General features: G+C 37.1%; 14 protein-coding genes, 3 long non-coding RNA genes and 4 pseudogenes across 38 annotated transcripts in view; 11 read left to right on the top strand and 10 right to left on the bottom strand.

Moving 5' to 3' along the window:
- Positions 1-56: 56 nt before the first annotated feature.
- On the top strand, positions 57-3,405 carry LOC125224294 (protein REVEILLE 3-like). Of its 4 annotated transcripts, XM_048127676.2 has the most exons (9): positions 57-457; positions 569-626; positions 962-1,085; positions 1,185-1,349; positions 1,426-1,548; positions 1,916-2,028; positions 2,251-2,310; positions 2,399-2,462; positions 3,067-3,405. In XM_048127676.2, the coding sequence occupies exons 1-8, from the start codon at positions 225-227 to the stop codon at positions 2,414-2,416; spliced, it is 894 nt and encodes a 297-aa protein (XP_047983633.1). In that variant the 5' UTR covers positions 57-224; the 3' UTR covers positions 2,417-2,462; positions 3,067-3,405. The 4 variants fall into 4 exon arrangements, with proteins under 4 accessions (XP_047983633.1, XP_047983632.1, XP_047983631.1 ...); XM_048127675.2 differs by lacking the exon at positions 2,399-2,462 and having other exon boundaries at positions 3,051-3,405; XM_048127674.2 differs by lacking the exon at positions 2,399-2,462 and having other exon boundaries at positions 1,919-2,028.
- Positions 3,406-4,229: 824 nt separating this feature from the next.
- Positions 4,230-7,454, bottom strand: LOC148933544 (uncharacterized; annotated as a pseudogene).
- Positions 7,455-15,011: 7,557 nt separating this feature from the next.
- On the top strand, positions 15,012-16,017 carry LOC125219335 (uncharacterized). The gene is made up of 2 exons (XR_007176115.1): positions 15,012-15,646; positions 15,776-16,017. It is a non-coding gene; the product is annotated as an uncharacterized LOC125219335 (long non-coding RNA).
- Positions 16,018-16,481: 464 nt separating this feature from the next.
- On the top strand, positions 16,482-20,612 carry LCBK2 (Diacylglycerol kinase family protein). 2 transcript variants are annotated; one of them, XM_089062601.1, is made up of 12 exons: positions 16,482-16,815; positions 17,007-17,083; positions 17,486-17,539; positions 17,629-17,688; positions 18,181-18,255; positions 18,353-18,399; positions 18,505-18,545; positions 18,662-18,746; positions 18,866-18,980; positions 19,077-19,199; positions 19,351-19,437; positions 19,598-19,698. In XM_089062601.1, the coding sequence occupies exons 1-11, from the start codon at positions 16,662-16,664 to the stop codon at positions 19,426-19,428; spliced, it is 909 nt and encodes a 302-aa protein (XP_088918727.1). In that variant the 5' UTR covers positions 16,482-16,661; the 3' UTR covers positions 19,429-19,437; positions 19,598-19,698. The 2 variants fall into 2 exon arrangements, with proteins under 2 accessions (XP_088918727.1, XP_047975676.1); XM_048119719.2 differs by lacking the exon at positions 19,351-19,437 and adding an exon at positions 20,048-20,612 and having other exon boundaries at positions 16,487-16,815.
- A 4,030-nt stretch (positions 20,613-24,642) lies between these two features.
- Positions 24,643-27,016, top strand: LOC125223105 (putative polygalacturonase). Its single transcript, XM_048126087.2, has 6 exons — positions 24,643-24,792; positions 24,864-25,214; positions 25,465-25,585; positions 25,670-25,844; positions 25,928-25,998; positions 26,245-27,016. Exons 2-6 carry the CDS (start codon positions 24,864-24,866, stop codon positions 26,934-26,936), a joined length of 1,410 nt encoding a protein of 469 aa, XP_047982044.1. The 5' UTR covers positions 24,643-24,792; the 3' UTR covers positions 26,937-27,016.
- Positions 26,992-30,035, bottom strand: LOC125223106 (mitogen-activated protein kinase homolog MMK2-like). Its single transcript, XM_048126088.2, has 6 exons — positions 29,124-30,035; positions 28,411-28,540; positions 28,204-28,341; positions 27,713-28,045; positions 27,405-27,588; positions 26,992-27,319 (listed from the first exon to the last, which is right to left on the bottom strand). The coding sequence occupies exons 1-6, from the start codon at positions 29,294-29,296 to the stop codon at positions 27,147-27,149; spliced, it is 1,131 nt and encodes a 376-aa protein (XP_047982045.1). The 5' UTR covers positions 29,297-30,035; the 3' UTR covers positions 26,992-27,146.
- A 141-nt stretch (positions 30,036-30,176) lies between these two features.
- LOC125223107 (protein BPS1, chloroplastic pseudogene) lies at positions 30,177-33,525 on the bottom strand (annotated as a pseudogene). The gene is made up of 2 exons (XR_016134509.1): positions 33,381-33,525; positions 30,177-31,483 (listed from the first exon to the last, which is right to left on the bottom strand). The product of XR_016134509.1 is annotated as a protein BPS1, chloroplastic pseudogene (transcript).
- A 2,109-nt stretch (positions 33,526-35,634) lies between these two features.
- LOC125221797 (mitogen-activated protein kinase homolog MMK2-like) lies at positions 35,635-39,036 on the bottom strand. The gene is made up of 6 exons (XM_089062602.1): positions 37,908-39,036; positions 37,155-37,284; positions 36,945-37,082; positions 36,455-36,787; positions 36,139-36,322; positions 35,635-36,053 (listed from the first exon to the last, which is right to left on the bottom strand). The coding sequence occupies exons 1-6, from the start codon at positions 38,078-38,080 to the stop codon at positions 35,881-35,883; spliced, it is 1,131 nt and encodes a 376-aa protein (XP_088918728.1). The 5' UTR covers positions 38,081-39,036; the 3' UTR covers positions 35,635-35,880.
- Positions 39,037-39,173: 137 nt separating this feature from the next.
- Positions 39,174-42,980, bottom strand: LOC125221798 (protein BPS1, chloroplastic pseudogene; annotated as a pseudogene). Of its 4 annotated transcripts, XR_016134512.1 has the most exons (4): positions 42,006-42,130; positions 41,861-41,932; positions 40,774-41,050; positions 39,174-40,433 (listed from the first exon to the last, which is right to left on the bottom strand). The product of XR_016134512.1 is annotated as a protein BPS1, chloroplastic pseudogene, transcript variant X2 (transcript). The 4 variants fall into 4 exon arrangements; XR_016134513.1 differs by lacking the exon at positions 40,774-41,050; XR_016134511.1 differs by lacking the exons at positions 40,774-41,050; positions 41,861-41,932; positions 42,006-42,130 and adding an exon at positions 42,839-42,980.
- A 1,909-nt stretch (positions 42,981-44,889) lies between these two features.
- LOC125221796 (putative serine/threonine-protein kinase At1g01540) lies at positions 44,890-47,699 on the bottom strand (annotated as a pseudogene). The gene is made up of 8 exons (XR_016134510.1): positions 47,192-47,699; positions 46,453-46,760; positions 46,238-46,342; positions 46,023-46,145; positions 45,778-45,948; positions 45,585-45,714; positions 45,307-45,516; positions 44,890-45,190 (listed from the first exon to the last, which is right to left on the bottom strand). The product of XR_016134510.1 is annotated as a putative serine/threonine-protein kinase At1g01540 (transcript).
- A 644-nt stretch (positions 47,700-48,343) lies between these two features.
- On the bottom strand, positions 48,344-58,911 carry LOC125221795 (uncharacterized). Of its 3 annotated transcripts, none has more exons than XM_048124051.2 (23): positions 58,572-58,907; positions 58,340-58,442; positions 57,446-57,594; positions 56,769-56,850; positions 56,133-56,557; positions 55,149-55,581; positions 54,814-55,037; positions 54,182-54,377; positions 53,880-54,010; positions 53,624-53,798; positions 53,477-53,530; positions 53,018-53,197; positions 52,471-52,583; positions 51,236-51,412; positions 50,932-50,989; positions 50,437-50,496; positions 50,129-50,170; positions 49,907-50,037; positions 49,642-49,777; positions 49,482-49,559; positions 48,974-49,090; positions 48,821-48,883; positions 48,344-48,732 (listed from the first exon to the last, which is right to left on the bottom strand). In XM_048124051.2, the coding sequence occupies exons 1-23, from the start codon at positions 58,703-58,705 to the stop codon at positions 48,646-48,648; spliced, it is 3,348 nt and encodes a 1,115-aa protein (XP_047980008.2). In that variant the 5' UTR covers positions 58,706-58,907; the 3' UTR covers positions 48,344-48,645. The 3 variants fall into 3 exon arrangements, with proteins under 3 accessions (XP_047980008.2, XP_047980007.2, XP_088918729.1); XM_048124050.2 differs by having other exon boundaries at positions 58,340-58,447; XM_089062603.1 differs by lacking the exons at positions 48,344-48,732; positions 48,821-48,883; positions 48,974-49,090; ... (2 more) ...; positions 49,907-50,037; positions 50,129-50,170 and adding an exon at positions 50,203-50,286 and having other exon boundaries at positions 58,340-58,447; positions 58,572-58,911.
- A 3,008-nt stretch (positions 58,912-61,919) lies between these two features.
- LOC125222641 (transmembrane protein-like protein) lies at positions 61,920-67,006 on the top strand. The gene is made up of 14 exons (XM_048125365.2): positions 61,920-62,238; positions 63,091-63,149; positions 63,302-63,404; positions 63,515-63,624; positions 63,711-63,779; positions 63,886-64,485; positions 64,826-65,349; positions 65,436-65,500; positions 65,670-65,749; positions 65,826-65,930; positions 66,009-66,148; positions 66,218-66,346; positions 66,482-66,634; positions 66,705-67,006. Exons 1-14 carry the CDS (start codon positions 62,079-62,081, stop codon positions 66,856-66,858), a joined length of 2,451 nt encoding a protein of 816 aa, XP_047981322.2. The 5' UTR covers positions 61,920-62,078; the 3' UTR covers positions 66,859-67,006.
- A 128-nt stretch (positions 67,007-67,134) lies between these two features.
- Positions 67,135-69,845, bottom strand: CRCK2 (calmodulin-binding receptor-like cytoplasmic kinase 2). Its single transcript, XM_048125367.2, has 6 exons — positions 69,488-69,845; positions 68,581-68,813; positions 68,309-68,477; positions 68,133-68,222; positions 67,753-68,054; positions 67,135-67,661 (listed from the first exon to the last, which is right to left on the bottom strand). The coding sequence occupies exons 1-6, from the start codon at positions 69,747-69,749 to the stop codon at positions 67,440-67,442; spliced, it is 1,278 nt and encodes a 425-aa protein (XP_047981324.1). The 5' UTR covers positions 69,750-69,845; the 3' UTR covers positions 67,135-67,439.
- A 15,506-nt stretch (positions 69,846-85,351) lies between these two features.
- Positions 85,352-91,269, top strand: RLK4 (receptor-like protein kinase 4). Of its 3 annotated transcripts, none has more exons than XM_089062641.1 (5): positions 85,352-88,266; positions 88,539-88,782; positions 89,926-90,021; positions 90,133-90,186; positions 91,113-91,269. In XM_089062641.1, exon 1 carries the CDS (start codon positions 85,438-85,440, stop codon positions 88,000-88,002), a length of 2,565 nt encoding a protein of 854 aa, XP_088918767.1. In that variant the 5' UTR covers positions 85,352-85,437; the 3' UTR covers positions 88,003-88,266; positions 88,539-88,782; positions 89,926-90,021; positions 90,133-90,186; positions 91,113-91,269. The 3 variants fall into 3 exon arrangements, with proteins under 3 accessions (XP_088918767.1, XP_088918766.1, XP_088918765.1); XM_089062640.1 differs by lacking the exon at positions 91,113-91,269 and adding an exon at positions 90,273-90,540; XM_089062639.1 differs by lacking the exon at positions 91,113-91,269 and having other exon boundaries at positions 90,133-90,540.
- A 4,454-nt stretch (positions 91,270-95,723) lies between these two features.
- LOC125219036 (ARID/BRIGHT AND ELM2 DNA-binding domain-containing protein) lies at positions 95,724-98,884 on the top strand. The gene is made up of 2 exons (XM_048120884.2): positions 95,724-96,728; positions 97,726-98,884. The coding sequence occupies exons 1-2, from the start codon at positions 95,862-95,864 to the stop codon at positions 98,527-98,529; spliced, it is 1,671 nt and encodes a 556-aa protein (XP_047976841.1). The 5' UTR covers positions 95,724-95,861; the 3' UTR covers positions 98,530-98,884.
- A 1,807-nt stretch (positions 98,885-100,691) lies between these two features.
- On the top strand, positions 100,692-103,363 carry LOC125222241 (uncharacterized). 2 transcript variants are annotated; one of them, XR_016134515.1, is made up of 4 exons: positions 100,692-101,320; positions 101,386-101,438; positions 101,541-101,662; positions 101,984-103,363. It is a non-coding gene; the product is annotated as an uncharacterized LOC125222241 (long non-coding RNA). The 2 variants fall into 2 exon arrangements; XR_016134516.1 differs by having other exon boundaries at positions 100,692-101,231.
- Positions 102,604-114,345, bottom strand: BRM (transcription regulatory protein SNF2). 4 transcript variants are annotated; one of them, XM_089062604.1, is made up of 15 exons: positions 114,061-114,345; positions 113,589-113,903; positions 111,451-112,755; positions 109,973-111,301; positions 109,246-109,358; positions 108,895-108,982; positions 108,693-108,779; positions 107,847-107,939; positions 107,690-107,773; positions 107,401-107,604; positions 106,596-106,832; positions 104,975-106,528; positions 104,366-104,890; positions 103,797-104,039; positions 102,604-103,364 (listed from the first exon to the last, which is right to left on the bottom strand). In XM_089062604.1, the coding sequence occupies exons 2-15, from the start codon at positions 113,778-113,780 to the stop codon at positions 102,729-102,731; spliced, it is 6,690 nt and encodes a 2,229-aa protein (XP_088918730.1). In that variant the 5' UTR covers positions 113,781-113,903; positions 114,061-114,345; the 3' UTR covers positions 102,604-102,728. The 4 variants fall into 4 exon arrangements, with proteins under 4 accessions (XP_088918730.1, XP_047980706.1, XP_047980707.1 ...); XM_048124749.2 differs by having other exon boundaries at positions 113,589-113,974; XM_048124750.2 differs by having other exon boundaries at positions 109,973-111,298; positions 114,021-114,345.
- Positions 114,346-125,766: 11,421 nt separating this feature from the next.
- Positions 125,767-127,823, bottom strand: LOC148933545 (uncharacterized). Its single transcript, XR_016137044.1, has 2 exons — positions 127,750-127,823; positions 125,767-127,445 (listed from the first exon to the last, which is right to left on the bottom strand). It is a non-coding gene; the product is annotated as an uncharacterized LOC148933545 (long non-coding RNA).
- LOC125200188 (LDL receptor wingless signaling/trafficking chaperone) lies at positions 125,995-127,180 on the top strand. Its single transcript, XM_048097918.2, has 3 exons — positions 125,995-126,321; positions 126,644-126,772; positions 126,850-127,180. Exons 1-3 carry the CDS (start codon positions 125,995-125,997, stop codon positions 127,006-127,008), a joined length of 615 nt encoding a protein of 204 aa, XP_047953875.2. The 3' UTR covers positions 127,009-127,180.
- A 7,980-nt stretch (positions 127,824-135,803) lies between the features above and the next one.
- On the top strand, positions 135,804-138,230 carry ATI1 (mesoderm induction early response protein). Of its 4 annotated transcripts, none has more exons than XM_089063413.1 (4): positions 135,804-135,933; positions 136,743-137,398; positions 137,483-137,543; positions 137,806-138,230. In XM_089063413.1, exons 2-4 carry the CDS (start codon positions 136,743-136,745, stop codon positions 137,905-137,907), a joined length of 819 nt encoding a protein of 272 aa, XP_088919539.1. In that variant the 5' UTR covers positions 135,804-135,933; the 3' UTR covers positions 137,908-138,230. The 4 variants fall into 4 exon arrangements, with proteins under 4 accessions (XP_088919539.1, XP_088919540.1, XP_047982394.1 ...); XM_089063414.1 differs by having other exon boundaries at positions 136,743-137,040; positions 137,176-137,543; XM_048126437.2 differs by having other exon boundaries at positions 136,743-137,543.
- Positions 138,231-138,718: 488 nt separating this feature from the next.
- LOC125219378 (origin of replication complex subunit 5-like) overlaps positions 138,719-138,862 on the top strand; it is a 3,803-nt gene continuing 3,659 nt past the window's right edge. Inside the window, exon 1 of the mRNA XM_048121350.2 lies at positions 138,719-138,862. This exon is cut by the window's right edge and continues 6 nt beyond it. The gene's annotated coding sequence lies outside the window, so the exon portion shown is untranslated.

A 138,862-nucleotide genomic window follows, 5' to 3' on the forward strand; every position in this document is an offset into this window, starting at 1 on the left:
TACGGTCCATATCACTCCTCTCTGATACTCACCTCCACCACTCTCTCTTGTGGAATAACTGACATCAACCAGAAAAATAAAGACGAAGATATCCATAAATTTGACGAATTTGAAGTGAACCGGCAAACAAAATTTCAAATCTTTGTGTGTGTTTATTTTTTATTCCCGATTGAATTCGAACTCCTCGATATTTATAGTTGTTGAGCCTCTACAGTCGATCACATATGGTTTCTGTGCACCCGAATCCCCAAACGGGTCAGGGTTTTACCCATTTCTACAATTTCCATTTGGGCGGGGATCCGGCCAAGGCAGCAGACAATAACACGACGTCGTACTGGAGCGCCGCCGCCGCCGTGGATGAGCCCGGAAAGAAGGTCCGAAAGCCTTACACGATCACCAAGTCGAGAGAGAACTGGACTGAGATGGAGCACGAGAAGTTTCTAGAAGCTCTTCATTTGTAAGTCTATTCATGCTTGTTTTGCTCGTCTATATTCAGTTTGAAGATTTCAATTTTCATTTCGTATCACACAAAAAGTTGCATTTCTTCTGATTTACTTTCTACTGCCAGATTTGATCGTGACTGGAAGAAAATTGGGGCTTTTGTTGGCTCAAAGACAGTAATCCAGGTAGTTTCAAGTTGATTCTCACCTTTTTTTTCATGTGTTATGCATTAAATGATTATATATGTCTTGTTATCCTGTTAATTTCTGATCTGATTACAAGCAGTAGATCATCCTCCAACATTGTTATTGTACTTCCATCTTAAAATATTTGACTTCATGAATAGTCCCACGATCAAGAGAAATATTTTGTTCCATGTTTATGAATAGAACAATTTAGCTGTATAGGGTTTGTCCGTTTAGATGATAAGACTGCTATATGATCCTTGGGTTTTTTAGAAAATGGGTGTTGCACATTGCGCTTTGTGGTGTTGCAGATGCTAAACCGTTACATTTTGCAGATTCGCAGCCATGCTCAGAAACATTTTTTGAAAGTTCAAAAGAATGGTGCGAGCGAACATGTTCCTCCCCCACGGCCAAAGAGGAAAGCAGCTCACCCTTATCCACATAAAGCCCCCAAAAAAGGTTAGCACTTAATGGTTGTTCTATGAGTATCCCTTTGTCGTTCTTCCTCTGTGAAGTATTCTCTCATTGGTTGTTTTACTTGTATTTCAACCCGTGCAGTTGCCTCCCAACCCTCAGAACCGTTGTCTTCAGGTCCTCTTCTCGACCCCAAATATGCTGTGGGGCTGCAATCAGTGTCAGTGCCCACAAATATGATTAACAGCAAGTCTTTGTATCATTGCACTCCCCCAGTACCAACGGGCTGTTCATCTCCTATATCAAGTGGTATGTGTTTATGATTGAACATACGATCTTCTATATTTTTTAAGACAGTGGTGAGATCTTTAGTTTGTTATTCCAGATGATTTTGCGCTGCCTGGTGGTGCCATGAACTGGAGTAGTAGCAGTAATGACGTTACTCCTGGCAGATGGGCGTCTAGTGAGACGAATAGCCACGTAAATGAGAAAGTGGTAGGAAACAGAGGTATGCTTCTATTGCTTCTATCTTTTGATTGGTTATTGTGTTGAACCTGATCACTAGCAACTCAGTTTCCATTGGTAAACTTAAGCCTAAAGTCGACCATTCAGTTACCCTGTTATGAGTGTACAAAGCTCATCTTTGCCAATTTCTGGTCTTGAGACTTAATTGATTGGTTATGTAACTATGCATTTGTTACTCCCAATATATCTACTCTCATACAGCTAGTTATATCGATAACGTTCTTGTCGGATTCTTGCTCGAAGAGTTAGTCTGGATTTAGAGAAGTGTTTTAATGATTTTTTATTTGCATTATATTGTATTTTATCTCTTGTTTATGTGTTTCTCAATTTTACTTCTTCCATTTCCGCAGCAGCTCTACCAGATTTTGCTCAGGTTTATCGCTTTATTGGCCGTCTATTTGACTCTAGTGCCAGAGATCACTTGACAGAGCTAAAAAAGATGGATCCCATAAATATCGAGACGGTTAGTCAAACTTTATCTCAGAGTATATAATAGCCAGATATTCCAAACACTGTAATTGTCTTCTATAGCTTAGTTCACCTTTTTCTAGATTCCCAATCCATGTAAGATGGGTTCTCTATCCTTAATCCTTGGCTCCAGAATATAATTATATCATATATCATTCGCGTATTTTTTCTCTACTTACTTTGGAATTTGTTGAAGATTTTTATGTGTCTACTTCAGGTGCTGATGTTGATGAACAATCTCTCAGCCAACTTGATCAGCCCTGAATTTGAGAATCATGTAAGTTCCTGATCATGCACCTAGTCTTGTACTCTATTGATTATGTGTGTACGCATTGCTTCTTACCAAAACGTTGATAAATTCCTAGCATCATCTGAAGGATTGAATTGGCTCATGGAAACACTGACGTTCTCGAGAAAACATTATCACTTGTGCGTCAATTTCTATTTACTGTCTTATAGTCAGTATTCTGTAAATGTAAATTTGCTCCTCCATCCCTCATAGAATTCTTGCTCTTATCCCAGCATCCTATCTTGTAAGGTGCATTGTCATTCAAATAGATCCAAACAAGGCTTCCTATAGGTGTATGTGTTGTGGTTATATTTTGCTAATTTTTCTGTCATGAAATATTGTGATCCAATTATGTAGGGGTTAGCCATTGGTTTTGTGGCTTAGGATGTAGTATTTGAGCAAATAATGTCCACGTGTGCCACATTTTTCAGAATTCATTTTTGGAGGCTAGTGTTATTTCAGGTGTAGTTAATCTGGTTTCTTCTTCTTCCCCATCGATAGTCTAGGAGCTTAAGTTTTTGTGCCATTATTTCATTGCTATGATTTATAGTCTTGTCACAGTTGTTTAGCTATCAACTTTTCTTGATCAGAAGTGTAACTATTCTTAAAATCTCTGAAAGCTGGGGTAATTTGTTTAGCTAATTCACCAATGTTGTTTAGCGAGATTTGAGCTGAAAGATCGCTCAAGAAGTTGGTGTGACAAATGCAGAAAGTCTGAAGTTCCTTAGTTGTTCTTTGTTGCAGAGGAAGTTGCTGTCAATGTACAATGTTGATGTCGAAAATGACCAGACGAGCAGTGAAACCTCTTGGTAGGTTTTTGGAAGGCAATGAGGCGGTAGTGTGAGCGACTAAGCTACTTCTTATGGATGGAAGTAAATAGCAATGTACATTCCCTAGTTCTTGTGTATGTGTGGTTACTCTAAACTTCACAGATGTACTTTTATCGCATCTAATCTTCTGGGAATGGATCAGAGTGCAATGTGTGTAAGTATATAAAGTGAGGCGGGCAGTTTTGCGATCATCAAAGAAGAATTGGATGTCTTTCTGCTCCAAAATCCAAAAATTCCACTAAATTTCTCTGCTGCCATGTTATCTAAACTTGCTTTTCTTTTCACGGACGGATAGAAATTTTAAGAATCCAAAACTTTGGATTTCATGCATTAACAACTCTTTAATACAGTACTATTATGTTAATAAATGACGATGAAAAACTATGGGATTTTTAATCAGATCTATGGACTTTTAACACTTTGTATTAACTATTTTACACTAGTTCAATACACAGCCACATCTAAATTATGAGCTTTTACTGATGCTTGAAATCATCGACTTGACTAAAGTAATTTTCGTAATGATTGATTATTCTGTGATTATTATTTTTAGTAGCAAATATTTAACTTTGTTCCTACTAAAAAACAAAAATATCAGTGAGCATAATGGGAATATATAAAATGTACTATGGTTCGAATTCGAATCGATTTACTAGCGAGTGTGAAAAGCCACTCAAGGAATAGGTGAGGAGAAAGATGGTGATACTTTGGCTGGTTTGGTAAAACTGGGAGATAAATTTGTAAATACTGACACTGACCAAAATCTGAGATGCCCTCTAACCTTTAAAATGTGGCCTAATTTTAACAGCATTAGCGCACACACTGTCACATAATAAGGAGGGAGGGAGGGAGGGAGGGGGAGAGAGAGAGAGAGAGAGAGAGAGTTGGTGATTGACTGGAGAATTGTGACCGAAAGGGCGCTCTGGACTCATGAACTTGAGGTGAGATGTGATTCCAAGTGGTTATGCATTGACCTTCCTTGGGCAGCTTGTGGAGGCTGAAAATGTTGCAACGGGAGATTAGAATAGGAAATATCAGGTCCCCTCTGTTCAAACAAGTCATGTGGAAAGGGCATGCCTTCTGAACCTCCCATGCTATGCTTATCTTTAGTAATACCACCAAAAACTGCCAGTTTCTCTGCTATGTTGATACGCATACTTGAAGAGCTTTTTACACTGTTAATTAAATTACCGCCTGGCAATGTTGGGAGCAACCTGCAGAAATCAAGTTTTCTTCTTCAGCCAATTGATAACCAGCATACCTTTCAAATCCACCAAGTTTATTGAATGATTCAGTTTGCCGCTTCGGTGAAGAGATTCCACCCCACCCGATTTCGCAATCTGTCTATGGTTTGAAGAGACATTATAGTCATGATTTGGTCTCTCAAGTCCTGAATTTTCAACTGTTGATGAAGAACTGGAAAAGGAAACGCATGAGGCTCTGGGGTATCAACTTGAGCAGCGCCAGTTGAACCTCTTTGCGCAGAAACAGGGGGCTCCAACCGACTCTAGCTCTTTCATGAAAGCAGTTCCAAAGAGAGCTTCCAGAGCGAGTGTCTTCCCCAAATTACCATTTTCTTCCTCTTTCGGTTTATTCACCACTGTGGTCCTATCATGTTCCTGAGAAAGTACTTGGTTATCGGCCAAATTGATATTAACGGGGGTTACCACCGTATTAGTCTGGTCTGAACTCTTTTGCAACATTGAGAGCAGGTGCAGAGATGCATGATTATCAGCATATCCACTTGATTGTGCAATAAGTCCTTCAGTGGCAGTCCAGCTTTTCTCATGTGGCTGCATGTTGGTAGGCTCTGCACCATACTCTGACAAGATAGACTGTTCAAGGTCTTCACATGTAAGAACAGCTGGAACAGCATCCTCTTTGTTGTTACTACAAGCTTGATCAGATATCCCATTAGCTGCGGCTGAAATGTCAAGCCTCACCATATTAGATTTTTTTTGTACTAAAAAGGAGAAATCATGTTAGTTGCTCCTAAGACCTAAAGCATAAAGTTATACTTGTCTTTGTCACTGCCGACTATTAATGACAGCAAATTGTTTTGCCCTGCAGATGGGACATCAGCAGCAAGCTTTGCTTCTGTAAAATGTGCTTGAAATTTAGAGCCAAAATAAAATAAATAATTTAAAAAAAAACAAAATGAGAACTTTTGCTACCATTCAATGTAAGCACATATTGTTACCTTCCTCAGAAAACCATTGAGCAAACTTTGACGAGTGGGCGCACTTTGGGCTCCATGTATCATCAGGTTTATTATTGTGAAGCTATATAGGAACAAAACTGATGAGATGGCAGCGATCAATACAATTCATAATTCATCAGAAGGAAAATGATGTGGAAAGGCTAGACTAAATGGAAGCACAAGAAGAACAGCAGGAGGCATATGTGATTTGGATACTTGAACATAGTCAGTAATACCCATGGCCCCTAAATATGTTGATGTGATTACTACAGATAGACAGGATACCATATTAACAAAGTGTCTCTTAGAAAGAGTCATTTTGGATTTCAGAACTCATCCTGAATTAAAAAAATCTAGTCATTATATTTAAAAAAATAATAATAATAATCTGGTGCAAGATTCCAGGCCCACATTGAGCAGTGAAATTGACAAATCTGGTAAATACTACACATATGATTGGACTACTGACAGCCATCTTTATCAGTTAAAATGAACTAAATTAACAAGTTATAAGAAGATAATTTCAATTCAAGTCTATAAGAAGATAATTTCAAGTCTAAATGAGACGAGTGTAACTGTGGGAAGACTGATTAAGTAACTGCCACATTGGCAAGGAAGAAGCACACTCACATAGAGCAAGGGCTGGGAGCAGCACAAGTTGAAAATGAATGTATTTAAACTTAAACTACCTCAACTGAATTGGGGTGGCCATCAAAGATAGTGTGCTACCAAAAATCTTTTCTAATATTGATTCTGGATGATTTCTGCTAGAACCACCAACAGTTTTATCCTCCAATCTAAAATCGGGACCATCCAGTGTTCCATGAGTCTGTAAGGGACTGGAAATGTGGAATAATTGATCTTCTATGATAGTTTGCTTAGGCCCATCTAATCTAACATGTATATTAACATGTTCCCCCTTAGTCGTCAGGAGTGTGTGTTGTGTCTTCTCTGTGGGCTGCCCGCCAAGTAGACTGATTCCTTCAGAGAGTAGACTGGAACCAAAAACACCTTCAATGAGAATGAGTGGATACCTCTTCTCCTTCTCTCCTGCTCTGCTCGATCTTCATTAGTAGACTCGATTGAGCCAAAAGTCTCATCATTGAAGGCGTCGGTATCCTTTCTGAATGAGGTACTGCCTGAATATAGTTGAATAATGAATTTTTTCAGTGATTTCATGCATTTCATATTGCCGCACGTGGACTGAGTACTATATTTTTTTTCAAATAAAAACGATACTGAGCTAACAGAACTTCATTATGATCTACGTTGTTCAGTTAACCTTGTAAGGACGTGGAGGATGACATGGTTCATTGCTTCTGCTTAGTTGATTTCGCTCATTTGGTCGCACCTTAGCAACAGAGATCCCAGTAGCACATCCAGATGGTCTTGGAAATGAACCACTCCCAAGAAGTCCATCACGCTCAGGGGTCTGCCATGAACGTCGAGATTGATTTCCGAAACGCCTTCCAGAATCTACAGAAAAGGTTGAATATCAAATCAAATCAAATCAAATGGTAGTCGGGGGTGGGGTGCTAGGGACAAGCAGAAGCATAATTGAGACAAAAGTTAATAAAGATACAAAAGCAGTACAAACATCAGGGATTCCAGAAGATTTAGTTCCCAAAATAATATATCTTACTTAACATAACACAGTTGTCCCAAGTGCGTGACAATATCAAGATAATAGTATTATTTTCTCTGTAGGCCAATTTGTTAGAGGGAAAGGCTCTGATGGAAAGAACAATCAACACACGAGTCAACAGAAGAAATAAACCTGGGCTTTATTGAGTAATAATGAACTGGAAAGGAAAATGAATATGAAAGAACTATCCTCACCAAGGAGGCCTGCGACTAGTCGCCCAAAATATGGATTCCCAAAGATGATTCTCTCTATAAATAGGCAATTACAATGCTAAATTAAAGGAAATGGGCTGGTATCACGACACGGCCTTTGTAAAACAGAAGGCCGTGGATGAGTTCAGGTCGATCCCCCTCAAGATGAGCCTTGATTTTTGCCAAGAAGGGATCGGCTGAGATAGTGGCTTGCATATCAGACCAGGTTGGTCGTGATAGGGAAGAGAGCTCGAGAGTCTCCTCATCTCTGCGATTAAGCCTCCCGTCTTTATACAAAATGGAGAATTCATAGCCAAGTAGTTTGGCTGCCCAATTCTGCTGAGCCGGCGTGGAAAGAGGTTGTGCAGGAGTTGCGGCAGTTGATACGGGGGGAGTCTGGAAGGTATATCACCCAACTGAAAGAGAGGATATTGAGGAAGAAGTTCAGCAAACTGAAAGTGAGGAGATAGGGGAGTGAAGTGGTTACAACAGCCGCAAATCTGGGCAGTCAAGAGTCTTTATTCATTACTCAAATTGTTATTTCTGTTCCTTTAATTTAACATTGTAATTGCCTATATTTATAGTAGAGAGAATCATCTTTGGAAATCCATATTCGGCGGATACCCCACCGCCATCTTCAGAGAACCGCCAGGGGACTTCTCACAACAGCCCCCGACCCCACGCGTTCGTAACTCCGCCCCATGATTCTGTGACGGATCTGGTCGGACCACTATTAGCACCGGTGATTATAGGAGTGTCGACCCAAGTTGCATGTATTCTCAACCAAGAAATGAACAGAGTGGTTAATATTGATTTTTGGGCTGAGGAGTGGTTAAAACTCCTATTGATTGTTGGGTTAGAAAATCTATAAGTAAAAAATCTAATTGATTGCCTCCAGTCACTCACCGTTAATACTGCTATTTCATTTCATTCGACTGCCAATAATTTTCTAAGCCATATAGTATTAATTTTTTTCCTCCTTAATTTTCCCACAAATTTACATAAATTCCTAATTTATTTAAGTTTATTAGTTAAAAAAATTAGTCAATACAGTCATTTTTAAATAATTTTCTCTTTATTACAAGAGTTACGACTTTCTTTACAAATAAAAATTCTAGATTTCTACCCTATTATATATTATTTTGATTAAATAGAAAGTTATAGTTGGAGACTAAGATTAAGATTTTTGAGGCGGCATAGGCTTTGCACAAAAAAAATTTATTGATATTCTTTTAATCATATTTTATTATTTTTTTACTTTTATTTTGTTTATTTTACATAATTGTTATGAATAAAATAATTATATACTCATGTTTTTTAATATAGATTTTAATTACCATCCATTTTAAATTAAGGGATAAATTTATTTTATAAAATATCTTGAGCTTGTATCTGTTATGAGTTTTATCTGTTCTTATGAGTTTTATCTGTTCTTCTGATGCTAATGTTGAACACAATCACTGACTGAAAGATATGTGTGCAATTATTTACAATGATAAAATTTTGGTTGGCTTTAAAATATGAATATTCATAAAAGTTATGAACATGTAAAAGTCAACTATCATGATAAAACAAAGATAATTTTATTTGTAATGTATTTTTATAATATATGCAATATTATTATACTCCATCCGTCCATAAAAAATAGAACACGGATTTAAATGTAGAATTGGTAATGTAAGGGAGAAGGGAAAAAAGTAAGATAGAAGGAGAAAAAGTAAGTGAGAAGTAGTGTTAGCGGAATGATGTGTAGGGTTATTATTTGTTGAAAACTTTCCATAAATGAATGTGCTCTATTTTTTGTGGACGGTCAAAAATGGCAATTGTGCTCTATTTTTTGTGGACGGTGGGAGTATTAATTATCTCGTCCGACCCCATGACTTTTAAATCTTGGATCCGCCATTGGTCGCAGGCCTCCTTGGTGAGGATAGTTCTTTCATATTCATTTTCCTTTCCAGTTTATTACTTCCGTTAACTCGTGTGTTGATTATTCTTTCCATCAGAGCCTTTCCCTCTAACAAGAAGGAGTTCAAAATAAAGGTAAAAAGGGTCCAAGAAACCAGAAGGTTTGGGGGGGGGGGGAGGAGAATATAAAATTCACCCTCTGTCAAAAGTCCAGCCAAACAGAATGAATAGACCTGTCAAATCGGGTACCTACGGATACCCGATTCGAAAATTTCGAGTACCGATCCCGAATTTCTAAAAATATAGTATCTGATACCCGATTCGAATTTCATTTCGGGTACACAATTATCCGACTCGAGTATCCAGTCCCGATTTCAATTTTAATTTTGACTTTTTTCAAAAAAATATATTAACTGACGGAGGTAGAGGGCAGCGACGGTGGATGGCGGTGGCTGGGCAATATGGGCTGCGTCACAGGCGAGAAAGCAAGAGAAGGGAGAGATGTTGCCGACGCTGGGAGAGGAGACAACAACGGCGGCATTGGCAGTGGCGGAGGGAGAGCAGGAGAGGAAAGGAGTCGTGTTTAATTATATAAGTAAATTATTAGTTCTAGGAACAGTAGCCTAATGTTTAATATTTAATTATTTAAAGTATGATTAGTAATAGGAACAGTCAGTTCGTGTTTAAAAATTAATTACTTAAATTGTTAAAAATTAAATAAATACATTATATATTAATTTTTAAAAATCGGATAATTCAGGTATATACCCGATCGGGTATCGGGTTACCCGATACCCCCGATACCCGAAAAACCAAAATCCTCAATACCCGATCCCGATCTGAAACCCGATTTTTCGGGTTTGGATATTGGGTATCCAATACCCAGTATCCATTTTGACAGGCCTAATGCATTACTAGTTAATGTAAATTTAGAATTTCATACCAGTGTTTACTCCTTATTTAGCTTTTTGAATCATTTAAGGCAGAAGACTTGACTCGTCATTAATCTTAGACATTATTGCCATTGTAAGGTTAGAACAGCAGATCAATAAAACACAAAGCTATAGAGAAGTTACTACTCTGACTAAAAGGAGAAAAACTTAATCAGCTAACAAATATCCTCTTAAACTCGATACATTTCAAGTATCAAATATCCACTACCCATAGACATTGAGATTGGGGTCACATGAATGTTAAAAACACATTATCTCAATATCTTGACTCGATTGAATTTAGTTTATGTTTTACTTTTTTCACATTTCTGCCCGCGCTTGCCAGTATATAATCCATTCACATCACATTGCATGCTTCGCTCAAACACATACTATCATATACCCTTCCTTCCCGCTTTAGGAGTCCCGGTTGGGATAAACTAATAAAAAATGCCTACAAAGCAAGTAAAAAAGTGTTAAAGTGAGTCTCAACATCCACTACAACATTTATTTATTACACACTCAATTAAAAGTGAGTCTCAACATTCACTACAACATTTATTTATTACACACTTAATCACTTTCTTAAAACAAGTGCCCGACTCAACTGGGACTCCTAAAGCGGGACGGAGGGAGTAGTATTCATTCACACCACAAACATGTGCCTCGCTCCAACGATGATCATTTCAGCCGGTTGCACCTTACCTGTTGCTACCCCTCACACCCCATTCACAAAAGGCCATCCGGTCCAAGCGAAACGACCTCGACATCCCTCAGCTCCGCGGCCTTCGATGGTCCGATCAACAGTCCCACCCTTCCACCGCAACTGGAGTTGATAATTATTGTTTGAAGCATTGATGATTTTTGTTTGGAGTCTATTAGTTGTGGTTGTTTCCATTTTTCAAGTAGCGATCACTAGTTAAATAAGTTATCAGGATTATCGATTACAACTGAAGGGTCGAATGTGGGTAGACTGGGTACCTGTATTAACTATCGAGTATATATGCAGGAGTTATCAATTTGTGTGCGGGTGTAAGATTCTCTCCAAAATTAAGTTTGGCCACCCGATTCCTCAAGTGTGGCCGTAGGGATGTCGAAACGGGTAGCAGGTAATGGGTAATTCACATACCAACCCGCTACCCGACAACAACAGGAAACAAGGTGGGATCGGGTAGTGTGTTTTAAATTTTTGCAGGTATGGATATACCTGCTACCCGCGCGGGTATATATACCCAATAAACTTGATAATACTCGGTATTTTTAGGATTAGAGTTTTCAAATATTTTATTTAGTTAATTAGTTTCAAATATTGAAATATATATTGCCCGATACTTATTTCCAATTGTGTCTCCTCTGACATCTCTGATAATTAAAGTGAATTATTTTTGGTTTCGTATTAAATTTTTGAATGGTGATTTGATTTTAGATATGTTTGATTTGTTTGTGGAGATCAAATACGCAAAGGTGTTGCATTAATTGCCGTCTAGATTACTGAGTTGTTGCTATAGAATTGTACTTGTATTTGTTTTACTAAAATTGCCATGAGAAATTTTGTAATCAGATTAACTTCTCCTTCTTCGATTATGTAGCAGAAACACATTATAGAGTACAAACATGTGTATGAAATCCTAAAATTCATTCTGGAATGACAAACATATACTCCCTCCGCCCTAAGGAAGATGACCCATTCTTGGAATGATATGAGATTTTATGCATGCAAATTTTAAAATGTTTTAAATGGAAGAGAGAAAGTTGTTCGATATTAAAAGTAGGGGAGATGAATAAAGTAATAGAGATAAAAGGTTGTTGGTGTTTAAAAATAGGAGATAGATATGCAAAAAGTACGAGAGAGAAAAAGTTGTTGGGTGTTTAAAAGTACGATAAGTGAATAAAGTAAGAAAGGGAAATGATAATTAAATATTTTAAATATTTCCAAAATAAGAAAAGAATCATCTTGGTTTTGACACTCTAAGTACGTTAATTTTTCACGTTTGGCTCCAACGTGTTACGTGAAATTTTAGGTGCCGAATTAATTTGTAATTTGATGCTCTAACTCAACCATTCGTTGGCTAAGTAAAATTTGAACTTCATTCACATGTTTGATAGGATTGTCGCATGAGAAAGTAATCTGATACCAAATTTTTAAATTTCTTTGTTTTTAAAAAATTTGGAAAGTAAAATGATTCCTAGTTACTTGTTACATTATTGCGTTTGATTGAATTATAAGAAAATTAAATAAAATAATCAGATTCCTAAAATTAGGGAATTTAATATAAAATATGAGGATTCTTTTTCCTCCACTAATTTAAGTATTCTTTTTTCTTAATCTAGGATTTTAAAAGAATGGTTTTCTCACACGCTCCACTCAGTATTTCTTCATTCTTCATCTATGTTTTCACTGTATATTATATTCAAGTTAAATACGTACATTTTCTTCTTCAAGATTTCATTTATAACTCAAATTTCGAAGTAAAATTCTTAATTAGTTGGTAGAAGTATAATGATTAATTTGAATTGCGACATATCCAATCAATATTTATTAGTTGAGAATCATCTAAAAAAATTAGCACCCAGAAAGAAGATGAAAAAGCAATAGTTGAAATCATAGGAGTATTTTTTATTGGATTTTAATTTCGCGGAATTGTTTTTTGTAGTTTGCTTAACTTACGATCAAAGTTTATTTGATCATTAAGCTTAATCTATACCACTTCTATGATTTTTCTGAATTTATAGATGTTGTGGTTTAATCTACAATTATTTATATCAACCTTGTTTTCTATTGAAAGAAAGTTTTGTTTAATTCAAATTTATAATAATTTCATTGTTCGAATTTATGTAAATAATGTATTTTTAATATATTCATTTAATTATATGAAAATGATAATTTATGAATTGTTTCCAAACACATGAATCATATTCTACTGGATTCATATTCTTAAGAATTACATTCCAAAGGAATCAAAATCCTAAAATCATAATCCTAATAAGAATCATAATCCAGAAATCATAATCTCAGAAATCATTTTTCCTGACAACTTTACATTCATGCGAGGCTATAATGTAATGTATATATAGTGGGAGAAAGATCTAATGTCACGACCACAACTCCCTAGTGCTAGTGAGCGTAGCTATTTCGCGACTAAACAATTTTCAGTAATCAAGGGACAACAATAAAAAGGATGAAATCACTTAAATCAATAGTATCAAAGGCATATGGGTACATAGTCAAAACGTGTTCAGAGTATCAAGACTAAGTTCATAGCTTTCTAGCACATAATTCTAGATTTGCAGCGGAAGAGTCCAAGACAAAATAGCACGTATGAAGACATGCTACTTTGGGCTACCTAACTACTTATTTAAAAAGCTTGTCCCAACACCTTCGTCTGCTCGTCCACGTTCAACCTGCACATTTGAAAAAAACATGCAGGGCTGAGTATTTGATATACTCAGTGGGCACATTGCCAAAAATGGTTCTATCTTTAATTGTCAATGCCACAGTTGAGTGATCACGGGGTTTTACTTAAAAGACCCGAGTCACTAAAATACTTTTCCTTTAGTAAAGATTTGATTGCGCAATCACATAACATAGATATACCATATCTGAAACTGATGTGAACCGGGAATGTGGCCACATTCCACGACGGTCACTGGACCGGCCAACTCCTTTGTTAGCTCACGGTCCCCTCATGTGTACACTAGTCCGAGTAGGGTTTGCGGCCCTACTGGGACCCGAATTCGATTTAACTAAATTGGCATAGCCAAGCAGATAGGTAATCATAAAACAAAACATGGCATGACAACATACTTGAGCAAAGATTCACATTTTCATACTGAAATCACGTTTTGAAAGAAATGTTCACCTCAAAAGCTAAAGCTCCTTCCGAAATTTCCTTAACTTGGTCTTAGATGACGTTCGAAGACGTCCCTTTAGGAACAAAATAATACTTAATTAGATTTTTGAGATATCCATTAAGCTTAAACATGAATGCTTCCTAAGTGCGTGATCATTTTATTCTTCCTCTAAATTTTCTAGAAGAGTTCTAGAATTCTTGAATATTAATTAAATCAGTAGATTTAATTAAATTGGGAAAATTATTCGCTTAACTTGAGGGTGTTACCTCCTAAGCCATTCATTTAAGTACTAAAAATTTGGCTCGAGGTCTATTCATCGTTAGCGTATCGTAATTTCTTAAAATTAATCATTTGAGCACTCTTGCTAATTTCCGGAAAAATTTGACTTATCTTCGTAGAATTAATTTGCGGACTATTAATTATTAAGTCCATAACATCGAAGGGCCCATGATTTAATTAGATCCCTCATACCTACTTTAATTTAATTAGTGGCCTAACTTAAAACTTAATTGATGAAGTGGCCCAAAAAGAAAATTAGCCAACTTAAACATGAGTCCACCAAGCCTGGCCCAAACTAAACACTCCCCCATATCCATCGTTCTCTCTCATTTCATCAAAATCAAAAATCCCCAAATTGAAGAATAGAATCCCTAAATTCTTCTCCCCTCTTCGTCTCGGCTACATCGCCGCTCCACTTGGGTCGCCGGAGCACCGCCGGCTCCAGTTCCTCGGCGTCACGGAGACTCCGGCGGCTCGTGCCAGCAACCTCCATCTCCGTCCAGCTTTCTCTCTTTCCCGGATAGAACAACGTCTCTTCAATCTCTCGTCTTCTCCGGCGAATTCACGCTCGGAGTGACCCATTTCGCGGTCGACCGACGCTGTTCGTTGTTCGGCCCGACAGCCCTTTCCGCTGCTCCGCCGTCGGGTCGCCGCTGTCTCGCAGTCAGCGCTGCCCGGAAAGAGGAGGCATCGCCTCCCTCCGTTCCCTCTCTCGGCTACTACACTGTGGTGCAGTACTATTGCCCTTCCCGCCTTTGCCGCGCTGCTGAGACCTCACCGGTAGCCTCTGCCGGCGTGCTTGATGCCGCCACCGCTCGTGAGCCACGCCGCTTCATCGGCAGTAGCTAAGTTCCTACCCTCTCTCTCTTAGTTCTTTTACAGTTAGCTAAAAGTTGGATTTTTTTTTTTGAAGGTTCATGGTATTAGAGTTGAACGGATTATGGTTCTTTTCGGAAATTTTCATACTATGCTTTGAGTTTTATGCGTACAAGTTATGCTTGTGCTTTATGTTCTATACATGATAAGGTTATTTCCCATATGATCATGTTATGATGTTCTAAGTGGATGAAAAAAAATGAGGTATATAGGGGAGTATGTGCTACCTGATTCCTTGTGGTTGGTGGATTGGGAAAAACTCCCGCATCTAAAGGTCTTTGAGAGGCATAGCGACCTCCACTCACTCTCTTACTCTCGGTTGTGAATTGTGGGGAGAAAGCAAGAAATTTTGAAGTGGTGAGTGAAAGGGAGTTCGAATGTGGTGTGGAGGGGCTTTTTATAGGCTGATTTTGTGTACTTTAGAGGGAGTTAATGAGGCTGATCTCCTTTTGTTTTTATGCCCAGCATATCTCTTGTCTTTTGATCCTCACTACTTTTTATTAATGAAACTTGGTGTTAGGCTTGGTTCCAAAACCTTGCATTGATGTGCTTTTGTTTGCTTTTGAAGTGTACAAGAAGGTTGCAGGGGCTGTTTTGAAGAGAGGGTGTTGCAGGTATTGACTTGCCCCTTTTGGGTATATCCTAGTCTCTCATTGGTAAAGGAAAGTTGCCTCAAGTTCCTAATAGTAGCTCCCTTTAATTCTTCTTGTCTCCCAAATAAAAAGTTTATTTTTACCTTGCAGGTGGAACTGCAAGTCTCGGCTGCCACCTTGCTGCCTTGGGCCTGACGGGCTGCTCGAAACAGGTCGCGACTTGGGCTTAAAGAGGGAGGCCCGAAGTGAAATAAATGAAATCCTAATTTTCCTCTCATCGCTTCATTCAAACATTTGTAATTAGATGCTAGTTCATTATGTATGTAAGGTACTCGAACGCCTTTGGTTCGAAAATATTTTGTATGCATATTCGAGGTTGTTTTGCTTGCTAACTTCTTACTTTAGCTTTTATCTCTTTGCGAACCTCACCATTAAACATAAACAAGGAAATGTAACGATTTCCATTCGATCATGAATCAAGAGAACGAAAATTTTGTAGTTCGTCATTAAGCATTAACGTAACGGGGTAATTAAAGAAGCGGGTATTACATCTAATTATCTAATAAGATTGGTAATATTTCTCAGACATGAAAAACAGGCATAAATATGAATCAAGCAATTGAGAAACACGTGAATTTATTGAAAAAAAAAAGGTGAGTGAATACGAACCTGAGTATAAATTAAGAAATATACATTATACACAAATGTGATATAGGTGCTAGCTTTATTAATTAGCCTTTTTAATTTAAATCGATTTGCTATAAAATAAATAGTTATAGATACTGAACAAATATAATTGGAATAAAATGAAAAGGAGACGCATATGGTTATTTTGAATTTAGAAGTCCGCATCTGTTGACAAAGTCCGATGATTATTAATGTAACGGCGGCCAACGGAGCACAAACTCAAAGCACTAATCACTTAATCACTCAATCAAGATACTTTGCCTTCAAAATCTTATCGCTTAATTATTATCCGATATAGAAACTACGATATCCGGATAATATATACGCACAATTTTATGCGACAGCAATTATGATTTCGTGTGCAGTGGCGGCGATCATCCCAATGGCTAAGCCCTCGTTTATCAGAGCAGAGCAACCGCTCGCTTCGGATCTCACCGCCGACTTTACGGGCGGTGGCGCCACCTCTCGCCGCCGAGACCTCGTCTTCGTCGTCAATCCTCGAGGTTTCTTTCTTTCGATTTTTTCTATGCTGCGAATTGTGGGGATTTATTCGTGATATGTGCTTATACTGTTCATCGAAGAGTCTGCGGTTGTTGAAATCTGGTTTTGTGTGAATTGTCGTTTCCTGTTGAGGATTCAGTGCTTATCTGCTAAATGCTATGCTATTGGTCTAAAATGGTTGAAACTGGAGCAGGAGCTAATGGAAGGACTGGCAAGGAGTGGAAGAAACTATTGCCTTTCCTGAGGTCTCGCCTTCGTTCTGATTGCAATGTGAGTAAGCGTTTTCATCAAATAAATACGCGATTTGAGTTTTTGGTGCTGTTGGAAGGTTATTTGGTAAATTGGATTTGGTGATTGAACGTTGCATTTACAATCAGTTAGTTCTAATAATTCGAGACTAATTTTGCCAGTCTCTGTTACTGGATTATTGGCAATTGTGTTTTTAGTATGGCCTTGATGTACTAGTGAGACTCAGAATGTATTTCAGCTGTTCCACTAGTCCTATCACAAAATAATGCATATGAATATTTCAATATACCTATCTTGTTGCATTCTCACTTGGCCTTGTTTCGCTAGCTCTGAATCAAGGAATTTGCTGTTTCCACTGTCTAATAATACTAGTATATCTTATTCAATACATTTAATTTTATCATTTTTTTATATTCTGGTCAGATATGCGAATCTCTGACTTCTGGTCCGTGCCATGCCATTGATATTACAAGGGAGGTGAGAAAAACTAACTACAAAAGTAGTATTATGTTTGACTGACTGCATTGGACACAAAATATGGAGTCTGAGTCATATTCTGTGGTTAGGCCATACGTGAGGGTGCTGATGCAGTGATTGCGGTAGGAGGTGACGGAACCCTTCATGAGGTGTGTTTTCGTCCTTTACCATTAACTAGTATCATCGTTATATAAGCTTTGAGGGAAATGACTAATTACAAGCTGCACAATAGTATATCACATAAGCTTTGAGGGAAACGACTAATTACAAGCTGCATATTCACCGGCGGATACAATAATGTGCCAATGTAAGAGGAGTTAAGCTTTTTTCTTTAACTAACAAAAATGATTAAAAGGCTGCACCTACTATATGATAACCAACTAGTGATTAGATTATAAATGAGATATCTGAAACTATGTGAGATCAGCTTATATTGCAGTTCAGAACTCTGTTTCATGATATTTTAGGTTTTCTAGAAGTAGGTAATACAGCATTTCTGATATAAATGTGAAACTTCAGTAAGTATATCCTTGTGAGTTATAAGAGGCTCATTCAAAATATAAATGTACTCATTTTTCACACTAAATATTGGCCTCCTGTCATTCTGTTGAAATATTGCCCAACTAATCTAATAATTGTAGGTCGTTAATGGCTTCTTCTGGGGTGGGAAACCAGTTTCTGATCACGACCAATCTGGCCATACAACTGCTCTTGGTGTAAGTGAATATAATTTTCTTATAAATGCATCATAATTTGTTCTTATATGATAAGTTGAATACATATATTTGTTTACCTACTATTTTCTCTCTACAGCTTATTCCCTTGGGAACTGGATCTGACTTTGCTAGAACATTTGGCTGGTCAGCTCAATCTCCTGATTTTGGTTTTCCTAGAGGAGGTTTCTGTCACTTATAATAACCTTTGACTAGCTACTAATGTGATTCAGTTTTCTTTGTTTATATCAGGAAAAATGACCCTTATGAAGCCATTGAACGCATTTCGAGAGGTAAACTTGCTACTTGTTGATCCTTTTGGGGTACTTTTTCACCTTGTCAGATTTTGTAACTGAATGCAACCCTACAACACTAAGTGCTTTTATTTTCCCTTCTCATGTATTTTCAGGGATAAGATCTCGCATTGATGTTGGCGTTATTACTGGAGAGAGTGCAGAGTCGCACTATTTCATAAATGTTGCTGATGTTCATTTGTAAGCATAACTTTGTTGGCAATGCTTGAATTCATTTGTAAACATAAATTTGTGGGCAACGCTTTGTGTCCTTGAATGTATATCATGGCTCTTTACCTCTAGTTATGGCAACCTTGCAGGAGCGCTAAGGCCGGTTATTATGCATCAAGATACAAGAAGTTTGGTAATTTGTGTTATGTTATAGGTGCTTTGCAAGCATTTTTTGGCCATCACAACCAGGATCTTAGAATAAAGGTATTAATCTTAATTTGTTTCTTAGTCAAATTTATCTTGCCCTGTGTATCAACTTTTTCATAAAATAATCTTCCACTCTCTGTCAATGTCGCAAAGGTTGACGATGGTGACTGGGAAGTTTATTCCCAGGTAACAGCTCTTTGCGTTGGGAATGCCAAATATTTTGGTGGTGGAATGAAGATTACACCAAACGCACATCCGTCTAGCAGGAATTTTGAGGTGCAATGGATACATGTTTAGCTAGGGCTATAAACAACCCCATCCCAACCAAATATATAGGCCTAGATTTCGCTCAAATCAAATGTATTAACTTAGCAGGTGGCTAAAACTTGGTTCACAAATACTCATTTATCAACTTAAATGTGCTCAGGCTTGTACAAGATGCAAGTTCAAGTTCAAGTTCATGTTCAAGAATGAACTGAACTTAGGGCTCGGCAATAGTCAATAGGCTTGAAAAGTGAGTAGTTCGTGAGCTGACGGGCCAAATCTACTGTCCTCGAGCTCAGCTTGTTAATTATTCAATAAGCTTTTTCTTTAGCAAAAACCCGAACTGAATCACAGCAAGATGCAATAATATAAAGAAAAGGAAGTCATAGCCCAAACTTGCTTTCTTTCAGGTGGTTGCTCTTCAGGACTTCAAATGGTATGATTTCATCCTCAAGCTGCACAAGCTATACAATGGAACTCACTTGTCTGTGAAAAATGTATCTTCTAGAAGGTAAACTATGTGGGAATTATTTTCCCTTTCTCATTTATATTTCACTTATTAGCTACAATCCCTGGTTTTGGAGCTTCAGCATATCATAGACCTAATGCTGTAATCAAATTTTAATATGAAATTGGCCACATCAATGGTCCAACAGAAATTAATCTCATGTTTCTGAACGTAATGAGTGCCTGATGTAAGTCTGCAACTTATGAAGAGGGGGAAGGCTATGTGACTAAGTGCCAGCCTAAATATTGTCTTCTATCCTACTTTTCTCAGTTTAAAATTGCTTGCTTATATCTGTTTATGATCTGCCAAATGTTATACTCTTTACATGGAATATTCCTCTGTATTCTTCCAGTGCATGGACAATTGAAGTCGAGGAGATTGGTGGCAGTCGCAGTATATTTGTCCAGTCGGATGGGGAATATTTGGGATTCCTTCCAAGAAAGTTCAGCATTTTGCCTAGTGTAATAGAAATGATATCCTAGCACCTTCCTCAAATACGAGTAAGTTATATGCTTAAGAAAAAGCTGCTCCCAAGTGTCATTAAGTTCCAGTTTTGTCGAGCGCGGCCACACACTCACTATGAAAAAGAAGAGTCCAGCATGTCCCACCTGAAAAGAACGGGGTTTCCAGTATATTCGTGCTAATAAGGACGTAAACTAGGGTTAAGGATAGCATTTTTTGGGAGGATGCATGTTTTATTGGTTTTTTCCCCAACAGCCATCCAGCTTTTGTTATCGCCTTAGTTTCTTAAGCATATTTTTAGATTTATCCTAAAAGAATGTGAATCTTATTTGGAAAAACAACGAACTTTCGAATGTTCTGTACGTTTAAAAAGTTGTTTGGGAGCAAAGCAATCTTGGTTTGTAGTACTAACAAACAATTCTAGACTAGTAAATATCGGTTTGTTTTGTTTCGAAGCTTCTTTGTTGAGCCGTGCATGTATTAATTATTGGTTGATCAAAGGAATTTCTTGGTAATTTTAATGGACATGGAAAATTTGAAGCTGTTTATTTGCCACTTTTGTAGAATGAAGGTGGTGGAGGGGGGAAATTCCCTACCACGATTGATTTGCCACTTCATACTTATAAAATACTTCTATATGAATAGACTATAAAATTTCGAACAACTCATTTTTCCAGGTAAAATATGTTCGCAGGAGAGAGTGATAAACTTATAGTACTAGTATAAATCTTTGCCTAAAAGTTACTCCCTCCAACCCACGATAACTCAATCAGAGTCTTATTTACTATTTTGGTTCGTCCCACTGTAAGAGTTATATTTTACCTTAAATGGTAAATATGACTCATATTCTACCAACTTATTTATTAGTACTCTCATGTCCCATAAGAATATGCATTTTTTCCATTTTAGTCCGTCTCACAAGAATATGCACTTTCTAATTTTGGAAAGTCTTTTCTTTCTAATGAGATGTGACCTATTCTCCACTAACAATACTTTAATTACTTTTTCTCTTTACCTCTCTCTTACTTTACCAATTTTACATTAAAACCTGTGTCAAACTCAAGTACATATTTTTTTGGGGACGAATGGTGTATAAAATTAATATATATAAGTTGAACTCATATTCCACTAACTTATACAACCCACTTTTTTTTTGCATTTCTTAAAACTCATGTCATAACTAAATAGGACTCGTATTGCGAGACATAGGAAGTATAAATTTATAGTACTATTGTTTACAATTCTTGAAGAAACCAAATCTACTATGGATAATTTGATCATTTTGTACTTTATCAATCAATTTTATACAAAGTACCTCCGTCCAATCTGAAATGATCAACTTCTTTTTAGCATATAATTTAAGAAATTAATTTTTTATTGTGTTAAATAAAAAATGAATAAAATTAAAAAAAATAGAGGGAGAATAAAATAGTAGAAATAGTAAATAGTTAGACAATAGAAAAAATGTTGCTTTTTATTGACCACGGACAATTAAAATTTTGTGGGATAGGTTTAAAATATGATCATTCAAAATAAACATAAAAAGTACTCCTTCTCTGTCCCATCTTAAGCAAGATGTTCTATTTTTGGACCTGTTTTGGAAAATGATACTAGTAAATAGTTATAGTTGAGATAAAATTAAGTAAGAGAGAATATAATGTAAACGCGAGTCTTTTCTACAATATTTTCTCTTTTAATTTTATCTTCACTTTAACTATTTACAATTATTTTTTTAAAACAGATGCGAAAAACAAACGTCATTGTAGATGATTTGGTAGTCACTTTGATGCTTTGAGCAAACACACCCATATTCTTTACACTTTTGTAAGTTGTCAACCGAATAAATATACACCTTTTTTTTCTACATATATTACTTGAAAAACTGAATTAGTAAAATGAAATATTAGGATCTGGGATTTAGGATTTAGGGTTCTATTAAATTAAAAAAAAATGTTATTCCACTTTTATTTGAAGATGAATTTTATTCTTTCAAAAGAAAATTTATAATTTAATTTACACATACATACACATTCAATCCATTATTGGATGATTCGAGACGAATAGTGAAGGGTTGGTTTGATGTAGGAAAGAAACAAAAGAAAATTATTTGTTGGTGAGCTAAAAAAGGGCTCTCGTGACCGGGAAACAAAGCCTTGTGACTCTAATAAGATGACAAAAATTCACATTACTTTCAAATTAAATACTCCCTATGTTAGTATTACAATAATAACTAGAAACAAACCATTTCTTGATGTGTGGCTAGAAAGGATTCAACCCAAATCAGCATTGGAGGTGGTATGTTTATATACCACTTTCTAATGCTCTCTCTACTTTTTATGCCATCTTACTAGGCCATTTAGTATCATTTTTTATGTAATAATAGTAGTTCCATATACAATAGAGCCTACTCTTATTTTACATTAATAATTTGGTGGACTATCCGCTATCGGCATGAAATGATCACATTGCTTCAGAAAAATTTGATTAGGTAAATACACATCCGAACAAGATATAGTTAGGTATGAATCTCAGAATTTGATGTATACGAGAGTTCATTTCGTTAGTGGAACTTAATTCTACAATCTTATCCTTTAGTATTGTTAAGTTCAATAAAAAGTTAATGAGTAGTACGAATCCAAAATTTTAATTTTAATACTCCAGGTTATGGAGTATCTATCAAAACTAACACGTTACCTATATTAGTTAGTGTCACACCAAGTTGGATATGAATTTAAATACTATAAGATAAATTGTCGGGAAAATTATAAACTTTCATCAAATGCTGGCCAATCTTGCAATTTTAAAAAATAGCTAATTACTAGTCTATAATAATTTTGACATTTTGTATTTGGACAAATTGGGCATCATGTTGAAACCGGAATCCATAATTTTTACATATTAATCAATGACCCCATCTATTTGTACTCTCTGTCCCTATGTACGAGATGCGTTTTATTTTCAGCGCTTGTTTTAAAAAAATGATAATAAATAGTTAAAGTGAAAATATGATAAAGTAATAGAGAGAATAATATAAAGAAGAATTATTTTTATGTTATTTTCTTTCTTACTTTACTTTTTCCCTCTACATTATTTTATTTATTATCATTTTTTTTAAATGAGTACTCAAAATGAAATGTCTCTATTACAAAGGGGCAAAGGAGGTATGATCTAGATGTTGTAATCCATAATTTTTTTAATTTATACTGTTTCCGTCCAAAAAAAATAGAGCACATTCATTTATGGAAAGTTTTCAACAAATAATAACCCTACACATCATTCCACTAACACTACTTTTCACTTACTTTTTCTCCTTCTCTCTTACTTTATCAATTCTACATTAAAACCCGTGACATATACAACTTGCTCTATTTTTTGTGGACGGAGGGAGTATATCACTAATAAAAGTCATTGATTTTAGTGACAAATGTAGAATAGAAGACTAGGCTAAACAACTACTCCTTCCGTTCCATAGTAATAGAGACATTTCATTTTGCGCACTTATTTTGAAAAAACAATTATAAATAGTTAAAATAGAGAAAAAGTAAAGTAAAGAGATAATATTGCAGATAAGACTCTTCACTATATTATTTTCTCTTTTACTTTACTCTCTCTTCACTTTAACTATTTAATACTATCATTTTTTGCAGAAAATAAAATGTCTCTATTACTGTGGAACGAAGGAAATAATATCTTAGCTTTTCAAACTATATCTAATACTGTATCGCCGAACCTGAATGAATATAGATAAAAATGTGAAAATTATTATTAATATAAATGATAATAGGGTTTCATATTCCACTAACTTTTTCTCTCATATTTCATTTAAAATAAGGATATATAAGTGAGTCATGTATTCTATTAATTTTTTCCATCTATTTTTTTTAATATTTCTTAAAACTCATACCCTGTACCGCTGAGAAATAGAACTCCTAGCGACGGATGAAGGGAGTATATTGGTGAGACTGTAGATGGTATATTTGGTTGGAGAAATAAAAGGCGGTGTTAAATTTGGGAGGTACGCGTGGGGTGTGGTGGGACCTACGGGACGGTTGCCCGTGAAGAAGTGGGTCGGCAGTAGTGGAGAGGCTCACGGGATGGAATCATGGAAGCACACACACTCAATCACTCACCAGTTTTTCTGGGACCCACTAACTACTTCCCAACTGAAACAAAACAAACAAATTCCACAGGGATAACTGCATATTGCACATAATTAATATTTTTATTTAGAAAAAAAAAACTAAAAAACATCTTTTCATTTGCTAAAGAACCACCTTAAAATGAATATCCCTAATTTAATCTAACCTAAAGGTTGTATTTATAAAACATCCCTTTTATAATAACAATGAAAGTGCATTTTTTGAAATGAATAAGTGAGATTAATATAGACAAAGGTTGTGTGAGATACTCATGATTGAATAATTATATCTATAAGCTTGAATTTCCTTAAAATATTTAACGAATTAATGATTTAGTTTTTGTTTTAAAACCACGTGAAGAAAGTATGTACGTCACATTTCTGATGACTAAAAAACGAACTCATCTAAAATTCCGAATTGTATTACCAAACAGTTAAAGCTTGTATAAATATTCGATACACCAACAAAAGAATTCCTCATTCATTCAGCAGATCAGGTAGCCTAAATTTGACACACATTTTCATTTATCTTGGAAATTTATTTTATTGATTTGTTGTATTAAAACAGATGATGAAGGCAGCCCCGTTGTTGGTGGTGTTGGTTGTAGTTGTTGGAGTGACGATCTTGGACGGCGTCGAATGCCGGAAAACGAAACGGAGGATTCAAGAGTCTTTGGATTACTCCGCCATCAGCTGCAGAGCTCACACTGCATCGATACTTGACTTTGGTGGAGTGGGAGATGGCGCCACGCTCAACACCGGTGCCTTCCAGCAAGCGGTCGATCATCTCAGCCAATACGCATCCGAGGGCGGAGCTCAGCTCGTAGTTCCGCCCGGGAAATGGCTTACGGGGAGCTTCAACCTCACCAGCCATTTCACTCTCTATCTCCACAAAGATGCTGTCCTTCTTGCCTCTCAGGTATGTTTACATGCTCCATCAATCTCATTTAAAGCCAAATATTTCTTTTTCATCATATGATTTTAAAACACTCCATTAAGTCTCATTCAAAGCCAAACATTTCTTTTTCAACATAAGATTTTAAAGCACAGAGAATAGCCATCAGTCTCATTCAAAATGAAACATTTCTTTTTCAGCATATATTTTAACATTTTTATAAAACTGAGTGAGACGGATGGAGTATTAAATTGGAACGAGGATTTTGTTACAGGATATAAAGTCGTGGCCGGTGGTGGATCCTCTGCCGTCGTATGGGCATGGAAGGGATACGGCTGGTGGGAGGTATATCAGCCTTATATTTGGGACTAATCTCACTGATGTTGTTGTCACTGGTAACATATCCATATCCATCTTTTTTCATACATTTTCTTTGATCTTGCAAGGGGGGTTGTCTAAATTTGATTATGTTGAATTAGGTGAAAATGGAACAATTGATGGGCAGGGTGATCTGTGGTGGCAGCAGTTTCACAAGAGGAAGTTGAAATACACTAGGCCTTATCTCATTGAAATCATGCATTCAGACACAGTTCAGATATCCAATCTCACTTTTCTCAATTCTCCCTCATGGAATGTCCATCCAGTCTATAGCAGGTTTCTTCTCTCTCTCTCTCTCTCTCTCACACACACAAACCCACATACTCTTCCCATACCTAATCTGTTTTACATCTTGGTAGGAATGTCATCATCCAAGGGATCACAATTCTTGCCCCTGTCACTTCTCCTAATACAGATGGGATCAATCCAGGTACCTTGACTTCAAAAGTGTTCAATCTCTCTATGAGGGTTTGTTGATGCACACTGAACTTGCATTAGTATGATATTGTCCGTTTTTGGTTAAATCCTCAACGTATTTTTTTTCTTAGGACACTTCCTAAAAGCCCTCAGTCATGCTAATAGAGTATGAGTTACACTTCTTGTATTTTGCTAGCACATTTTCTAATTCTTCTGATGTAGAAAGATTTGATGTCCTAACAAGGTTCCTACTTTTCAGATTCTTGCACCAACACAAGAATTGAGGACACCTACATCGTCTCGGGTGACGACTGCATAGCGGTGAAGAGCGGGTGGGACGAGTATGGAATCAGCTACGGCATGCCCACCAAGCAGCTCGTCATCCGCCGCCTCACCTGCATCTCCCCCTACAGTGCTGCCATCGCCCTCGGGAGCGAGATGTCCGGCGGCATCCAGGATGTCAGGGCACAAGACATCACAGCCATCAACACAGAATCTGGGGTCAGAATCAAGACAGGAGTAGGCAGGGGAGGCTATGTCAAAGATATCTATGTAAAAGGCATGACTCTACACACAATGAAATGGGTTTTTTGGATGACCGGAAACTACGGCTCCCACGCCGACAACCACTACGACCCCAACGCCCTACCGGAGATCAAAGGGATAAACTACCGCGACGTCATTGCTGAAAATGCCACAATGGCAGCCCGCCTCGAAGGGATCGCTGGTGATCCCTTCACAGGCATCTGCATGTCCAACGTCACCATCAGGTTGGCAGCCAAGGCCAAGAAGTACCCGTGGACGTGCACGGACATCGCTGGGGTTACTGGAGGCGTGGTGCCGCCGCCATGCCAGCTTCTGCCAGCAGCAGGAGAAGGAGAAGGGATGTGTGATTTCCCTGCAGACAATCTACCTATAGATAATGTAGAGCTACAGACATGTTCATATTAGTGTCCTGCTTCCTTGTCTGCTTCAGACAATAATTATTGTGTAATGAAACATGCGGTTAAACTAAAAGCATTTCCAAATGAGTGTTATTGAGTTTTATCACTGAAAAATTTACTATGGTGCAAATATTAAGGTTAAACTTGAGCTTTTTTGTACAGCAATATACTGAACTGCAAAGATAATAGACAAATAAGTATCCACTACAATTATTCCTCAGTGAGTCGGGTCGGGGTTGAATTTTACAGACTCCCTCCAGATGAGCTCTTTGATGTTTTCTTCAGTGTAGGATGGCAGCTCAAAGTCAAAAACAAAAGGGCGGGGGCAGACAGGCTCCTCGTTGATGTCGTGTAGAGGCGCCAAGTACGGATGGCAGAGAGCCTCATCAGCTGCATATGATCATCAAACTTTCATAGTTACAGAACAAATCATATTGGAAAAGATAAATGAATGATTTGAGCACTAGAGCTATACCAGTAATACGCTTGCTTGGGTCGAAGACGAGCATTTTCTCTAGTAAATCCAGAGCGCTAGCTTTGTTGTTGGGGAATCTGGTGGAGAACTGTTGTTTCAAGTATTGCGGGAGCTGCCTAACGTATCTTCGGGCGTTGTCGCTCCTGAGAAAACCAAGGCTGGCATCGTCTGGAGAGCCTATGAGCTTTCAAAAGAACAGCAGACAGTAGAAAAGCATAAATATCCAGACAATAGTATAGATCAAACATAGGGAAAAAAAAAATTGTTTTTTTTTGGGACATTATTATCTATTTGCAGGAAGTAGGTACCTCTGTGATGAGTCTCAACTGATGGACATAGTCTTTCCCTGGAAACAGAGGTTTTCTCGTCATGGTTTCGCCAAATATGCAGCCGACAGACCAGATATCGATTGCAGCTGTGTATTCAGAGCAGTTTAGGAGCAGCTCCGGTGCTCGATACCAGCGAGTGACAACATACTCGGTCATGAAATCAGTCTCAGATGTCGTCCTTGCAAGCCCAAAATCTCCGATTTTCAGATCACAGTTAGCATTGAGGAGCAAATTACTCGGTTTGAGGTCACGGTGCAACACATTTGCGGAATGAACGTATTTAAGTCCTCGCAGTATTTGGTAGAGAAAATACTGCAAAAGTTACAAGGAAATCACTTATCACATCCCACAACATTGAAAGTTTGAAACTAACATAACCACACACAAAATTCAAACATGTTCAAATGGTCTATTATAGTATGACCTAAAATCAGTTGCAAAGGAATGAAAGTAAGAAATCGAGGCCAAACCCGACAATGGTCGTCTGTCAATGTTTGGTTGGACTGGATAATATGGTGAAGATCAGTGTCCATGAGTTCATACACGATGTAGACATCGTTGAAGTTCTCCTTCTGAGGTGGCCGTATGATATCTTTGATTGCAATTACCTGCTTATATGTAAAAAATGAAATACATTGTCATGTTCCAAACATAAGTATATATATGTATGCTCTCACATTGTCATGATTCATGTGGCGCAGAAGTTTTATTTCTCGCAACGTCCTCTTTGCATCAATCCGGTTATCAAATGCATTGCCAATCTTCTTAATGGCTACCTCTTCACGTGTCTCGGAGTTTACAGCAGCGCTGAAGCAAAAAGATTAGTTAGGCTCAAACATAGAATTAAAGTAGAACAGAAAGACATAACCTTCTCAGAGGCATTAGCATAGAACTCAGAAACTAGGACAAAATACGAGTATATGCCATACTACAAGGACCTCCATAGGCACATGTAAAACTACACAACATAGAATTGCAGTGAACAAACTGGATATATTAAACACGTTGTTTTGGACAGTAGCCGTGACAAATTCTGTTTCGTAAGGTAGAACCAGTATGTCAAATATGAAGACAAGTTATGTAATAGTTTTTCCAGTTCACCTTTTCTCCAAAGTTTTGAAGAAATATGTCTTTGATTATTATGCCTGATAGCATTTTCAAGCATGTAAGAGTAGAATAGGCCTCATCAAAGCCAGACAACCACAAAACAGAGAGAGACGACATCGACACATCAAGTTCATAACCAAGAAAAACCAGAGGTGATCATCATTCCAAACCAAGTCCAAAATCACCATTTTCTATAAGCCTAAAGCATTGAACTCATCCAAAGAGGCCCAACAAATTCAAGACTCCAAATTTCGCCAAACATATTAGAAAGGAGAGTTATTACCAGACAATGCCATAAGCACCACGGCCGACAGGCCTAAAAGGAACATACTTCCTCGAAAGCTCAAATAGATTCCCGTAGACGTTGTACTGCATGTATGTCCCGCCATGAGTGGCCGCCCCTTTGATGTTATGCCCACCATGATCTGCTGAACCATAGCTCGACTCCACAGACATAGCCAAATATCAAACTAAAACAAACTCAACAATCCCAAGTTCAAAGATGATATGCTTCTTTTTGGGTTTTCTTCCTGATCAAAAGTGACCCCTGCCGCATTTAATTATGACGTCTGCTTTTTTATTACAAGGGTGGTGAATCTTAACTTTTCTAAAACTTGGCATGCTTTTTTATCAAATTTCTAGAGAGAGAGGACTGAGTGTGAACTTTTGAACTGGAATGACTCCAGATTACCCGTGAACAAAATTGACTTTTCTGAGGAGGATGGCTTTGCCATACACCTGGTTGCAGGTTGACTCTACAAACGTTGTCATTCTTCTTCAATCTAATATTGTTAATTCTACTACATATGCTAACATATAACACCACACATCATCACTAGTAATTATTTTCAGCAAATATCACGATTCCAAATTTTATTTCAAGAAACAGGTATCTGATAGATTCACTCAAAATGCGAATTCTTGATAAATTATTACTTGGTACAATTTTTTAATCTTGTCATATTATAGATCATATTCGAATACTCTTCTAACAAATCACGAACAATTTTTTTGACTGAAATCACACTTGTGACTTGTGCAAATAATTTTCAGTGTTCTTGAACCCCACCATTTTTCCTGCGAAATTCCCATCACCTTGGATACATATAATTGACCACAAATATTGACCAGAGCAAAAGCAATTTAGTCAAGTCAGCCATGTCTGCCTTTCAAATCCAATATTTCAAACCAGTATATAGAAGACCAAGAAAAACCACTTGATCAATCAATTCAACTCTACAAACATTTTGACATCCAACAATTGAAATAATTACTCTTTCAAAAAAGAGCTCGAATGATTACTGCAAAAACCATAAAAAATTCGGACAAAACATGCTAACACGAACTGTTATAGATATGATGCCATATTTATATTTATATTTATATTTCATCAATACTAATACTAATACTAATACTAATACTACTACATAGAGGTTCAACCATTTACCGATTATATGCCAGACACACACAGCAAACTCACACACATTTAGTAGATATTCAAACAGAAAAAACAATGCTTCTAAACTACACACTTGTGTACAAAGGAGTGAGTTTACATTTAACCTTCACCTAACCATTGGGCCTCCAACATTGATGTTCACTCGATGCACTCTATTAGATGCACTGCCACCAATCCTAAGGTTACCGAGTAAAGCATCACGTCCCATTAGGACTATCTGGAAGAACTTGTCTACGTCCTTTGCGAGTAGATCAAGTCCCTGTGAGAGTTTTTCTGCTGATTTTCCTAGATCTGATATCGAGTTTTCCAATACTTGAGCTTCAACCGCGTTCCCCCCTTCTTGCACAATTGGGTATAACTTCTTCACATCTGTGTCAACAGCTTCTAGCTCCTTCAGTATCGTGGTCCTCCCATTCGAATGTAGGCTTCTTATTTCAGTATTTACAAAAGCCTGGAGCTCAGAAAACGCCACTGCCCATGAGAAAGTTTCGGGAACCTGTAGGTCCAATAACTTCTTTGTGGAACCAGAGAATGCAGCGGCAAATATGCTACATACCAAGAGACTAACAACCTTGACTCCATACATTGCTTGCATCAAGATCTTTCCCTTGGCGGAGTTCTTGATTTTTGGTAAGTCCAGTTTTTCAGCCAGGACATCCATGGCAGAGAAGCAGTTTTCAAATCTTGGATTCTTCTTGGCAACATGTTGCTTCCATCTGTCGGCGGAAGAACGGGCACGTTCAAGCTGTTTTGCAGGAGCATCACCAAAGTTGCGCAAGACACATTTAAGAAAGAGGTGGCCCTGTTTCAGCTGAGATATCTCGGAGCTGAAAGCAATGCAGATATCAAGCAGCTGTACACTATCATCTAGATATGCATCTATCCATTTATCATCCCAATCAGAAACGGGGAGTTCAAGTGCCGTAATTAATGCTTTCACGTCGGTATGAATTTCACAGAGTGTGTCCATCGCAAACCTCATCCACGATAAGCGCAGGACATCATCTCTACCTACTGGCCTAAGATTTTTAATCCTACCCTGCAATGTCTCTTCAAAGGTATTCAACAAAGCAAGAAGTTTAGGGGACAGGTATGAACCCTTTGGTGACATCTTACGGAAAGGGTTTCCAAAGGGGAGGAAAGGCCTGTGTGGTTCTTGTGGGCGGCTCATTCTATTACACTAACTGCAAGAACATTAAAAAGAGCCAATAACAATAAGTAAAACACTCAGCCGAAAGACAATGGAAGAAAAACATAGTAATAGGAAAACATCGGTGCAAGGGTAGTTAGGAAATACTTGTAGCAGCAAAAACAGATCAAAGTCGCACATCAAAATACGCACATAGTTTATACATCAATGCAAGTTTTAGTAACTTCGCTCATATTTTCAAACCAACATGACAGCAAATCTTATACGAACCCTGCAAACATCATGGCTATCCAAAAAACAAACAAATTCTTCTGAATAAGCAATTCAATCTGCACCAAGTTGAAGAATATTGTATCCTATCATCAATGTTGTCAAATATCTGCCATGGCAGTGATATGGTGCTATGCCGTGGCGGTTTTTGGTGAAAATGCCATTGCCACACCGGTTTTTTTTGGCGGCACATGGCACCACCATAGCTATGATGGCGGTCAGTTTTGAATTTTCAGCGTCAATTTTGACTTCACTCCATTTACAGACTGGCCCAAATTTCAAATAAAAAGAGATTTAAGATTAAACAAAAAATCAGAACGATAAACCCTAAATCTTCTTCTTTCTTTCACCGAAAATTCTACCCTAGTGACACTGCCCACTATTGCCAGCCCACCACCCTCCAGCACGTCCCCCCTGCCTTCTTCCATAACCTCCTAGCCCAGCCCATTCACCCATATAACCAGGCCCCGTACTATTGAGGATAATTGAGATTTACACTATTATTATCAATTATGATAGCTTTATATTTTGTTGAACTAAGACTTTAGTTATTAGACATATTAATTGTTTGTGAAGTTATGCTTTAATGATTGTTATAAGAGTTTAGATTTTACATTGTTATTATTTTCTAATTTTTTGAATTTATATATATATATATATTAGTAATATTTATTTATTTATCGACCACCATATCCCGCCATGCCGATACGCCATATCCCTATGGTGGTTTTTGGGCGGACCGCCGTAAGCCATCATACGCCATTGAAAACATTGCCTACCATGTCGAAATAACATACATGTAACCATTATCATATCATATAACATAGTAGAAATAGAATTCACCAAAACCAGATATACCTACTCTACTTGTCGGATATAATAATAGCACAAACACAAATTGGGTTCCTTGTGCTTGTTCAATTGTTTGAAGTTTGAACTTTTCCTTTTAATTTACAAAAAGCAGTCCTAATTTTCCAAGGTACATGAATTCTCCTTAAAATAAACAAAACTTGTAAGTTGTAAATATCAGCACGACAGGACACCTTTCATGTGATATAGATGATGTAATCCTAATTCCATTCACTCAACCCAACAAAATTCTCCAGGTTTTGGGCATAAAAGTGCAAATTAGACATGTCCACCACCCAAAGATGAAGAAAGCAAAAACATTTACCCAGATCTAACATTTTAACCAAAATACTAGTAGTACTATCTTAGCCCTCTAAGATTGTAATTGAATAATACAAATCTAGCCAACAAAACAACCAAGAACAGGAAGCCATGGAAACTCTCAGTTCTTCACCGATTTAAACAGTCAACGCAGATATTATCCCTCAACCGTCACATTCAAACTCGAAAAATGCGAACTCAGGATTCTTAATACTAACTACATGTCACGAAACACGAAAACAATCACAACAACACTAACAAAAAATATCAGCCAAACAACTCATAATCAAGATAAATCAACACAATTTCCAGAAATCCAGCCAAAATCTATCAGATACTCACCCAATACTCGTTCAACGACTCATATCATCACCGATTATCGCAAACTATAGCCATACCATAAATACACATAAAATCCATGGAACATGGAGCAGAAACAGGTATATGCAAACATATGAAATCGATCTCGAGATAAAAAAGCATTTCTGTACCTGAAACAGAACTCAAAGACGAGTAGAGAATTGGCAAAGCTTCGCAGAGAGTCTTCGCAAAATGTAGGGTTGTAGAAACTGAATTGAATTGCAAAATTGCAGATAATAGTTGTATAATTGTGGGTGGGGGCTGTTGGAACAGGTGGCCAACTCTAATTGGCCGATGTATTTTATGTAAGGTGGGGGTTCATGTAGAAGGTTAAAGTGCGCGAAATCTGGCCGTTGATCAAGGCGTGTTTAATCATTCGATACTTCTTCTCCTACGGATTGTCAAAATTGTACTCCTATGCCACAGCAGACTCTCTTGACCCAAAATATTACATAAATGAAAAATATATCAATCCCTTAGTTCTAATTTGAATTGGACAAGAAATGTATAGAAAAGTTTGCTTGAAAAAAATAGTAAATTGTGGAACTCAGTTTTTAAGATTAGTTTTACAATAAAATATGAGTAGAGTGAGTTAGTGGAATGTAAGACCTATTTACTATTTATGATAAAACTAAAGTGTGACAATTAAGTTGGGACGGATCAAAATGGAAAAGAGTGACATAAGTTGGGATAGAGGGAGTATTTCTTTTTGTGATATCCCAGCTATTGAATCATTTCCTTTTTTATAAAAACAAATAAAACAGTCAATCATTATTACCTTATTCTGTCACATACTTTACTCTCTCATCTTTCCTACTTTTCAACGCATTTTTTTAATCTTTATAATCAAAAGTTTTGACTCAACTTAATTGGGATGAAGAGAGTGGAGTACTCTATTATTAATCGCCGTAAAAGTCTCCCTTTTTCTTTCATTTATTGATCAATATCTATTTGTGTAAAGAAATACTGCTCTTTTCATTCCATAACAGTGAAGTCATTTTTTCTATTTATCAAAAAAGCAGTAATTTTTTTTCTCTCACTTAGAGCATCTCCAATGGTACTTCGGCCAGAAATCGGCCAGCAGTTTCTCCCCCTGCCACGTCAGCAGCACTAAAAATCCACCTGCCACATCAGATTTAGGCCAGCCATAAGTCAACCGCAATAAAAATAATTCAAAAAATACTACATTTACGGAATTAAAATCACAATACGGAATTAAATTTACGACATATATACGGAAAAAATTCGTTAATTTTATTTAAATAAAAAAAAAGTACATTAACTAAAAATCAAAAAAATTACATAATAAAAAAAAATCCGGGCTTCCACACACGAGCCGAATGTCCACTCTACTCCTCACTAATTTATTAAAAAAATACATAAAAAAATGTTAGTATGCCTTGAATTTGTGTTAGTTTGCCGCTGGTCGATATAGTATTTCTTGTAATAACTAGCTGGTTTGTAGCCTTCCAAAGCAATATTATTGACCTTTTTTCCTTTCAATTGATTACTTATTATATTAAATAACTAATACTTATAATTAAAGCTAACCTGACCATGCAGATGATACCAGATCTATCATAATTAGATTCACACCTCATAAAGAACGCATTGTTTTAACTTCGAGTTAAACACCATTGCAACACGCTGAGTTTCATGGTATGTAACCTCGTTCTTACTTAAGACTTAAAGAGAGCATCCACAATTGAGCCCGGACCAGGGACGCTGAATTGTGTGATACTATAACTTCGACTTGATCTCCTATGCTCGTGCATTGGGATATATAGGGGGATCCAATCATCCATGACTGCACTGCTTGGACCAGGCACAGACACATTCACAAACGGCCACACCAAATACTTAGAAGTTTCGGAATATGCGTAAATGACTATGAGACTTTGAATATTAAGGGAAAAGGCTCCGTGGATAGAAGGCATGAAGAAGTATACAATAGATGACCCAAAGGTGATATCAATGTGTATTATCGACGTTTCTAAGGACCCAGTGATAGGCACCGAGAAAAGGCTCCAAATCATTTGGGAGAGAATCGCCTCCTTATACAAAGTCGACAAATCGAGTAGGACATTAGAGCGCAAATGGGATAATCTTTGCAAGCGCTAAGCCAGATCCAAGCAGATATTGCAAATATTCGTTGATATCGTTAATATGTTTGCAGGACTGACAGAGTGGCGCTAGTTGGGACGATATTCACAGCCAGGCTCACGCCGTGCCAGCTCCTCCCAGCAGGAGGAGAAGGAGAAGAAATGTGTGATTTCCCTGCAGACAATCTACCTATAGATAATGCAGAGTTACAGACATGTTCTTATTAGTGTCTTGCTTCCTTGTCCGCTTATAACAAGAATTATTGTGTAATGAAACATGCAGTTAAACTATATGATATTTAAGTTTTATCACTAAAAAATTTACCATGGTGCAAACATTAAGGTTAAATTTCAGCTCTTTTATACAACAAAATACTCAACTGAAAAGATACTAGTCAATAGACAAATAAGAATCTACTAAAATTATTACTCATCTCCTCTTTGGGGACTACTTACGTTGTTCAACTTCAATACATGTTTCTGCAGAGTTTAAAAGATCGTGGCGTTCTACATCGTACGGTTACATTCCTCAGTGAGTCGGGTCGGGGTTGAATTTTACAGACTCCCTCCAGATGAGCTCTTTGATGTTTTCTTCAGTGTAGGATGGCAGCTCAAAGTCAAAAACAAAAGGGCGGGGGCAGACAGGCTCCTCGTTGATGTCGTGGAGAGGCGCCAAGTACGGATGGCAGAGAGCCTCATCAGCTGCATATGATCATCACTCTTTCATAGTTACAGAAGAAATCATATTGGAAAAGATAAATGAATGATTTGAGCACTAGAGCTATACCAGTAATACGCTTGCTTGGGTCGAAGACGAGCATTTTTTCTAGTAAATCCAGAGCGCTAGCTGTGTTGTTGGGGAATCTGGTGGAGAATTGCTGCTTCACGTATTGCGGGAGCTGCCTTACGTATCTTCGGGCATTGTCGCTCCTGAGGAAACCAAGGCTGGCATCGTCCGGAGAGCCTATGAGCTTTCAAAAGAACAGCAGACAGTAGAAAAGCATCGATATCCAGACAATAGTATAGATCAAACATAGGAAAATAATAAAAAAAAAAAATTGTTTTTTTTTGGACATTATTCTCTTTTTGCAGGAAGTAGGTACCTCTGTGATGAGTCTCAACTGATGGACATAGTCTTTCCCGGGAAACAGAGGTTTTCTCGTCATGGTTTCGCCAAAAATGCAGCCGACAGACCAGATATCGATTGCAGCTGTGTATTCAGAGCAGTTTAGGAGCAGCTCCGGTGCTCGATACCAGCGAGTTACAACATACTCGGTCATGAAATCAGTCTCAGATGTCGTCCTTGCAAGCCCAAAATCTCCGATTTTCAGATCACAGTTAGCATTGAGGAGCAAATTACTCGGTTTGAGGTCACGGTGCAAGACATTTGCGGAATGAACGTATTTAAGTCCTCGCAGTATTTGGTAGAGAAAATACTGCAAAAGTTACATAAAATCACTTATCACATCCCACAAAGGGGTATTTTTAACTAAAGCAACAATCACACACCGAATTCAAACAACTGTTCAAATAATCTATTGTATGACCTAAAATCCATTACAGAAGAATGAAAGAGAGAAATTGAGGCCAAACCCGACAGTGGTCGTCAGTCAATGTTTGGTTGGACTGGATAATATGGTGAAGATCAGTGTCCATAAGTTCATACACGATGTAGACATCGTTGAAGCTCTCTTTCTGAGGTGGCCGTATGATATCTTTGATTGCAATTACCTGCTAAGATGTAAAAAAAATGAAATACATTGTTATGATCCAAACATTGGTATGATATATGTATGCTCTCACATTGTCATGATTCATGTGGCGCAGAAGTTTTATTTCTCGCAACGTCCTCTTTGCATCAATCCGGTTATCAAATGCATTGCCAATCTTCTTAATGGCTACCTCTTCACGTGTCTCGGAGTTTACAGCAGCGCTGAAGCAAAAAGATAAGTTAGGCTCAAACATAGAATTAAAGTAGAACAGAAAGACATAACCTTCTCAGAGGCATTAGCATATAACTCAGAAACTTGGACCTCCATAGGCACATGTAACACCACACAACATAGAATCTCAATGAACATACTGGATATATTAACAACGTTGTTTTGGACAGTAGCCGTGACAAATTCTGTTTCCAAAAGTAGAACTAGTATGCCAAATATGAAGAGACAAGTGTGGTGTGATGATATTCAACTCTACCTCGCTTGTATGTATGCCTAACTTCCTTATGTAAAGACATCAAGTTTTTCTACTTGAAGAGGTTGTTTAGGTTCACCTTTTCTCAAAAGTTTTCAAGAAATATGTATTTGATTATTATGTAAGACTTAGAGTAGGTCCCATCAAAGTCAGACATCCATAAAATAGAGAAAGACAACATCGACACATGTAGCAGGACAAACCAGAGGTGATCATCATAAACCAAGTATAAATTCATCATTTTCTTTAAGCCTAAAAGCATTGAACTCAACCCAAGAGGCTACAAATTCTGCCAAACATATTAGTTAATCATCATCATCATCAAACTACCACAGAAAAGGAGTTTTGATGAGTTATTACCAGACAATGCCATAAGCACCACGGCCGACAGGTCTAAAAGGAACATACTTCCTCGAAAGCTCAAACAGATTTCCATAGACGTTGTACTGCACGTATCTCCCGCCATGAGTGGCCACCCCTTTGATGTTATGCCCGCCATGATCTGCTGAACCATAGCTCGACTCCACAGACATAGCCAAATATCAAACAATAAATTATGGTGAAACAAACTCAACAATCCCAAGTTCAAAGATGATATGCTTCTTTCTGGATCAAACAAGTTGGGTGTGAGCTCTGCCGCATTAAATTATGCCGTCTGCTTTTTTATTACAAGGGTGGTGAATCTTAACTTTTACAAAACTTGGCATGCTTTTTGTCAAATTTCTAGAGAGAGAGGACCTGAGGAGGAGGTTTTGCGTGTGAACTTTTGAACTGGAATGACTCCAGATTACCCGTGAACAAAATTTGCTTTTCTGAGGTGGATGGTTTTGCATCCATCTTTGCCATACACCTGGTAAGAGTTGTGATTCTGGTTTCTGCTTAATCTCCTTCTACTATTTAATAGAGTATTGTTAATTTCTCACTACGTGTGATAGCACCACACATCATCACTCTTAATTACTTTCAACAAATATCACGCATTCCAAATTTAGTTCAACATATATTGATAGAAAAATGCGGGTTCAAACTAATGTAAAATTACAATGTTCTTCAACCGCACCATTTTTTCCGTCGAAATTCCCATCACCGTGAATTAGCATTTAATTGACAACAAATATTGACTAGAGCAGAAGAAATTTAGTCAGCCATGTCTGCCTTCAAATTCTACAAATTCCATCTTTGCACCTAGAATACAAGACTAAGAAAAAAGAAACTTGATCGATCAATTTAACAAACATTTTCACACCCAACAATCGAAAAAATTAATCTTTCCATAAAAAAATTCAAAATGATTACTGCAAAAACCATAAAAAATTCAGACAAAACATAGATATAATTCCATATTTATACTCCCTCCGTCCCACATAATTTTACTCACTTTGACCCGGCACGGGTTTTAAAAAATTTAATGAAAAGTGAGTTGAAAAAGTTGGTGGGATGTGAGTCCTACTTTTAAAGTATTAGTTTTATAATAAAATGTGAGTATGAATGAATTAGTGGAATATGAGGTCCACTACCAAAAATGGTAAAAGTGAAGTGTGTAAAATTATGTGGGACGACCCAAAATGAAATACTGGGTAAAATTATGTGGGACGGAAGGAGTATTTCATTAATACTAGTACTGCATAAAGGTTAAACCAGTATTTCATTAATACTAGTACTACATAAAGGTTAAACCATTTATCGATTATATGCTGCCAGAGACAAGCACAGCACAACTCACATATTTTAAGTAGATATTCAAACGGAAAACACACTACTCCTAATCTACACACTTGTGTACAAAGGAGTGAGTTTACATTTAACCTTCACCTAACCATTGGGCCTCCAACATTGATGTTCACTCGATGCACTCTATTAGATGCACTGCCACCAATCCTAAGGTTACCGAGTAAAGCATCACGTCCCATTAGGACTATCTGGAAGAACTTGTCTACGTCCTTTGCAAGTAGATCAAGTCCTTGTGAGAGTTTTTCTGCCGATTTTCCTAGATCTGATATCGAGTTTTCCAATACTTGAGCTTCAACCGCATTCACCCCTTCTTGCACAATTGGGTACAACTTCTTCACATCTGCATCAACAGCTTCTAGCTCCTTCAGTATCGTGGTCCTCCCATTCGAGTGTAGGCTTCTTATTTCAGTATTTACAAAAGCCTGGAGCTCAGAAAACGCCACTGCCCATGAGAAAGTTTCGGGAACCTGTAGGTCCAACAACTTCTTTGTGGAACCAGAGAATGCAGCGGCAAATATGCTACATACCAAGAGACTAACGACCTTGACTCCATACATTGCTTGCATTAAGATCTTTCCCTTGGCAGAGTTCTTGATTTTTGGTAAGTCCAATTTTTCAGCCAGGACATCCATGGCAGAGAAGCAGTTTTCAAATCTTGGATTCTTCTTGGAAACATGTTGCTTCCATCCGTCGGCAGAAGAACGGGCACGTTCAAGCTGTTTTGCGGGAGCATCACCAAAGTTGCGCAAGACACATTTAAGAAAGAGGTGGCCCTGTTTCAGCTGAGATATCTCGGAGCTGAAAGCAATGCAGATATCAAGCAACTGTACACTATCATCTAGATACGCATCTATCCATTTATCATCCCAATCAGAAACGGGGAGTTCAAGTGCCGTAATTAATGCTTTCACGTCGGTATGAATTTCACAGAGTGTGTCCATCATAAACCTCATCCACGATAAGCGCAAAACATCATCCCTACCTACTGGCCTAAGATTTTTAATCCTACCCTGCAGTGTCTCTTCAAAGGTGTTCAACAAAGCAAGAAGTTTAGGGGACAGGTATGAACCCTTTGGTGACATCCTACGGAAAGGGTTTCCAAAGGGGAGGAAAGGCCTGTGTGGTTCTTGTGGGCGGCTCATTCTATTACACTAACTGCAAGAACATTAAAAAGAGCTCATAATAATAAGTAAAAAACTCAGCCAAAAGACAATGGAAGAAAAACATAGTACTCCTAATAGCCAATAGGAAAAAAACAGTGCATGTGTAGTTAGTAACTACTTGTAGCAGGCTAGCAGCGAAAACAGATCAAAGTCACACATCAAAATAAGCACATAGTCTATACATGAATGCAAGTTTTAGTAACTTCGCTCATATTTTCAGAACAGGACAGCAAAATTTAATAGGAATCCTGCAAACATCATTGTTATCGAAAAAACATACAAAATTCTTCTGAATAAGCATTTCAACCTGCACCAAGTTGATAATATCCTACCACAATATTGTCAAATATCTGACTGGCAGTGCTATAGCACTATGCCTAGGCATTTTGGCGAAAACGCTATCACCACGCCGGTTTTTAGCACTTTTTGTGGCGGCCACCATTGCGGTCAATTTTGACTTTTTACTCCATTTACCATGAGCCCAGCCCATTTACCCGCATTGCCCGCCTTCTTTCAGAACCTCGGCAGCCCTCCAGTCCCCCTTGGCTTCACCCAGAACCTCCACAGACCAGCCCATTTACCCATATAACCCGGCCCATGCTACTGAGTCTGGATATTATAAATTTAGACATTATTACTATCAATTATGCTTTAATAATTGTTTCTATTATTTTCTAATTTTTTCAATTTATATATATATATATATAGGATTGTGTTAAAATGACAACACCTCTTAAAGTAACACCATACCACCATTCTTAGCCAATCATTTGTACATGTGGACGAATAATAAGCTGCCATGTGGCAATCATAAAAATTGCTCAAGGGTAAATTTTCACGGACTGCAATATTCAATACACTAGACTGCAACTTTTCCCGACTGCAATATCCAATACGCTAGACTGCAATCTATAGATTGCAATCTATAGATTGCAGTCTAGCGTTTATACTATTGCAGTCTAGCATATATAATATTGAAGTCTAGCGTGGTGTCACATTGTCATTTTAAGAGTGTTGTTATTTTAACGCACCCCTATATATATATATAGGCTCCTTTGCACCCTAAGTGTCCTATTTCTTTCTTAATCTCAACCCTTGGATCCTTGAATTGGATGGTTGTGATCAATGCATTATTAGTCTATAATGTTGTATTATTAGCCGCTGTGCATTATTAGAATGAAAATGTGCATTATTAATCTATAATGTTGCATTATTAGCCGATGTGCATTATTAGAATGAAAATGTGCATTATTAAATGACACGTGGCATTAATCTAACCGTCAGATGACAAAATCGTGGGGCTAGGATTAAGAAGGAAAAATAACAAAAGATATGAAAAGTATTTGAATACATCCCTATATATATATTATATACTCTGTATTAACAATATTTTATTTATTTATATATCAACCGCCATACCCCGCCATGCCGATACGCCATATCCGTGTGGCGGTTTATGGGCTGACCACCATACGCCATTGACAACATTTCCTACCATGTTGAAATAACAGATTCGTAACCATTATCATATCATATAGAATTCAGCAAAACCAGAAATACCTACTTGTCGGATATAATAATAGCACAAGCACAAATTGAGTTCCTTGTGCTTGGTCAATTGTTTGAGCTTTTCCTTTTAATTAAAAAAAAGCGGTCCTAATTCTCCAAGGTACATGAATTCTCCTTAAAATAAACAAAACTTGTAAGTTGTAAATATCAGCATGAGAGGACACCTTTTATGTGATATAGATGATCTATTACTAATTCCAGTCACTCAACAGTCAACCCAACAAAAATTCTCCAGATTTTGGGCATAAACAATGCAAATTAGGCATTTCCACAACCTAAAGATGAAGAAAACTTAAATATTTACCCAGATCTAACATTATAAACAAAATAGTCAGTACTAATATACTACGTACAGTATATTTTAGGCTTTTAGTACTCAAATTTCAATTCAATTATACAAATGGATTCAGTTACACTACAAATAATAGGAAATCATGAAAACTCTCAGATCTGTACCTATTTAAACAGTCAACGCACATAACTCAAACATCACATTCAAACTCGAAAAACATGAACTCAGGACTCTTAAAACCAACTACAAATCACGAAAACAAAACAATCACAACAACACTTAACACGACACATCAGCCAACCAAGTCATGATCAAGATAAATCAACACAATTTCCAGAAATCCAGCCAAAATCTATCAGATACTCACCCAATACTCCGATCAACGGCTCATATCATCACCGATTATCATAAACTCTAGCCAGTAGCCATACCATAAATACACATAAAATTCATTGAGCAGCGAGCAGAAACAGGCATACGCAAACACATGAAATCGATCTCGAGATAAATTTTTAAAAACAAAACCATTTCTGTACCTGAAACAGAACCCAAAGACGCGTAGAGAATTGGTAAAGTTTCGCAGAAAGTCTTCGCAAAATGTAGGGTTGTAGAAATTGGATTGCAAAATTACAGATAATCGTTGTATACTCCACTTGTGAGTGGGAGTTGTTGGAACACGTGGTGGAACCTAATTGGATACTGTGTATTTTGTGTAGGGTGGGGTAAATGTTGGAGATTAGGCCATTAGCGGAAGGGTCCTCCCGGAGGGACCTTCTTTTTTTATTATTTCCACATCATCAATTTTTGAGAGGGCCTATCTCCCCACAATGGAAGGGCCCTTCCATAGGCCTTCCCATTTCCACTTCATTTCCATATCATCATTTATTTTGTTTTAATTTTTTAGCACTTATATATTTAATATATTTTATATATTTAATAATCATATACAGTATATTTATTGATATATTTCCTGTAATAACTAGTTTGGTTTATGTCCTTCCATAGGCCTACCCTCCGTTCTACAAGAATCCAATAAGAGTATGCACTATTTTTTTCAAATCGTTCCATAAGAATTTATACTTTTTAAATTTTGAAAGTCTTTTTCTCTCTAATAAGTTAAAATTCATTTTCTACTAACAATACTTCAATTACTTTTTTTATGGGTCGGAGGAAGTATATTATTGAACTTTTTCTATTCAATTTATTGATCTTTTTTCTATTCAATTGGTTACTTATTAAATTATTATAACTAGTAAAATCTAAATATAATTAAAGCTAGCCTCACCCTCTACCTTCATTAGATTCACAACTCATAAATAGGTATCGTTTTAACTTCGAGTTACACGCATTGCTACACGTAGAGTAACGGAATTACATGGTTTATAACCTTGTGTTTACTTAAGAGAGCATCCACAACAGAGCCTGAACTTGGGCAACTTGGGCAGTTGAGTTGAGTAATACTCCTAGGTAGTGTTCAGTTGACAAGTTAAAATAATACCAAGATATAATCTAGGATTGAATTGGGAGATTGTTTAGTCATAAGAGTTGACTTGTGAGATTGAATCTCATGAACCAAACACACTACAAATTTAATCCTAGATACAATCTTGCAAACCGAACAAACCCCTAGTATACAACTTCGACTTTGTGTCCTATGCTTGTGCATTGGGATTGGGATGGGATCCATGAATGCCCTACTTGGACTAGGCTCCAAATGTCTGCCACACAAACACAGTTTTGTAATATATGTAAATGACTAAGATATTGAATATGGAACCAAAGGGAAGGGAATTGCTCCGTAGATAGAAGGCATGAAGAAGTATACGGTAGAGGACACAATGTGCATTGACGTTTCTAAGGACCCGGTGACAGGCAACGAGAAAAGGCTCGATATCGTTTGCATAGAATCGCCTCAATATACAAAGTCAACAAATGAGTTAAACATTGGTGCGCAATTGGATAATCTTTGCAAGCACTGTGCCAGATCCAATCAGATATTGCAAAATTCATTGGTATCGTTAACAATTTGCAAAAGGTCTGACTAAGTGGCGCTAGTTGCGATGATATTCACGCGACGTTCTATGAGGAAGACGCAAACACCAGGATGTATCTCTACAATTTTCGACTATGGCCACTTCTCCAATGGGCCATAAAGCAGTAAAGAGGAGAGTGAAGGGGAAGGCCCCAACGACCAGTGGTGCCCCAACACCCACACCATCTGCAGAAGACCAACCGGATCATGCCAAGGATAAGATCGTTGGTTTGATGCTATTGAGCAACTACAAACTACAACAAGGCGATTCAAAAGGATGCCGTGACAATGTCCGACCTTGAATGCCATGAGTCCATGATACACTAATCAAGAGTCACTGGAGGAAGAGTAAATTAGTTGATTTAGAAAAATGAAGATATACTTCATTATGAATTGTCACACTCAAAATGATCCCAAGGATAGCACGCAAATGGCGTGGATATACTATAATCATTTTGTAGAGGCTAGATAGAGAACGTCAAGCCTAAAACGAACAATATTATCCATTGCAGTTCCAGAATAAGTGCTATTGTGAAGAAAGATTGGAAACAATTAAATGTAATTTACTAGTATAACAGTAAAGAATGAATCCTTCACTTACAGTCACAGAGACTACATGGATCATTGAATAATTCATGCAACTATATCGGGATTAAAAAATGGTGATGAATGTACCTGAACTTAGATGCAATAACTATCCATATTTATTATACAGCTATCTTTGTATATCTATGATTTTATTGTTTTCTCCTTCACTAGTATCATCAGATATGTATTCACTGCTTTCTTCAATGATTATTCCTCGATGACTATCTTCAATGATGGAGCTGGAAGAGTTCCGGCCAATTTGGCGCTTCTGATGTTTACAGGAAAATTTATAGAAACAATTCAGAAAGATCATCCTACCTCTTTTGACTCATTTAAACATTAAATCAAGAATTACTGGAGGAAGAGTGATACTTCAGGTTGTACCTCAAGAGATAGGAAGTCTTCTGATTCCAGCATGTGTACGACGTATCCCATCTTGGGCCGTTTCTGGTCATCAGGATCAACACATCGAAGGGCTACCAAGAGCAGGCGCTTCAGTGCCATGGAGGCAGGCCGTACAGGCAACTTGGGATCTGCTACTTCCTCTGATTTCATGTTTCCAACCATCATCTTCAGCCAGTCAACGAGATTGGCCTGCATTGTATTTGTCGTCAGTGAGAGTTGCAAGACGACAAGTATCTGGTTCACAAGTTTTGCAGTACCTCTCCTTGTGGATGCAAATAATCAGCCGGAGATCTTCCAGTGATGATCTCCATGATCAATACTCCAAAGCTATAAACATCACTCTTCTCATTCAGCAGACCAGTGCACGCATATTCCGGAGCAACATAACTAGCAAAACAATGAAGAAAGTCAGCTCCCTGCAAAAGTCAATTCAATCTCACAAGAGGTTACCCAAATGTTCCCATCACTCGTGTTGTTACGTGAGAAATATCTGAATTCATAAGTTTAGCTAGCCCAAAGTCTGACAGTTTAGGATGCCACTGATGATCAAGCAGAATGTTGCTGGACTTGATGTCACGGTGAACAACCTTCGGCTCCAAACCATCATGGAGATATGCCAAGCTGCAAAAAAAGTGTTCAAATATAAATAGAAGGTGCATACTTGAGCAGGTCACAATGATTTTAGACTACCAGACCCTTTTGCAGTTCCGATAATTATATTCACACGAATCTCCCACGTCAAAGGGCTGACTTCTCCCACATCTCCATGAAGCCAGTGGTCCAAATATCCATTTTCAACATATTCATAGACAACCATCCTACATATAAGCACAAATCAGCAACGAAAAATAGATTAAGCTTCTATGTTTGAAGCATACGCATAGCAGAATCTGAAATTCATTCATGATACCTGGAGGCTTCTTCAACACAGTAACCTAGCAACCTGACAAGATTCTTGTGACTAGCACGTCCAATTGCATCCACCTCGACCTTGAACTCGTTTTCAGCTTGTCCCCTGAGAAATGTGCAAGGGAAAGATATTCACATGAAGCTCGTTCAATACAATCCTTCAATCTTATCACAAAAACAATGCATCAAATATAACAATTTTAGGAACCACTTTGCCTGTTGTTCAACAAATTCTTTACAGCTATTCGGGTGTTATCAGTTAACTCTCCATAATACACAATGCCATAGCCACCTTCACCAATCACATTCTCATCAGAGAAACCGTTGCAAGCTGCCTCAAGCTCTCTCAAAGTATATGACCTTCCCCATCCCAAATGAGACACCTCTGGCAACGACCCAATGCCTCTATACGATCCCGTCTCAGCCTCACTAGTAGCCCTGATCTCACTACTTGATCCTACTTTATCAGAAAACACAACTCTGTGCTCCACCTTCCCCGTATCTATCTGTCTCTCTGGCACAACCTGAGATTTTCAAATCCATGGAAAATAAATCACTCCTCAATCTAAACCTTGCTATCCTTGTTGTATAACAATAGTGAAAGGCACTAAATAAGTAATCGTTGGCTTTTCCAATAAAGGATAGTATTTGTTTTTGTGCAAGGAAAATCAGTTTAAAACAACATCTTTAATTAAATTCAGATAGACGCAACAGAGTAAAAGTTATAAACAATTAACATAAGAATATCAAGTTAACGATTCAACTTCAGTTAACAAGCAGAATTCGTAATTCCTAGAACAAATGATTACGTATTTAATAGACAAGCGAGCTAAATGTGATTTTCTCAGTCCAACTCGAATCTCTCTACTCATTAAGCAGTCAAATAAAATCACAATTTATGAACTAGAGAACAATTTATCCCTAATTTACGAATCAAAGAAACCTGAAAACGTACCTGAGGTGCGACGGAGCGTTGATCGGCGGCGGAATCGCGGTTGATCACCTGCATCTCCTTGGATACGGCCGGCCTCGGGTCTCTTACCGAGCGGCGGAGTTTTCCTTTGGTGCCGGAGCTGCGGCTGCGGCTTCGGCGGCGGTGGCGGCGGCGAAAGGCGGGGACGCAGAGCGACAGGAGGAAGACAATGAGCAAAATCACTGCTCCAATTACTATTCCTATCACCACCCATAGCTGCAGGCCGAAGATCGATGTCCTGTTAGAGAGCTTCATGTTCCCAAGCAATGTATGTAAAAATGACATTTCTGCTGTCGTTCAGATCCACAAAATCTACCGATTCTCCACGTATCTATGTACGAGAGTTAAGGTGAAAATTAGTCATGCATGGGGAAAACTGAAGTGGTTGTGAGATAGGAATTAAATGTATTTGTGTGATCAGCTGCAGTTGTTGGTTTAATGGATTTGTATTCAATGAATTCGCATCCGCCGGTAAATTGATATTCCGGCGAATTACGGCGAGTGTGTTTATTTGGTATCCCACTTGTGTAATCTTTGTTTTTTTTGCTTCCGACTCTAAATTCACGTGATTCAGTTTATTTTTACAAATATTATAGTAGGAGTAATAATTAATTTCCAATACACGCATAATTTTTCAATTTTATATAATTAAAATTATTAACACAAAAATATAACTTTATCAACCATCTTGTATAAATATACTTATATCGCTGTCTTGAGATTTAAATTTACATAGTTGATGAAGTTTGGTGTAGCCGGATTTCGTCACATGTGCAAAAATTCAACAACTATTTAAGCTCGTGATATTATATGTCAAATTTTAATTTAAAGAAAAAATAAATTTTTAAAACTATTTAAGTTCATGATATTACACGTCTAAGATATGAGAGAACATTTCTCTAATTTCGGTTTGTTTACTTTTTATGTATTGACACGTACAATGAGATCGAAGATATATATACCTGACTTCATCAGATTTTTTATACCCAATAATTCTCTCTCCCAATAATAATTTTTCTTAGCAAACTTTTGTCATGAGCAGTCCTTAAATCTTGATCTTGATACAAACTTTGTGTACATTCTAGTTAATAGTCGGCTATCTTTCTTTAATCTAACGCTCTGTTCCTTTAGAAGTGGAAGGAAAACAATTGTATTAAAAAATAATAATAATAAAGACGAGAGATTTATTTTTATGCACATACATTGTTAACTGTAACTTCTGCAAAGGCTACGTTCCATGATGGTAACAACATATACTTGATGAAGAATCTTGCTGCAATATCCAGAGGCGACTAAAGAATCTTCTTCCAAGATACTATGGCATGACATATTCATCGATCTTCTGAAAGGTTTTCAACCAGGCCATGATGAAGACACGAGGGGTTGCAGAGTTTTCTGTCAAACCAAATTCGTATGAATTTAGATGATCAGTTAGCTCATGTATCTTCAGCGTATGCAGTTAACGAAAGCCTTCCCTCCAGCTCTTCCAACAAGTCATGGTATTCAGCAAAAGCTTCATGTGCCTTAACATTCCATGCGGCAAAAGCACAATTAAGTATAACGAAAGATCAGGTGCTCCAGTTGAGATATGTGAACTGAGACTGTCGTTACCTGTATCGTCCGGCTGTATGCTTGCCACAACTGCAAATTATGCCTAAATAAATCGTAGAGAACCTGAAGACAAGGTAAGTGAAATGCGTCAACATGAATCAGAAAACTGGATGCAAGAAATAGCATTCCTGTTATTTTAGAACAATGATATACCTCTGAGCGCCTCAATAATGTGGCCAAGACCACGATCCATTCCTTAAATTTGACTGAGCACATATTTGCTAAGAGGAATTCTGCATCCAAACGATTTTGCAGCGTTCCCATATGCAGCTACACGAGAAAGCAACAGGTTGATGAATAATACAAGTTACCAGATAATTGAATTGTAGCCATTTGTTAATCTGTTCATGCATTTTGCATTTATACATGCATCCACAAGAATCTAACAAACATCAAGCAACTTGAATTAAGAAAAACATTTTGTTGTATTGCACTATCAATTTAATATAGGCAGCAATCAGCAAGACATCTAACATATACTACCAATTAACAGAGAAAACTGAATAATATTGTGTATCAACCAGAACAAAAAGGAGAATATGCAAGATGTTCAGGATAGCCCAGCAGTATTTTGAATTTGCGCCAAGATAGACATTATAAGTTCATAAGAGATAAAAGCATTTAAAAAATCGCAGTCAAGAGTGCTCTATAGAAGGATTACCTTCTGCCCAATCATTTCAAGCCCTGAGGCAAAGTCCTCCAGACGAGCACTTCCATATCTTTCTCGTTGAAGATACTCCTGTAATAGTTCTATCATGTTATACTATATCTCAAAGATTGATGAGAAGAGCTTCCAGACAAAATAAGAGGAGGAAGCATACCACTAGATCAAACTGTGTGCCTTTGACAAATGCAACAAGTTCTGAAAGCTCTTTTCCAGACATCAAATAGCTGGCATGGCTTTCAAGAATATTTTTAACAGAAGCAATATGTGCACTCGGCTCTTTAGACGAGGGGCTGCCATACGTTAAATGAAAAGAAAGAAGTACATAGGAATCAATATGGCTGATCAAGCCAGACAAGTGGAATAATTATTACAAAACACCTAATTTATTCATTAAAAATGACATTAGTTACCCAGCTTACCTTTTTGCATCATTTGATTGCTTCCTAAAACTGGACGGGAAAAGAAAATATCCTAAGAGTCTTGGAGAATCTCTCTCAGAATCTGTACTAGAGTGTTCATATTCTCTTCCAGACCTAAGTAGAAACCTCACCTAAAAGAAGAGGGTTAAGCATTAGAGATAATTAGAGGGGAAACAAAGATTCAATCCTTGAGAAATCACACAAGGTAATGCAGACACTTACCAGCTCTCCAGCCAGTTCGTACAAAGACTCGTTAAGTGTAGCCTAAACAATTGATAAGTCGTCATCAGAAATGTATTGAATACACTCAACTACTCAATAGGGAGAAATAAGGAATGCTCTGGTATAGCAACGCAAGGAATGATACACAAGAAATCGTCCTGGAAGTTGAGCAAAGCACGACATATAGCAATGTTTAAGTATCTAAAAGGGTTGGAGCACATGTTATTTATTTTGGTACAACTAGATAATATTACTAAGCATTTCCATGTGCTTATACTTTTGAGTAGATACAGACAAAATATAATCACCTGTAATAAATTCAAAGCACAACATTGACTCACTGCAGGACCTTCAAGCTTAGCAATGACCTGTTAAACAGAAGTGAGGTTTCAATCAGCACAATACAATCATTCTCTGACACCATATCTCAAGGTGAGGATGATGTGCCAAAAACAACTGGAATGCACAGATGTAAAAATGACCATGAATATGCAAAATCCCTTACAGGTGATGCACGAGAATGATTTGTGACATATCACACTGACTATCGTGAGTTAAGAAGGAAATTATTCCTGAATAAGCGAATAACTCTGGCCGGGTGACTGGTGACAACCAACACCACATATGCAAGCAGATTTATCACATTCCTAACAACATTTAAGACTAAGGGTCTATATAAGAATAAGCAGACTGGAAGCAGGATCTCTATTCTTTAACAAACAATGGAAAACAAAATTGATGCAATACAATCAGAAAATTAATACGTGCATAAAGCAAACAGAAGGTAACTGGAAGGTACTTACAAGTATATAGCATGCTGCAGTGCGGTACCATCTTTGCTGAACACATTCGTCAAACAACCTATCATGTAAAATACTTCATTCCCAATGACCAAATGTAGGCAGACAAAGTGTTTAATTTGACAAAATTTCTTTAAGGGCAATCTAACATCTCTGTACTAGTGTACTTCACAACTTCTAGTGCTCTCTAAAGTGAAAATTTTATCAGGCTTCAGTAGTTGAAAAGAAATATGACACAGTTAAAATTCCCCTTGCAGACAAGTTTCTGCAAAATTGTAAGCAAACCCAAGAAAATCGAGTATCATACTCAGTTGATCTGCCGGCAGCAGAAAACAAATTAGCCCAATGTCGACCATCAGTCTTGCGTGCTACACTAACAACAACATCGTAATATTCAGGGAAGTTTCTGATCAATTCACAGCTCTTTTCCAGAAGAGAGGGAGTGTTGTTAGCTACAGCACCCTGGTTTTTGCTTGAATACTGTCTGCAGAAAAAGGTAGCATATTTAGAACTGCATATTAATTGAATTAATTTGGTTACAGAGCTTATGCATGCTCAAGCAGCAGTGAACTTCATACAAGTTCTTACAGTTCCTCTTTAGCATGCTTGTATCAGAGGAAATATATTTTACAAGATAGTACAGAAATAGAAAGAGAAGAAAGCCATGAAATAACAAATTCAGTACTCCAAGACTCTTATGTTCTTTTTTGTTAAACCATAAAGGGCAGTGAAGCAAGTCACCAGCAGGTCGACTGATCTAGATATCTAAAAAAAACACGCTTCAAGCAAAATTATATAAACTCAGCCCATAAGATGGAACTAATTACCCCTAAACATTATATTCAGGTTACCCCAGAAGTAATTAGAATAAATATCATACTAACGAGATGAACAAACAAACACACACACATACACAGAGAAGAGTTAAGATTACAAACCCATTTTATACTAGAAACTATGAACCATGAATTCATGGTTGAATATGTATGAATCGTCAGCTAAATGTACGAAGTCAAAATTTGAAAATTTTGACACCTATAGGATTCGAATCCATGACCTCAAATTCATGCAACAAGGTGAAGAATCCATCCACCACAGGTCTTGGTGATCTAAGGTCTGAAAATGGTCCGACTTCGTAGTTTATATTCTAAAAGCTGTTTTTATTTCAACCGTCCCATATATACATATATAACTATAGAGATGTGATCCATTGCTAACTTTGTTAACTCTGCTAACTCATCAATGCAGTGTATTAAAAATGTCAACACGATAACATTGAAATGTCAGCACACTATATTGAAATGTCAAACACAAATATGTGTTGACATTTTAATGTGATCGTGTTGACATTTTTAAAACACTGCGTTGATAAGTTAGCAAGTTAGGAATTTAAGAAAAGTTAGCATTATAACACACCCCACTATAGCTATATATATTTAAATCTGTGAAACTAAACGTATCTGGGAAATGAAGGCGAACTAAGATGAGTTCGGAATGGCTTGTATGGACATATATGAATGGACACATATACTGATGAGTTACCTGGAAATTTCAGCATCAAAAACTGTAAATAGAAGCCATTCCAGGCAATGAGAAAAATGTGGCTTCTCTGCTGATAATTGGGCAAGGCGTAGAGCTTCTTCCCTCTTTTCCCTCTGCAGTAATACTCATAATCATAATTTTTTGATATTGAGCTATGTGACATGAAGAACTACTCCTTAGTTTTCGGGAAATTAAATTTTATTCACAAAAACAATAAATCAAACTAAGATCAAGAAGCACAAGTTAAAACCACCCTAGGGCCAATACATTAGTGGAAACAAAGGTTATGCCCTTCTGCAACAACATTCTTTAACATCATCAGTTTGCTGCATGCTAATTTTTCTATTGACTGATGTTGAGCTTGTGTTAGTAAAAAAGTATCATGATTGTTCAATAAGATAACAGTTTTGCCTCTGATATTAAAGTGCTACATCAGAAAAAAAGTGGTTCAGAGATTAACAGGCCTATATTCTAAATTTCATAAGAATTGCTATGCCATTATAGAAAATCTCATGTATTGAGAAGCCAACATTGTTCACTTAATTACCTGAAGAAGATGTCGTAGTAGACAGTGTAATATGGTTTGAGCTTGAGGAGACGGCTCAAAACATGGGAACTCTGTACATGCTGAAAACGACATTCTCTGGGAAACACCAACTACTACACCAGAATTAGGAAGTAGACCAAGAGGATATACCTCACGATCAAATTCCAGCTCCGGATCCAACTAGTATAGCGTCAAACAACATATTTTAGGTGAGATGCACAAAATGATAATGGAGTACTAAAGCCCTGCTATAGGAGAAAACTTAACTAAACACCCATGACCACTGAAGAAAATACAATTAAACATGAACAGACATAACTGATGTACATATCAAAGTGAACTGTCAATAGATGCTAAAAACCTTTATAAATGCTTGGTCATTGAATGAAGCGTCTAATCGATGGTTCAGCATATATGTGCAGAAAATTAAGTGCCCAGAAAACTACTAGCCACAATTACCTGTAAAAAGTCTTCCTGTTTAAATGGATCAGCACCTAAAGATGGATACCAAACCTGCAGGTGAGCTTCTAGAAAAATTAGCATCAGAAATATTAAGTAGAATGCATAATCTTTGTAAAGAGGCATAATGCCTGCAGAAACCAACACCTGCATCCCCCGATGACCATAGTCTAACCAGGAAACTTCCTCAATTAAGTTAGTTTTCTCCCCCAATTGACCACAGGTAACCCAAAATAACTCTACAGAGTGAGTGAGCTCTCTTTCCCGGCCATCATCCAAATCAAGTAGTGAAAGGTCCCCATTAATCCGCAGTATTAAACACCTAAAGGAGCATGCAAACATTCATCAGGAGAACCTCAAGAAAATAGCTTCAAGAATTAGAAAGATAAGGATAAGTGCATACTTAGAAGGCTCATGGGTTGATGATGTATCACTTCTTGACATGTCGTCATGTGGAAGCTGATCGGGAATAAAATGAATAGCAGCAGGATGGCTCTTCGCAGTCATGATTGAAAGTTCTCGTACTGTAGAAAGCTGTTTGTCATTTTATCACTTAAAAATGTATGAAGAATATAATACAGTCACTATACTGTCATTCAAGAGAAATCTTGATTCATTTGACACTGACAGAACTATAAAAGTGTTTGTCAGGCAACATATTTTTAACAACTATTCAAGAAAATCATTTTTGAAGCATTTAGCTACCTGTAAATCTGGAGAGCTTGAAGGTGACAATTCCCCAGTTATTTTCACATGGTATATATGAACATCAAACGGGTGGTAAGTGATTAGCAAATAATCTTGATAAACATCCATGACCATTGGATTTGTAAGCAATGGCTTCCGGCAAAGTAGTGAACTTTGATCGAGGTGATATCTTGGGTAGAAAAGCAATTCATATCTACAAACACAAACAGTTGTGACATAACCACATGTCAATAAATGAAAATTTTGGAAAAGTGACATAACAAGTTACACCAGAAACATGAAAAGAAAAAGATTTGACTCTAACTACCAGATAAGTTACACACCACATAATGCAGTTGATTTTTTCTTTGAAAACAAAATTCTGTACAGAATTTTCTCATAAGATATGCTTTCATCAGAACACTAATAAGACTAGCAGCCACAAATCGAAATGCATAAGACACGAGCATATAAAATGCAACGCTCCATAGACCTTTTTAACAACACCAGGGTCAGAGAAGTTGATCCATTAGCAGTGTCTAAAACAAGAAATTAGAAACGAATTTTGGGGACTAGTGATTGGGTTTGAACTTTACACAACAAGAATCCCCCAACTCCATGTGAGGTATTAAATGTAATAGATTTCTCACGTGCTCGAAGATTCCACGTAATTGCAGACCACAACAATTTTTCCCAGCCATAACAATCCCCTGCACTGAATCTGTTGTTCCTGAGTAACGTCTCCAAACACTCTCCACCTCTTTAGTCGAATGTCGTACAAGATTAAACCATGAAGCCCAGCAACAGCCAAATACATTCCATCCTTACTGGCAGCAACATGAAGAATAGGCCAATTTTGCAAAATATAAGACACCTGGCACATCCCATAGTCAATCAGAACTTCTTACAGTGAAGGCAGGGCAGATCCCCAAAAGCAAAAATTAAATCAAGCAGGCAGATAATAATCACAAGTGTGATACATAACTGGAAGATTGAGGTGCAAGATCTTAAGTTCATCGGTATCTTCAGACTGTACAATAAGCAAGCGGTCTTCACCATAAATAACTTGGCGTACATAAGTTGTACCAGAAACACCCCTATTTAGGCAGCACTTTCCAAAAGAAAATGCAATAAGTCTCTCTGAAGATCCTTCTTCCATAGCATAAAGCCTATATCCATGTTCATCCCAGTGCATCAGCGACGTGCCTCCCATCATGGGCTCATACTTAAAATCCTGATTTGGATTCACCACAGGAGAAGATACAGAGCTCAAACCTATCTGGCGGATTGTAGACATCAAACGACAGCCTGAGACAGACCAAACAGTAAGTCCCCTTAACTTCCATCCAACTGCGAAAGCAGAATTATCAGGTGTCCAAGCAATACAATTGACAGGGCCAGTATCTTCCACAGAATATCTGTGATGGTAAATCCAAAAAGAATCCATTCAGTTCATGATGATTACAAGGAGACAAAAATCTAAAACAAATGCAGGGAACAAACTGAACTTGGGAAACAATAGCGAATAAATTGTAGTTATACAAATTTATATTCAGATTCAGCCTAGGCAAATCCCAATATTCTATACTTTCAGATAATTGATGAATTTTCTTCTTCGTAATCTATAAATAAAAGAAATTAATCAAAAAGCTATACTCACAAATTAGGACAAATATCCAGTACCCCTTAGTCCCTCATTTGTACATTTTTCACCATTAACCATATTCAACTACTTACAAATGGCACATGATTCCTTGTTGAAAGAAAAAAATTATCACCAACGGCTCAAAACAATATCATTAAATTGCTTGTGCATGTACGTACACACTGACTAGTGACATCCCCCCTAAGGGATGTAGAATGCAAGTTTATTATTTACTCATAAGACTTCTAGGAAAGGAATAGACATGGTGTGCCATCAACATGACTATTGCCACTTCACAAGTTTCTCTGAATTGATAAGGCTTACCCCCAATCATGCAATGACACGGAGCGAATAAGCGATGCAGAATCTGCAAGGTCGTACAGCTCAACAGAACCTTTTTGAGTCCCAACAGCAAGAATCTGTTGATCTGGAGCCACTGATGCGCATACAGCTTCCCCTGAAGCAAATCGCTTTTCAACTATAACCGATTCAGCATGTTTTAGACCCCTCTTGCTCACAGAACACTGAATTAGATCCCCATCAGAAAACAGCACAAAAAGTAACCGCAAAGTAATGGAAAATTCAAGATGGACAATTCCCGAAGTCTGAGATACGACATGGTTCGTGTGGTTGGGACCATCATCCATTTGAACTCCGCTGGCAACTGTACCATTGCTATAGTGATTGGATAACTTATTCAGATCATTTCCATCATTCGGCAACATATCAAGGATAAAGGCACCACAGAACTGTACAAAGATCAAGAAAGCTGTTTACATCCCTCGATCCATCAACTAAGGTAGGTAGGAGTAAAACTTTTTCAAAGAAGGGAACAAGCAGGGGTATTTATACTGCCACCAGTATTGTTAAATACTACTACTATCCAATGAAACATATAGAATCAAGGACATAGCTAAATAGTTTTGTTGAAAAAAGGGTCCCAAGCCAAAATTTACATACCTCACCCTTCCAAGATATTGTATACAGTGATCCATCAGATAGTCCGATCAGCATGTGTTTGTTGTCACAAACAAAGTTGCTCCTGTAATCCAAAGATAAAGGCTCAATATCATTCTACCATTCTAGATTAAGAACTATGCCAAACTGAGAGATACTCCAAGACAATCAAAATCATATTGAGCTCATAAGTCAACATGGTTTAAGTGTTTTCTGTGATTATGCCTTCAGTAGTTAAGGTGGCATGCTTCACTATTTAGCACAATAAAACCTTTTTACTTATCCTATTAAATGCCCATGCACACTTAGCATGTAACTAACATAAATTTTATTATAAACTTCTAGCAGTAGGTCATTTAATTAGAGAATATAAAAGCATAAAAATCCTCTAAACTTATATATGCAACCAAATATTTCTCATCGCAAACTCAGTGCTAGATGAAATGATTTGAAAATAAGCAATAGCCTTTCAGAAGAAAATAATTATACAGATGGTTAAGGAGACTACCTAACTAAATCCATAGTTAAAGCCAAATGAAATGAGGCAGTAAAAAGTGGAGTAGTTGGTTAGAGGCACTATTGCTTGAACAATGTCAGCGCCAAAGTGCCATCCGAAAGATACTTACAATGCAGGAAATGAAGCCATCGACTCAGTAGAATAAGACAGGATGATTACTTACACTGTCAAATTCTTGTTTGCAAATGGGACTTGTTCACTGAGAACTAAGGATATGTTTGAGAGAAATAAACCAGTTGGTTGCTTGCCGCCAATGTATATTTTTGTTTCTGCCCTTTGAACCTTAAAAATGTGAAGATGAAAGGACGATGTCTACAAAACAGCAGCAGAACCAGATAATTTATAGCCAGCAACAAGATTAACTATGTACTAAATTACATTCATGATACAAGTAACTTAGTAGAAGAAAACTATAGATTTCACATTTTAAATATATCTTCCTATAAATAAAGTTGGTACCACATAATATTTAGCGGATGACCAAGAACAAGCACATTGCCGCATACATATATGATTTAGTTCGACGATACCCCTTTGAACCACATTTTACTTTGCTACATACTCGTAAGTTTCATTTGCAATAACTATCGATTTGTTCTCTCAGTCTAGCAAACATGATATTACTGCCGCAAAAAAATGTAGCGGCAATTGACACTAAGTTCTTTGCTACAATAACTACCAGTCGTGACATAAAATAGCTACTCCTCCAGTTACACAATAAAATAACTAGCGTAATGTAGCTACAATAACTACCAGTCACAACATAAAATAGCTAGTGTAATTTAGTGATAGAGTACTAGCTACTCCTCCAGTATAACGTACTTCTATTTCCGAAGAACTCATCATCCGAAACAACACGATGAGTTTTTAAAGTAAACTCTAAAAATGCAATTGCATGTTGCATGGTAGCCAATTTATGCGAGAGCTAATATGCCGCATTACACGGTTTGGATTGAATAAGCATACAGTGTATCAGTTCAGAACTGGACAATGTGTCACGTAAAAAAAGTAAATGTCACATGAATGGTTGCACTTTACTCAGTAATTCAATACTTACAAGAACAGCAATGAGCTTAGTGTCGGGGCTCCAAATTGCCCGCAAATTCTCCCCTTCTCTTTGAATAGAATCCACATCTCTCTTATACTTCCCCAACCTCACTCTGTGCTGTAAAACAGAATCAAAATGAAGAAAAAACTATAACATGCAAAAAAACTGATCTGATTCGGCACAGAAAACGCGAAATTCACAATTCCACCAATAAATTAGCAATGTCAATTAGCAGAGGTACCTGAGAAGACGACCAGAGCTCGATGTGAGTCGGCGCCACAACAAGGAGCAAGCTATTGAAGACTTTAAGATACACGATCTGCTGTGTGGAAGGACAGTTGGGCAATTCGAGAGGGATGACCTGCGGCCATCCATAAGCCATATACATCTTCGAGAATTCGCGCGCGGATAGCGAGAGAACGATGTTCAGAGCGAGGAATTCATGGAGTATAGAGAGAGAAAGCTAGGGGTCTGAAACAGGAATTGGATCGGAAGATTTGGAGGGTGTGATGCAACCCATTTCTCAGGTAGAAGGAGATCTGAGAGAGTGCCGGTCCCGAACTAAAGTTGTTTTTGCACTCTGCCCCTCGAATTTCTGTATATTCTGAATCTGTCCTACTTTTCAATTTTATACCAACTTTTTTATGAAATCTATAACTTTACTCTGATTTCTTAATTTCAATATATACATTTGCAATTGATTATTGTTTCATTTTCTCTCTAACTATAGAATTCTCTTTTTGATTTATTATCGTCTCTCTAACTTATAAACTTAATTATATATTAAACACTTTTAGAACTTATATAAGCAGCTTTCTGAGAGTAGTTTTTTAAGTTCATAGTAAATTCTTTGAAATAAGCTTCTCAAACACCACCTTAACTTATGATTTATGAGTGGCCTTTGCTGTGTTTCACGATAAAGCCCAAATAAAATTCAAATTGAATTTCATTTGTTTCTATGAGATAGCAAACTGATATCAGTATTCGCAAGTTGAGGTAAAAAGAGTTTATATTGGAAGATATATATGAATTTGAATTTCATTTGTTTCTATGAGATAGCAAACTGATATCAGTATTCGCAAGTTGAGGTAAAAAGAGTTTATATTGGAAGATATATATGATCTGTACAGCAATTGAAGTGGGATCTAATATTAGAATATCGTGTAAGAATGAGGTGTTCGGTTTGCAAGATTATATCTCATGATAAAATGTGTATTATGTTTGATTCATGAGTTTGAATCTCATGACTAGGACCTAGTCTTATATAGATAGTCATGTCATAATTAGTGGTAGTCAATCCTCTCCAACTAAATAATCTCACAATTTAATAGTATTGGATTATATCTTGCTATTATTTTATCTAATAAAACCAAACACTACCAAAATATAATAAGTCAAAGGCCTCAATTTATAAAATGTTACTCCCTTCGTCCCAATATAACTAAGTGAGACGTATTCCTTATTGGGTCTAACCATTATAAGTGACACGTTTCATTTTTATGGCAAAAAAATAAGACTTTATCTCTCTTACTTTATCATCTCTTCTATTTTTTCTTTGTTCATTTAATCATTAAATATCACTACCTAAAAACTTGGGCCAAAAGAAATATCTTACATGTAATACAGTAATAGAATGGTAGAAGAAATTGTTGGATATTTTAGTGTAATTGGATTAACTTGATTGATCGGTTATTGTTATAATGATACATCATTTAAGTATGGAGGTGCGGAGTGCACGCTTATTTGAATTCATTATGATGTTAGGGGCGAAGTCCCTAAATAGATGAACGGGGGTCCGGGGGCAGCGCCCCCGGGTAGCGGGGTCCAAGGGGCAGAGCCCCTGGCTGGGGTCGAGCTGTTTCGTCAACAGCTGCATCGTTTCATCTTCTTCAAAATCTGATCAATTCGTCTGGTTCACATCTCGAATACATATATGAATGTTCTGCAATCTCTGAATTTTATCCGATCAAATAATTTTGATAGAACCACCGAAATTGATTTGATCTGAAAGTGTTTTGCACGACTTTTAGATATCTGTTTTTCCATTCTCTATATTGAATCTCCCTAACAGAAATGTATTAGGAGTATATGTAATAGGGAGGAAGAAGTAGTAAGCAGTTAGAAAGAATATGGACAAAACATCGAGTTTAAATAATGAAGAGCAAGGAAAAGAATAGTACTCCTTAAAAGGGAAAATTTTAAAGCATCATTGATGATAAAAATTTGACATCATGGTTTCTAGGGGCGAAAACAATATACACAATCACAAACTTTATAGAAATGATTCGCCACTGCTCTTATTTGTGTTATGTGAAATTTTCGATCCCCATCTATACACAGGGGTTCAGGCGGAGCCAGGAATTAAAATCAAGAGAAAAAAATTATGTATAGCAAATAATTGAATAATTGAGAAGGAGCATTTAAGAAGAAATTCCAACAAATATACAAATTTGAAGAAATATACTATATTAGTATATGTACAAATTTTTGAGGTGGGACACAAAGGTCCATGTGGCTACGCCCCTGGTTCGAAGTTCCTCTCTAATACGGAGAGAGATTATTCTATTATGAGTATTTAATTATTATATACTCCCTCCGTCCCCCATTACTTGACACGGTTTGATCCGGCACGGGTTTTAAGATATGTAATGGAAAGTGTGTTAAAAAAGTTGGTGGGATGTGAGTCCTACTTTTAAAGTATTAGTTTTATAATAAATGTGAGTAGGAATGAGTTAGTGGAATATGGGGTCACTTAAAAATAGAAAAAGTGAAGTGTGTCAAGTAATTGAGGACGAACCAAAATGGCAAACTGTGTCAAGTAATGAGGGACGGAAGAAGTACTATATACCTGATCCGCACATATTTTATCAAAAAAAAAGTTTGGAAACAAATTAAAAATTTTGTGTTAAGTGTACAAAGATTCATGGCGAGAAAAAGAAACACGACAAATGATGAATTTCAACTACAATACCAAAGAAAAATGACGAACAAGGCCGTCTAACAGAGTTTGGAATTGATGGTCATCCATCTCTGGAGCTGCATTGTTGACAATTACTTTACCGTGCTCCTTTACAAAGCTGAACCATTACTTTTCCATTTCAATGCAAAAAATAGTAGGTGCGCAAACAATGTGATTTTATTTCATGTGTCAAGTCAATTAATCGAGGATCCACGCTTACTATAACTCTAAAAAGCGTGCTTGTATCATAATATAGTGTGATCTATGTGTACGCAAACCATAGTGATTATCGATAAATAAGTTAGGACTACGAAAATTGGGTCCACAATTCGTACCCAAAGCCCATTGTTCTGCATCGTACGAAAGCCCGGGTAAATTGAAAATGATTTGCCAATTTTTTATACTAAAATCAAGGAAAAGTAACGAAGAATATTTTTATTTGGTAAAACGTCACTAGAAGCGCGTGCCTCACGCGCCGTCACTCCAGTTGAATCTATAAACAGCAGTCAACCGAATATCTAGGGAAGACTCTGAGAAATGGAGTATAATAATATTTTAACGAAGAATAAAAGTCTTCAAATATTTGTCATCAATTTTAATATCCATTCATAAATAAATATAATCACATCCCTAATAAATCGTTTAGAGATAATCATGAATTTCCACATAAAACATCGATTTTCAAAGTACAGCAGACATACTTCATGAACACATTTACCAAGAATTGTTCCACCTCTGAATCTAGAATCTTAATTATTTGGAGAGAGGGAGAAAGAGGGAAATACAGAGATGGGAAAGTGGATTCTTGGTCAATTTAATATCTTTATGATATTTTTGCTATGTGTTTATGTGTGTGATTCGCAAGAACAATCGTTGAATACATACACCATTTCTACCTTTTCATACGCTAGAACTGTGCTCAGACCTTATGACTGGCGCTACATTAGAGGTAATAATTTTACTCCATTAATGTATCTGCTGTTTCAAAGCTAGGATTTTTCTACTGTGTGCAAAGGTTGGGAGGTATTGAATTACTTAATTTTTTTTAAATTTTCTTGTGGGATTCAGGTTTCATTTATTATCTTGAGGTTTTGGGGTTTTTTTGTGAAGAATTCTTAGCTGGATTTGAGGGTTGTCTTAGTCTTGACTCTTGGGAGTTCCTAATCAATGTAATGAATCAAGATTGAATTTTGAATTGATAACTTTAATTGATATCTTCTACTTATTGGCTTTTTTGATGAATGTGAATTCTCTACAGTTGTTTGTAATCTGAATGTCTTGATGATTTGATTGGTAGTATCTTGTTCAATTAAGGTAGTTGATTCGGATTGTGGCGAATCCGGAAAATAATATACTTCTATGAATTCATAGGAAGTAGTATACCATTTCTAGTTTGTTAGTTTAGTTCAAACCTTCCTACTTTCCAGCTGAACTGAAAATGCAAGTGAGGGATATATATATAGGAAAATGATCAATACAGAAATTGATCCCAGTGCAAAATCCATACCAAATCATCACCATGAGATTTGACAATCTAATGGTCAATAATTAAAGACATCACCATGAGATTTGACAATCTAATGGTCAATAATTAAAGAAAAACACGGAGGGTCATTATAAAGCAGTTTTAGGTCATATTATATATATATATATATGTATATATATATATATATGTATATATATATATATATATATATATATATTGTAAAATTAAGAACCTTATGCTTTTTTTAGGAATAAATTTCTGAGCTTTTAGACAATGTGATGATCTACAATCTTGTGCTTTCTTGTCTCATTGCAGTTGAATTGCCACCATGGTTCTCGACAATGTCTCTAGCCTTTGAGTCGGATACGGACGTTGTAAGTCTATATGAAGATTGCCTGATTACTAAACATACAATTAGTTTATTTTTGATAGATTGTGGATTTTGCTTTTCACTTGACCTGTTGTGTTTGAGGTAAAAATATACAGCTCGAATGAACTCAGTTCACTCATAGAACGTCATGTGTAGGATCTTCGTGGCATAAACAACGGGAGCTCTGTGCCAATGATATGCTTTCGAGAAGGGAGCCCTCCTATACCTGATGTTTACAACACTTCTTTAACGGGTTTAGGTAAGAATTTTGCAGTGGCTGAAACAATCATTGCAGATAAATAGATTGTGCAACTGTTTCTTCCCATGTCTCCTTTAACTAAGTGATAATGGAAAGATTTGTTATTGCAGTGTCGGAGTACATATCTAATGGTTCTTTTGTTGCGTCGCATAGTCTTCAAAATTCTGAGAAGTGCTACCCGATGCAAAAGAATATACGGCTGAGAGTTACAAATGAACAGGTTTTGTTCAATGGTTTTTGCTAGTGATGAGTTAGGGGTTAGAGTCATTTGAAATTTCTTGCAGCATGAATGATTTTTCTATACAGATTACTCCAGGTATGTGGTTTTTTGGACTATTCAATGGCATTGGACCTGTGAGGACTCAGTCGAAAATGGTACAGTTCTATAGCACTAATAGCATGATTGTAGATAGTTATGATAATTTGTTTATTGAAATTTCTTGAAGCCTTGAAATTGGATATTTTTTACTTACGGTTGCAGATTAATCGAGGCTCGGGATACTCTTTTAGTGGGAACATTACCGTGGAAGGTTGCACGACGCCAACAATGCGGGGCCAATTCTGCAACCAAACCGTTAATGTGCTTTCATGTAGCGAGAGCTATACTTTAACCGGAACTGGTCTGGAAAATGGATCATTTAAAGGTATGAATAATAATGCCATTGCCTGCAGAAATGCCAATGGGATTGTTTGTCACGAAGAAGGGCCGGATATCTACTCATTGGACGTGATGGGCATGGTTAAAGAGATATCCATTGCAGTCACCAATCTGACACTCAACGAGACAAACCCTTCAAACACGTCAGGAAGCCTTTCCTTGATGTGTTATGCTAGACACGGCACAGTGCCACTCAAAACAGTTTATGATTTTTCCATTGACATAAGTAAGGCCCCTTTGGTTATCGATTTCCCAAAAGCAGGTCGGTGGTATATTACTGTTCAGGCAGTCGATAACTCTAATACAAGTGGGATGGGTCACGGGCGTAGCTTCAAAACATGCTATTTGTTAGTATGGCAAGTGAACCGTTGCCCTCTGGATAGAGGTGGATTAAATTGCACATTTGAGACTCACAATCTTCAGGTAAACATTTTGTTTTTTTATACAGTTATCTGCTATTGAATATGATGATGAAAATGAGGATTACATTCTTTTATAGGAAAAACCATGTGCACATCCCAATGTACGGTGCATTCACCCCATTAGGGTTAATTAACCATAAATATGATTTAGCTGAGGCAGATGCACTGGAGTGTACGTTTATACAAACATACTCACATTATATATACATACTCCATTTGTTTTTTCTTGTAGCTCTAGGGAGTGATTTATACAGGCTTTGCAAACTATGAGTAGAGATGTTCTCTCGACTTTTATGATCATTCGGCAATTTGTGAACTTATTGCTAAGGGTTTTAATGCAGACAGTTGTTAGGAGAGATTCATCTGTGCCTTTTGAGTCGAACTACATTCCGATAACTCAAGAGCCTTCAAACGAATTTCCTCTAGAGCCATTTCTAAGCAACTACTCGACTGGAGGAAATGATGATGGAGTGTGGACCTATTTCCTCCTCGACGTCCCTTATGGTGCAACTGGTGGAAACATCCACGTTCATCTGAGTGCTGACTCGAAGATCAAATACGAGCTCTATGCAAGATATGGAGGGTTGCCGTCTCTCAGTAATTGGGATTACTTTTACACAAACAGCACAAGCAACAGCAACGGGTCCATGTTCTTCAAGCTGTATGACTCGAGTGAGGAGACAATTAACTTCTATATGTTGTACGCTAGAGGAGGAACTTGGAGCCTTGGGTTGAGACAACTAAATCCGGCTGATTCAAGTGGTAAAACCGGCATCTCCTTATCGCTCGAGAGGTGCCCACAGAAATGCTCTTCTCATGGGTTGTGTCAGTCCAGTCTAGATACAACTCGACTTATGCTGTACAGGTTTGCATGTCGCTCATATACATTTCTTGACGTGACATTTAAATTAGCTCAGATAAGTCATACCCTGCCGTGTTCCACATTTGCAGTTACTGTGCTTGTGATAGGAACCATGGAGGTTTTGACTGCAGTGTCGAACTTGTGTCTCATCGAGGTAGGTTTGTTTCATTCTCTAGAGCTGAACCCTCACAAGTTTTTTTCCAAGCTTAAAACACTGGGTCTTTTTTTTTCTTCTTCCATTTCTCAATCTTGAAAAGCTTATGCTTTGAATGTAGTTCTTTTGTTCAACTGAAAAATGTTGGAACTTATTATGTAATATGTAGGACACATTAAACAGTCGATTTTCCTTATAGCATCGAATGCTGCAGCAATACTTCCCGCCTATTGGGCCCTCCGTAATAAGGTATGAAGATCTACAAATATTGAGCAGAAATGTGCAATTCATTGCATTTTACGCATATAGTTCTTTTTTTTTCAAGGCATTTGCAGAATGGGTGCTTTACACGTCGAGTGGAATCTCTAGTGCGTTGTATCATTCATGTGATGTCGGCACATGGTGTGTACTGTCTTTTCGTGTCTTGCAGGTATAGATTCTGACAGCCTTTGGTTTCTCTGAGGAAATTTTCTTTTCCAAATGCTAATTCTTGATTCTATGCTTCCAGTTTCTTGACTTCTGGCTTTCTTTCATGGCTGTCGTGAGCACTTTCGTATACTTAGCTTCCATTAGCGAAGTTTCAAAGAGGACGATCCACACTATTATTGCAATTGTAACAGCTCTCTTGGCTGAAACTGGACCAACAAGGTATTTCTGTAATACAACATGCTCTCATCTTACAATGCCATCGGAGTTGATCACCGTAGGTTTTTGCAGGTCTAAGAACATCGGTTATGTCATTGGCCTAGGAACTCTCGGTCTTCTAGTTGGGTGGGCTCTCGAGTTCTTTGCTCGTAGACGGACATTTTCGCTCTCCCCAGATTTCCATTTAAATCTTCTTGCTAGGTAGGTGAGCCATATGGTGATGTCCTCCTTTGGAAACATGTCACCCTCTGATCCGGTTTGATGTTGCATCTCATGTTACATATTTCTATCTTCACCTCAGTAACACTAACTAGCTTAACCTCTTGATTAATTCAGATGGGAAATCATCAAAGAATGGTTTCGTAGCTTGATCAAGACGCTCATAAAACGTTTCCGCTGGGGATTCGTCATAGCAGGATTTGCTGCATTGGCAATGGCTGCTGTCAGCTGGAAAATGGAGAGCACTCAAAGCTACTGGATTTGGCACAGGTATGTTCCCTCCCTCCCTCTCTTTCTCCCCTCTCTCACCCTCTCATGTATGGTGCAAAATCATGTGCAGTTTGTGGCACATATCTATATACTCGTCTTCCTTCCTCTTCCTCTGCTCGAAAGCAAATACGACGACATGTGAGAGAGATGGACCGTTGGATGGCAACTACGAGCTAACCAGACAAAATTCATTCAACAGAGATGAACGAAGGATTGAAAGATAGACACATTCTTTATATTTATTCTCCTTTGCACCATAGGTTAGATATTTAGGCAACACTGCTGTATTTATATCTTAAATGTAACATATATAGTTAGCTATTTTTTGTAAAATTTGAAGAGAATGGTTCAATATAAGAATCTTTACTCAAACAGTGTTGCTTATTTGTCTATCCTTTTTTGGAGATGTTTTTTCTTTTCTTTTTTTTTGTTTTAATTTGCTAAAAAATCTGAGAATTTAAGATGTGTATGTATCTTTTGTTATTGAAGAAAAATAGAAATGAATGAAGAAAAAGTATATGTAGTTCAAAATTTTGCAATATTTTTTTTCTGCTCTCTCTCTACAGAATTACCTATGTATATATAGACAAGCCAAAAATGCAAACTAAAAAAAATAAGCAAACCACCTTAAAATCTCCAAACTTGCTGTATGAAATATTGATATGAATGTACAATATCACCATTTGACTACCCTGTGACAGTGGCTTCTTCCTCGGCATCTCCTCAACACTCGAAAACAGCAACGGTTGCTTGAAAAATGGGTTCAGCTAAGCTAAGCATGACATGCTGCAGCCTGCACTCTGATTTACTCGTGGATCACATCCGAAAACATCTCCTTGTAGTCCTTCCTGATGCCCCAAAGAGCCTCCGCGCATTTCCTCATACTTGGCCTGTTCTTCCGGTGGGGAGCCAAACACTGCAATGCCAACTCGAAAATCTTCTCGAGGGCAAAGGTATTCGCAGGAGACCTCACCACCCTCGGATCCAAAGCCATAATTCCATCACCATTTGCAAACTTCTTCACTGCCTGCAAGTTGACATACTCATTTCAAAACACATAACACACTTTCCTCTTTCTCTCAAATGCAAATCATAGGAGATGAGTGAAGAATGTGTACCCATCTGGCAGTGAGGCGCTCCTTGACTTCTCGTTTAGGCTCAATGGGGCGTCTGCCTGTGATGAGTTCAACCAGCAAGACGCCGAATGAGTACACATCACTCTTCTCCGTGAGTTGGTAAGTTTTGAGATATTCCGGATCCAAGTAGCCAGCAGTGCCTTTGACTTGAGTGGAAACATGCGTAGCTCCCATCTCACTATCAGCTGCCAGTCGTGCAAAACCAAAGTCGGCCACTTTTGCTCGTAGATTCTCAGTAAGGAGAATGTTGGAGGACTTGATATCTCTGTGTATGATAGGATGGTCTGCAACGCACAGATATACAGATATATGGAAACTGAGTTGCATCAAATTTAACATTCAAACATGAACTAATGACATACCTGTATACATATGTAGATAAGTGACAGCATGCGCCACATCAATCGCAACATCTAACCGTGCAGCAAAATTAAGAACATTGCCACTCACACCTGCAAGATCAACGGTACGTTCAAAGAGGCGAAGGATTTAAGCAAACCAGCCAAATGCAAGAGAACACGGGGGCGAAAGAACTCACAGTCCAAGTGCTCCCTAAGAGTTCCATTTGCAACATACTCGACCACAAGAATCCTCTCATCTTCATGCACCAAATAACCATAGCATCTCACTAGATTCTGATGTTCCACTTGTGCAAGAGTCCTAACCTCACTTTCAAACTCAGCTCCTAAGTGTTTATCATACGCAATCTGCAGCCACACAAATCTTATACTAAAAACTAGCAATACAATAGCAACATCCTACTAAAAACATGTGTTTTTCATAACTTGAGCAACAAAATATCCTTCTGACCTTCTTTGCGCGTTTAATGGCAACTATCGTCCCATCTTCAAGATGACCTTTGTAGACCGTTCCAAATCCTCCTTGTCCGATCTTTAAGGTGGGCGAGAAGTTTTTAGTCGCCTTGAGGATTTCTTGAATGGTGAACTTCATACTCCCCGGCTCTCTGCGGTGAGTTGAACTGTTGGTGCTCCCATATATCGATTGATTTGAATTACGCCTCTGCCTGCTTCCGGAACTTGACGCTTCAGACAGATCAACAGAATGATCAACTACATATCTACTTTTATTCAGCCAAAAATCGTCTTTCATTCAATAACTAATCCAGTTCATTTTACTACATGAATAGCACCTTTGTGAAGTTTAATGATTAAAGAATTACACAACAAAAATTTACCACAATATTACTAATGTTTTTTTATACCATTGACACTCCAAAAGGTAAAGTAATTGACGATCTTGTCATCAGTTTAGGCCACATTCCCTAAATCAAAATTAGTTATTGAATAATTAGGAAAACATTGTCACATTGTTGTTCAATCATGATTGAGCTTCTCCCTTCTCCAATAATCATCCTGGGAGAAAACATATCTAGTGGATGCACCACCTAGTTAAATGGACATTAACATTTTCATAGATTTTCACACAACCATTACTACTAGAGTATTTTTTTCATCCAAACAAAGTTTTCTAGTACTATATATTTGTAAATTTACAATAGTATGCTACAATAAACTAGAAATAAATCCAAATTTACGAAAGATTAAAACTTTCTCCAGCCAAGATCTCAGAAATCCTAATCTTGTATGGTCGTGCAAATCAAATTTCTTCACACACGTGTGTGTGATCATGAAAATGGATCTTAAAAAAAAGGGCCAAAAATTGAAAACAAACTAAAAAAGCGATAATTTTAACGTACCAGAAGAATCATTGAACGTGCTGGTGGAGTTGTTGTTATCCGGCTCCGGGGGAGTGAAGCAAGCGACGAGCGCATCCGCGATGGAGCGAGCGACAGCGGTGAACGGGTTCCTGGTATCGACGGCGGTGGCGGTGGCGGCTGACCTCCGAGAAGTGGTGGTGGAGGCTGAGGAGAAAGTGGACGTGCTTGCCGAGTGAGACAAGTTGACCGGCGTGCCGCCATCGGAGCCCGAGCGGCGGCCTCCGAAGAGAGGACTCCTCATGGCTAGCGATGCTCCTACGTCTCACCTGTTTTTTTCAAGTGGTAGAGAGAGAGAGAGAGATGGCGCGCACCACCGGCATTGGTAGCTTTGCAATAAATTGCAAGTTGTGAGTGACGATGACTTGACTTTTCTTCATTCACTCTTTTTCTTGTATTTTAATGTATGTGGGGGAATAATTTTCTTAACTCAAGAATGCTACTATAATTTTTTAATTTAGCCTCCACTATTTTTTTTTCTTTTCTACCACATGTGTACCAAACCTGTCTTTGGCGGAATTAGACTAATCTTGCTTGATCAGGTTTGCAGATTAAGGGTCTGACTATTTTTAATTGAGTACTAATGATGGATTTTTTTAAAAATTATGAATATGATACTACTATATGTTATGAGAAATAAGGAAAGTCAAATTTTTTGTTCGAGATGTCATTTTAATTTCAATTTTACTGTATGTGTACTGTTTCCAATAGTTTTCGAATTTTTAGCTATATAGGTGGACTAAAACTAAACCTATTTATACTTCAATGATGGGATGGCTTAATTAATTTATTTTGATGTAATACGAGAGGAGGTGTCAAAATTCAAACCTAACAATCCATTGTTTTCCATGCTAATAATATTTTATTTAGAAAGTCTAACTACATAACACGTACTGTATTAACGTATAGGTTGATGTATCGAGAAATTATAAATCTGAAATTTATTATAGTAGTTTATTTTTTCTGTTAAATAATTGTATGCATCTATAGCAAACGATGTTTGTTAAATCCTAAATAAAATAGATAAGATGTCACTTTATGCGGAAAACATAGTGTAACTTACCTTTGGGTGTACTTCTGGTCGGTGACGATATATACAACCCTTGTTTAACGTAACTTCGGCAATAATTGTAGTTAGTTACGTTGCCGAAAACTATTTCATTTAGTAAACTCAGGTCATATTTGCCAATATAACAATTGACTCACAAATTCTAGAAGTTCAATATAGCATACATGTCAAAGTCTAAGTTCTTTTTTTTAAAAATTTATTCTCTGACAAAAGTTCCACAAGGGCATTCGCTCAGGAAAACAGAAATTGATGCAGCTCTGCATTCAATTTTATATGTCCGGTTCGTATACTAATAATTGGTCGTCAACTTAGTTTTAATAATAGACTAAAGTCCAATTTTCGGAATCGTAAAAAATCGTAAAAAAACACCGAAAAACCATTGGAACAGAAACCATAGCCGGCGGTTTTAGAACTGGAACCGTAACCGCGAAACACTTTCGCGGTTCAGTTCCAGTTCGGCAATTCCCAAAACCGTAATTGGCGGTTCCGAGCCGTAACCGCCGGTTCCGGAACCGTGGGCACCTCTACATGAACCAATAGCTTCGGCGGTTCGCTTGTCAATCCAGTTTTTAAAAAATTGAGTATAACTCATCTGTGAGATTTAATTTGATTAACTAATTAACTAGTATATTTTCTTTTTAAATTAGCATAATAATTCACTATGTTAATTAAGTTAATAATTTAGGATTCCCGACAAATCCATTTGTGGGATTTAATTTGTATATATTTTATCTTTTAATTAGATTAGTAATTAACTTGGTTAATTATATTAATTAGGTTAATCATTAAGTCATTAATTATGTTCAAATGATTTGACCGTTAACTTTAACTGAGCGGTTAACTTTGGACCAAAACATAATGATTGAGACCAAAAGGTAACAAGACTTAATGTAAGAGACTAAAAAGTTTTTTAAAACAAATATAAAAGACCAATTATGGACTTTAATCTACAGGGTTGCGTTAGTGTGCTAACTAATTTACAGTAATAACTAATAACTTTCAATTCTGTGTATTAAAATTATCAACACAAAGACATAATTATATCAATACAACATAAAGACATAAGTTTATCAACACAAGAGTATTGATAAATTTATGTCTTTGTGTTGATATTTTTAACACACTAAATTGATATTAGTTATTAGTTATTACTATAAATTAGTTAGTATTTGATTACACACCTTAATCTACATTTATATCTCATATATGTATTGTTCATGTCATAATTGTTTTTATCATGATTAATACAAAAAATATGCAACATGTTTAATACTTGGACCTCCAGTATAAAAATTTTGACTCTGCCATTGCCACCAACCACCGTATCACATCTCCATCACCATCACCATCACCATATAAAGCTACTCTATTATGGGTTCTGATTTCATTCAAACTCACATCTTTTTCGATCAAACGATGCACTTCCCATGGCAATGGCTTCCAATGAAACTGAAGAATGTTCTCCATTGGCGTTATCGTGTCTAAACTCCAAACCAAACATTATAGTACGGAGTATATTTTTTGTAGTTTTTATATTTTAAAAAATGGTATATATTCAAATTGACTTGCTTTTTTGAATTCGAATGTTTGAAGATGATTCAAGATGTTTTTATACGAGGTTTGATCGTGTGTTTATTTTTTTTATTGGATATTGATGGATTTGTATATTTTGTGTGAATTTTGTAGATTGTGGTATGATGTAGTATGAATCAAATGAATACATGCCATTGTTTCCAAATATGCAGATTGGTATGGTAAGCACGATAAAAATTGACCTAATTCATAGCATGCATATTAATTAGTGGTGTGTTATAAATGCCCGAAAATTGAGATTTGTTCATGATTTGTTGCCTTTTGAAATCTGATCTCTTTCCAACTATAAAAGTTCATCGAAAGCTCTATTTTGATACATCATAGAGCATCCTACACATTCATACAAAACTAGAAAAAACTCATATTTTACCAGCAAATCTTAGCAGCGGATAAAATCCAATGCTATTACTAGCGGACCGACGGCTGAATATTCGTGGGTAATATTAGCCGCAGCAATTGACATCAGATTTCCGATGAACTTTGGCACCTTGATCATACACCATAATTACTAAAAAATAAATACTAAAAATTTGTATACGTTACAAATTCGATTTGATTAACCAAAGTTTCAATATTGAAATAAATATAAAATAAAAATAATTAAATTAATGTTAAAAATAAAATATCAATAAAATTATTGAAATATATTCCAAAACTAGCATAGCTCACAAGCTGAATTATCATTTGAAATATATTATGCGTATTAATTCCGCTACTAAATGTTAATTAGGTCATGTTAAATAGGTCATGTTAAATAGGTCATTATCCCTCGCCTCACAAACTGCACACCATAATTTACAGATTTTAATTTGATCCGCCGCCCTGTTGGTCCTCCCTCTCACGGTATTCTCTTGCTTTAGTTTTGCTTTTGATTTAACTTATAATTAACCTCAATTTAGTTGCTACACTACTTGGCTTTGTTAAAGGAGTAAGAATTTTACAAAATATGCATATGTATTTTAGGCTAGTTGATCGTCGGAAGGCCTCACATGCTTTGTTTACACACCTACCCTAATTTTCTCAATAAAGACGTTTGTTGTACTGCTCTACTCACAGGGGTTTGTGAAAGTAGTGGAGCGGTTGGCTGTCGGCCAACTTGTAGGCTTAGATACTCAAACCTTGTTATCTGCTAGCAATTATCTGTCTGATTTAATCTAATGTTAATTACTCGTTGTTCCCTCTTCTGATTTGTTTCGTTTGATATATTGTGATTCAAGTATTTGTTTGAATGTTGATTAATTATGTTTGAAGTATGCTATATTATGCGTTTGAATGCTAATTAGTTAATGAATTATTCTGATCCATTAATTATTGATAATTTGTGGATTGTTGTGTTGGAGGAGATGATGAAATTAGATCATTAATGTTTGTACAATTGTACGTGTTTTACATATGCATCGACGTCGTAGTGCTTATACTCATACTAACAAATCATCTCACGCGGGATCAATTGAATAAGATATGCATGCGACATTTGATGATGTCAATCTCACATGTGACGATTGGCCAATATTGCCTAATAGGAAGGAGAAATTTCAAAGAGATATGCATACTAGAATTGTTATATTGGTTATAGATTAATTAAATTAGATTTTATAATAAATTAACTAATATTCAAATGTTATAGGAAATTAATTATTCATTGTTCGATGTCAAGAGATATTATAATGATATTTAAGCGTAGGCCCATTGTAATGGGTTTTAATTGGGTCTTATTCCAAACAGACACTAAGGAGACTTTGAATTCTGATTAAATATTATTTTAATTATATAGAAGTCTATTTTTTTAAAAGTAATATTCTAATATTTTATTTTTTAAAACAAACATATTTTTGTTTTGATTTCTAGGAGCATGATGTGTTTACACTTTGGGAGATGAGACTCAAAATTAGATTCCCTTCCTTCATTACTTATCCAAAGAAGAAGGATAATAAGAAGCGAGGAATGACTAAGATTGGAAGTGATGTGGAACAAATAATCTGTTTATGAACAAATCTAAAGTTATAACAAAATCAAATATTGCTGTAAAGGTTAGATATTTCGAACGAGTTGGACTTGACATCGGATACAACATGAATTATGGAGGCTCATCATATGTCGCAGTAAGACCACAGAAGCTGGTAAATGAAATATATGATGACAGATGATGAGCCTCCATAATTCATGTTGTATCCGGTGTCAAGTCCAACTCGCTCGGGATATCTGACTTTCCTTGTAATATTCACCTTCAGGAAAAATGCAAGTTCTATCTGCTAACTGGATTACCACTTTGGTAGCGACCATCCTAACTCCTGTCAATTTCTTGTAGATCGAAAGCGGTAAAATATTGATAGACGCCCCTAGATCGCACATAGCATGCACGACCTTGATGTCCCCTAGAGAAATGGGTAATGTGAACATACCTGGGTCTGTGCATTTCGAGGGCATCCTTCTCTTTTGTATCACAACAGACACATTCTCCCCGATCACAATCTTCCCGTCTGGTTTGGTCTTTCCTGCAATGAATTCCTTGATGAACTTGCTAAAGGCAGGTATTTTCAGGGTTTGCAAGAATGGCAGGTTGATTTCCAGCTTGCTAAAAATCTCCATGAGATCCTCTTTATCATCCTTCTTTTTCTTTTCTTCCCCCCGGTATGGAAATGGTTTTGCTCGCTTTACTGCATTTGTGGAACTCCCAGCCTGGGTTTCACCAACTTCCCTGCTTCCTTCCTTGCTTACTACCTCAGGTTCTGGATCTAGGAAAAATGGGTCACTTGGTCGAGGCAGAAATCCCCCTAAATCTCCCTTCTGGAGGTCATCCTGAACAAGGACTTCTCTGGGTCTAGGGCTATCCCCTTGAAACACTTGACCTTCCTTCCCTTTACTAGCCTGTATGGGTACCTCCTCGTCAATTTCCAGGGTCGATCCTTCATAGCCCCGCCCGGATCTCAAGGTGATTTGACTAATGTTGGCTCGGTCCGGTGGTTTGACCATGGCAGAAAGTTTCCCTTCATTTCCCCGCATCTCATTCAAAGAAACTGCGATCTGGGACAGTTGCTTCGCCATCATATCCATGGCGGCTTTATGTTCCGACTGAGCGTCTTGCAATTTGTGCACCACGTCGTTGTTGGAATGCAAGTTATTCTGCATGAACTGCTGTGAATTCACTAGGTCGTGGACCATGTCATCCAAACTCCTTTGTGGCCTGGAGTTGAATTGATTAAAATTTGATCCTTGACCTTGGTTCTGCCGATAGTTCCCTTGATTTCCTTAATGGTTATTGTACTGGTTGCTAGACCCTTGATTCCCTTGATGATTTGGTTGGGAATTCTGATAGTTCCCCTGGTTATTCCTCTGGTGAGGTGGCACATAAGAGCTCCCTGGATTGTTCTGATTCCTATTTCCCCAATTAGTATGGTCCTGATTCCTGTACCCCAGTTGCAATTGCCCTTCTTGACTTTTCCCTGACCAGTTGGACTGCCTCTCCGGAGGGTGTGCATAATTCGTGATCTGCAGTAGGGGTGGCTGACTTTGATCATTGTCAGTCCATCTAAAATTGGGGTGAGTCCTCCATGGGGCATCCCTTTGTCTTCCTTGGTTCCAACTTCCATCCGGATTCCAGCTCCCCATCGAATTTGCTTGGGCTTGGCATTCCCCTTCACAGGGCTGACCGAAATAAGGCTGAAGTTGCCTTTCCTCTGGACCAGGGGGTTTCTCATTTTCCGCTGGAGCATGAGGTTTATACTTCTCAATTGCATTCAGCAGTGCTTTCTCCAATTTATCTATCCTATCTTCCACCTTCTTGTCATCTTGTTCCGTTACTGCATTGGCTGACCCCTTCTCAATATGCTCCGCGGGTTATCATAGGCCTTCTTTGCCTCGATCAATCTTCCCAAAGTTTCTCTGGCTTCACTTGCTTTATTTTTGGTAAAATTTCCCCCGCTTGAGGAATTCATCAAGTCCTTTGACTCAGGGTTTGCACCTTCGTAAAACAGATAGTAAGTCTCCGCTTCAATCATCCTATGATTCGGACAAGCATCCAACAGTCCCTTAAACCGGGACCAATAAGAGCTCAGAGACTCATCATATTCTTGCTTGCACTCCTGAATTTCCTTCTTCAAGGCATTCGTCTTGTTAGATGGGAAAAAATAATCCAAAAACTCCAGCTTGAAATCCTTCCATGTGTTAATCGAGTCTGGTGGAAGCCTCAGTAGCCAAGTATTAACCTCCCCCTTGAGTGCAAACGGAACTGCACGTAAACGGTAGTCCTCCTCAGTCGCCTCGTTGGGGCGCTTTTGAATGCTACACAGCTTACTAAACTCGTTCAAGAATTCGTAAGGACATTCGTTCCTTCGTCCAGAGAATGTGGGCAAAACTCCGAGCACATTTGTCTTGATATCAATAGACCTCCGGCGCGGGTTTGAGACTATTGAATGGGCGGGTTCACCGTCGAGATGTGCAGTGAGTGACCCTATCTCCGGATCGGGATCTACTAAATGAGCCATAATTGGGTCTTCCTCCTCCTCAGTCTCGGAACGCTCTGTCTCTGTTGACGACCTTGGGTCTTCTTCTCCTGACGAATTTCACTCCTTCTCACTTTCTGATTCGAACGGAAATGGGTCCACCGTCCTTAAACCTGATCTGGTGGTAATAGTGGACGTAGACTCTTTGACTTGCCACTTGTATCGGCCGCTCCCTGACCCAGATGAACTAGCCCAACTTCCAGAATGGAAGCCCGTGCTCATAAACTGTCAAGAAAAACAAAATAACAGAAATTAACTATTTACACCAAATCCTCAAACGCAATAACAATAAATGCCATCCATCCTCGGCAACGACGCCATTTGAAGCTTCCTAATTCCTTTTTAGGTTTTGTTTAGACTGCGCACAGTAGGGAATAACAAGACTCCTAGGTCCAGTGAATCCACTAGATCACAAGGTCTAGGAACTCACGGATCGTTGGAAGATCTCGGTCGTCGGACACACAGAATACCACTTCAAAAGAAAACCCTCAACCACGTATACTAAAATTTAGCACAGGGAAGTAGGGATCGATCCCACAGAGATGGATGCGTAATGAACATGCTCATGGACTTGGAAATTATTTTTGGGTTGGCTGCTGCCACGCATTTTTTTTGGGTTGAGGAAATTAGACTAAACTTGGAATTTTAATCTGTTACGCTAACAACTAGATCTAGGCAAAACGGAAATCATGCATGTAAACTGGAAACCGAGACAATCACTAGATCTAAGAAACTATTCTAAATTACCTAGACCTGAGAAATAAACTGACGGTGGGGACCATGGCTGAAAAAGCAGAGTAAGGACGAAAAGCTGGAAAAACAACTAACTAAAGTACTAACTAACAGCGACATCATCTTCTTCAAATCATATTGCATCAAAACTCAGTAGAAACAGGTATGAAGCGTAATCGGAAAACAAAACAGACTGGAATTAAGCAATTTAGCGAAGAACAATTAGGAACTAACAGATCTACGGCTACTAGACGAAGTAAAACAGAAAGGAAATAGAAAACTCAAAATCCATGCACCACTTGAATCCCCTGTTCAGATCCAACCTCGAATGCTAAATCCACTCCGGATCCAAGCATCCGACACAAACTCCGGCCAAAAACATACCATAACTACAAATTCACCAAACAACCTCCGATCAACAACAACACCACAGATCCACAGCCGAATTTCCCCAGATCAGGCACAAAATTGACCAAAACAGAGATTAACATGCAACTGCCGAAATAAAATTTCAACAAACAGAATCAACGCAGATCAACACAAGATAAACACCATCATGACAAAAACTAAATGCATAGATGAATCGGTAACATCAACAACCAAATCGACTTCCAAATGCGAAGTTCGAACGAAATAGAGTGCAAAAAACAGAATGTAAGTAGATTGTTTCTTCGCCCTTCGCGAGGACGGTGTTACGACTGACTTTCTCGGAAGATGAGACCCTTAGAACCCTAAACTACCACAGAACTCCCATTTCCCAAGTGTGTGTTTTTGTGTGTGAGCTAAGAGCAAAATCCGTCCTTTTTTCGTGTGGTGCATGCTCCTTTATTTATAGGCGTTGAAGTGGGGCCCAGCGAAGTATAGATAGTCTTTGTTGCCCTCAGCTATTGACTCCCTTATTCTAGCCATTCTTTTCCCTTCACTTCTGCTCATTTTCCTTCATTTCCTTCGCTAGTCCGTTTCCGCCGGCTTTTCCTGGATCTAGTGATTCTGTCACACACCTGGCTTAAAAATTGTGTTAGACCCAGTAAAATATAGTGCTTTTCACCACATAACCGATGCATGAAATTAGCCTTATCAACCCTCTTTAGGTAAATAATGAAGGATGAGAATCTAATTTCGGCTCTTTTCTCTCGAAGTGTCAAGCACATCATGCTCTCAAGAATCGGGCCAAAAATATGTTTTCTTTGAAAAAATAAAATATTATACTTAACATTATTTTAAGAAAAACAGATCAATGTAATTAAGATAATATTTATTCGAAATTTCTCAAAGTAAGCATCTTTGGTCTCGTTTGGAGTTAAAACCCGATATTTGGGACTGCGCTCAAAATGTCGTTGTAATCTGTCTTGACACTGAACAATGAATCATTAATTTTCTATAACATTTGAATATTAGTTAATTTATTATAAAATTAAAGTAAATTAATTATGAATAACCAATACTCCCTCTGTATCAAAAAGATAAAAATCTTTCCTTTTTGGTCTGTATCTTAAAATAGAAACTTTCTATTTTAGCAAACTTCTTTCTCTCTAATGAGGTTGACTCATTTTTTTTCTCTTACTTTATCAATTTTGCACTAAAAATCATATTATTTCAAAAGTTCCTATTTTTAAGAAATGGATGAAGTATAACAAATGCAATATGCGTATTCTATTGAAATTTCTTTTTCCCATCAGGCGGCATTGGCCCATTGCCACCCTTGAGATCGACATCATTAAATTCCACGTGCATATCTTGTTCACCTGATCATGCGCGAGAGAATTTGCTAGTATGAGTGTGACCACGACGACGACGATACATATCTAAAACACGTAAACATGAGTGATATAATTTCTATCATATCCTCCAACACCACAAAAACAAAGAAATAAAATTTCACTACTGCTGCTAAATGAATGGTGACAAAGAAACACCTCTCTTAGTGAAAAAAAATACTCCACTATTCAGCAAAACTACACATTATGAATTGACATTATAAGGTATCTGAGATTAACTGCAAATTACCTTTCCAGTTCATGTGACTTGATTTCTAGTAAAATATACATCAACATAAGATCATGCCGTGTTTTTACTTTGTATGTTGCAAGTTCCACTCTATCTTCATTCTTCAGACATTTTAGGTTTTAATATCTACTAGTGTTAACCCACGTGTGATGCACGACAGAATATTTTTTTATCGTACAATTTTAAATTATTAATTAATTAATTAAAATAAAAATTTAATATAACTATATAAGATTAAAAATATAATAATATACTATAAATAACAATTCAATAAATATACTATTTAAAAAGGAACCAAGACAAACACAATTATTTGGACAACGAAGAAGAGACTATCAAGTGTTGACACTTTTGAAAAATATCTTTAAAACAATCATTCATAACTCTCTAAAAAAATGTAAATCACAGTTTTAGCAAAATAATGAATCAATAACTCATAATATTCAAAACATCAAAATTATGACCAAAAAAAAAATTCAAATGATAAAATACACAAAAATAACATTACATTAATTGGTTTAGGACATTAATTCATCATAAGTGATCAAAATATTATTATTTTTACACCACTTAATATAATTATAGCACCAGTGACAATATAATACAAAAATAATAAATTGTTAAAGATGAAATTAAATATTATGCATGTCTGGAGTCAAGAATGTTATGATTCTTCACTCTCTAAGAATTGTAAGAAATATTGGGATAGAATTCTCAAACCATATATACATGCGGTACTCTAACTATTGCCATCAAAAGAAAAAAAAAAAAACAACAATAAATGAAATGGAAATTACAATACAAATTATAAAATAAACTAAACTATTAAGTCTAGTTGAGAAAATCCATCTTTTTGCAAGACAAATTACATTACGGTTAATTATCTCGGATTGACATATTATCTTCAAAGATGAAATTCTCCTAACGTACATAACATCTCAAACCCGCTAGGCAGCGATGAACTTGATAGGGCTTCAAAAATTGAGTAATAAAATGTTCCTAAAATGTACAATAAAATGTTGAGAGCTTGAGAGAGAATGGAGAATGCTTTTGTGTGATTCATCCACAACTCTATGTCTTTTTATAGGCACAAAATTAGTCCATGAGAGATCATGGAATAAAAACATCATAAATTATAAAATTAAACAATAGAGGTTACAAAATTTGACTTTTCTTATTCTTTTTTTGTTGTTATTAGCCATGGATTAAATGTTATAATACGTTTGTTATTATGAATAAATGAGTTTCAATGCATTTGTTTAGTCCACCATGATAATTGGCCGTTACTTCACATCATCTACATGCAATAATTTATAATTAATTTCTAAATAATAACTAAAAATTTATAATTACAACATCAATCATTGTCTCTTTTATACTCAATCATCCATAACTCATAAATATTCATATTTTAACCTTAAAATTTATAAAAAATTCAAAAGAATGTCAAAACTCGCATTTTATATATGTATAGATAGATTACTGGATCACAATAAATATATATTGCTCCAAACAACGCCCAGAACATAGATATACCAAACCAATATCACCAGCCCTGTCAAAACTTGAAAGCCGAATTACAAAAACTTTGCAAGAGCCGTGCTGCAAGGGCTCGACGGAAAACTTAACGGCAGAGAAACATACAGGTTGAGTTAGCGAGGACTGCGGGGAGAATAATTTTTGGAGTTTTTGTTCATATAAAAATGTTTGAACAAATTTAATACTACTACTAGTCTACTAGTATGTAGATAAATTTATTGATGTTGAGGCATTTTACATTTGAATTGTATATACTGTCATTCTATTTTTTTATAATAAACTCTCCCAAAATCATGAATTGGGAGTAGTATTAATTTGTTTGAAAGTATTGAATACTTTTTTAAATACTCACATGCACTTAGCATAAAATTGTTTGAAACGTGCATATGCGCATTGGATTTATTTCCAAATTAATAAGTTTTTTTTCTATATTTAACTTATTATTATTATCCATATTTGTATAATTAAATCTCAATACTAATTTACAATTGAAAAAAATAAAGCAATTATACAAGTTGGAGTAGGATTTAAATAATTTACTAGTATAACTATTCAATCACGGAGTCTCATTATCCACAAATCCACTCTTAAAGACCGAACTAGAGACCAAATTAGGACCATCCATTTTTTTAATCTTATGGTTAGGATTAATTTACAATTAGTTTAATATTTTATTCAATAAAACCTTTTTATTTTAATTTTTTTAATTTTTTTTTTAATTTTTTTTATACAATAAAAACTTGCCGGAGTAAATTATGAACTATATTAACGAAATAATGAACTAAATGAAGTATGCTATGAAGTAATTTTGACAGAAATACATTAATGATACAACAAATTTTAGGGTTAAACGTTACGTGGCAGTAATGAACTATATTTAATGAATAATGAACCAAATGAACGTTAGTAATGAAGTAAATATGACATTTAAACGACAAGCAGTAGTAATGAACTTATTACTTCATTCCGTTAGTTTATTACTTCATTCAGTCATGATATTACTTCATAATGTGTTATGACATAATTATCTTTAAGTTGAAATAAATTCGGTATGTAATGAATGCGAAAAATTACTTCATAACATACGTTCATTTAGTTCATTATGTAGTGAATATAGTTCATTATTTACTCCAGCAAGTTTTTAATGAATAAAAATAATTTTTTTTTTAAAAAGTAAAAAAAAATTAAAAATTAAAAAAAAATTTTAAAAAAAATAAAATTTAAAAAAAATAAAATTTAAAAAATATTTATTGAATAAAATATTAAATTAATTGTAAGTTAATCCTAACCACAAGATTAAAAAAAATGTATGGCCGAAATTTGGTCTCTAGTTCGGTCTTTAAGAAGGGTTCGACATTGATCACAACTAATTTTAAAGACCGATCTAGAGATTAAATTAGGGTCAATAGAACTAGTTTTTGGATAAGATGCGTTGATGTGTAAATTATCATCTTCATTACAAGCTCATTTTACTTTATTGTACTAGGTTTATTACTTCATTCCGGTACATAATACCTTGAAACTACAGTATATTTTCACTTACTTCCAGTAGGTTTTGAAATGATTCAACACATTCTTCATTTGAATTCAATGAACTGAGTTTTTACTTTATCAACTTTTAAAAAATACATATCTTTCAATAGGTATATTACTTCATTGGACAAAGTTTTTACTTCATTTTAGTAGGACTTCAAATGCTTCTACACATATTTCATTCAAACAGTTTATTACATTATTTCATGTGCTTATTACACCATTCAATTAGGCTACCACTTCATTTTGTTATCATAGCTGGAATTTTGGGACTGGCACAACGTCGACGGGATGACCTTGACGTCTCTGTCCGCCGACTCCCGCCGAGCGAATGAATGAAGACAAGACCAATCACGGCGCTAGTATACATGGAGTCGATTCACAGCAGCGAATAGTGCCGTGGCGGCGATGATAGACATTGCAGAGAGAAAGAACGATACGCGGTACGTTGTGGAATGAAGTAATAATCCTATTGGAATGAAGTGAAAACCTAATGGAATGAAGTAATATAGTTTGGAATGAAGATAAATCCTCCTAATATGTTATGACTTATTTTCCTTGGACTGAAGTAAAATAGGTTTGTGATGAACGCAAAAATAATTTATACATTTGCACATCTCATCCATAAAAAACTAATTCTAAAAACCCTAATTTGGTTTAGTTTAGGGTTTAGGATTTTGCAATAAGGAGTAGATTTGCATATTCTGAGAAGACTCTATTGTACTCTTTCTTCTCTCTTATACTGCATTCTTTCTCTTATTTTATTTTATCTTCAATTAACCCATTTAATATAATTTCTTACTCTCGTGTTCAAAGAAATACATCAGTTTAGTTGGCACGATCGAAAAGAGCTAGTATTGTTATTTTATAAAATCATTTCTCGGCTTTACCAAAATTGACATGTTCTGATCAATGTCATTGTACAAAAATCTTGCTGGTTAAATTTATCCCTATCAATATATAATGCCATTTCAGAATTTATAGCACTCTTTCAAAAAAAAATATAACTAAATTAAGCTAGCAACAAACACGATTAATTAATAGACATACGATATATTTTAAATACTAAAAATAAATTAAATTGCAAAAATGTTAAGATTATCCAATCTGGATTTAGATGATAAATCAATATTAATTATGGTAGTAACAGTGAATTACAAGTGTAAATTGTGAATAAAAAATTTATAAATAATGTGAAATAAAAAAAAGGGATATTGGCATCTAATATCACGAAACTTTCAAAAAGTTGGATTTTTCCCACGAACTTTAAAATTGGCAAATAATATCACGAACTTTATCCCGTTTTGTTTTTTCTCACGAATGAAAAAATTAATGTTATTTTAATAGATTGAAGAACAATTTTGGAGGGTGTGCTTTAAGAAAAACTATCTTCAAAAATTGAAAAACTTGAAACTTTCAAAATTGTTGTCAAGAAATTACAAAAACAAATCGGTATCATAATATTATTTGTGGGAATTTTTTCATTCGTGGGAAAAAACAAACATGGGGTAAAGTTCGTGATATTATTTGCCAATTTTAAAGTTCGTGGGAAAAACCCAACTTTTTGAAAGTTTCGTGATATTAGATGCCAATATCCTTAAAAAAAAATCGCAGCAACCAGGTGGCACATTACTATTGGTTGTGTTCATTGATTGTGTAATCCTGCTTATGCACACTCAAACGTGAAGCACACTTTTGCTCTTCAATATAAAGATTTGTTTAGATATTGAGTATTGATACACTTATAAGTGCTTTAGAACTATGCACAATGCTGCCAAAGCTATGGCAACTGCGAAAACATTGTATTCTCAGAACTTTAATGATAGTATTCTATTATGTAATTATGATATTATGAAAACATAAATCTGAAAGGCCAAGCATTCATCTTAGTCAAGTATTCCTTTCTCTGAACTTTTTTGAAAGGCCATAAGCAGAGAAATAATTTAATAAACATCATTGTGTTGAGCAAAAGTCAAAAATGTGTGGGAGGTTGGGAATCCAAGATCTCTGCATGAACAATAGTCAAGATATTCTATTATTTGGGTACCCTCAAATTACGATATTAACCTCACAATTCACGAAACACATCACACGAATTAAACACGGTATAGGAAAACAATGTAACTGTACCCGCTTTCACCTCTGTTTTAGTTATTTTGTCAATGAACGGCTCCTTTTCAAATAGTGGGTTGTCATAGATTTTTTTTGAAAATATAGTAAACTAAAATTAAAATCACACTATTTTCTCGTGGAAATAAAAAGCTCAAAAAATATAAAAAATAAAATTGAAATCAAACTATTTTCTCGGGAAAGAATCGTCTGCTGTGGAGCATCCACACAACAACTCTTACCATGCACAAAAAAATGCTCGGTTTCCATAACTTTTTTCTCTTCTTTTATATTACTATTTGGTATCTACATTAATAAAAAAATATTAAAAGTGGAGTACAATATTATTCTAGTTTATGGTTGATTATTATTTTATTTTTATATGCACCAAAAGATGCCATTTTTATTTTCAATTTATTTTCCATAGTTATAAAATCTAATAGCATTAATTATTAAAAATGTTATAAAATCCAATTACATTAATAAAAAATCTATTTATGCGCTTAAAATTAAATATATTTAATCAATTCTAAAATTAAAATGATTATCTAAGAAGAGTACAATTTGATATCGAAGCATTAAACTAGTATCGTAAAAAAACAACTCTTAAGTAAAATAGTAATTGATCTGAAGTCTAAACAGAGTTGATTTATGGAATAAAAAGCAACTAAAAAGGGGAAAAAGGTAATGCAAACGACGCCGTTTTGGTTCGCTGAGCTGGGGATTCTTGCCCTCTATTTTCTTACACCTACCCGCGATTTGAAGAACAAAAAATGCGTCACAAACTTGAAGCCTAGAATTCTTTTAGTTTTACTTCAGACTTTGTTGAAAAATATATCCAGATAAAAATGTATCTACAAGTCAAATTTATTCTAGTTTTTCTCTTATCATCGTATATTATTGCTTCAGAAATCGAATCAGTGAGAATTCACGTCGGCCTGGATGCAAATTCAGCTCAAACATTCAAGAAAGTTCAAAATTCCACCGATTCTAGCAAAAAGTTGGAATCTTTGCAGGTGATTCTGAGTGGGAACGCCACAATTTCAAGCGAAAACAAGACATTCAAAGTGGGTTTTTTCTCCCTGAATGACGAATTTTGGTATTTCGGGATTTGGTATGCTTCAATCCCGATTCCGGCGTATATCTGGGTTGCAAACCGCGAAAATCCCATCAAGAACTTACCGTTAGCAGCTGCGGAGATCACTGGCGACGGTAAGTTGGCCGTAGTAGACCAAGATTCAAGGAACATCGTGTGGGAATCGAACAATGTCGAAGAAGGAAGTGATTTGAGGCTGTTAGAGCAAGGGGATTTGCTGCTGTTGAGCAGCGACGGCCGGATTGTGTGGCGGAGCTTCGATTTTCCGACGGACACGTGGCTTCCCGGTATGAATTTGACGGCGGAGCGGCAGCTGACTGCTTGGAGGAGCTCAGTCGATCCTGCTCTGGGCAGGTATTCTCTGCGGCTGAATCCACCTTATTATGGTGAACTTGCACTTGTTTATAGTAGTAATAATAATGATATTAGTGTTGGTATGAACAATCCTTTTACGTATTGGACTACTGGAAATTGGAGTGGAAATGCATTTGCTGGTGTGCCTCAAATGACGATTCCATACATATATAAGTTTAACTTCGTAGACCCTTTTACTCCAATGGCAACATTCGGGTACACGGAGGTGCCCTTGGAGAGTGGGCTTCCGTTGACGAGGTTCGTCCTTGATCATATGGGGCAGCTGAAGCAGTTTACATGGTCCCAACAGAGTCAAGTGTGGAACACTTTTTGGTCTCAGCCTGATAATATCTGTAGAGTTTATGCATTGTGTGGGAATTTGGGGCAGTGTAATGGAAACCCTTTGAGTCCTTGTCAATGCTTTAATGGTTTTAAGCCGTTGAGTAGTGTTTCGTGGGGTAAGGATGATTTTGCAGAGGGTTGTTTGCGGGAAGATGATGCTAGTTGTAGTGGGAATGATGAGTTTCAGAAGGTTGGAGGTGTGACCTATGACAGGACAATGGTTGTGTCGTTCAGTGGGAGTAGGAGTGAGTGTGAGAGTGCGTGCTTGAAGAATTGTTCTTGCGTAGGTTTGTATCATAATTCAGATAGTAACTCGTGCAAGAATTTGTATGGTTCGCTTCTGAACTTGCGTAATTATACTTCTGATAATACAATGAGGGATAACGTGTATGTGAGGGTGGAGTCCAGGGGCGGTGGCAAAAACAAGAAGAGCAAGGAGACGGCTCTTTTGATCGGAATGATATGTGGGATTCTTGTGATTTTGAGTGTGGGAACCGTACACTTGTACTTGAGAAGGAGAAAGACTATGAGGAGGAAGGGAGAAGATGACAGTGGGTTTCAAGTTTCGAATCTAAGGGTGTTCTCCTATAAAGAGCTTCATGCTGCAACTAGGGGTTTCTCGGTGAAGCTAGGTCATGGAGGGTTCGGAGCAGTTTTTCAAGGTGTGCTGTCGAATTCTGCTGCCGTGGCTGTGAAGAGGTTAGAAAGGCCTGGTGGCGGTGAGAAGGAATTCAGAGCAGAGGTGTGCACTATAGGAAACATTCAGCATGTTAATCTGGTGAGGCTAAGAGGATTTTGTTCTGAAAGCTCTCATCGTCTCTTGGTTTACGACTATATGCCAAATGGACCTCTTAGCATGTACCTGAAACACACTAGTCAGAGTCTGAGTTGGGATGTAAGGTTTAGGATTGCTGTTGGGACAGCAAGGGGTATTGCTTATTTACATGAAGGGTGTCGAAACTGCATTATACACTGTGATATAAAGCCCGAGAACATCCTATTAGATGAAGATTTCTCAGCGAAGGTGTCGGATTTTGGGTTGGCTAAGTTGATTGGCAGAGACTTTAGCAGGGTTTTGGCAACCATGCGAGGTACATGGGGGTATGTTGCACCAGAGTGGATCTCTGGTGTTGCAATCACATCGAAAGCTGATGTGTATAGCTATGGAATGACATTATTGGAGCTGATAGGTGGCAGGCGCAATGTGGAGGGGCCACCTTCTGCCGGTGGAGGCGGAGAGAATGAGAAAGAGAAGTGGTTTTTCCCTCCCTGGGCGGCACGCCAGATTATTGAAGGAAATGTTGCAGCAGTCGTTGATAAGAGGCTTTCCCATGTGTATAACGAGGCCGAGGCAATGCGTCTTGGCTTAGTTGCCGTTTGGTGCATACAGGATGATGAATCTACTAGGCCTTCGATGGGGATGGTAGTGAAAATGCTGGAAGGTGTGGTGGAGGTGACCGTTCCACCGCCTCCGAAGCTGCTGCAAGCATTAGTATCCGGTGAGTCCTTTCAAGGCGTCCTGCCTGATTCCGGAAGAAGGGTTCCACAGCAGGATGCTGGCAGTTTTGGTGCTAACACCACGATCTCCATGGACTCGAAAGATTCCAAATCGTCACAATAATTTCTCCTTTTTGTGTTAGCATAGGTTGAGAATCAACCTACTGATAACAATTTGAAGATGTGCTTATCAAGGTTCATTGCTTAACTAGGGCTTATCCATTTATGCTTGAAAGACTCGATCGTTCTTTCAATGGTGAAGCAGGGCCGACCCTTTACCACTGGTGTCACATAGGATGAACTACAATCTTCAAGAAGCTGGTGAGACATGCTGTGAACATGGCGACGACAACGATAACTACCTGCAGATGGAGAGATGGTAGACTAGGTGATCTGTTGCAGCTTTTATTGATGTTTATATATTACTTCTTTCTCCTATTTAGCTTCTGCTAAAGATGCTTTTATGTTCGTTCTTTTACAGTTAAAAAGAATAATTAAGGCTTGTAAGAATTTCTTGATCAATGGGTAGTAAGATAATAAAAACCATATAAATTCGCAACAAATGGAAACACGCGCAAGAAATTTAAGCAGATTTTTTAAAAGATTGACTCTTTTACAAATTTCTTAACAGTATTTTGACAGGAAAATACTATCATGCAGGAGGGAAAATTTCAAAGATATTTGGGTTACGGAAAATGCTGGAGGAGCAGCATTGAACAGCAATGGCTCACCCTCTGCAACATCAACATCGTCATGAAAATCGACTGCAATCTTGGTTTCCATAGAAATCAAGAGACCGTTGTCTGATTTTCTGAAACAATCTCTCTTCTGCCGTCATGCTTTGCTTGGAGATCAGGTACTTCATTCAAGGATCCTGTGCTGGCATCAGATCCCTTTCCATTTGGTAAGAACACTTCATCTCTGTTTATCAAGAATTGATTCTTTGGTTGAAATTTAGCTGAAGCTGAGTAAATAACTTAAATTTGTGTATAAGCATGATATGGATGGGAAGGCATGCTATTCATTGGAATTAATGTAGCAATAAGGGATTATCAATAAAACACACTATCCCTGATCAAAAACTAATATTATTTGGCAAAAACTTGCGTACATTTAGATATGCATCCACCCCACAATTAGGGTTCATAAATTACAGTGAGGATTAAGCTAGGTGATGCACCAGAGTGTGCCTCACTCTTTTTATGGGTTATCGCTTATTACCAATTTATGGCCTGTGTTTTGGTTCACTTTGCAATGATGTCAAGACTTTTCAAAATATGCATCAACATTTTTCCAATGCGTATAAATCCATTTTAGAAGTAAAAATAAATTTTCATGCGGGACTCCTAATCCGATGAGCAAAGGTGGAAAATTTGATCTGGTGAAACTTTCTTTTGGGAAGGTGTTGAAACTTGAAAGCTTTTTTCCTTTTTTTTCCCCCATTTCTATGAAGGTCGGGACATTTTTGCAAGTGCAAAACACTTGATTTTTGAGGCAAGGGTTGATAATAATCCCATATTTGAACTTGTCTTGCAAATCAATCAATTTTTTTTCCCTTTTTTACCGCATTTGTGTGTCGGGGGCTGCAACTTAGAGGTGCCCACGGTTCCGGAACCGGCAGTTACGGTTCGGAACCGTTGGTTCCGATTTTAGAAATTGTCGAACCGGAACCGAACCACGAGGGTGTTTCACGGTTACAGTTCCGGTTGGCTATTTTATTACGGTTTTCCACGGTTCCGAACCGCCAGTTTTTGCGGTTCCGGTTTGGATTCACGGTTTTCCGGCGGTTTCGGTTTGGAACCACCCAGAACCGGCGGTTCCGGCACAGTGTCGGTTCGAAATTTTTTGAACCTGGACCGAACCACGGTTCAAAAATCAACGGTTTCGGTTCAAATAAATTCTCACAATTTCGGTTCGGAACCGTAACTGGCGGTTACGGTTTCGGTTTTAACCGCCTCGGTAAACCTTGGGCAGGTCTAGGGCTGCTAAGTTCTCAGTCCATGTGACCATCTTTGAATCCCTCCTCATAGGTTGTTTTGCATAACAGGTTTCCCATCCTTTTCACCAACAGCAAGCCGATTAAGAAAGCAGAAGGCGATTTGTCCATCTCCTTGCTTTGACCATGTTGCTCAACTTCAATCAAGTCAGTCATCAGTTTTTTTTGTTGAAACTGGCGATTTTGTCAAGGTTTTCTGCTAATCTATGCGACTTAAGTTGAACAAATTCTTACGACGAACTGGCTTTATTCTTGCAGGAGGAGGGCAAGATTTGGTTGCTTTCATCAATCTCACTTGTTACGACGTTATAGGTCCACACTTCTCTCTCTCATTGTAGCATTGATGCAGAAAATTTGGATGGGAATGATATTTGAGACTTATCTACAAATCCTTATAGGTCCATATTTGTGCTTACATCTTGTGTTGCGTGATCTCTATTTGATTTCGTGTCGGATATCATGCTAACAAGAAACACATCATTCACATCGAAGAAAATTGGAGATCAGATGATGATTGTGTGAATTACTTTTATCTTTAGAAAGAAACAAGAATTGTGAGAGTGAAATTTGCTTGAAAAGGGGGACACAGTTTTTCTAAGTCGAGAGTCTTGTGTGCGAACGTTCAAGATTCTTTCATGCAAGTATGTAATCTCTCTCTCTGCCCAATGGTAGTACAAGTAGTTGTACACTGCACAGCACAGCACAGCACAGCACAGTTCTTTATTTGCTTAATGTTGAAGTGATATTTTAGATGAATAAGCAGTTTAATATTCAGAGAATGATAATAGCAGTGGACGCATGTGCCAATTTATGATAATATACCTATAATTCAAATTAAAGTCATATAAAAGGAGCTAATGGTATGGGGAGTCTGGTTGAAAGTTGATTTCATTTATTCATTCTAGTCAACACGACACAACATGATTTAGCACACAACAAACAAATAAAAAATTATTAAATTCATTCATAATAATGGTATATCATAAATTCTGAAAAATAATACTAGTAGTAGAATCACAAGCAATATCTTGCACCTAAGAACATGAGTACAAAAAAAAATGTCATATGGTGATGGCTTAAATTGGTTGATATAAATTACTTGTGCGGCCATATTAAAAACTTGTCATCGTAATCAATTATGACCTACAAATTTTAATCTAATTCATGTATGGTTATCTTTATTTTTATATTTTCCATTTATTTTGAATTTTAAAATGTGTTAATTTTTTTATATGCAGTGTTTGCGGGCTATGTCAAGGATTTGAGAGGCAAATAATAGAGCTAGAAATATACAACATGCAAAGCTTATAGTTTGAGATTTAAATAAGAAGTTTGTTTCTCAATGAATAAGTGTCCAATTTTTTTATAAGTAAATAAATTTCCTACTTTGATTTATTGGGTACTATTTATGGATATTAGTTTTCTACTAAAAAAAGAAAGAAAGGAAGGTTGTTTAGAAAAGAAAAATCAAAGGTTTGAGAAAATGAGTGAAATTAGACAAAATGTATAGAATAAGGTCAAAGTAATTTGGATAATGAAAGAAAAAATGAAGTTCATTTATGCTCAACTTGGGATTTTTATTTTTAATCACTTTTTTAGTTAAATATTCCTTACCTACCAAAGAATATGTATTACAACAAAAAATAAAGATTTTTTTGAATTTTTTATGTTAATTCACAACAAGTAGAGGAGAGATGAGACTTTGAGTTAAAGAAAAATATAGAGAATATTATTTTAAGTTTGAACTTAGTGTAAATGGTAAGAGTAAAATCACTATTTAAGGTGACATTTATACTAAATGGGTTTGAGTTCAGTGTAAATATTTGGATATGCTCTTATACTCATAATACCTTATACACTTTGAGAGTGAGTGATAAACACACTTCTCATCTTTGGAAGTTGAAACACTTGTGAGTACATTATTCCAATGTGATAAACGAGTTAGTAATGAAAGTGTACTAATAAGCCTTACTTGGTTTGATTATTTTATATCTTGCTTCATTTATCTTTTCCTTAGACAACAACAAAGTTTAGTCCTTAGACAATTTGTTTGTTTTATTTATGTTGTTTTCTTGTTTTGTTTGAGGACAAACAAATAGTTAAGTTTGAGGGAGTTGATATGCTCGGATTTTGCACTGTTTTAAGGCCTATTTGGTATATTTTGAATGTCAAACTCGCATTTCATGTCTGTTACTGCATATTTTATACATTTTGGTATTTTGACGTGTTTTGTGAGAAATGTGTAAAATTAAGCTGAAAAGGGACAGAAAAATGTCAAGTTCTAGAAACTAAAGATTAGCATCGCCCAGCAGTCCGCTGACACTATGTCAGCGGCCGTCGAAGAGTCAACGGTCCGCCTCGAAAATTGAGCCTAAAGCTGAACACGCCCAACAACCGCTGAAACATGGTCAGCGGTTCGATGACACTAGCGCCGAGAGTCCAGAAGACTCTTTGCGGTCCATTGGGTCAGTTCAATGGTCCGTTGAGATTATGCGGCGCACCAAATTGACATACTTTCTCTTCAAGACTTACCATGTTGGGCTTGGAATCATACCATATAGAAAAACGTCCATGCATGTATAAATACTCCCTCAGTTCCGCGATAGTGGAGTGGTTTCTTTTCGGCACGCGATTTATGATAAAATTGTATTAAATGAGTTAAATAAAGGAATAATAAGTAGGAAATGTAAAAGGGTAGAGAGATAAAAAGAATAAAGGAAGAGAGAGTAAAGTAAGAGAGGAAAAATGTGTTGACTATTACTAGAAAATGAAATTACTCAACTATTATGGAACGTACCAATATGACAAAATGACTCAAATACCGCAAATAGAGGGAGTACTTCATAAAAAATGATCTTGTTTCCTACTCTCCACGTCTGACTTGAGACTTTGAGAGTTCCATCTTCCACCATCTTTCTATATTCATACTTGGAGTTTGGAGCTTGGATCAAAGAAAAGATTGTAGCATACAAGATTCTTCCTTTGGATTTTATCTTTGTTGTTTTTATATTTTCTATGTTTTTCCTTTAAACTAACTATGAGTTTAGTTTGTCTGTCTCTGAATAGCTAAATCTGTAGGATTGTAATGATGTGTTAGTAACTCTTTTGGTTTATATAATTCCAGTTTTTTATATCCGTTTGTAACTTATGTTCATATTTACTTTATTCTAATTTGTTCAATAATGTTTCAGGTTTGAGTGACATTCTATGATGATTTCTTGGCATGCGAAGTAATCAAAATAGTATAGCTAAAGGTAGAGATGCCCAAGGTTTTCGGTTCCGGCGGTTAACCGCGGAACCGTAACCGCCGGTTCCGGTTCCGAACCGGAACCGTGACTTTTTTCTTGAACCGGAACCGCCATATTTTGAACCGTGGGCCGGTTCCGGTTTCAAATTTTACGAACCGAAACCGTGCCGGAACCGTCGGTTCCGGACGGTTCCAAACCGGAATCGTAAAAAACCGTCGGAAAACCGTGAAACCGAGCCGGAACCGCGAAAAACCGCCGGAAACCGGCGGTTCGGAACCGTGAAAGCCGTAAAAAAACCGCCGGAAAACCGGCGGTTCCAAACCGAAACCGGAACCGCCGGTTTTCGAACCGGAACCGGAACCGTGAAATAGCCTCACGGTTCGGTTCCGGTTCCATATTTCCCGAAACCGGAACCGGCGGTTCCGAACCGGAACCGCCGGTTTACGAACCGTGGGCATGTCTAGCTAAAGGTCAATACCGGGATATCGAACTCAAGAAATATAACTGCAACAGACTATCATATACTGAGCGTCATATACTATCTAGAGAAACAAGAGTTTTGGGTTTTAAATGAAGAAACTAAACAAAAATAAATAAGATAAAAGGAACAAAGCAAATAAGATAGAATTAGGCAAATAGAAGAACTTCAAGGATAATGATTTCACTAACTTTTTAGTTATTCTAATTAGCTCTACGTTCATCTGACTCAAGTTTTACCACGATTTCTCCCTACCATGCATCAATACTCATGTCACAATTATTGTATGAACATATAAGATAAACCAATCAAAACTATCACCGATCAAAGATTGACAATAATCAAGGTAACAGTCAATTAGTCGAACAAAAGTTCAAGAAAAATCAAGTGGAACGAGTTCTGAACATTAAACATAAAAAGAACTACATAAAAATTAATTACTATCAAACCTCAAGATTCTATTCTTTCGTAATCCATAGACAGATGAACTAAAACAATAATTAAAGTACGAGACATGAAATAAACAAACAAAACCCAAGGTTGAATCTTGAAGTCTTCATGCTCCTCTTGCCTTGCTTCAATCTCCAAGAATGATGGAAGAATTGAAATATGGAGTGGAGAGGAAGGAGCCTTGGAGGCTCCTCTTTTGGGGCTATGGAATGGTGAATATTATGAATTAGGTTATGGGATATATATAGACTTGAAAAGGATTTAAATTTGGTAAAAAGTTTCCTCCAAGCAATAGTAAATAAGGAATTTTCATGCCCCATAGGTTAAGGAAAAGATTTGGCTTCACAAGGTAATGTCTTCTTTTCTTCTTTGAATTTCCATTTAAACTTCTGCACTTGACAGCTTTGCGCGACTTTGGTAGAACGGTCATAATTTTCTCCACAGAACTCCGATTGAGATGATCAAGGTACCAACGCGAAGCTCTTTCGAAGACGAAAAGAATGACATGTAGAACGCCCTGATCAGACTTCAGGATCGCCGGCAAATGAGTTTGAACACAGGTTGTCGTGCGCGACCGGTCCCAGCGGACCGCTGGACAGCTCCAGAATTCCCTGGACTCGTTGCAGCGACCGCTGATATGGGTCCAGCGGGCCACTGGGTTGCGCTTCAGTTCTAGCTTCCAGATTTGACGTTTTTATGTCATTTTTCAGCTCTATTTTGCACATTTCTCACAAAACACATCAAAATAATAATATGAATAAAATATACAAATAATTGATATGTAATTCAACATTGACACTCAAAATAAATCAAAAAATGGTCTTAAAATAATGCAAAATCCTAGCTTATCAACTGTGCTAGAATTTAATAATTGTATTTTGCTCATCCATGGAACAACTCTACATGACCAAGCAAAATATATCTTGATCCTAAAACTACCTAATGTGACCCCACACCAATCATATAACAAGATATAATAATACCTTCCTATTTTCCAACTCATATATCTAATCTTTCAAAAAAAAATCATAAACTAATGCTTTGTCATCTCCTTTTACAACCCTAATAAATAATCTCTCAATGAATCAATCCACACCCCAGCCAGTCCCCAAATCTCCTTCTTACCCCTACCCCCAAAATCAATGAATGAGAGTAAATAGAGCAAATATGCTACCCCTCAAACCTTAACCCTAAAACTCAATTTCTCAATCTCACAACCCAACCCACCCCCTACCCCACCCTAGTATAAAGGTGAGCATAAGTCCAAAATTTGGAAGGCAAAGAAAAGAAAGAGAAAAAGGAGGGGGTCAAGAATTGAAGAATAGAAGAGTCATCCCCAAATCCCAAATAGCTCGATTGAAAATTGGTTTACTGGTACGTCTCTCTCTTCCCAATGACCCCTCCATACATTTATTTCTCCATTTAATTTTTAGGGGTTTTGCTACACAAGCCCCTGTTTCTGTTCAAATATTCAAAACCTACCCATTCCTTTCTCTCTTTCACTGTTCAACACAGAAAAAAAAGAGCGGGACAAAAAAAAAAACTTTTCTTTTTTCACAGGACCGCAAAAACAAAAATCCAAATTCCCGCACACCTTTGGTATTTTCGCTTCGTCCCGCCCAAAACCCATCTCAAAATCGGAGGTCCGCAAATTCTCTTCTTCTTCTTCTTGCTTTGATTTTGTTTTTATTTTTTTGTTATTCGGAGTTTAACACACACACATGCACCGTCGTTTTGTCTTTCTGGTTTCGATTGCGAAATGGATTTGATTTGTTTTAGGGTCTGAAAATTATAGAAAAAAAATAAAAACAATGGCAGGATGGTTGGAGAGTGAGAATGGTGAAGACAATGGCGGTGCCGAGGTTAAATGGTCGTTCACGGAATTTCTCAAAGCTTTTTTGGAACATGTTTACGGCAATTCCTGCCTGAGGCCGCTGCCGCCGGTTGTTGGTGAGGGGCAGGTTGTTGATTTGCTTAAGCTTAAGATTGTTGTGAGGAAGAGAGGTGGATATTGCAGAGTGTCGGAAAACGGGCTGTGGAGCTCGGTAGCAGCTGATTGTGGGCTTGATTTGAGGTTTTCAGCTGCTTTGAAGTTGGTGTATGTGAAGTATTTGGATGCGTTGGATAGATGGTTGGGGAAGATTGAGAGACATAGAGAGGACGGAGTGAGTGAGGATAGGTGTTTCGATTTTACTCGGTTTTTGATGGGGTTGGAGTCGGGTCCGAAGGTTTTCGTATCGAGTAAAATTGAGAGAGATGATGGGTTTGTAGAGTTGAAGAAGACTGAATTTGAAGTTGTTGATGGAAATCAAGTGTTTGTGGAGTTAAATATAGATGTTGAGGGTTCTGATGAGAAGGGGAGCAGTGAAAATGGCGTTAGTGATGATGTGAATATTAGTAAGGAGAAATCTGTTGACAATGGCGGTGATGGTGATGATCTAAGAGTGGATCAGGACTCCGTTAGTAAGAAAAGGAAACGAGAGTGCTACACAGGCTTGCTGAATTGGATACGGAATGTTGGAAAAGATCCTAGCGGGCCTGCTGTTGAGCCATTACCTGAAATGCAGAAGTGGAACTGTTATGGGAGTGAGCTGCCGTGGAAGCAAATTCTCACTATTCGTGAGGCGATGCTTTTGAGAAAGAATGTCGATGCAGGGTCTCAACGAACTGTCTGGCAGGTCTGCATTTCATTACTCCCATGCTTGATTCCAGCTGATGAATATGAATATATATTTGTATGCAATACCCCAATATAACTGCATCATGACCAGTTTTAGGATGCATGAGAGTATGTTGTAATCTAACATCTACGGTTGATGATAAATCCAATCAAATAAGCAGTTAAATGCCTTTATCTTTTGTGGGCTGAGTTCTTATATCCAGTGGGATCAGTATATTAGCATGCTCTTTGTATAATATTTTAGCCGCTATCTAGGGCTATAAAACTCCGCCCCCAAACTTTTTGACTTATGGTAGTCAACTTTTTACGGTATTGAATATTCATTTGTTGTTCATGTGCACGATGCACAATAGAGGTATCCATCGTGTTGCCTATCAGTGTTTGTGTCGGTTTGCATCTTCATGTGCTAAGCACATCACCACTATTTCAGTATGTCCTCTGTCAAGGATCTTTATGTTCTGAAAAGTTGTTAGTTGCGCATGTTTTCTTATACAAAGACTATTATGTTGATTTCCCAGAAATCATTTAAGCGAGAAATATGCTCAAGCTGACATTCCATTCTATTCTATCTTATTTTTAGTAAATGCAGCAAGTACTTTTAGTTATGTCTTCTCTGATTTGCTTATGTCTCTGAAAATGGCAACATGGTAAGTTTACTCCATAGCTAACTTCCAGTGATAGAACTTCATCTGTTTATTTGTGTTCTATGTTTAGATTTGCAATCCCCATGTGTTGTCAACAGTGACTTGCATGCATTATAGAGGCCAGACATTCTTTAAACGCGCTTGTTGAGTTAAAGAATAGATCTCATGAAATTCTGAGTGATAAATATAATTGAATTGACAAAACAAAAATTCATGAAAGCATCCATGTTAGCTTGCATTGGCATATATTTATCCATTACATGGTATGTCATATATCATCTCTACTTTTAGAACAACTTGGCTTGGAACATATACGTTTCTTAATTAAAACAATTTCTTCGTACTTTTTAGAAGAAGCAAAAGATACACCCGAGCATGTATGATGATGAAGGGTTAAGATGCAGTCAGAGGCTACTCTCCTCCAAGGATCGGAAGTCGAGAGACAGGGGTGGAGCTGAATCATCTTCCTCAGATTTTCAGACCGACGAGGATAATGCTGACAAACAGTCTGATGCTGACTCCCCAATCTATTTGAGCAACTGCAGGAAGAAACGAATCCCCATAGGCTCAAATCATCAAGCAGATTTGCCTGAGTTCCAAGGTGAGGATTATGAAAGTGAAGCTAAATGGTTAGGTACCAAAATCTGGCCTTTGGATAAAGCAGAACAAAAGAAGAAAACCCTAATCGAAAGGGACCGTATCGGAAAGGGAAGGCAAGAATGTTGCGGATGTCAGTTTGTTGGATCTTTTGAATGTGTGAGGTTCCATATTAGGGAAAAGAGGCTGAAAGTGAAGCTTGAACTTGGCTCCGCTTTCTATCTATGGAAACTCGACATGATTGGAGAGGACGTCGCATTCTCATGGACAAAAGAAGACCAGTACAAGTTCCAGCATACAGTGCAGTCCAACCGTCTCTCATTAGAAAAATACTTTTGGAACGAACTTTTCAAGCAATTCCCGAAGAAGGGAAGGGAAGCACTAGTGAGCTACTACTTCAACGTGTTCCTTCTCCAACGTAGAGCCATCCAGAACAGAACCAGCCCGCTCAACATTGACAGTGATGACGAGGAGTCAGAATATGGGCCGGTTACTAATAGGTTTGGTGCTGGTTCAATTTTTTGTTCCCCAAAGAAACCACATACGAGTAGCAGATAGGTTGTTGATTCGAGGTGTGTAAATCGCAGTTTTTTTGGTTCGATAAAAGCTCATTTTGGTTTTGCACAGTCAGACACGCCCGGTTTCAGGTGTACAGATGGCTGAATATGATAGATGAAGCACAGTCAGAAGCAGTGGAAACATACAGTTAGTTACAAGGTTACTGCAATACTTTGCAAGGGCTAATTTCTCTTTTTGGTATGTCAAAATTTATCATCTTTCAAATTCATTATGATTATGAATATCAAGAACTAGCTTTTTTTGTTAAGTTCCTATTTGCTTCTTCGTCATATTAACGTTCTTTTTTTATGTTTTGGCTAGCAAGTCTATTACATAATTTGGCATGTTCGATTTAGATTATTGCATTTTCTTGGTACGAATTCGATATTTGATTAACAAAATAACAACCGACAGCTTCCTAATCCACAAATCAGCAATATTAACAGTTGACATGGAGCCATTTTATAGTGAAACCAATAAAAGTAGGAGTTATATTTTTAGCTCTTTTATAAGTGAGATTTAGTTCATTAATGGATGTTTAATTCTTATATGGAATGTAAATGGTAGTAATATATTTAAGTCAGCCAAAATGATACAGATCTAAAATCTTATCTGTCATTATACATCTAGCCCCTATTCATTAGTTAATATTAATAGAATTTCCTCTGGCCCATTAAAATTGAGTTATTATTATCTCATATACTTTATTCTCTTTCTTATTTATTTTCTAGTAATTTTTTTTCATATCCAAAAGAAACAGTTCAACTCTAATGGAATGGAAGGAGTAAAGAAATGTACATGCATATAAATGGTTCAAAAAATACACTACTCCTAATAAGTCGGATGATCATTGACTCTTTCAAAAATTTAAAGTTTAAAACCCACCTCTCATTAGTTGCAATGAGTATTTATTATGTATACATATTAGAAGATTAGAGATGATTTTTTTGGTTTTTAATATCTTGTCGTATGCTCTTTATTTAATATTCACATTGGAGTCTGAGTCTGCCAAACTCTATCCATACCCGAAAAATTCAAATTTTCATATTTTATCTCAAAAATGCAATTATAGTGGTCTTTGTATTGTAATGCATATTTAATTAGTCTAATTCCGAAAAGTCGCAAGCCACGAACTTCTTCGATTTACATTTGCAAAGTGACTTTATTTTGGTGAGCCGGAGGGAAGACTGTTTGAATTAATAAATAGGATAGCAAATTAAACAGAGCCGAAAAATACATGTACTCATATATTTTAAAATAATGGTGTTTGTCTTATCTATTTAGCAATGTTATAATATGGTTCGGATTAAACTGCGGCAATTGTTTAAATACATGACATAATGATGCAAGGCTCTATTATTAATTAATTTATTTAATTTTTCTATATATTATGTTCATTGGATTAATACACACACATCATACTAGCATATAATAATACAACTGGTTCACTTTTCTTAGTATAGAATCTGATCCATTGTTTCAATACTTCATAGTTATACTTTATAGCCATCTTGTCACACTCTCTCTCTCTCTCTGACTTATGTATAATGCGAATATATATTTGCGGGTATTTATGAGGCGAAATAGGAAATCATAATATTCTCTGTCTAAATACACCTGGTAAATATATGCACGCAATTACTAGTGTTTTTTTAATAAAAAAACACTAGGTTTAATTTGTAAATTTAATCAAACACAAAAATTGTTATACTATAAATTATATAATCTGTGACTGTAGTTATGCAATTCGAAAAATCGGCTATAATTTTATAAATGAAACTGTCGTGCCATGCACTTTCATTTTTTGGGGCATCAAAATGTGTCAATGCAAAAAATTGACACTGCGTATTAAGATTGTAAATTTCGAAATTGCATTTCTTTTTTGTGAATAACCTGCAATTAAATGATACTCCAGTTTTGTACGTAAAAATAATATAAATTGCAGTACTAAGATTTAAGTGAAATTAAATTTTTAAATAATTTTTTAGAGAGAGAAAATGATTAATTTGAAAATCTAAATGCATGAATTATATAAATTCCATTGTTTCTAAAATATTATTCCGCACTTGTTTATACGAAGGATTTATAATTTTTTAGTTCCGAATCTAATTACTTATATTATGATCTTACTCATTTTATAGTGTAGAGTGTAGATAGAAAGGAAAGCAACGTACGTATTGATGGATAATCAGATATGGTGTGCGAGTAATCAACATACTGTATTAACTTCACACCCATCTTGTTATCTTCATTCTGTGAGAGTTGAAAAAGTAGCATCTCTCTCTTCAACCTTTTCTTGTAACCATGTCTTCCCCAAGCAAGAGACGAGAGATAGACTTGATGAAACTGTAAATCTTCATTTCTTGTAGTTTTGTTTTGTAGAAAGCTTTGACATTGTTTCTTGAAATAGGATGATGAGTGATCGCAAGGTGGAGATGAGCACGAGTTCTATGTGTATTTCCATGGACCCACTGAAAGTATTTAAATCTAGAAGAAATTCTATCAACCTGCTCTTGATGAGGAAATTGGAAAAGGACTGGATTTTTTGCTGTAAAATTGAAGTGTACATTCTACTTCTACATTTTCTGTAAAATATGAATTCAGTTTTGCTTCTCTATCCTACTCTGTTTCTGTCTAATTCACTCTCTCTCTTGATTTTCCAATGTAACACGATAGGTCCGTATCATGGCGGTGTGTGGAAGGTAAGAGTCGAGCTTCCTGATGCCTATCCCTACAAGTCTCCTTCCATAGGATTTATTAACAAGATATATCACCCCAATGTGGATGAAATGTGAGTTTCGATTGCGAAATGCTCTCTCTTCTGTCGTGTCATATATCCATGTTTTCAAATTTCAGGCCGGGTTCAGTTTGTCTAGATGTTATTAACCAGACCTGGAGCCCCATGTTTGGTAATAACCAGTCTACTTCTTGGTTAAGCAATGTCTGATTAGAGTCTCAAATTCTTGATTGCTTGATGCTAACTAACCTCCTTTAACAACGATTTTTTGCAGACCTGGTTAATGTGTTTGAGGTGTTTTTACCTCAACTACTTTTGTATCCAAATCCATCAGACCCCTTAAACGGGGAGGCTGCTGCTTTGATGACGCGCGACACAACTGCATATGAACAAAGAGTTAAATCTTCCTGAAAACTTACCTTAAGCTCTCCTCTATACATATGTTTTGGTAGCTTGTGCTCTAGGATCAGATTGAAGTAAAAATAAACAGTTGACTGGAGAAGTATGTCATGAATCTGATTTCATATGTTTAAAACAAAGCATATGATCTTGTTCTTACAGATACGTGATACAAGTGAAAAGGTTTATCTTATTCTTATGACATGTTTATAAATGTGAGGAGTACTAATTTAATCCCATAAACATTACTTCCCTATGGGCAATCCTCAGGGTTATACTGTAACGCGATTGTGACACACTTTACTGTTCGTATTCTAGAATACTGACTGAAATACGCCAAGGAGGAAGATGCGGGGGCTGTGCCGGAAGAGAAATCGAGCGATGAGGAACTGACTGAAGACGAATATGAGTCGAGCGACGATGGTGTTTTGGGGCCTGTGGATCCTTAGTCTTCTCTGTGTCTGTAGCTGTAAGCATGCATATCGTTTCTTATATCATGTTGCTTTTCTCTCCCACAGTTACTTACAATTTAATTACATATAGCAATAACTATTCATTGGAATGGATTCAAAATGACTCAAATGTGGCTTCTTGAATCTGCTTCATGTACATAGATTGTTCTACCAATTACCTCACAACGAGTCTTCTTTTCAGCATCTTTTTTGTGTGGCTAAATACTGAAATATTCACATCTTTTTTGTGTGGTTATATTGAAGAAACAATATAACTACTTTTCGCTTCGTAGCAATATAATCACATTTAATACATTTTGATAGTTATAAATTCCACTCATCTGCTTTATTGCAATAATGCACAAAATGTCGCAGAAACCAAAATGAGATTATGCAACTTAGTAAAACATCTATGCAAAAGGACAACAGATAATATAAATATAGAAACTACTAAGCTTGCCATAATAATGGTAGAGGCCATGAATATGAAGAAACTATCAGAATTGAAGATATCATCACATTACAGATCATATTTGCATTTTTATCATATCATTTCATTTGAACAGAAAAAGAATCCGAGCAATAATTGGAACTGCTACATAATTCAATTCTCATAAATGGCTAGGCCGCCGCCTTCCAGCGTCAGTTCTCATTCTCTTTACAGGATTCGCCCAGCCGACGGAGCCACCGCTGCTGTTCCCTTGTTGAGGGGAAAGGGGCCCCCAGCCATGTTGGCTCGAGCCAATATCTTTAGCGCCTGAGACTGACCCTGGACTCTTCATCACACGTCCAATGCCTGTAGGTGACAATGGACCTGCTGAACCGTTTCCAGACTTCGTACCCGATTTCTCCCTGTCTTTCCTCTTCTTTTTGCAGATAACGAGATCTCCTGGGTGAGTGAAAGGGCGAGCGTCATCTGGTTGGCCAAGATCCCGACTGCTGCTGCTTCCGAGCCTCGAATCCTTGTGAGGCATCAAGTTCCTGGCTTTAGAACTCTCGACAGTGTGAATGGGTGTGCGGGTCTGTGTCTTAGGGAAAGGAGTATTTTCTGAATCCACGTCTTTGACTGATTTCTGGCGCTTCCCCTGAGCAGAAGGAAACTGTCGTGAAGATGGACCGGTGGCTGGCGTGGAAACAGGAGCAGTGAAAGACATGGAACTTCTGGCTTCTCGAAAGTCAGTATCTGAGAATGCTACCCCAATTATATCGAAAAAGAGGTCATGGACTTTCTTCGCCTCCGACCTCACCTGTTGCATTGTATCGTACAGTCCACATAACTAGTTTGTTAAAAATGCATAAATGGCGACAGATTTCATTCAAACTATTAAGGCAGTTTAATTACTCCTAGAAGCCTTTAATTTACATCACAGATTTCATGCGATGCAAATAATGATTCTGAAAAGAAACAATAAGGCGTACAAAATATCACCTAGAATTTATCTAAGGCTTATTCCTATGCAGTTATACCAAAAAATGCAAGATTCAGAGATCACTTGGACAACTAGTACAGGGGGACAAAAAAAGCAAAGTGATCTTGACACCAGCATGTTCACAAAAGCTCCATATGGACTTATTAATGCTACTTTGTAACTATCAGGGTTGCTGCTGAGTCGAGTATGAACATGGACATTTCACGAAGAATATACAGACAGGGAAGGATTGGGAGAAGAACATCATACCTCATATGAAAAACCGAAATACTGCATGCTAGACTTCAACATAAGCTGCACGTCAGACACAAATCCCATGACTCCACTGTACTCAGATTTGTCAACACGGTTATGAATCTTTCTCAAATCCAAAAGGCAATCACCATCTCCACTGGCATAATCATTTCTTTTCCACAGCTCAGTTAGCTGTGGTATTATTTGATGACCTTCATAATCTATTCTTCTCTGGAGCTTGCTTATAACAGTCTTGCACTGTAACAAAATTATGTTAGAATAGATCTTAATTCAGAAACAGAAAGCAGGAAGGCAAAACAACATCAAAACTGAGTGTGTGTGTGTGCGGAGGGGGCGAGAGAGGAATGTTGGATTAAAACTTGAATTAAAAAAACAGACTAAGCATTTGGTTTAACTTTACACAATAAACAAAGTGAAATCAAATTTCACATTTCCCCACTCCATTTTGCCTGGATCAGAGTCATTGCTAATACACATATACGCAAGTATTTCTTTCTATTCAGTAAACGAGTAACATAATCAAATTGACTGATACAAAAAAACAAAGAGTAACAGAAGCATACCTTTCTCAGAACGACCTCGGACATCTTAGGGCCACTAGTTTTAGGCCCCTTCACAACTTTAGTGTCCAAGTTTTCTGTAAGATGTTCAGAGGAATCATATGCAACAGCAGGCCCATAGTTCACTCTCCCAGATCTAAGAGTACTTTGCACATTAGCTGTATTTCTCCTTGATGGTAGATTTCTTTTGTTCTTGGTAGATGAATCAATTTTCTCTGATTTCATCGAACTAGTATCTCCAAGAACTTTATGGGAACGGTCATCACTTGCTTGAGTCTTGTATTTATTATCCATGTGTACTGGTAACATAGTAGGATCACCAGGACGAAAAGATGACCTGTCACTGGGCTTCTCTTCAGTCCTAACAGGCCGTGGGCGAAGCCGAATACTCCGTTTTCGTTTTATCTTGGGTTGCAAGACCTGTTCATCTTCACCTTCATCACGATCTTGGATCCAGCTACCAGAATGCTGCTGATTCATAGGAGAATCTCCAGATACAGCAATCTCACCTTCTTCTAATTCATCTGCCTGGAAAATAAAAACAGCATGTAAGATAACAATGTTGAGAATCAATAGCATTATACCAAATCATAAAGCAATTGTCAGACATACCAATTTCTTTGATCGGGAGCCGGGCCTGCCATCTAATGCAGAAAGTGATCCAAACTTTTGAGAGGACACGGAAGGTGAGACCATGCGCATTAACTTCCTACTATGCGAAGAGGACCCAGAAGAGCCAGCTTCATCAAGTATGCTATTGTTTCTGACGTTATCCAAAGCTCTTTGGTATTCATATCCATCAGCAGAAACAGGAGCATCTTCTTCTGATTGATCTTTATTGACTCCAGGTGCTTCAGTGGATTCATCATCTTCAAACTCCCCAATGTCTCCATCATCTTCTTCTTGAACAGAATATCCATTTCTATCATTGGAGCTTGCGTCAGAAAATTCTCCATTTTCATCATCTAATTCAGTATAAACAGGAGTCTTTCCCTTAGGCCGCCCTCTCCTCCTCTCAGAAATCTCAGAAGCCACTTCACCAGGAGGTTGCATTCCACCATATACAGCATTCTTTGATGGCTTCTTTGATAACTTAGCAATGGTAGTATTTACTTCTTGTGTATTAGCACGAAGCCAATCAGGGACCTGATCATATCGAGTCATGTCCTCTGCCCAGTCAAGTTCTTCATCCATTTGATCAAAAAGCTCCACTTCTTCTTCACTCCTAGCAATCATACGGTTTACCTCATGAAGAGAAGGAACGTCGTGAACTGTTTCTTGGTATCTTTCTTCATCATGCAAAAGTGTTTCTAAAGTTAGCCGCCTCTCTTCATGTGTAGTCCTCTGGTCAAACCGCCCAGCATTTATAACTTCATCAGCCATGTCAATCTTATACTGCTGAATATTATTCCGAATCAAGCTCTCAATTGAACCCACATACCGGTCCTTTCCAGCAAGGTCATCATCGGAGTCAACTACTCCTCCACTCCCGAATTCATCCTCTTTTTGATGGCTGGATATTTTGCCGACCACAGCTTCCATGTAAATGACTTTCACCTCCCTCGTCTGCCCAATACGGTGGGCACGAGCAACAGCCTGCTCCTCATTTTTTGGGTTTGGATCCGGATCATATATGATCACTGTGTCAGCAGACTGCAGATTGAGACCCCGTCCAGCAGCACGAATGCTAAGTAAGAAGATAAAACAATCGGTGTCTGGTCGATTAAACTCAACGATAGCACTTTCACGGTCTTCCAAGCTAGTCATCCCATCAATTCTTCTGAAAACAAGCCTTCGCCACTGCAAATATTCCTCCATTATATCAAGAAGTTTGGTCATGGTACTAAAGAGCAGTACCCTGTGTCCCGTTCTCTGAAGCTTCATCAAAACTCTATCCAGAACCCACAATTTTCCACAAGACCTCACAAGGAAATCCTTTGAGAAGTCACTGAAATAAGGGTAATTTAGCAATGGATGGTTACAAGCTTTCCGTAGCTCCATGCATCTATTGTTTAGAGTTTTGTAAGTTTTAGCCTGATAATTTTGGTTCTTTTGACACTTGCGATGTTCATCTTCAGGGTCAACCCTGAGAGTGCCAGTTGATTTGATCCAATCATAAATGGCACTCTGTATTGCAGACATTCGACATTTCAAAACAATCGAGACCTGCATTTTAAAATGTAGTTTGAATCAATATATGCAACAACACAACATTATAATCGTAACAACATACCTTTGGAGGAAGCGATCCTTCTACATCTTCAACACGCCGCCGAAGCATAAACGGTTCCAATATTTGATGTAGTCTATGGATAATTATCACCTTCTTCTCTGTCTCGAGCCAGTCATCTTCATGTGCAGGCCCTTCCTTTTGGAATGGTTGAGAGAACCAATCATGAAATGCTTTTCTATTATCAAAAACTTCTGGGAGTAGTAGGTTTAAAAGAGACCAAAGCTCTTTAAGATCGTTCTGATAAAACACAAGAAAGAGCAATTCGAGGTGAGAAGATGTAAGAAACATGTTTTAGTTTAGTTGTGAATCTTGTGATGAAGGAGTACAAGTTACGGCTGCTGTGAATTATGAGAATTCAATAACAATAAAAGTTGGCTAGTACTCGCATCATACTTGTGTACATGTTTATATGTAGCAGATAGATGCTACAGTTCAATGAGACTTATTGTCAAGATAATAGAATTGAATCACACCCTTCTATCCCATGCCAATACTTCATTTTCTCAAGGCATTTATTTTCCAGAAAAAAACCTTCCTACCTAAAAGTCCTAATTGGACAATATCAACTCTAGTCTTAACTACCACTTTTACGGTCAATAGTTTTCCAACTTTCAACCCTTCATTCATCTTTTCTTAAACTCAATTTCCAGTCACAAAAAAAGGAATACTTTCCAGATGAAGTACAACCAGAAAAAGAGTCCATGGCACAGTGAAATTGAATGTATTATTTAACATGATACAAAACTCAAGGAAATAGCTTCATTGTAGTCCAGAAAAGATAAGCACAAGCATAACAAAATCACACCTGCAATGGTGTCCCTGTAAGAAGCAAACGCCTTTGGCAGCGATACCTATCAAGGTCACGAGCTAATACTGACTCTCTGTCCTTCATCCGTTGTGCTTCATCAATTACAATATATTTCCAATCAATTTTTGAAAGTTTTGTACGATCATACATGATGAACTCATAGGTTGTCACAAGGACATTAAACTTCATGGCTAGCACTTCCTACACGATCAAACCAACGGAATTGATAACATAGAAGAATATTTATGAAGCAAAGAGTTAAGCTATGAGAGTCTTCTTTTCTTACTTGAGAAAACAATTTCGCCCTTTGGTCTTTCCCACCAACATAATATATACAGGAAACGCTAGGAAGCCAAGTATGCAATTCACTCTAAGACAAAAGCCAGAGATGTTAACGTTAGATGCTTATAAGAATTCAAGTAGATGCCACAATGAACCCTTACCTTCCAGTTGACAAGCACAGCATTGGGAACAATAATAAGATGAGGGCCATAATTTCCTTTGAACTCCATCAAATGAGCAATCAAGGCCATCACCTGCATAAACATAAATTTGCTTAGGTTAGGTCTCGAATCATGAAATTCCACAAACACAAATAAGTATGGCTGTTTGTCAAAGGGACACAAATAAGTTTGAAGGGCAAAAAATGAACTGGTCCAATAATGTGCTTCATGCGTCTTGATTCGGGGGAAAAGAATTATAATAAAAAAGAATCCTGAGCCAAAATTCAACCTTTTAATAAACACCAAGAATGAGACATATTTCAAGCTTGAAAGATAAGCTTGAGCCCCGAACTATCCAATCTGTTATTTCTCAGACTTGATGTTTGTGAGCCTCTTACAGCGTTTGAGTTCAAGTTCAATTAGTTAATTTAGTTTATATGCCTTTGAGCCTATCCATAGGTTCAAACTTACAAAACTCATTTGGGTTTGTTTCCAGTTTGTATGCTTAATAAAGTCATATCCATCAAATTAGATAATTACAATCTGGAGCTGTGGGGCATGGACTCAACTATCTTCTATTATGCTTAGTGAGCCAAGCTCAAGCAAAGCTCATTATAGTTGATAAATGAGTCGTTTACAAACCCAAATCAACTTGACTATAAAAGCTAGAAAATCGAGCTTGAACCAAGCTTGAGTCCACTTTAGTCCTACTCATCAGCTCAACAGCCTCAGCTCAGCTCATTCCCAGGTTATAAGCTCCAGAAAATTATATAATATCTTGTGTGGAAGACATTAGGCATGAGGAGACCCAAACTTTTTAATCAATGTTAATCTGAACTACCTCACCTGCACAGTTTTGCCAAGACCCATCTCATCTGCCAAAATTCCATTTAATTTATTATTGTATAATGATAGCATCCACTGCAGACCAACCTGCATAATTGAGTAGATCCAGGTCAATAAATAGCGGTAATGTGCAGAGAAACTTACATGTAGAGCTGATCAATTGAGGGGTCAAGTACACAGTTCAAACAAAACAAAAACTAACAAGTTGATAGTCTCGTAGAGTTCCAGCTCGTAGCATTGAAGGCTGTCTTATGACCCTTTCATTCACAGCATGTGCCAGATTGTAGTACCTGGTAGAAACCATGAAAAGGGGGGAAATGTAAGACGATTTTATGCTAAAAGCTAACTTAAGTATGACAGGAAGATGTGTTAGGTCATAAACTACAGAAAGATAAACAGCATCCACATGGTATGTCCAGTATGTATAATAGAAACATTAAGCATGTTGTAATAATTCAAGGGAAAACCAAAAAAGTTAAAGCATTTGGTCCAAAATTATTCCCTAACGGCATCCATATATTATGAGAAATGAAATAAAAATAAGCTAGCCTACTTGTTAACAGATTGACTATCTCTTGGTGCATTCATCTCTGAAAACCGGTTCCTTATCGAGACTTCGTCTCTCGCACAAGCAGCGGCAGCTCTAACTTCTTCTTCCGAGAGACCCTTTTATCCAGAAAAGACATAAATGAAAATAATGAAGTATATCTGAAGCCACAAAATAGCAGATAACAAACATAAATACAGGATAAAATACATAAATTACAGGAGGCTAGTGGTTAAAAGAAGGTATTCTGAAATACAGGCCAACAAGACACTCAATCCAATACCTTGATCTTTTGTACAGAAATCATCAGCTTGTGCAATTAAACTTTTATATAAAGAACAGAACTAGCAAACGTCGTAAAGGCCATTATGGATTATGCAGTGGGAAAATGCGTTGTCAAAATAGTATGGTGTACTCAGTACAAGATTGATATATTTTTGGTTGCATCTTCCCACTTTTCCAAAGATAATTCATAAAGAAGGGTGAGAATTTTATTCTCTTCATCTTTTGTATGTACAGATGATGTGAACTGCCATAATTTAAGCATCAACCATCTTGACATCTTCTTTGAAAAAAATTTCATAGATGGAGCTTATCGATTATGATGTTTTATACATAGCAAACACGGAATAATTCCTTTTTAATTGATGTTTTCCAAGTGAAGATGATACTACATTAGTCCAAAAATATGTTTAGTACTGAAGAGCAGGGGAGATAAGAGTAGAGAGCATGCCTGGGCACGTGCAGCAGCAGCTGCTGCATGAGCTGCCTCCTCAACCTCCTGCTGATTTTTAGTGGCTGTTATTTTACTGCCCAATTTGTGTAGATACTCCTCAGTTTGACTTAAGAATGATGAGAGAACAGCGTATCTTTCTGCGGCCTCCCCAGGTACATTAGTCTGTTGTTCCAGAAGCATCTCTCTATATCTTTCCACATCATTATTTTTCAAGGCTTCCATCCTTTTATTACGGTCATCATCCTTCAGTTTGGAGAACTCCCTCAACATCTTTTCATGATACTTATGTACTCCCCTATTCCGGGCAGTTCGAGCATCACGGAAAGCCCAATGTGCCTCGAGAAGCTTTTTGCGCCAATGGAAAATGGATTTTAGTTGCTTCTCCCTAGTTGCCTTCTGATTGGCCTGTGATTGCCTGTTAAGATCCTGACGCTGACGTTCACAAAGTCGAACGAATTTCCGATATGGTCTATCAGGCATAGCCATTATTTCCTGTTGTTGTTGCTCAATCTCATCCCTCAAGCGTGCCTGGCACTCAGCAAGCTGAAGTTTTTTTGACTCAATTTGTAGCCGAGTAACAAGATCTGGTTTAATTCTCTTCCTCTCTAAGTTAACACCAAGTATTTCATCAATTTTCCCAATTCTTTCTGCCCTTTTCCTTTTGTGAATCTCCCTGCCTTCATCAGCAAAAAGATCTTTGATATCATAACCTAAAGTCAAGTTACTATTGTTGTTCATCATAGACGATCCAAGGGTCTCATGTTTTCTAGTGAAAATGGGGAAATCAAATAACGGCCCATGATATTTTCGTGTTGAACCAGCATCCTTAGGTTGGGGTGTATTACTTGCTTGAATGGGTTTCTTGACCTGCACTGGATCTGAAGCACTTGACTGTGTTGCAATTCCTTTACCCCTGTCTACAGCAACATCATTTCTGACAGGAGTGTTCTGATTGCCCGGTTCAGACTCCTGTTCGCATTTCCCAGAACTACCAATATATTGCGGCTCTTCTTTTCCAGGAGGACCCACAAACCTCTGCTCCTTTGCTGCAGAAACAGAGTTCTGCATGCTCGCAGCTGCAGCAGCAGCCCTACCATCTCCTGAACCTTCAGTTTTCATATTAACTACTCCAGCTACTGATTTTGCATCATGAGCCCCTTTCTCACTGAACTCCATATGTTTGGTCTGCTCCTCTACAGTTTCACCAGATAATTTGTCCTTTCCAGCATTTGCAGGAGGTGAAAGCACCTGTTGCATCTGTAAATCAAGTGGTGGAGGAGCAATAGCTTGGAGCAGTTCACGTGGCAAAGTTACATCGCCTTTCTGCTAAGAAAGTAAAGAGAGAACTTGATGTGTCAGTGTAACTGCGTAAGTGTCCACGAAAGAATCAGAGAGATATTGAACAGATATTCATATACAGAGTTTTAAAAACAATTCAGAGCAACCTATATGAAAATCATTTACAGATTTCTAACCTTCAGGCGCCTAAATGCAAGTATCTGTGCTTTAAGAACATGCAGCTGCTGCTTGGTGAAACCAGTGTGCAATTGTCTCAACTGCGAACTGGGTCCACCCTGAGATGTTGATGGATTACCCACATCACCTTCATTAGATGGAGTTGCAGATTGAGGAGACCGATTAGGCTGTCTGGCATTTTGCGCCTGAGAAGATTCTGCTACCGAAGTTTTTGCAAGAAAACTATCAACCCCTTCATTCGGATTCCCTGGTGACTGTGAAGGCTGAATAGGAGGCATTCCATGACCAAGAGAGGATTGCTGCCTATGGGGAAAATGCTGCACAGAGAACTGTTGGGCAGAAATGGTGCTAGAATTGTTAGGTGGAGCTGCATTGGAATTCACACCAAGAGTACTAGGTGAAACTGCCTGCCTAGCTTTAGATGACCCAGATTGTCCTGACACATCACTTGAGGAATTACCATGGGGAGAACTTTCGTTTCCAACTGGCGGTGAGGTAACATGCTGTTTGTTGAAAGATCCAGAAGGCAAACCAGTACTATTTTCATTAGCTTTTTGCTGAGCAGCCATCCTAGACTGCATTAGTGGGATAAGCTGTGCAACCACATTTGCATTTGCAGGGTGTGACAGATCAATATTACGCTCAAGAGCCAGTGCCTGCATTGACTGCATCTGTGCAGCCATAGCCATCTGATTGTTTGTCATGCTCATGATATTTTGCTGAGATTGTGGAGCTTGCATAGGTGCAGGTTGGATTCCCTGACCACCTAATGGAGGATAGTTCGGTTTGGTATCACTTCTCTGATCGAGCAAAGGGCGATGACTGTTATCTGCATGTTTGTCACTCTGAGCAACCTGCTCAGAGGGTTTCTTGGAGGAGGAACCCTGAGACTGATTTGCTCCTTGCATGGATATCAGCTCTTGCATTTTCATGTTTGCCATCCTCATTTCTTGATCTTTGCCAAGAGAACCAAACATCGCTGGTCTCACCTGCTGCTGTGATTGCATCCCCAATGTAGATTTCTGTTGGGCTGACTGAAATGCATACTGCATATAAGCTTGTTGCATCGGATTCAACATTTGTAGCTCAACACCTTGACTTCTATTATGACTTTGATCCGGATTATTAGGGGAACCATGCTGCTGGCCCAAATCAATGAACTTCCTGGGCTGTTGAGGCAGCTGCATGGAGCCAGATGCGGCAGAAAAATTGCCCGCCCCCAGGGGTCCATGTATCGTGCCAGCTTGGTACGCTAGAAGGGCATCATTCCCTTCAGGTCTCTTCATAAACTGTTGAGACCTTGACTGCAACGACATTCAAAGTTGGTCATATACATCTAGAATTTATGAAAAGCTATACAACAGAAACAAGTAAAGACAACGTGAAAAATTAACAACACATACTTACACAAAGATATAGGCAAATAAAAACCTGTTTAAGTTAAAACTCTAGAGCATATAAAAAGGCAATCTTGCAGCTTGAGAACATTGCAAGGAATGCCCATAAAAAGAACCAGTGCCCAAGAAGCTGAAAAGTTTAGCTTGACAAGACACTATAGAAGCATAAATTGCCAAACCAACAACAAATGCATTTACCCTCAAGACGAATAACTTTTAGTTCAAGCCACTCTAACCGGAAAGAAGTGGTAGAATTTTATCAATTGGGATGGGCACACAAAATGTGCTTGGGTAGATAAATTGTGTAGTACTTAAGTCAAAATATAACTTCAGCAAATAACTTTTAAATTTCTCAGGTGTGCAATAAATCGTTTGCATCTACTTTACGAAAATTATAAGCCAATAAATATGTTTCATTTGCTTTCTTGGATAAGTGTCATCTAGTCTACGTTAATAAAATTTTATGAATACATCCAAACAGAAGAGAAATGAATAAAGACAAACTATAGGAAAAAACCCTCTTCTAAATACACTAAACGAACCAATCAATTCTCGGTATCAGATAGAAAAGTCGTGACTAGCAGCAAAAGATATGTCGGTAAACAGGGGGCTGACACATAAATAAGTCGGTTTAGACTCGTCATCAAAGGGAACTGAAAATTACTTCACGCATTTAAAAATTAAAACAAATTCTAATGTAGCAGGGGAAGGATGGAAGAAAGAAGTACGCGGGTTTTCACCTGTCTCTGCTGTTGATGTTGCTGCTGCTGTCTCTGCTGTTGATGCTGCTGCTGCTGCCTCTGCTGTTGCTGCTGATCAAATGCGGACCCGGCGGAGGACGATGGGGACAGAGAAGCAGAGGCCGATGCGGCATTAGTCCGGCCATGGCCGCCGCCGCCTCCGCCCTGTTGGGCCCCACCACCGGATTGCATGCGAGAAATTCACACAAAAGCCCACTGAAGAGAGGGCGCACCTCTAAGCAAAGAATACGTTTCACCCAACCCCCGCCCTTCGAATGACAGAAAAATCAAACACCGTTGTCTCGAAGCCACTGCCTGTAGAGACAACAGATTCCGCAGAACACACCCTTTAGCTCAGCAATTTCAGCAAACACCTTAGATCTTCCCTAAAGAGAAACCAAGAAAATCACAAAAAAAAAAAAAATCAATTACTCGAAGTGAACAGGTGAAATGTCCTTTGCGGCAATTGAACCTTTGCTACGAAGACAAAACGCTGTCGTGCTGCAATTCCGATCCCAAAAATTCAAATTACAACGCCTACGACACATGTCCCGCATTGAATGGCACGCATCCTCACATATATTCTTCCGCCTAAAATCGCATCAAACCATTCTCTCATCCAGAAAACTTTGGGATATTTGGCGCGATATCGAAGCCCCCGGATCGATCTGATGGCCGGCGATTTTCCGAATTTGCCGGAAATCTTTTTCTCGCACTTGAATTTCCTCACTTTCCAATTTTACTTTGGGTTTTTGGGGGGCCAAGCCCTAAGGGCATTTTTTATAGAAATATTGTTTGGAGCTTCATGGGCTGAACGGGGGTATTATTGTAATTGGTCATATCTTTGGATTATCCGCGTTAAATATGTTGATTATGTAATCAAGACTCTGATCATGTGATTGTGAACATTTTCTATTTCTGCATTTCAATGTAAATGCAGAAACATATCTATATTATGCAGTTTGTTGCTCTTATATAGTAAGTCACATTCTATAATTGAAGTTAAAGATAATTTAATCAAATTTGTTGTTCGACAGTTTTTTCTGTCAAACATTACCATACTATTTTGTGATATTGACATTAAATATACCTATTTTTATCTGATTTATGAATTGGACATAAGTTTTTATCTGAGTTATGACAACACATTCATGTTCACTTTGTTTTGATTTTACACATTGAAGTTTTTGAACTATCTCTTCAATTTGACATGAAAAAAAATAATGACAACACATTCATGTTCACTTTGTTTTGATTTTACACATTGAAGTTTTTGAACTATCTCTTCAATTTGACATGAAAAAAAATATTCCTCTGACCATGAAAAATAGACAAAAAATTTTGCCATTTTAGTATATCCACAAAAAATAGACTAAGTTCAAAAATGAAAGTTTTCAACCAATACTAACCCTACACATCATGTTAAATGTGGATCTCACAATCCACTAACACTTATTTCACTACCTTTTTCCTCCCTCTCTCTTATTTTTTCCATATCTCTCTTACTTTACCAATTACTCCATCCGTCCACCATTAAGAGTCTCATTTCTAAATGGCGCGGGTTTTAAGAAATGTTAAGAAAAGTGGGTGGAAGAAAGTTAGTGGAGTAGAGGTCTCACTTGAATATATTAGTTTTAAATGATATGTGAGTGGAATGTGAGGTCTCTTTATCATTTATGGTAATTATCAACCGGGCAATGACGGACCCAGAAAGTCAAATTCGTGGGGTCGAATAAATTAAATAAATAATATTTAAATAATTATTCTTAAAAATAAAATATAAAAATATAAATAATTATATTAAAAATATGTATTTAAATTGAAATAGTATTATCATCTTAGAATTATAACGAACATATAATATGATTTAGTTGTTTGCTATGTTCAAAACTTGGTACTATTTCAAAATATATTTATTTTAGATTTATAATATACTGTTATTGTTATTTTTTATCATCATTATTATTATTTTAATTATTTTTTTGTTAACCTTTTTAGTATATCATCTAATTTTATTTGTTATTCTACCAATAAAATTATTATTATTTGTATTGTAATTAAAACATTAAAATAATGACTTACAATAATTAACTGTTTTTTATGTTTTAAGTTTTAATACGGTTAAAAAAAATTAAAGAAATAGTTCAAAATAAACTATTAAAATCCCTAAATAATAATGTGAGAAATTACAAGAAAGTGTTTTATTTTACGTTTATGAAACTAGGAATAGTAATAGGCTAGAATTCCTTGTTACTTTCTAAAAGTAAGCGCCCCTCTTCTTCTCCGATATACTCCCTCTTCTGCAATCTTTTTTTCAGATTATATTTTTATGTTCTGTATTTTGTAATCTACCACTCCTGTAATTCTCTTCCCTCTCTATTCATCTAATATTTTCTTAGCCTCCCAAATTTTCTTCCCATCGGTCTATCGTGGGGTCGAAGGCGTGGGTCGGCGAGCAAAATATGTTGTTTCCGGCGGCACTTGTGGACCAGCGGTGGGGTCGGCCGACCCCACCCGACCCCACTTGGGTCCGTCAGCGGAACTGGGACTCTTATTCGTGGACGGACAAAAATGAAAAAAACGGGACTCTTATTCGTGGACGGAGGGAGTATATATATTAAAACCCGTGTCATTCACAATCTTGTCTATTTTTCGTGGACGAATGGAGTATTTAATTAGCGTATGACACTATTGATATTGACATGTTAAAAGTTGGCCAAATAGTACTCTCTCCGTCCCATTGAAGATGACTCGTTTTTCTTTTTTGTTTGTCACAATTAAGATGACTCATTACTAAAATTGAAAACATCTTTTATCTCTACTTTATTCTCTCTCTCCTACTTTACTTTCTCCACTTAACACATAAAATAAAGCTGCATAAAATCTCGTGACGCCCAAGGAAGGGGTCATCTTCCTTGGGACAGAGAGAGTACTCCTATGTATCCCATACACTATTTGACCGGTTGGAAGGTAAGCAAGTAGCATGTGGTGTTGCTGTGCACAAACTATCGTTTGAAAACCTATCATTTCACCCGCTAGACGATGAGCAAGTCGCAACAAAAGGCAGAGGGGAATTATTGTTTAAAACTCTAGGCAGATGGCAATGTGGTTAAACGCTCCAATGCTACTGTCTAGCAGTGATAACGATCTTGTTACTCTCTCGTATGTTGATGACTAAGGTTGTTGTTTTGGCGTAGGTCGACACCATGAAGAAATGGTGCATCGTTAGCATCGAGTTGTTTGTTGTTGAACACAGATAGGGTTCAAGCAACAAGTTTCTGTTTACGGGGATTCTAACCTAGCAGTAGGTCTTCAACGGTACAAACAACGACATTGGACAGTCTCATGTGACTTGTGAGTTGTGAGACATTGTGCAATTTGGTGTGCCTCGTGTATATTTTTGACGAGGCAGACATGTTTTCAACCTTGGATTTTGTAGGCTGCAGCAACACGACTATCGGATGTCATTTGACAAGCAAGACAGTGCAATACAGTAAAATCATAGTCTTAAAATAAACTAACCAAAAATTAATTAAAACCAAAAAATGATGTCTTCGTTGAGTTTGGAACGATACCATTTTCGTACATGGGACGAGGAGTGACGTAGGCAATTTCCGACCTCCACATCATCTTAAATTTATGGGATTTTAATTGTGTTAGAATAAAATAATCAAAGTTGTTGTATTGTTATGTTATTTTAATAAGTTTATGTGCATTTCATTAATTATGTAAAAGTTTTATCATAATAGAATTTCATGTATAATATGATTATGTCGTCAACCACTGCAATTATTAAATATCCCCATTTAAAATCTTTTTGGGGAAAAATGTACCATTTGTAATTAGGAGTAAGTATTTTGCTTGGTAACAAATGTTTAGACGAAATCTGAATATATCTACAGATTCGATTTTGAGTCTTGTAATTGATAAATACTATGGTTTATAGTACGGATTTGATACAATTGTGAAGTTATTAATGTACATTTATGCGTACTAAAAATCACTGATAATAGGTAAATAATTAATACTCCGTACACGTTCTTCCGAATTGTGTAGAGATTATTTTCTATGAGTTATTAATTACAATTTCAATTATATAACGATTCTCATCTCATAGTCTTATGATTCCATAACTAAAAGTGAATTTATCAAAATTGACTGTTTATAATAAATAAATAAAAAGAATCTTACTATAAAAATTTATAGTTATCGCAATCAAAAGTGATTGTTGTTATTAGTCAATAAAAGTTACTCAGATGCAAGACGATGGCCTAGGTATCCACGAATCTTTTTTTTTATTATTATTATCTTGGTATCTCACTCTCAGTACTTTGTCCAATAACTGTAGTTAATAGTAATAACAAAAATAACATAAAAGTTAATAAATAATTAAATCCATTACATACACAATATTCTAGCAATTTAAAACATGAGCCTTTAGAACATCCTCATCCGTGCTCTTAGCTAAGAGCACGGAAGTGGACCCGGACCCACTTTTATTTATTGTCCTTAGCTAAGAGCATAACACCGGACACCCCCATCCGTGCTCTTAGCTAAGGACAAGCTCAAGGGTCCCACCATTCCATTATTTAATTTAAATACTTCAATTACTAAAAACATTTCTACATTATAAAAATACATTAAAAAATAAAAATTACATAATTAAAATCCTAAAAAATAAAATTTACATAATTAAAATAAAATTACAGAATTAAAATCCTATAAAATAAAAAATACATAATTAAAATCCTATGAATTAAAAATTACACACGTGGAAGACTAGTCCTCTATCCCCAATTGCCTCTTGAGACCCCGGATCATTCTCTCATGTGTTGCAAGTTGCTCCGGAGTCATCTAAGACGTATCGTTCATATAGAGTTGACCCAAGAGGGTCCACAACGAGTTGTTCGGGGGTGGAGACACAAAGGGAGCGGGAGCGGGAGCGGGGGCGGGGACGGATGGAGTCGGGGCACGACGGCGGGTGGCCATCGCCTTCTTCTTTCCTTGCGGCGCGGGAACTGCTCGGGCCAGCGTCAGGGCTACCCAAGTTAGTTCCGGCAAGCTGGGTAGCCACATCATCGGAGGCGCCGTCGGATAGGGCTACCGACCTCGACCGTTTGCTAGAGGAGCTGGAGGAGGATGCTACTATGCCGCCCCTATACTTCGGATGAAGGCACCCCTCCTGCCAACAAGCGAGGTACTTGAACGCTTTGAACTCCAAGCTTTGTTAGGTCGTCAAGGCGGCACTGATGATGTCGAGCTCGCTCTTTCCGCTCCCCGCCGCCCGCTTTTCCTGTTGGAAGTACCCCTGGAACTTACCAATTGTCTCGTTGCATCTGAAGATGCAATTGCGCACCATACTATCATTGCGATAGATGGTTCCCCCCGGTCGGGTTTCATTGTAAAGACGAGTGATGCGCCACCAATACGTTTCTCCGGTTTGGTTCGTGCCAACGTCCGGATCTTCGGAGACTGCCAAGTAGGCTTTGAACATCGCCATCATCTCACCCGGAGTGTACAGGGTGCGGGTGCCACGAGTAGGAGGAGTAGGAGTAGGAATAGAAGTAGGAGTAGGAGTAGAGCTGCTGCTCCCTCCCGATCCGGGTTTGGGTGCCCACTCGACCCCGGAGGCATTTTGGTCGTCCACCGGGTAAGGGCGGTAGCCACCCGCAACTTGCGAACCTTGGGTTTGAGAGGGGCCGTAAATTGCCTTTCCGGACTAGGGAATGAGTCGGAGTTGAACCAATCGTGGTTCCAACCGCGATTGCCGGAGGGGTGATCGTCGGAGCCGAACATTGTGTAGTGTAGTGTGGTGGGAATTTAGATGAGAGAATATGAGAAAAAAGATGAGAGAATGTAGATGATAGAATAGATGATAATGTGATTTTTTTTTTGTTGAAGTGGGGGTATTTATAGATGAAAATGTGAATTTTGGAGAAAAAATTTAAAAAATAAATTAAAAGTGGATAGAAAACGGATATAATTTTTTGGAAAGTGGAAAAATATATTTTTTTTATTTAAAAACTTTTTTAAAATTAATTTCAAAATTTAAAAAAAAAATTAAAAAAATTGAATATGCCAACGGCTATGCCGTTGGCGAATCAGAGAACGCCTCGTGTGCTGCTCAGCGGCACGGACGTGCTCTTAGCTAAGAGCAGCGCCGTGTCGCTGGCACGGACGAACAGCTCGCAGCGGCGGACGAGCTCGTCCTTGCCGCTGACACGGACGGACGGACGCCGTTTTCAACACCGCTACGGATGCTCTTAGACAAACATGATGATTTAGACCAAAATCAGAAAATGCTCACAGTACAATAAAACTCTAACACCTTCAAAATTTAACAACTCTATCATTTCTTTTGCAATTTTTTTTCAGTAATTCTAAATGTTTAAGACTTCGTAGTTAACAATAAAATATTTTTGACTGAAATTGCAAAATGCTCATATGTTTAAAATCAAAATGGACCTTAGTTTTATGTTTACATGTTTAACTAGTAGTGTTTAATTTACTAATTGAGTCAAAACCGTTTTGATCGTCAAATTTAACAATATCATAATTTTTAAGACAAAAAATGGAACAATTCATAATTTAAGGATCCGAAGCTATCAAACTTAATATTCTAACCCAAATTTATGAAACGTCATATGTTTAAAATTTAAAACATTACTCTAAATTAAAATAAATTTGTTGTATTCGTGAAGTATGCCAAGAGTTTTAGAGTTTTACTTAGTCTCAATATCATTATAATCTACATCTCTTTTGTTTTTCACTTATTTATTTGAATATTGAAAATGTTGCAATAAAACTTAATGCACCAAAATCATTCTTTTTCGGTGCGGCCCATTGTTATAATATGGATCTACCAACACATGTTTATAACCTTTGTGATTTTGTTTAATAAAGTATATTGAAAATGAGGTATGGGTTGTTTTGATCATGCACATATGTAGAAATTATCTTACGCGCGATTGTTGTTTGATTTATTTATTGGGATGGGAAGTATTAGCGAGAGCATCTCCAAAAAGAAAGGTAAATAAAAGGGTAAGTTAATATAACTATCGTATTTGAGAAGGTAGGGTCATGATAATCTATAAACCCTCTAAGATACAAACTATACAAACTCTAATCCTACCCACTACTTATAAGTAATCTACGGTTAAATATCATTGGGCTTATGAAATGTCAATATATCCTATAACTCAATCAACAAAGGGTAATTTGGAGACAAATGTAATCCGCTGAAATCATTAATTTCGGTATGATTATGAGATCCCGTTAATTCCATTGTTTCACTTCTCACTCCTCTATTCAATTCTCGTCTCTCTTCTTTCTCCGATTCCATCTTTTCTTCAGCAACACGAGACGTCTTTTCTTCTCTCTGAAATCAATCGACCCTAAATCAATCGACGCTGACATTCTCGTCGCCGTGAAGCTTATCATCTACGGCTGCATCATGAGTTCTGTCCGACAACGAGGGCAAGCATCGGCGGCGTCAACTGAAGGTGAGATTTTCGGCGAAAAACCCTAGTTTTCAAACGTTTTGACATTTTTATTCTGGTTTTTTTTTGTTTTCCCTGACAAAAACTATTCTTTCAGTCTTTGTTGACATTTATTTCTTTTTTTTTTCGTTTTATTGGGCAAAAACCTATCACATGATGAGTGGCCTCCGATTTTGAGAAACCCACAAGATTTTTCGGGGTGATTTCCTCTGTTGATATTTAATTCCTATTTTTGTGTTGCTGACATTATGATTCTCGATTGATTTTTTGTTGCTAACATTATGAATTGTAGACATTCTCGGTGTTTTTTGTGTTGCTGACATTTTGATATTAATGGTTGATTTTGTGTTACTGACATTATGATTCTCGGTTGATTTTGTGTTGTTGACATTATGAATTGTAGACCTTCTCGGTGATTTTGTGTTGCTGACATTTTGTTATTAAAGGTTGATTTTGTATTGCTGACATTATGAATTGTATAAGAGCTTTTGTTGACATTAACAAGCAAGGAACCCTGTTATGATTTTTTTTTTGCTTATGTTTGTGAATTATTGTAGCACCCGATCTGGAATTACTGCAGCTGTACACATAACAGAGAATCATCATCGAAGAATGTCATCACTTAATGTCAGCGGCCGAATTGTCAGAATATCATCGCAAACTATATCAGATAAAACACATTGCTGGCAGGTGGAAATATTGAATGTTGGATACATTGACATTGTATGATGCATTGACATTGACATTGAATGATGTTGAAAAATTGAAACTTGCACTGACATTGTATGATGCATTGACATTGACATCGCAAACTATATCAGATAAAACACATTGTTGGCATATTATGTATATGTATAGAGCATCAAAAATCTACATTTCGTAAACAGATTCATCAACCATTTTGAAATATAACCTAATGCTCATGTCTTCTACTCTACCTACTCTGTCGGGTCAAGCACAACAACTTCTACACTAGATATTCAACAATTTTTTCACCAAAAAATCGTGGAAGTTGATATGAATTAGCAAGAAAAATACCTTGAGCTTTGTAAGCCATTTCCATTTCAACACAAACGTTGAAGTTGACTGTACGCCGGATAAGATTTGGGATATGAATTTCAACATGAGATTGAAGTTGATATCGCAATGTTGAATAATTAAAATATATTATATTTTATGGCTGAATGAGTAATGTAATCTCTTTCCAAAAAAAGATAATAATGGTAGTTTGGGAGAGTGGAGATAAATTATGGCCTCGTCATTGACTTATCACACCTAGAGACGGTTACAAACAATTCTGGTTATAATTATACCAGATTGGAGTGAAATGAGGATGTGTATAACTGACCACAAATAACGATTTTCCATATACACTCCCGTTGACATAAATTGTACTACCCGGTGATATCGAATTTGTAACCACCTAACAGCCGTAGATTAGTTACAATGATGGTGTGTGATTAAAGTTTGTAGTTTGTATTAGAGATGAGAGTTTGTATTTGATCACACCTCCGGTATTATATATTTTTTCATTTTGAAAAAGGTATCTTTACTTCTCCATCAATGCAGAGGTACCATATTTGCATTCTTTTCATGAAAAAACATTCTTCAAGGGGAAAAGGTATTCGAGAATGTATTACACTTTATATATTTTTAATGCATTTTTTACTATTATTTTATTTTTTAAAAATAATTTAACTTTCCATATACCTTTTTCCTTTGGAATATGTTACTTTTTAGAAAGGGTACATTTTACTTTTTTAAGAAGGTATACATGATATATCTTTTCTATATACCTTCTCTCCTTTGAGATGCTAGTACTCTCTCCGTCACACCGAAGATGATCCACTTTATTTTTTAGTTCGTCCTACACCAAGATGATCCATTACTAAAAGTAGAAATCCCTTTATGTCTACTTTATTCATTTTTTCTTATTTTATTCTCTTCACCTAACCCACAAAATAAAATTATATAAAATTTCGTGCCACTCAAAGAAGGGACCATCTTCCTTAGAATGGAGGGAGTACTACTATTTTACGCATAACTATTTTTTGTGCAACTCAATTTGTATTTATAAAATTCTACTATATGACAGTAAAATTAGAGACACTCGAATACACATCACAGTTTACCTATTAGAAAGACAAAAATCTCTTTCATTTTCCAAAATACACTCGATTAGGTTGTTACAAACTTCAATCTATTTTTAAACAATAAATAATGCTGAAAATATATGTTATCCATCATTTCTCACGTCAATTTGTGTGGGAAAATAATTCTATCCGTTTATGGATTCCTTCCTATCAAACTACACATATAATTTATAGTACTACTCCATATATACGATACTACGAAGATACAAACAGATAGTAATTTTGAAAAAAAAAAAGTCAAACCAAATCAAATCAAATCAAATCAATTACAAAAATAGATAAAAATATAATTAATTTACTACAAAAAAAATAAATATATCCATATCATACTTTCCATCTCAAAAAATTCATGAATGTCATCAACTCATCATTACACACACGAATAAGAGCATCCGCAACGCTGCCTCGTTGCGGACTCGATCTCGTCTCGACGAGACGAGACGGCATCGAAACAGCGTTGCGGCTCCCGTCTCGTCTCGACGAGACGAGATGTCTCGACGCCCAACGCGTCCCGGCGAGGCAAGTCTCGAGGTCGCGAGACACGCGCGCGGGCTGGTGGCGTGACGCCCACTCGCCGACCCGCGAGTGGGCGTCGGATTTATGACGTCATAATTCAATTTTTTTTTTAAAAATCAGATTTTTCAAAAAAAAAAAAAATTAAAATTAAAATAAAAAACGGTAATATTTTAATTTTTAATTTTTTTTTTTTTTTATATATATTCTATATATACTCTTCTCCATTCTCCATATTACACACAAACACACATTTATCCTCTCATCTCTCTTTCTTTCCTCTCCAATCACTTCTATAAAATCATTCCTTTATTTTTTTCTTCTCCAAAATTTAATCAATTATGGATCCATTTGAGCAAATGCGTCGAATAATGGAAGAATCGCTAGAAGCAGATCGACGTAGGGAGGAGGAAGCCGCCGCGCCTCCTAGGCAACGCCGGACATACATCCACCGTAACCGGGAGGAAGCCGCCGCAAGGTTGGAACGTGATTACTTCAGTCCGAACCCGGTGTGGGGAGATATCTACTTCCGTCGCCGTTTCCGTATGTCACGCCCGCTCTTTTTGCATATCGCGAATACATTGGCGGCACGGGAAGAGTTCTTCAGAGAAGGGTTCGACGCTGTTGGCCGTCCTAGCCACACGACGCTCCAGAAATGTACTGCGGCGATCCGTCAGCTTGCTACTGGACAAACGGCGGATGCGTTCGACGAATACCTGCACGTCGGAGAATCCACTGGGCGACTTTGTTTGTTGAACTTCTGCAAAGGCGTCCGGGCAGCCTTCACCGCCGAATTTCTGAAGAAGCCAACCACCGCAGATTGTCAGTTTCTGCTCCGTCTTCACGAACACGTGCACGGATTCCCCGGGATGCTCGGGAGTGTCGATTGCATGCATTGGCAATGGAAGAATTGCCCTGTGGCGTTGAAGGGGTCATACACGAGCGGCCACAAAGGCACCCACCCCACCGTTATACTCGAGGCCGTCGCCGACTACCGGCTATGGATTTGGCATGCGTATTTCGGGGTCCCCGGCTCGAACAACGACATCAACGTGCTCAACAACTCCGACCTCTTCGCTGAAGTTCTGAATGGTAAAGCGCCGGCCATCAACTTCGTCGCTAACAATCGCCAGTATAAAATGGGGTACTATCTTGCCGACGGCATCTATCCGAAGTGGCCAACCTTCGTGAAGACGTTCAACAGGCCTACGGACGAAAAGCAGTCTCTTTTTGCGCAGAAGCAAGAGTCTGCTCACAAGGATGTGGAGAGAGCGTTCGGGGTTCTCCAAGCTCGATGGAACATTATCAAAGCCCCGGCTCGACAGTGGTTTATAGAGAATATGGTCGACATCATGTATACGTGCATAATCTTGCACAACATGATTGTCGCCGACGAAGGACCTGAGGCGGGAAATTGGTTCGACCCTGAAACCCCGGGAAGCTCAACCGCAAGTAGTCCGCCTCGAACGGGAGTGCATCCGTCTTTGCAAGAGCGGTTGTCTATTCGGGCAAGGACACGTGATTCTACCGCCCACGCCCAACTCCAGGAGGATCTAATGGAGCACATTTGGGCAAAATTTGGCAACCATTAGATGATCGTCACTAGAGAACTCCTTCTTCTGCTTCTTTGCCTCCATTTTTTTTTATTTGAGTTTAAGTGTGCAATTTATAATTTCTAGTTTTTTAATTATGTCTTTTTTATTTTTTTATGTATTTTAAATTGTAATTTTATTTTATTTATAATGAAGTGTGTTTTTTATTAATTGAATTTGTTGGAATTAAAAATAAAAAATGAAATTGAATGAATAGTTAAGAGATGGTTAAGAGATGGAGGGTTGCAGGTGCTGTTTCTTAGTTAAGAGATTAGCTGAAAAGTACAGTGGGGCCCATGAATAGTGAAGAGATGAGACGGTTAAGAGACGGATAAGAGATAGCGTTGCAGATAGCCTAAAGGATAGAGCCTCCAAAAAATTGTGAAACACCTATACAAGTTGATAGTTTTGCAAAAGAGAAAACCTATGAATTTTTAAATAATTTATTCATTAGCATTCCTTCTTTTTAATTATCGAACTCGAGTGTGTATATTTCTTATACAGTAAATCTGAATTCATCAATCATGATCTTTGGCTTGCTCCAAGTGCGCACGTTAGACTCCGTGCGCACCCTCAAGCAATAAATACTAGCCATAAACTCCGTAACCAAATTCAACTCCAATTCCAATTCCAATTCCAAACCCTAAGAATGAGAAACCCAACCGCCAAATTCCACCACCACCACCACCGCCGCCGCCACCTCCTCCTCCTCTTCCTCTTCCTCCTCCTAGTCGCCGCTGGAAAATTCCAATTCTACAAATTTGCCGACGCAGCTCAGCGGAAGATCCACATTACGGACGATCTGGACGACGTCGTCGACGACGAAGAGGACGACGAGTGGAGAGAATGGGGCACGGTGAAGGCCCGACCCGACTTCGACCCGCCCCCCACCGACTTCACCAAGATGCAGGAGCAAAATATCAAGGGCCCTGTTTTCGGATTCGTTAAACTCCGACCCGGAAATCGTCGGACTTCGGTAATGACCTTTACTCAATTCGAATTCCCATTAAATTGTGGTGTTTAGCTTTACCTGCTTCCTCTCCTCTTTGATTAAATTTCCTAATTTGATAATGGAAAGAAAGAATGTGAGCACGTGCGGGATGAAGAATTCTTCTCCTAAAATGATAAGGCGTGGAATCTTAATTTATTAGGACGTTGGGGAGTTAAGGTGTTCTTTTTTAGTTTATTACATTTTTTTTTAGTAATACTGATTCATGAAATTGTATTTTGGATCCAGATTAGTATACTACTGCTATTTTACTATTTCTAAATTTTGTCTTATGCATCACATCTGAAAGGAGACGGTATCAGAAATAGCCATGAAATGGACCAAGGTGGCAAGAACCGGAGCAACTGAAGCCAGGTTCAGCACCGTTGATCTCAGCACACTAATGTTCACCATGCCCAAAGCTCTAAATGTTTTCGAGGTTTGTTCCCACAAATAGTTATCTATATACATATATCTTGCAAACCTGTTCATTCTCTTTATTGACCATCTTATTAGTTAAAGGAATACCTGTTGAGCCAACCAGAGGCTTATGAGATCAAGATAGGCGATCAGCTCTTCAGAAGACCTGGGGATCCTACGTTCGATGAAGTTTTTCGCAAGCTCCAGATGGAGAAGGCTGAAAGCTCTGATTCCACGCCCAACGACGAGCTTTAACAACAGAATTACTACTCTCTTACTAGATGACTGAATATTCTTGTATGACTCATTTCATCTTCACTTTCTTGTAAAATGTTTACATTTTCAATTGTACAACACTTTCCTCTATTTCTGTCAAAACTGCAGATATCTTAACGTGGTTAATAAACTGTTTCTATTCAGTGATGCATACATTTCTAAGTTTTTTGAGTATAACATGATATCTACACTTTGCACTGTCATCAAGAGTGTCATCGGGTATTACAGGGAGATGTAATCATACAATGAAGTGTTTCGAGAATTCTGTTCAATGAAGAGGTTAATGTGTTTGAATAACGAATTAGGAGACTAACCCCAAAGAAGATCAGATCACTTGAGCTTAATGCTGAAGTCTGACAGCTGAAGAAGTTCTTGCAGCCTCATCTCGCTCATTTGAGTGTTATAACCCTAATCCCCTGCTTCAATTACTTGAATTAGGAATCGAATAATGTCGTGGAAATCAAATAATCTCGCTCTTTTGAGTGTTATCAATCACCTAAATATAGGTTCCATTTGTTCAACCCCGGCTCTTTGATAACATTCTTCAGAGTTGCATATCGATCTTTAACAAAGCTTTTCAACATAGATAGCTCATATTGTTTGCAAGTTTTATTCCAGTAGCAGTAGATAAACATCATGATCCAGATATCTTATGCATGAGGATATTAGTAGACTAGCAATGTTACTTCACATTTATGTTTGTCTATAGAAAATACTCACCCAGTTCCCAACCCATAGTAACTCAAGCAAGCTCTTGAAGCAGACCATCTGCTAAACAGCCATGCAAAAGAATATAGCCGAAATCAGTAAGAATCAGGCTACTTTCCCTCACTACCAAATCTCTCACCAGTTGTGCAATTAGAAAATTGAGAACATAAGGGTCCATTCAATCTTAACCTTTCCAAAAAGATCTATTAGTGCATCCCTGTCACTCCCATCCGGCCATCCCATTCTGCCATGATCACGGGTTTTATAGTCGTCCTGTTCTCCATCATTCCGGCATCCGTGAGTCCAATGGCGGAGGGAGGTGGTAACCAGGGGGTTCAAGTGACCCCCCAAATTTTTTTAATTTTTTTTATTTAGTACTATTATGTACTCCCTCCGTCCCAGTTTTATAGTCACATTTTGTCATAAAAGTCCGTCCCACATTTATAGTCACATTTATAGTTTTTCATATTTGACATAAAATTTTACCCCATCATTCACTAAAATTACACTCAAATGTCATTATCAACACAAAAATAAACCAAAACAAAAATAAAAAAACCAAAAAGTCAACAAGGGACCCACCTTCAACCAACTCACTTCATTTATTACACACTCCACTATCTCACTTCATTAATTACACACTTCACTTATTCCTTAAAACCCGTGCCCTAACTAAATGTGACTATAAATTTGGGACGGAGGGAGTATATATTTAGAAAATTTTAATTTTATATTAAAATGTACCCATATTCCTATTTGACTACTCCTATTCGACTACTCGTACACCCGAATATAAATTCCTGGATCCGCCATTGTGTGAGTCCCTCTGCAACCTTACGCAAATATATATGGCTAGGTGCCAGGTAAGAAGGCACAATCTGCAAGCCTTGTGTAGTTGTGTTACATCTCCTCTTACTTTTAGAAATTCATTACTCCCTCCGTCCCTCATTAAGAGTCACATTTTTCCGTTTCGGTCCGTCCCCTATTAAGAGTCACACTTCATTTTTACCATAAATAGTAAGTAGGTCCCACATTCCACTAACTCAATTCACTCACATTTTATTATAAAACCAATATAAAAAATGAGTCCCACATTCCACTAACTTTTTCAATCAACTTTTCTTTACATTTCTTAAAACCCGTGCCCGGTCAAAGAGTATTTTCTACTACATGAAACGTATAGTACCATTTTCATGAGTTCCTATTATCAAAATTTGAATAATATCATAAATGGGGCATTTCAAATTTTAAGCAAGCGACGATAAAAAGAGCTCGAACAATGCTCAAACTTATTCATAAAGAAAACTGTGTGCATCTGATCAACTATTCAAACTTATTCTTTTGACCATCATACTTTAGCAGCCTTAAACAGGTATAATAAAAACAAGTAAATTCGAAAATTTGAAAGAGAACACACACTCGCACACAAAAAACATGTAAATTAGATATATTCAATTTCCACAGAAGCAGATAATTCGATATTGGGGGAAAAATTAGCATCGCTTTCGTGCAATATAACTATACCAAACCCCATAAAACATTGATAACATCAAAAGCAAAATCGAGTGGTCGGAACAAAGTGAATGCGAGTGAAGACCAAAATTCTGAAGCAAGACGCCAATATGATCTCAGTTCAGCAAAACCTTGAAAGCTGAGAGGGAGCTCTCTTCGTAGCTGTCGCAGACCACTCCATCAAAATCCTGTGCATAGAATGAGTCCATGACTGTGTGTGATTTTGAATTGAATTGAATTTTGGATATTTCGATCTAGTGCAATATTTCGATCTATAACCCGCCACACCGGAAAGGCGGCAAGATATAATACAGTCATGTTCAATGGAATTGGGCCTGAAAACAAGACACCTCTAATTGAGCTAAAAAGTGCGGGCCCATACTTGTTAGTTTCACTTTGGATCTAAGTATGCTCCTTCCCAACGAGTCAAAACTTTTTAGCAAGGAAATTAAAAAATCTATACATATATAAAAGGCGAGTTTTGACCTTTTTTAAAAATATATATAAGTTTTGTTCTTATTCTATAATAATTATAAGTTATGTGATCATTTGTTGTAAGTGTAACTGTAATAAATATTTATATGAAATAAATGTCATGAAATGATTTAGGCTATAAACGCCGTTGCCTATCTATACATATATAAAATGCGAGTTTTGACCTTTTTTGAAAATATATATAAGTTTTGTCCTTATTCTATAATAATTATAAGTTATGTGATCATTTGTTGTAAGTGTAACTGTAATAAATATTTATATGAAATAAATGTCATGAAATGATTTAGGCTATAAACGCCGTTGCCTAATGAATTTAGATTACATATAGCAATTACAAATATTTGTGAGTTTTCGGGTACCGGGGTATTTGAAATGGGACGTTACAAATGTGCAATAAACGGCAGTTCAATACTAATAAGAGAACTTATGAAGTTTGGTGGATGATTCAAAAACAAAAACAAAAAAATGAAACACAATTCAGAGCATAATGCATATTTTAATCAGCCGTCCGAATATATACTCGTGATTATAATCAATTAACCAATTTATTACCAGAATCAAAGAATATAATTTTGATTCAATTAATAATTATAACAGATTAAGCAATTATATCATTTCCATAAATGTAATCAATTTAGTCCGCCTATATATGATTATAATTTTAAATTCAACCGTTAGAATTTAAGAGAATTAATTCCTATGATTCTATGAAATCGGTCCGCTACTCTTAATAAAAGAAACGCTCCTAATATATAGTTTTAAATAGCCATTTTCAAGGAAAAGCTTAGAATTTGTCACCTATAAATATTGATGCCATAAAATCATACACATTACTGAATCCATAAACAAAGGAAAGAAGGGGAAGCAAATTCTTAGTGTTGGAGTTGCGCCCCTGAATCAAGAAGAGTTCAAGGAAGCTTTCTTTTTCCATAATCACTCCAGTTATGGAAGTGTTTGATCATATTATGTTTCATGATTAATTTCATGTTGTTCAAAGCATTATTTATATTCAATTATTTACTCATAAAATTATAGCCATTTGTATTAGATTTGTAGTTTTTTTCGAGAATTGATATTTAGTTGTCAACATTTTCTTCATTTCGAGATAATGCAATTTGATGTTGGACCGTCAGTTGATCGAGAATAAGGAATAAATTGGTTGATGCGTAGGCTGCAGCGGAAGTGGATTGCAGAAGAAATGAACGGAAGAGTGAAGAAGAAGATGTGACGTTGTATATTTGTTTGGTTAAGATTTCTTTTGTTTATTTAATTTGTAACTACTTTTATGTTTGTGCTTAGAGTTTTAAGTATAATTATTGCAAACACATAGTACTATCTTGGAAATAATTCTATGTATAATTATTGCAAACAACATAGTACTATCTTTTTTCCAAAATGCGATAGATATTGTGTGGATATTTTACATATTTTAATTTGTATTTCCGTGGATGGCACTTATGATTTTACTATTAATATAATTTTTCAAAACATGAACTAATACGGTATTGTCATCATATAAATTTATTTATGTACTACATATTTAGTTACTCTTCTATATATTTTTATATTCTTTAGTATTGATGACTATTGTTGTGTATTAAATTTTTTATGTGAGTGGTATTTTAAAGTGCTTGTGTTGTCCATTAATAAAATATAAAATTATGGTTGCTATTTTGTGGTATTAGAGATAAGAAAGTAGTTATTGGAAGTTTTGAATAATTTCATAAATAATGCAACTTTTGTACAGTTACCGAAAATATGTGTATTCACATGATTGATTTTTAAAGTTGTTTAATTTTATGTTTTGACAATGTACATTTAAATTGTTTTACATGTTTGTGATTTTTAACCCTTGCTTACTGATTTTAAGTAATTAATTCAAAATATAAATTTAATGTGATGGAATTAATTCCATCCATACATCGTACGGGCGTGACACTAGTTTTAATAAAAAGTAAGGGAGATGAATAACATAGTAACGATAAGAGTGTCCTTAATAATGTGGATACTTTGGTGGACAAACCACTTTTTTATTGTCCACAACCACAAAAAAAATGGCCACAACAATAGTGGACACTCCCAAACCACAAATCACATTATTTAATCAATTATTTGCATATTTTAATTCAGTCTAGAATAAAAAATTATCGGACTATAATAATTAGAAAATGAAATAATAATAAAATAAAATAAAAGAATTGGGACCAAATATTCGTTGTATAAAAGATACGGAAAAATTATACAATGAAAATTTTATAAAAAAAACAATTAAAAAATATCGCCACCGTCTACTCGGTGGCATCATCGGAATCCTCCGCCTCTTCTCCATCACTGCCTTTGCCATCTCCCGTTGTCGGCGCTGCCCCCGCGTCTGCTGCACCACACCACCCTAGCTACTCCCTGATCTTCTACATGAACTCGTAGTATATCGCCTTGGTGACTGGGTCGGTCGCGGTCTCGTAATGAACGACGTTCTCCTGGTGTTATTTCATCAACTATACATCCAGGTTCCTGTTCAACACCGAGGCCGGAGTGGTGACCACGATTTGCGATCCAGACGTGGCCACGGAGAAGCAGGGGAACCTGCAGCTTTAGCGTCTCAGATAATGAACTGTTGGTCCCGAGGACGTGGGCGCCTGGAGTGTGTGGCGGAGGGCTGGTCCGAACCAGCGTCGTTAAGGTCGATGGAACGTGAGCTGCTACTGCTGCTGCTGTAGTTCTCGGCTTTGTCGAGCCTAGTCCGCTTCGCCCCAGGAGCAAGCTCTTTCGCGCGCAGATGGCCTTGAATTTCGGGCAGTCCTAGAGAACCAAATATTCCTCCCAGTAGCCGAACTTAGGAAACTCTTTGGTGTTGAACATGGAGAATGACAATGCCTTCACGCCGGCTTCGCTGCGGCCACTCTCAGCAGTGCGCTGGTTGTTTTCGTATATGCCCGCGAACCTCTTGACAGCTCTTAGAATCCTCCCCCACTTTTTGTGGATCTGGTCCGGCTCACGCGGGACGGCGCCTCTCGGCTTGAAGTCGTCGTAGGCCACCAGGACGCGCCTCCAGAAGCTTAACTCGGTATGATTGGTGCCAACTGGGGCGTCCGACATGACAGCATCCAAGGCCCTTGCCACAACAATGGACTCCGCTTTGGTGTAGTGCGTGGACCGACGCTGCCGCCGACACCTCCACCGCCCCCGCTGCCGGCGCCTACCCCCTTCCACCGTCACCGCCGCCTCCTCTCCCACCGCCGGCGCCGTCGACATCTCCACTCCGACCGCCGACTCTCGTTGGAACCGGCATGTCCACGCATGCTGGCAGAGTCTCCGGTAGGCCCAGACTCATACCCATCATCTGCTTCAATGTGAATCTATCGTAATCAGACAGAGGAGATTGGGTGGGTTGGGAAGAGTGAGAAGGGGTATCCGGACGCCAATTGGGGACGACCTATATTCCTCTAAAAAGAGGAGGATTGGCCCGATATTGGGGTATATGTTGCCACGACGGGGATGTTGGCGCCCACAACTGGGATGGAGGGGGAGTAGGACTCGATCTCCACGGTTGGGTAGGAGGATAGTTGTCGTATCCCGAGTCTCCGGTGCCGGGGAAATCACTGTCTCCACCGTGCATATTAACGAAAATATAGAGTAAAAAAAGGGGTAGAGAGTGAAATTACGGTATAGATATGTGTGAGGTGAAAAAAATGTGGGAGGGAGTATTTATAAAAAATGAACGAAAATTAAAAAAATAATACTAATTGGGCGGCGCTGTGGCAATAACCCGCAGCGGCTAATACCCCCCTCCCCCGCGCCCCATCCACGCCGACTACTCGGCTGAGGGCTGTCCGCCCCTCCCCGCTCCGGCGCATCCATCCAGCACAATAGGGAGCCGCGACTGCCAGGACTCCTTTATTGAGGACACTCTAAAGAGGGAGTAAAATAGGTGATGGACTAAAATAAAAATGATTGAATATTTTATGTTTTGTTAAAAAATGAAATGACTCAACTTAATTGGGACAGACATCTTAAAATGGAATACGACTCAACTTAGCTATACGGAAAGAGTAGTAATTAGTATGTATTTTTAGGTTTAAAAAGTACTCCTACTAGGGAGTTCTATTTTAGTGGATAAAAATTTCGATTGCAATTCAACTATATTGAGATACGGCAAACATTAGCTAGTATTGCAATTTGCACATATGATACTTCAAAATTAATTGATTACAATAATCAAACGGCGCCTAATCGGCCTTAAGGTTTCTATATTACAAAACTTTATACGTGCGTATTGTTAATGGATTCTATTTGTTTGTTTTCTTTTTGACAATTATTTTACATTATTAAATATGTACGTTATACTTATTTACATTACTGTAACTTTAAAAAATTATTAGAGATGAAGTGAGTCATGCCGATCGTCACAAAGAGAAATAATAAAAGGATACAATGTACGTATTTTCATTGTTATATCATTGTGACCGTTGCACTGATAATATATTAAAATGGCGTAATCTATATTTAACAACAGTAAGGGATAGCAATGTATTTGAGTCCTTTTTTGAAATATTATTTATCTAACAATCATCCTAACCAACCAAATCAATCTTTAATAATCAATGATTATATTATCTTTTGATAATAGTATTATTATTTGAAATATTTTATTTTTTGAATCGCAAACATACTGACTCAATGAGCTTGATCATTATTTTTATCGTAAAAAGATTTTCGCATGCGATACTTTGTTCGGAAAAATCGCAGAAGATAAATTGTATCGTCTCATAGCTCTTGTAGGTTGTAAAGATAGAGTTGTTGCACAAATGGCTACATTCTTGATGATCGATTTGCCGATTTTGTTCAAAAATTATTTCTTCCCATTCATCAAAATTAAAACTTTATGTTATTTTTGAGAAGTGTTGAATCAATAATTGTGAGAGGATTTGTTATCTAAGAGGTGTTAAAATGATGCCACGTATCCAGCAATATTAATAACGCTACACAACAATAGTTGCTGTCTAGCGTATTGGATATTGCTGGCCGAGAAAATTTATCCTAGAGCAGTTTTTATAATTGCCACATGGCAGCTGATTATTTGTCCACATGTACAAACGATTGACTAAGAATAGTGGTATGATGTTATTTTAAGAGGTGTTGTCATTTTAACGCACACATATAAATAAATATATAGAAGTTGTTTGTTGAGCATATGATTAATTCCACCGTCACTTATGATATTTAAAATTTTATTTAAAAATAAATTTTGAAGTAATTTACATATTTAATAAGGACTTTTATATTACTCCTATAATATGTACTATAAAATATGAATAAATTTTGGAACTTTATAATAATTTTTTTAAAAAAGTTGGATTCATTAGGGGCTAAAGCCATTCCCATTTACATGTAGTTCTGCCCATGCTTATGAGAAAGAATGACTTGTTATTTTTATTGATTTATTGGTTTTTATGAGCATGTGAGATATTCCATCCGTCCCAAGATTAGTGACTTGTATTCTTTTTTGGGGTGTCCCACTACAAGTGACCTATTTCTATTTTTAGCAAAAAATCACCTCTCTTACTTTATTCTTCACCTACTTTATTCTATCTCTCTCCTATATTTTTCTCTCTCTCATACTTTACTCTCTCCTCTTTAACTTATTTAAATACTATTCCTTAAATCACGTGCCCAAAAGAAGTAAGTCACTTATCTTGGGACGGAGGGAGTACTATTTGTTAAGTATACAATTCTATCTTTAATTGAGAGAAATAATGACTTGTCATCTAGGTATCTTTTGATTTTCGTAAGCACGTTAGATGTTCGATAAACATAGAATTCCACCAACGTTTATAGTGATCGTTTGATAGAAGAACTCGTGACACATCTCAAATAAGAAATAATAAAATAAAAAAGAAAAAATAAATACTACTCCAAATGATAAAGCTTAAGGAATAGAAAGACAGACATCGTTATTTAAATTTATAAACGCTAGAAATAAAGGATCAACCAGCAAATCATAAACATACATTTACTTTTGATAAAGATTAGAAAATTATTGAATATGATACTTGTCCAAATTAAGAAGACATTAATAAATACACCAAAAGATAAAGCTAAAGTAAAAGGAAGGGGAGTAGAGAGAAAGGCTAAATAGCGCTCTCCCCTATCTTAACATTCACATTTTCCGCTGCAAGTCAGTTATTCGCGGTAAGTGCGACCACTCATCGTGATTGCTTTGTTGGATATATTTGTTACTTGAATTCCCCAGTTGTTTATTTGATGGTTTCCCTATTCAAATTTGGTGTGTGAATTTATTTGAAAGCGCATATTTACATATACATATGCATAGACGACTGATCGCATCGAATTAGCTGTAACTGTTCTTTTTTCTGGAGATCTCATGCTTTTTTTGGTTATATGCTTTGTGTAGCTATTCGTTTCTATCTGAATTTGGTTGGGATGTTTTGGAACTGGATATGTTTTGATTAGGTGGAAAGTTTTAGGGCTTTATGTTTATGAGTGAAGATTTTTCAATAGGAAGAAGGCTTATTCCTTATTAGCTATTAGGTCCTGGCTAATTTTACTTTGAGTAATATGATGCATAGAAAAAAACAAAAACAAAAACTAAGCTAATCTACCATTTATGTGATGGATTGATTAGTTTTATGCTTTTTTGACTATTTTGTCGTTTAAATACTCAATCCTACATTTTATCAATCTATACTCTCACTTAAGTAAACTCTTCATAATAGTTTTATTGTTGAGATGTTGGAAGAACATATCAAAAACTTTATACAGTTATTGGGTCACAGTTAGTTGTTGCTACAATTGATTACATCAAGTTGCATTGGACCATAAGCTGCGTATGGAAATTAAGCTTCACACTGGTCCAATTCGATTAGGGTAGTGCTATTAGAAGGTTCTGTGATGAACTGATATGTTATAGCCTTAAATGTGTTTATTTTACTCAATCCTGATATTTTATGCTGATTTTGTCTTAGTAAATATTTCCTTAGATGTCAGAGAATAACAAGAGAGAGGAGATTTCACAGAAAGGAAATGATTGGGAAGTTGTAGCGCTCACAGAATCTGCATATGCTGCTGCTCCTGGTCCCAAAAACATGCTGGATATTAGTGACAGCAACAATTTAAGTGGGGATGTTGATTCGGAGACTGCTCGTGCCATGTTCATGTCAGGCCACTTTGGACTTTCGCCTAATGTGCACGAGAACTTTCCATTAGAACCTGAATGCAAGGAGAAGTGTTCTGGAGAGGTCCATGACCATGATGTCCATCAAGTTACGGAGCAGCAAGGTAATAAATCAGATTTAAAGCAAGACGATAGTTTGAATATAGAAGGGCTCATTTCTGATGAATTTTCCGGAGTTCCACAATTTGACAAAAAATATGGTTCTGACTTGGGCGACATTGCATCCTCAAAATCGATAGACAAAGAGCAGGGCATGTACGTGACTGGGAAGAACTCTTATAATGATGCTGTTGCAGCTGGCACGCCTCTCATTGCTGATGAGGACATGGGCACTGCTGAAGAATTTGAATCTCCAGATGATGCTGCGAAGTCAAAAGTGCATAAACATGTTGAAGAAGATAAGTTTAGTGAACCGACTGATCTTCCTTGTGACACTTGGTGGAGAATACGTGCTGCTTCCTTGTATGGCCACGCGAAAAATTCAAATCCATATTGGTCTCTCGTTGTTGCTGCAGCTGTTATTGGGCTTGTGATTATTGGTCGCAGGTGGCAGCGTGATAGGCCGCAAGCTTTTCAACTCAAGTCACAATTGACTATAGCCAATAAGGTACTTCACCTTTTGTTGCAAAAGTTTGTGTCTGGTTTTTTCATAAATTTCTATACTTTCACTGGTAAGTAGTAACTGCTCGATCACTGCAGGGGTTTTATGATTGAAAATCGACAATTTTATCACTAATTATATCTGCTATATTACAATCTCTGGTGGTATTGAGTCATTTTAGTTTCACTCTTTGATATACCCCTACTTCAGATTCATTTCTCGTTCCACAATCTTCGTCGCTTTGAAAACTTGCTTCCCTTTTATGCAGGAGGGTCACTGGATCCCTAGTCCTGTGGGACGAGTTAAGGGTGTAAATATAGGGGGTCGACACGGTTCATACATTGGACTGAGCTCCGTGACAGAAGGCTAACTATTGAAAGGAAAGAAAACATAAGTGTCCTGTCCAGTCTACCAAGATTTGTGAACATATTATATCGCGCTTTTTTACTGCATTTGCTCGTGACGAGGTACGTTTGGGTATAAATATGTACTGTAATCGACACTAGGAGCTCATACCTATCATATTGCCCGTGTTTAGTTTGTCTTCAATCGTGCAAACGTATGAACGAGGCATCATAGACGTGGCTTGTTGGAAGCTGGTGATTTGTAACTACTGAGATGTAAATTTATAAACAGTGTGTACGGTGACATGTTTTGTGTTAATGCAAGCTTTGCTGGGATATTGATTATGAATCGTGATGTGAGATTTCATTATTTTAAGCTTGATTTTATTAATCCATAGTCTGATAATACTTGTCATATGGTTATTGTCTTTTTCTTTCTTCTTTCTTCTTTCTTCTTTCTTTTCCATTCATCCTCGTGTCAATGACCAAAACCAATTTTATGCTTTGTGTTTGGGGGATCAATACTACCTTGTGAATGTAATCGAACAATTCCGATTTATTTTGTTATCAAACATTTTATCTTTTCAGTAAAAAGGGCTTTTGAATATATACAATATTTCACTAACTTATTGTAACGCTAAGAATATAAATAATTCGAAAATATACTATAGATTTCCCGAATATGTAACTCAGTCGAATATTTATACGTTTGCATATAATGGCCACGAAATGAATAAAATTTATTGTACAATCTATTTTCCATCTAAAATCTAGAGGAAAAATACCACTAACGCATAAAATAGGATAATAGGAATATTACAAAACTGCCATTTCGTTCTCTCCCTCCAAAAAAAACCCTTCATCCCCACTCCCGCGCGCGCTAAAATATTGAATTTGGGCAGCCGTTCTGATTCCTTCCTGCTCCACCAAAATCGAACAACTGTCGTCTGCATTGCCTTCCAAACTCCTAAATCAAACGAT

This window comes from Salvia hispanica, chromosome 1 (genome assembly GCF_029641045.1).
Source record: "Salvia hispanica isolate PSC_SH4W2 chromosome 1, Shi_PSC_v1, whole genome shotgun sequence".
In the NCBI taxonomy this organism is placed as follows: domain Eukaryota; kingdom Viridiplantae; phylum Streptophyta; class Magnoliopsida; order Lamiales; family Lamiaceae; genus Salvia; species Salvia hispanica.

What these genes read in the sequence shown, in the direction of transcription:
- LOC125224294 (XM_048127673.2), top strand. Translation starts at nt 225, where the DNA reads ATGGTTTCTGTGCACCCGAATCCCCAAACGGGTCAGGGTTTTACCCAT. An exon ending in GCTCAAAGACAGTAATCCAG is followed by an intron (nt 627 to 961) that starts GTAGTTTCAAGT and finishes TACATTTTGCAG; the next exon opens with ATTCGCAGCCATGCTCAGAA. An exon ending in TTCATCTCCTATATCAAGTG is followed by an intron (nt 1,350 to 1,425) that starts GTATGTGTTTAT and finishes TTGTTATTCCAG; the next exon opens with ATGATTTTGCGCTGCCTGGT.
- LCBK2 (XM_048119719.2), top strand. Translation starts at nt 16,662, where the DNA reads ATGATTTCGTGTGCAGTGGCGGCGATCATCCCAATGGCTAAGCCCTCG. An exon ending in GTGACGGAACCCTTCATGAG is followed by an intron (nt 17,689 to 18,180) that starts GTGTGTTTTCGT and finishes TAATAATTGTAG; the next exon opens with GTCGTTAATGGCTTCTTCTG. An exon ending in CATTGAACGCATTTCGAGAG is followed by an intron (nt 18,546 to 18,661) that starts GTAAACTTGCTA and finishes ATGTATTTTCAG; the next exon opens with GGATAAGATCTCGCATTGAT.
- LOC125223105 (XM_048126087.2), top strand. Translation starts at nt 24,864, where the DNA reads ATGATGAAGGCAGCCCCGTTGTTGGTGGTGTTGGTTGTAGTTGTTGGA. An exon ending in GTCCATCCAGTCTATAGCAG is followed by an intron (nt 25,845 to 25,927) that starts GTTTCTTCTCTC and finishes ACATCTTGGTAG; the next exon opens with GAATGTCATCATCCAAGGGA. An exon ending in TACAGATGGGATCAATCCAG is followed by an intron (nt 25,999 to 26,244) that starts GTACCTTGACTT and finishes CCTACTTTTCAG; the next exon opens with ATTCTTGCACCAACACAAGA.
- LOC125223106 (XM_048126088.2), bottom strand. Translation starts at nt 29,296, where the DNA reads ATGTCTGTGGAGTCGAGCTATGGTTCAGCAGATCATGGTGGGCATAAC. An exon ending in GGTGCTTATGGCATTGTCTG is followed by an intron (nt 28,541 to 29,123) that starts GTAATAACTCTC and finishes TTTTTGCTTCAG; the next exon opens with CGCTGCTGTAAACTCCGAGA. An exon ending in AGTTGAGACTCATCACAGAG is followed by an intron (nt 27,589 to 27,712) that starts GTACCTACTTCC and finishes TTCTTTTGAAAG; the next exon opens with CTCATAGGCTCTCCAGACGA.
- LOC125221797 (XM_089062602.1), bottom strand. Translation starts at nt 38,080, where the DNA reads ATGTCTGTGGAGTCGAGCTATGGTTCAGCAGATCATGGCGGGCATAAC. An exon ending in TGACTGACGACCACTGTCGG is followed by an intron (nt 36,788 to 36,944) that starts GTTTGGCCTCAA and finishes TAACTTTTGCAG; the next exon opens with TATTTTCTCTACCAAATACT. An exon ending in CCCAAGCAAGCGTATTACTG is followed by an intron (nt 36,054 to 36,138) that starts GTATAGCTCTAG and finishes GATCATATGCAG; the next exon opens with CTGATGAGGCTCTCTGCCAT.
- LOC125221795 (XM_048124050.2), bottom strand. Translation starts at nt 58,718, where the DNA reads ATGTATATGGCTTATGGATGGCCGCAGGTCATCCCTCTCGAATTGCCC. An exon ending in GTGTCATTGCATGATTGGGG is followed by an intron (nt 55,582 to 56,132) that starts GTAAGCCTTATC and finishes TTACCATCACAG; the next exon opens with ATATTCTGTGGAAGATACTG. An exon ending in CATTATTGAGGCGCTCAGAG is followed by an intron (nt 48,884 to 48,973) that starts GTATATCATTGT and finishes CCTTGTCTTCAG; the next exon opens with GTTCTCTACGATTTATTTAG.
- LOC125222641 (XM_048125365.2), top strand. Translation starts at nt 62,079, where the DNA reads ATGGGAAAGTGGATTCTTGGTCAATTTAATATCTTTATGATATTTTTG. An exon ending in CACTTCTTTAACGGGTTTAG is followed by an intron (nt 63,405 to 63,514) that starts GTAAGAATTTTG and finishes TTGTTATTGCAG; the next exon opens with TGTCGGAGTACATATCTAAT. An exon ending in ATTGGGCCCTCCGTAATAAG is followed by an intron (nt 65,750 to 65,825) that starts GTATGAAGATCT and finishes TTTTTTTTCAAG; the next exon opens with GCATTTGCAGAATGGGTGCT.
- CRCK2 (XM_048125367.2), bottom strand. Translation starts at nt 69,749, where the DNA reads ATGAGGAGTCCTCTCTTCGGAGGCCGCCGCTCGGGCTCCGATGGCGGC. An exon ending in CACGTTCAATGATTCTTCTG is followed by an intron (nt 68,814 to 69,487) that starts GTACGTTAAAAT and finishes ATCTGTCTGAAG; the next exon opens with CGTCAAGTTCCGGAAGCAGG. An exon ending in AGCGCCTCACTGCCAGATGG is followed by an intron (nt 67,662 to 67,752) that starts GTACACATTCTT and finishes GTCAACTTGCAG; the next exon opens with GCAGTGAAGAAGTTTGCAAA.
- RLK4 (XM_089062641.1), top strand. Translation starts at nt 85,438, where the DNA reads ATGTATCTACAAGTCAAATTTATTCTAGTTTTTCTCTTATCATCGTAT.
- LOC125219036 (XM_048120884.2), top strand. Translation starts at nt 95,862, where the DNA reads ATGGCAGGATGGTTGGAGAGTGAGAATGGTGAAGACAATGGCGGTGCC. An exon ending in CTCAACGAACTGTCTGGCAG is followed by an intron (nt 96,729 to 97,725) that starts GTCTGCATTTCA and finishes CGTACTTTTTAG; the next exon opens with AAGAAGCAAAAGATACACCC.
- BRM (XM_089062604.1), bottom strand. Translation starts at nt 113,780, where the DNA reads ATGCAATCCGGTGGTGGGGCCCAACAGGGCGGAGGCGGCGGCGGCCAT. An exon ending in GATAGTCAATCTGTTAACAA is followed by an intron (nt 108,983 to 109,245) that starts GTAGGCTAGCTT and finishes GGTTTCTACCAG; the next exon opens with GTACTACAATCTGGCACATG. An exon ending in CTGTGCTTGTCAACTGGAAG is followed by an intron (nt 107,774 to 107,846) that starts GTAAGGGTTCAT and finishes CTTTTGTCTTAG; the next exon opens with AGTGAATTGCATACTTGGCT.
- LOC125200188 (XM_048097918.2), top strand. Translation starts at nt 125,995, where the DNA reads ATGAGAAACCCAACCGCCAAATTCCACCACCACCACCACCGCCGCCGC. An exon ending in CCGGAAATCGTCGGACTTCG is followed by an intron (nt 126,322 to 126,643) that starts GTAATGACCTTT and finishes CACATCTGAAAG; the next exon opens with GAGACGGTATCAGAAATAGC. An exon ending in AAGCTCTAAATGTTTTCGAG is followed by an intron (nt 126,773 to 126,849) that starts GTTTGTTCCCAC and finishes CCATCTTATTAG; the next exon opens with TTAAAGGAATACCTGTTGAG.
- ATI1 (XM_048126437.2), top strand. Translation starts at nt 136,743, where the DNA reads ATGTCAGAGAATAACAAGAGAGAGGAGATTTCACAGAAAGGAAATGAT. An exon ending in AATTGACTATAGCCAATAAG is followed by an intron (nt 137,544 to 137,805) that starts GTACTTCACCTT and finishes CCTTTTATGCAG; the next exon opens with GAGGGTCACTGGATCCCTAG.